This window comes from Aquarana catesbeiana, linkage group LG03, assembly GCF_042186555.1.
Source record: "Aquarana catesbeiana isolate 2022-GZ linkage group LG03, ASM4218655v1, whole genome shotgun sequence".
NCBI lineage: Eukaryota > Metazoa > Chordata > Amphibia > Anura > Ranidae > Aquarana > Aquarana catesbeiana.
The window spans coordinates 654,687,854-654,832,032 of record NC_133326.1 but is presented as its reverse complement, the minus strand read 5'-3'; the positions used below and the strand labels follow the sequence as shown (position 1 = coordinate 654,832,032).

The 144,179-nt window shown below is 42.9% G+C and overlaps 2 protein-coding genes and 2 non-coding genes across 5 annotated transcripts in view; all 4 read right to left on the bottom strand.

Moving 5' to 3' along the window:
• FBXW9 (F-box and WD repeat domain containing 9) overlaps positions 1-51,569 on the bottom strand; it is a gene marked incomplete in the record, with an annotated part of 85,705 nt that extends 34,136 nt beyond the window's left edge. Inside the window, 6 exon segments of the mRNA XM_073622723.1 lie at positions 4,412-4,503; positions 28,988-29,100; positions 29,245-29,373; positions 42,651-42,790; positions 43,470-43,942; positions 51,315-51,569. Of these exon segments, the coding sequence (XP_073478824.1) occupies positions 4,412-4,503; positions 28,988-29,100; positions 29,245-29,373; positions 42,651-42,790; positions 43,470-43,881 (886 nt within the window).
• A 21,950-nt stretch (positions 51,570-73,519) lies between these two features.
• Positions 73,520-133,117, bottom strand: TNPO2 (transportin 2). Of its 2 annotated transcripts, XM_073622721.1 has the most exons (26): positions 132,970-133,117; positions 122,441-122,554; positions 115,460-115,535; positions 111,037-111,186; positions 106,496-106,602; positions 105,528-105,661; positions 105,355-105,436; positions 103,671-103,793; positions 103,468-103,586; positions 100,845-100,905; positions 98,818-98,986; positions 98,483-98,635; positions 96,615-96,840; positions 93,977-94,148; positions 91,525-91,611; positions 91,222-91,329; positions 90,976-91,134; positions 89,202-89,289; positions 85,708-85,806; positions 85,059-85,112; positions 82,602-82,697; positions 82,427-82,502; positions 82,211-82,310; positions 81,968-82,042; positions 78,949-79,095; positions 73,520-78,008 (listed from the first exon to the last, which is right to left on the bottom strand). In XM_073622721.1, exons 2-25 carry the CDS (start codon positions 122,537-122,539, stop codon positions 78,988-78,990), a joined length of 2,721 nt encoding a protein of 906 aa, XP_073478822.1. In that variant the 5' UTR covers positions 122,540-122,554; positions 132,970-133,117; the 3' UTR covers positions 73,520-78,008; positions 78,949-78,987. The 2 variants fall into 2 exon arrangements, with proteins under 2 accessions (XP_073478822.1, XP_073478823.1); XM_073622722.1 differs by lacking the exon at positions 85,059-85,112.
• Positions 110,594-110,663, bottom strand: LOC141135776 (small nucleolar RNA SNORD41). The gene has a single exon (XR_012243630.1). It is a non-coding gene; the product is annotated as a small nucleolar RNA SNORD41 (small nucleolar RNA).
• LOC141135775 (small nucleolar RNA SNORD41) lies at positions 117,423-117,493 on the bottom strand. Its single transcript, XR_012243629.1, has one exon. It is a non-coding gene; the product is annotated as a small nucleolar RNA SNORD41 (small nucleolar RNA).
• Positions 133,118-144,179: the final 11,062 nt, after the last annotated feature.

The following is a 144,179-nucleotide window of genomic DNA, read 5'->3' as shown; positions in this document are numbered from 1 at the left end:
ATTTACCAATACTCAGCGCTGTTTTTAATCTCCATAAATGTGAGTTTTTTACCTTTATTAAACATGCTTTAAAACTTTTTATGCAGTATCACGCTATGTACTCTCACGTTTTTTCCACATATGCTTTGGATATCTGATTGGATTTGCCCTTCCTTGTCATATACATTATCTACAAGTATCCTGGTCACCTTTATAACATCTTCAGGGATCTTCACCTTTACAAGCCTGATTGACACAGTGGGTGTACACCCATCTGTGTCCAATCGTTCCGGTAATCCCCCCCCCCTTTAAAAACGGTGGTGGATCTTCTATCAGCACTACATTGCCTTTTCACACTTTTTGGTGTTAGATATATATACACCTCAGAGGATTTTTTCACGGACTCATTTTTCAACAGTGTGTCACTTAGGAATATCTGAGAACTATGATCACAATGTATACTTATCAATCATGCCAATGCACATTTTTTGGATATATGTACTTACATTGTATGCTATGAATCAATGTTATTTTTCACTCATTTTTTAGCGCTGCACTTCTCTTTAAGAAAAAAAAATATATCTTGTTTTCTGCCACCCTGGGGGACCCCAATACAGTAGGAAGGGAGCTCACTGCAGAACATGTGAAAGGGCCGTTGTGGGGTCGTAGTAAAGGGCCCCAGTATATAGATATATATATATATATATATATATATATATATATATATATATGCGCATTTTATAGTTGCCCCCCTACTTTTGTCCCTGTCCCCCCATCTGCCCCCCCTAAATATGAAAGCTGGAGACGCCACTGGTTATAAAGTACGCAAATCTTGGCTGGCTATGAAAAAACACATGCAGTATAAAAGGATAGTAAGATATACTCTTAAGAGGAAACCCCAACATAGTGGAACTGCAGTACTTTATCCATAGCACAGCACCTTTTGAGATATTTAGGAAGTAATACAATGGATATAAAAAGTCTACATACCCGTCTTAAAATGTCAGGTTTCTGTGATGTAAAAAAGTTTTCCAAGGATAAATCATTTCGGAACTTTTTGTACCTTTAATGTGACCTATAAACTGTACAACTCAGTTGAAAATCAAACTATAATCTTATGGGGGGGGGTTGGGGTAGTAAAAATTAAAAACTAAAATAATGTGGTTGCATATGTGTACACACCCTCTTGTTCAGAATTAGGCAATCACATTCAAACTGATGTTAAATAGGAGTTAGTACGCACCTGCCATCATTTAAAGTGCCTCTGATTAACCCCAAATAAAGTTCAGCCCTTGTAGTAGGTCTTAACTGACATTTTCTTAGTCGCATCCTACAGCAAAAGCCAGCAAGAGCTTCCAAAGCATCAGAGGGATCTCACTGTTAAAAAGGTATCAGTCAGGAGAAGGGTACAAAAGAATTTCCAAGGCATTATATATACCATGGAACACAGTGAAAACAGTCATCAAGTGGAGAAAATATGGCACAACAGTGACATTACCAAGAACTGGACATCCCTCCAAAATTGATGAAAGGACAAGAAAACTGGTCAGGGAGGCTGCCAAGAGGCCTACAGCAACATTAAAGGAGCTGCAGGAAGCTGGTAAGTACTGGCTGTGTGGTACATGTGACAACAATCTCCCGCATTCTTCATATGTCTGGGCTATGGGGTAAAGTGGCAAGCCTTTTCTTACGAAGAAAAACTTCCAAGCTCGACTAAATTTTGCAAAAACACATCTGAAGTCTCCCAAACACATGTGGGAAAATGTGTTATGGTCTGATGAAACCAAGGTTGAACTTTTTGGCCATAAATTCCAAAAGATATGTTTGGCGCAAAAATAACACTGCACATCACCAAAAGAACACCAGAGCACCATACCCACTGTGAAGCATGGTGGTGGCAGCATCATGGCTGAGTTGTACGGAAGCATGGTGGTGGCAGCATCATGCTTTGGAGCCGTTTTTCTTCAGCTGGAACAGGGGACTTAGTCAAGGTAGAGGGAATTATGAACAGTTCCAAATACCAGTCAATATTGGCAAAAAACCTTCAGGTTTCTGCTAGAAAGCTGAACATGAAGAGGAACTTCATCTTTCAGCATGAAAACGACCCAAAGAATATACATCCAAATCAACAAAAGAATGGCTTCACCAGAAGTAGATTAAAGCTTTGGAATGGCCCAACCAGAGCCCAGACCAGAATCCGATTGAAAATCTGTGGGGTTGTCTGAAGAGGGCTGTGCACAGGAGATGCCCTCGCAATCTGACGGATTTGGAGTGTTTTTGCGAAGAAGAGTGGGCAAATATTGCCAAGTCAAGATGTGCCATGCTGATAGACTCATACCCAAAAAGACTGAGTGCTGTAATAAAATGAAATGGGGCTTCAACAAAATATTAGTTTAAGGGTGTGCACACTTATGTGGTAATGTAAACAAAAACTCACCCAAGCTCTACCGTATGATTGTAGAATGATAAGCTAAATAATGGTGCTCAGGCTTGTTGTGTCCCATAAATATTAAAATAGCAAGAAATGCCGGCAACTCGATTGCTTCTTCTTAAATCTTTATTGAGCACTAATAGCAGTACGACATCTAAAGCGCTAACATGTTTCGGCCAAAGCCTTCCTCAGAGCATGCAACCAAATTAGTTTTTTATTTTTACTTCCCTCCACCTAAAAGATTTCAGTTCTGAAATTAACGTATTTATCGATGTAAAACACGCACTTTTTTCCCCTTAAAATCAGGCGAAAATCGTGGGTGTGTGTTATACACCGAACCGATGCCTTGGAGGGGAAGGAGGGAATGGGCGCCGCCGAAATAGACAGAGCCGAGTGTACTGTGTACTCGGCTAGGCTCGGCTCGCAGTCACACCTCCTAGCATTTATGTCCCGCCATTGGACCGGTGTTGTGTCCATCATAGGAGCCGGGCCAAGGGGCGGGACTGCGAGAGGAGCCGAGTACACAGGACAACCGGCTGTCTGTCTATCTCGGCGGCAGCAACATTTAAAAACGATCATGCTGCAATTTTGGGCAAGGCTGCAGATGGACACTGTTGGGCAAGGTTGCAGATGGACACTGATCATTCTGCAATCATGGGCAAGGCTGCAGATGGATACTGATCATTCTGCAATGATGGGCAAGGCTGCAGATGGACACTGATAAGGCTGCATTGATGGGCATTTAAAATGTAAGTTTTTTTCCTTAAACTTACCTCCTAAACTTGGAGTGTGTGTTGTGATGGACCCCCGTAAATGCTTCCTCTGTCCGGTACCACACAATCCAAGACCCCTTAGCTTTCCCATTCACTAGTCGTAGCTCAGTGTAGGGTAAAACATCAGACCACACCAGTCTTGTAGTACATCAGGAAAAGCCTTTTATTTGAGATCTCACACAAATATATACAGATTGTTGACAATACAAATTGTAACCAGAAACCTAGTTAACATGAGCAAATTATCGAATCCTTTAGACAGCCTAGGTGACTAAGAGACATAACCTTTAGGACAGACTTGCCGTCTTTTAGCTCAGAAGACACAATCAACATTATCATAAATCAACACAGAACTCCTCTATACAATAGCAAGGTTAATTAGCACAAATAACAATGGGTGAAATACTCCTGTTGTCTACTTCTAAGAGACCCAGGGCTTTCCAGATCTCATTAATCAGCATTCCTTTCACATACATCTGCTATATGAGTCCCAAGCATGCAGAGACCATCATGGCCTCCTTAATAATGTCCTTTTGCATTACATAACAGAGTATCTTCCTAAATGCTTGTAGCTTCCTCAAATGTCAGGGCCCATAGTCGGTAGGCAAGAGGCTTGCATTCAGTCCTCTCCAAAAGACTTTGTCCCGGCTAGGTCTGTCACACGTGTTATATGCCGATAAATATGGTATTTATCTTTGTCTCTTTTTTTTATATCACAGAAACCTGACTTTTTAAACGGGTGTGTAGACTTTTTATATCAACTGCATGTTTACAACTATGTACAAACACCCTTACAACGTTATTGTAGCTCCAAACTGAATACACTTTTTCTAAGGATTGCTTTGTTATTTATTTTTTTTATTCAAGTAAAAAGATTTGTTTATACACCTATAGCCGATACATGCCATAATGGCACAGTTCAAACTTACCGCAAGATCACATCAGTGGTACAGGTCTAGGTTAAGAAAGGTCTGATCTTCAGAATGTATTTATTTTTCCTGTTCGCCCAAGGAACTAGCTGCAATCCCCCTAGAAGGCCCTCAATAGAAACATGACCATGGCAATATCTCTAATGATGTTGGAAATGCTTAATGACATTTTTTTAAAAACTTGAATTTGACCCAATCTTGAATCTGTCTACTGAATTTATTTGAACAGTTTAAAGAAGGTAACTTAAAGTGGTTGTAAAGGTTCAAGGTTTTTTTACCTTCATGCATTCATTCATTACCTCTTGGATCATACATGCTCACTCTCTTGTCGTAGGATCCTGCCACCAAGATGTCCGGTAGATAAGCCAGGCACAGGATTGCTGCCCGACCACTAAAAATAAATAAATAAAAAAAAGTGTGGGTTTTCTGGTTAAAATATAGCACAAAAGTCGCCATTATTGTGGCTACGCGATAGCTATTCCAAAAATATCAACTTCCTTTTATTTCTTCATAGTCAATACATAAAATGTCAGCTGAATTTTCCATGTTTAACCACTTAAGGACTGCCCATCACATATATACTGCGGCAGGGCAGCCCTATTGCACGAGACACTGCGGGAGCACGGCGGGGGAGACCATGCGCGGATCCGGCAGCCACGATGTCCGCCAGATACCCGCGATCGCTCCACAGAGAGGCAAAACGGGGATCTGCCTTTGTAAACAAAGCAGATCCCCGTTCTGACAGGGGGGTACAGAGAGATAGTCTGTTCCTAGTAATCAGGAACAGTGATCTCCCTGACAGTCCACTCCCCCCCACAGTTAGAAAACACCTCTCTAGGATACACTTAACCCTTTGACCTAGTGCTAACCCCTTCCCTGCCAGTGTCATTTATACAGTGATCAGTGCATATTTTTAGCTCTGATCACTGTAATAATGTCACTGGTCCCAAAAAAGTGTCCGATCTGTCCGCCGCAATGTCGCAGTCCCGCTAAAAATTGCTGATCACCGACATTACTAGTAAAAAAATAATAAGAATGGCAGAAATCTATCCCCTATTTTGTAGGCGCTATAACTTTTGCGTAAACCAATCAATATACACTTATTGAGATTTTTTTTACCAAAAATATATACAGTATCTCGCAAAAGTAAGTACACCCCTCACATTTTTGTAAATATTTTATTATATCTTTTCATGTGACAACACTGAAGAAATGACACTTTGCTACAATGTAAAGTAGTGAGTGTACAGCTTGTATAACAGTGTAAATTTGCTGTCCCCTCAAAATAACTCAACACATAGCCATTAATGTCTAAACCGCTGGCAACAAAAGTGAGTACACCCCTAAGTGAAAATGTCCAAATTGGGCCCAAAGTGTCAATATTTTGTGTGGCCGCCATTATTTTCCAGCACTGCCTTAACCCTCTTGGACATGGAGTTCACCAGAGCTTTACAGGTTTCCACTGGAGTCCTCTTCCACTCCTCCATGACGACATCTCGGAGCTGGTGGATTTTAGAGACCTTGCGCTTTTCCACCTTCCGTTTGAGGATGCCCCACAGATGCTCAATAGGGTTTAGGTCTGGAGACATGCTTGGCCAGTCCATCACCTTTACCCTCAGCTTCTTTAGCAAGGCAGTGGTCATCTTGGAGGTGTGTTTGGGGTCATTATGTTGGAATACCGCCCTGCAGTCCAGTCTCCGAAGGGAGGGGATTATGCTCTGCTTCAGTATGTCACAGTACATGATGGCATTCATTGTTCCCTCAATGAACTGTAGCTCCCCAGTGTCGGCAGCACTCATGCAGCCCCAGACCATGACACTCGCACCACCATGCTTGACTGTAGGGAAGACATACTTGTCTTTGTACTCCTCACCTGGCTGCCGCCACACGCGCTTGACACCATCTGAACCAAATAAGTTTGTCTTGGTCTCATCAGACCACAGGACATGGTTCCAGTAATCCATGTCCTTAGTCTGCTTGTCTTCAGCAAACTGTTTGCGGGCTTTCTTGTGAACCATGTTTAGAAGAGGCTTCATTCAGGGACAACAGCCATGCAGACCAATTTGATTCAGTGTGCGGCGTATGGTCTGAACACCAACAGGCTGACCTCCCAACCTCTGCAGCAATGCTGGCAGCACGTCTATTCTCAAAGACAACCTCTGGATATGACGCTGAGCACGTACACTCAACTTCTTTGGTCGACCATGGCAAGGCTTGTTCTGAGTGGAACCTGTCCTGTTAAACCGCTGTATGATCTTGGCCACCTTGCTGTAGCTCAGTCTCAGGGTCTTGGCAATCTTCTTATAGCCTAGGTTATCTTTACGTAGAGCAACAGTTCTTTTCTTCAGATCCTAATAATAAAAATGTTTACAAAAATGGGAGGGGTGTACTTACTTTTGTGAGATACTGTAGAAGAGTACATATCGGCCTAAACGGATGAATAAATTAGTTTTTTTACTGGATATGTATTATAGCAAAAAGTTAAAGTGGTGTTCCACCCAAAAAATAAAAAATACATGAAAATTCCTAAAAAAATAATAAAAAAAAACATTTGGAAATTTTTTTTTTTTAACTCACCTCTAAATGCCTGTTGCTAGGGGGTCCCTCGTAGTCTGCCTCTTTCAGTGCCTGGGCTGGTGACATCACTTCCCCCTCGGCACAGGAAGGACTCGGCTCTGCTCCCTCCCTCTTGTCAATCACCTGGGACCCATTACAGGTCCCAGGTGACTGAGCGGCCAATCACGGTGCGCGGCGCCCCTCGCACATGCGCAGTGGGTGCCCGGCTGTGAAGCCACAGCCCGGCGCCCACAGTTGCAATGCCGGCGCCGTCGAACAGAGGGGGAGGCGAGCGGGGCTTTGATCCCCCGCATCGCTGGACCCAGGGACAGGTAAGTGTCCAATTAAAAGTCAGCAGCTGCAGTATTTGTAGCTGCTGACTTTTAATTTTTTTTTTTTTTTTAATGGGCCCTTCTCTTCTAATTCTGTTGAAATGCTCCGTTTTTGTAACGCACACATTTCTGTATTCGAGGATGTAAGCTTCCTCCCATTGTTATCTAGAGCCTGAGAATATTTGCATTTTCCTGTTATTTCTGCTTAATTCTAGGTTCTCTTTCTGAGTTAGTTTTTCTTCTTATGTATACATCTGTTTCCTTTTACGTACATACACCCTCTATCATTTTAGATTGTCATTACTTCCACACTACTATTTCCTATGATGTATATATGTATTGATCATTGCGCGTAAATATTCTATGTATATTTTAGTTGGTCTTGGGGACTAATGTCACATCCCCTTTTTTAACTGTATATAAGCTGTCCTGACTGGTCTCACTTTGAATACAGACTGAAAGACCACACGTCTTGATGTCTTATTTCCGAGTGCTCGTACATTCTTCACAGGTTGAATGGATGCTGGCCAGAAGTGTACCTACCAAGGGGTATTACCAACAGAACTGGTGATCAGAAGTTGGGATGTGACTTCGCCATCAGGTAAGACAACTTATCTTATGACATCCTGATTGGGGGCACATTTTAAAGAACCATGGTGCTGTGGGAGCACAGGAGATAGGTCTGTTTGAGCTGAGGTAGCTCACAGACAGAATATTAGCCTAGGCAAATTTAAATAGTGGTAGCAATACTCCCTCCAGCCTATTAAGAGTGATATGCATGTTTTGCTTATTTTGTTTGTTGCTTTGCCTATTGTGCTTTTGTTAGATTGCTTAATGTGCTATTAGAATGAAATGTTAGAATTTTTGTGCTCTTGATCTTTGCAAGATGCCCCAACCCTCCAAAGGGAAACTCCCAGACCTGCCTAAGCCTCCTAGAAAGGTTCTTAGAGAAATAAAATTGTTGCGTGAACTTGGTAAAATTTCAGAATCAGCTCCAAAACCAAATCCTGAAAATGTAACATGTAAAGAGTATGTTGCACGGACATCTCCATGGGATTATTATTATGTAAATCCTTGGGTAGATAATCTGTCAGGGTATACTGAGTTAATGCATAGTTCCAGCCCCTTTCCCAGAGATGGAGCAAATGATGAGTTTCATATGAGTATGGTGAAGGGTCTGTGCCTAGGCGACAGGGAAGCTTTCCCATGGTTTGACCTTGATCCAAAATGGGATAAAAAGTATGATGGCGGGAGGATTAAACTGATTAAAATATGCACCGGGATATGTATCTTCAGGACCATCCCAGGCAGATTAAAAAAAAAAAAATCAAATAATCATTTCCTTTTTGATACAACGGAGCCTGCTGCTCCACTCCCGGGCCCCCTAATTATACACAGATATACCCGCAATTACCTCTAACATCACAGGTAATAGAAGAGGATGAGGATGCAGCAGTTTTTAGACTGCGTGCAAATTGTCCTCAGCCCCAACATCCCAGGACCCCGCCCGTACACCAGGTTGTCAGGGATGGGGTTTCCCAGCAATCAGTTCAGGCAGGTAGTTCTGCAGGAGCCACTGCCCCTAGGGTAAGGGATGAACAAAGTGAGGGTGCCCAAGGATGTATAGTAACATCCTCTACTGAGGGGGGAGGAGCGGTACCTAGCACAATAGGGAGATTTGTTAGTCAGGTTCCCTTAACCCCCCTTAGTACTTTGAGAAATGGTGGTACTCTAATTAGGCACAGTGCTTCCACTCCCATTGCTGGGCCCAATGCCTCTTCCTCCATTGCATGCCACTTCCCATCTGCAGATTTAACAGCGCCTTATATCATAGTTGGAAATGATGTTATGGTTAAACCAAATGGACATGCAATACTGCATGGACATTATCAAGAATTCCCCAGATCCTAGGAAAAATCCTTCAGCCACCATAAACTATTTAAAAGAGAGCTACAAAAGGGTGGGCAGTGTTCTATAGAAGACTAGAGATTAATTATAGATGGCATATTGGGATATGACATGAAATCAGGATGGAGGTGGGATAATGTAGATAAATTAGAGCTAGTAGCACCAGGCAGTAGAGCAGCAGATGTATCCTTTGTTAACAGATACCGATGTGGAAGCAAGTTGAGGTAGAAATTAAGAGACTATGGCAGAATAATAAATCAACCTCTACAGCCACAGCCTGTAAGCAAGGTCCCAAAAAGTCAGTAACTGACTTTATTAAAAGGTTTAAAAAGGTGTGTAAGTAAGAAGCGGGAATGACCATGGAAGGCGATATGGGCATGATATATACACACAGACTATTATGCTGGTATTTAAACCTAGAAGTTTCCCTTTTGATTAAGCAGCTAGATGCTAAATGGCCTGAGCTGGATACAAATGGATTTGAGAAGGAAGTTATGTTAAAGGATTCAGCAGGTTGTTTTGATATTCCCAAAACCTCATCAAAGGCACAATTCAAGGGACTTCAGCATAGCCCAGGGAAATTTGATAATTCCCAATATGGAAATAGAGGGGGATACAGAGGAAATAGAAGGAGGAGGTTCAGGAGAGAGAAATGAGAGATGCTTCATTTGTGGGGAATTAGGACACTGGAGGAACCAATGCCCACAGTCCAAGGGTGGTACTTCAGGATATAAATCTTGGAAACTACCCCCAATAAAGACAGTAACTCCAGGGTAATGAGCAGCACACCATTAAATACCCGTTACAATGGCAGGGAAAACAACAATAGGGTTGCCCGGCAGGTAGTCCACTCATGCTCCCTCAGATATCCTCAATATTCTGATCAGCCAACAATACCTTTAATGGTAGATGGCGTAATTCTCCATTTTATAATAGACACAGGAGCTACCCGGTCCACCATACGATCAGAATTATATGAGGGGTACCTGTTAAAGTGTGAACCTTCTGTGGGAATAAATGGAGTATTGACCCGTACCTGGGAAACCCCACCTCTAGAGTAGGGATGAGCTTCGAGTTCGAGTCGAACTCATGTTCGACTCGAACATTGGCTGTTCGCAAGTTCGCCGAACAGCGAACAATTTGGGGTGTTCGCGGCAAATTCGAATGCCGCAGAACACCCTTTAAAAGTCTATGGGAGAAATCAAAAGTGCTCATTTTAAAGGCTTATATGCAAGTTATTGTCATAAAAAGTGTTTGGGGACCCGGGTCCTGCCCCAGGGGACATGTATCAATGCAAAAAAAAAGTTTTAAAAACGGCCGTTTTTTCAGGAGCAGTGATTTTAATAATGCTTAAAGTCAAACAATAAAAGTGTAATATCCCTTTAAATTTCGTACCTGGGGGGTGTCTATAGTATGCCTGTAAAGGGGCGCATGTTTCCTGTGTTTAGAACAGTCTGACAGCAAAATGACATTTGGAAGGAAAAAACCCGTTTAAAACTACCCGCGGCTATTGCATTGCCGACAATACACATAGAAGTTCATTGATAAAAACGGCATGGGAATTCCCCACAGGGAAACCCCGAACCAAAATTAAAAAAAAAAAAAATATGACATGGGGTTCCCCCTAAATTCCATACCAGACCCTTCAGGTCTGGTATGGATTTTAAGGGGAACCCCGCACCAAAAAAAAAAAAAACGGCGTGGGGTCCCCCCAAAAATCCATACCAGACCCTTATCCGAGCACGCAACCTGGCAGGCCGCAGGAAAAGAGGGGGGGACGAGAGTGCGCCCCCCCCTCCTGAACCGTACCAGGCCACATGCCCTCAACATTGGGAGGGTGCTTTGGGGTAGCCTCCCAAAACACCTTGTCCCCATGTTGATGAGGACAAGGGCCTCATCCCCACAACCCTGGCCGGTGGTTGTGGGGGTCTGCGGGCGGGGGGCTTATCGGAATCTGGAAGCCCCCTTTAACAAGGGGACCCCCAGATCCCGCCCCCCCCCTGTGTGAAATGGTAAGGGGGTACTTACCCCTACCATTTCACTAAAAAACTGTCAAAAATGTTAAAAATGACAAGAGACAGTTTTTGACAATTCCTTTATTTAAATGCTTCTTCTTTCTTCTATCTTCCTTCATCTTCTTCTGGTTCTTCTGGCTCTTCCTCCGGCGTTCTCGTCCAGCATCTCCTCTGCAGCGTCTTCTATCTTCTTCTCCTCGGGCCGCTCCGCACCCATGGCATGGGGGGAGGCTCCCGCTCTTCTCTTCATCTTCTTCTTCCTTCTTCTCTTCTTCATTTTCTTCTCCGGGCCGCTCCGCATCCATGCTGGCATGGAGGGAGGCTCCCGCTGTGTGACGGCGTCTCCTCGTCTGACGGTTCTTAAATAACGGGGGGCGGGCCCACCCGGTGACCCCGCCCCCTCTGACGCACGGGACATGATGGGACTTCCCTGTGGCATTCCCCGTGACGTCACAGGGAAGTCCCGTCAAGTCACCGTGCGGCAGAGGGGGCAGGGTCACCGGGTGGCCCGCCCCCCGTTATTTAAGAACCGTCAGACGAGGAGACTCCGTCACACAGCGGGAGCCTCCCTCCATGCCAGCATGGTTGCGGAGCGGCCCGGAGAAGAAAATGAAGAAGAGAAGAAGAGAAGAAGGAAGAAGAGAACAGGATGAAGAAGATGAAGAGAAGAGCGGGAGCCTCCCCCCATGCCATGGGTGCGGAGCAGCCCGAGGAGAAGAAGATAGAAGACGCCGCGGAGGAGATGCTGGACGAGAACGCCGGAGGAAGAACCAGAAGAGCCAGGAGAACCAGAAGAAGAAGATGATGAAGGAAGATAGAAGAAAGAAGAAGCATTTAAATAAAGGAATTGTCAAAAACTGTCTCTTGTCATTTTTAACATTTTTGACAGTTTTTTAGTGAAATGGGTAAGTACCCCCTTACCATTTCACACAGGGGGGGGCCGGGATCTGGGGGTCCCCTTGTTAAAGGGGGCTTCCAGATTCCGATAAGCCCCCCGCCCGCAGACCCCCACAACCACCGGCCAGGGTTGTGGGGATGAGGCCCTTGTCCTCATCAACATGGGGACAAGGTGTTTTGGGGGGCTACCCCAAAGCACCTCCCAACGTTGAGGGCATGTGGCCTGGTACGGTTCAGGAGGGGGGGCCGCACTCTCGTCCCCCCCTCTTTTCCTGCGGCCTGCCAGGTTGTGTGCTCGGATAAGGGTCTAGTATGGATTTTTGGGGGGACCCCACGCAGGTTTTTTTTTTTTTTTTTTTGGCGCGGGGTTCCCCTTAAATTCCATACCAGACCTGAAGGGTCTGGTATGGAATTTAGGGGGAACCCCACGTCATTTTTTTTTTTTTTATTTTGGTTCGGGGTTTCCCTGTGTTGAATTCCCATGCCGTTTTTATCAATGAACTTCTATGTGTATTGTCGGCAATGCAATAGCCGCGGGTAGTTTTAAATGGGTTTTTTCCTTCCAAATGTCATTTTGTTGTCAGACTGTTCTAAACACGGGAAACATGCGCCCCTTTACAGGCATACTATAGACACCCCCCAGGTACGAAATTTAAAGGGATATTACACTTTTATTGTTTGACTTTAAGCATTATTAAAATCACTGCTCCTGAAAAAACGGCCGTTTTTAAAACTTTTTTTTGCATTGATACATGTCCCCTGGGGCAGGACCCGGGTCCCCAAACACTTTTTATGACAATAACTTGCATATAAGCCTTTAAAATTAGCACTTTTGATTATTCATGTTCGTGTCCCATAGACTTTAACAGTGTTCGCGTGTTCAAGCAAACTTTTTTCATTTTTGCATGTTCTGGTGCGAACTGAACAGGGGGGTGTTCGGCTCATCCCTACTCTTGAGGTAACCAGCCTTTATGGTACAGGTAACATTTTATAACATTCATTCAGAATCATCCCAGACTGCCCTGTAAAATTTACTTGGAAGGGACCTATTAGGCAAATTAAAAGGGCAGAATTGAGGTAGACCCTAATGGTGGCATACACATGGAATGACCATATTGCTTCCTAGCAGCTGGTGAACTTGATGATATAAATCCACAGGTATGGGCAAAGGACAAGTTAGACATAGGGTTCATTTCATGCACACCTTATAAAGCTACACTGAAGCCCTTCACTAATCCTGTGTACCAAAAACAGTACCCTTTGTCACAAGAGAAAATAGAGGGAATTAGGCCAATAATGGAGTGCTTCTTAGAACAAGGTATATTAAGCCCTGTGATATCTCCCTACAATACACCAATAAATCCAGTGAAGAAGCCTGATGGCCCTTATAGATTTACTCAAGATCTTAGGACTATTAATAATTTGATAGTCCCAGTTGCTGAGTTTCACATTTGATGGCCGCCAGCTTACCTGGCGGAGAATGCCTCAAGGTTACATAGACTCACCTGCGGTGCACTCTATGGCCCTCCGTGCATCCCTACAGGGTTGGTCCCCACCCCATGGTTCTGTGTTGCTCCAGTATGTTGATGATATTCTTTTGTGCAGCCCAAGCAGAGAGGCGTGCAGGAAGGATAGTAGATCTGTTAGAATATCTGTGTAATGAAGGACACAAGGTGGCAAAACAAAAAAATGCAATATTGCCAGGAATCTGTTCAGTATCTGGGTTTCACCTTAACAAAAAGGCACACGCAAAGCGAGTCAGTCAGTCTAGGATCCAAGCCATTCTGGGTCTGCCCCGCCCAGCTACTAAGAAAGACATGCTATCCTTTCTTGGTATGATCAACTACTGCAGGCAACGGATACCTTACTGTTCTTACTATGATCACATACTCATAGCAGCAACTAAGGTCGCGACACCCGACCAAATTGAGTGGACCCAGGAGCTGACAGACGCCTTTAAAACCTTGAAGTCCTCTTTAGTTCCGTCTACTGCGCTAGGCTTACCTTGTTATACATCACGTTTTCATGTGTTTGCTCAAGACAATTGTACAACCATGGCAGTGGCGGTCGCCCAGGTACATGGGGGGGGGGGCTATGAGACCTGTAGCCTATTTTTCCAGAGTAGTTCCTCTACCAGTACAAGGCATGCCGGCGTGTCTACGCGCACTTGCTGTTTGCGCAATGGGGGTTAAAACATCTTTGTCAGTAACACTGGGACATGAAAACATTTTACACACTAAACATGTACTACATGCATTGAAAAATTTGACCACCCAACACATGACGGCCCAACGAGCATCTGGTTATGAAGTTATTTTGAATTCGACCAGTCTATTAAATATGCTTCCCCAACTTTAGACCCCTTAGCCATTCTTAATGGAATGCTAGGTGTTAAGGGTAAAGAAGATTCCCCACCAGAAGAACATGACTGTGTACAGGTTATTCACAAGGACACCACACCCAGAGCAGACACGATGCAAGATCCCCAACCAAGTAGTATAGACATTTTTGTAGATGGCTCCTGTACTAGACCAAAATGACAACACATATTTAACTGGGTATGCTGTAGTACAACTCCCAGACATTGTGTGGAAAGCCACAGCCATTCCCCATTGTTCAGCACAAGTAGCAGAGTTGATTGCTTTAACCCGTGCATGTCAGTTATTTGAGGGACAAGATGTAAACATTTACACAGATTCTAAATATGCTTTTGGTGTGGTACACGATTTTGGCAAAATATGGCAAATAAGAGGGTTTGTAGCAGCTGATGGTAAGGTAATTTCACACGCTTTATTGGTGAATGATTTGTTAGAGGCCATACACAAACCCCGTACTGTTGCAGTGATAAAATCTAAGGCAGAGGCATGGCGCTCAGTGGGAATGGACGCTGAGCAGAGGAGCTCTTCACACCTGCGGCCCTTAACACCCTTCCAGCCCGCTAGATCTGGATATGGGCAAGCGAGACAAAAACGCACCACAGGTCCCAACCAGCACCGCTCTCTCTGCCCTGGGAAACTGCAGCACACAGGAGTTATTCAACCTTCAAACTCCACAGACGAGGGGCCCCACTGGATAAAAGATGGCGTCGATGCAACATGAGGGCAGACCCCAGCGAGGACTCCTTGTCAGCCTCAGAGGACCTGGTAAGATTATAGTTGGTGTTATTGCAGTGTGAAAAGTTCACACTGCAATAACACCAACTATAAATTACTTTTATTTATTCATACTGAAGACAAGTTACCTTCAATATACAACATTGACTCTCTGGTCAACCGAATACAATTATTTATGGTTTCTTTTCTGTACTTCAGGATACCATACCAGCAATCACATTTTGATCGATTGATCGATTGTGATCTGCGTATGTATGTGCATGTGAGAATGAGGCATGAAAGGTGATAATTGCAAATGGTAGCCATCGCTGTCCCCTTTAGACATTAGGTCTTTTTAATATGTATTGGAATTAGAGGTATACTTTTTTGTACTTTTGCATCACTGTACTGATGTATTCCGTGAACCAATCAATTTGGCTGGTTAAATTTGTTACCAGGATAATCAATAAAATGGTTAATAGCTTTACAACCGGTCTGTCCTCTTTGAAGAATTGCTGTGTGTATTTCACAAATTTGTTTCTGTTAGTTTATAGTCAATTTAGAGGACACCAAAATTTGGGGGTCCTCAATAACTATTCAATGTTTTGGAAACACCCCAAATAGACGGTGGAACTGGGTGAATCTCGGCAGGGCAAGATCGAATCACGGTCAAATAGTGCCCATCAGAGAACACCAGGTGCTATTAAGGAAGAGTCGCTAACCCTCTTTACTTTCCTTTTTCTATAACAAGGACATTTCCAGACTTGGTTCACTTCAGAGCCTTTTTCCTATTTAGGAACCAGTAAAAGGGGGGGATTTATGCTGGGAAACACTCTTAAGGGTCAGAGACCCGAATTGAGAAGGTCACAAACCCCCCACTCCATGTTATTACTGTTCTTAATGCTGTTATTTTCCCTTATACAGGATGGTAAAGTTACCGTTGTGATAGTAGAATCATTGAATATAAGCCGATAACTGAGAGTCTACGATAGAAGCTGTGTTGATCTGTTTATATGTTAATGTTGCCAATTATACAGAAGGAGATTATTTACCATATCATGTCACCTTATAAACTGGGGTTACATAGTTACATAGTTACATAGTAGGTGAGGTTGAAAAAAGACACAAGTCCATCAAGTCCAACCTATGTGTGTGATTATGTGTCAGTATTACATTACATATCCCTGTATATTGCGGTCATTCAGGTGATTATCTAATAGTTTCTTGAAGCTATCAATGCTCCCCGCTGAGACCACCGCCTGTGGAAGGGAATTCCACATCCTTACCGCTCTTACAGTAAAGAACCCTCTACGTAGTTTAAGGTTAAACCTCTTTTCTTCTAATTGTAATGAGTGGCCACGAGTCTTATTAAACTCTCTTCTGCGAAAAAGTTTTATCCCTATTGTGGGGTCACCAGTACAGTATTTGTAAATTGAAATCATATCCCCTCTCAAGCGTCTCTTCTCCAGAGAGAATAAGTTCAGTGCTTGCAACCTTTCCTCATAACTAAGATCCTCCAGACCCTTTATTAGCTTTGTTGCCCTTCTTTGTACTCGCTCCATTTCCAGTACGTCCCCTCCTGAGGACTGGTGCCCAGAACTGGACAGCATACTCCAGGTGCGGCCGGACCAGAGTCTTGTAGAGCGGGAGAATTATCGTTTTATCTCTGGAGTTGATCCCCCTTTTAATGCATGCCAATATTCTGTTTGCTTTATTAGCAGCAGCTTGGCATTGCATGCCATTGCTGAGCCTATCATCCACTAGGACCCCCAGGTCCTTTTCCATCCTAGATTCCCCCAGAGGTTCTCCCCCCAGTGTATAGATTGCATTCATATTTTTACCACCCAAATGCATTATTTTACATTTTTCTACATTGAACCTCATTTGCCATGTAGTCGCCCACCCCATTAATTTGTTCAGGTCTTTTTGCAAGATTTCCACATCCTGCAGAGAAGTTATTGCCCTGCTTAGCTTAGTATCGTCTGCAAATACAGAGATTGAACTCTTTATCCCATCCTCCAGGTCGTTTATGAACAAATTAAATAGGATTGGTCCCAGCACAGAACCCTGGGGAACCCCACTACCCACCCCTGACCATTCTGAGTACTCCCCATTTATCACCACCCTCTGAACACGCCCTTGTAGCCAGTTTTCAATCCATGTACTCACCCTATGGTCCATGCCAACGCACCTTATTTTGTACAGTAAACGTTTATGGGGAACTGTGTCAAATGCTTTTGCAAAATCCAGATACACCACGTCTACGGGCCTTCCTTTATCTAGATGGCAACTCACCTCCTCATAGAAGGTTAATAGATTGGTTTGGCAAGAACGATTCTTCATTAATCCATGCTGATTACTGCTAATGAAATCATTCTTATTACTAAAATCTTGTATATAGTCCCTTATCATCCCCTCCAAGAGTTTACATACTATTGATGTTAGGCTAACTGGTCTGTAATTCCCAGGGATGTTTTTTGGGCCCTTTTTAAATATTGGTGCTACATTGGCTTTTCTCCAATCAGCTGGTACCATTCCAGTCAATAGACTGTCTGTAAATATTAGGAACAACGGTCTGGCAATCACCTGACTGAGTTCCCTAAGTACCCTCGGATGCAAGCCATCTGGTCCCGGTGATTTATTAATGTTAAGTTTCTCAAGTCTAATTTTAACTCCGTCCTCTGTTAACCATGTAGGTGCTTTCTGTGATGTGTCATGAGGATAAACACTGCAGTTTTGGTTACTGAAGCCCCCCGATTCACTTGTGAAGACTGAGGAGAAGAATAAATTCAATACCTTTGCCATCTCCCCATCCTTTGTAACCAGATGTCCTTCCTCATTCTTTATGGGGCCAATATGGTCTGTCCTCCCTTTTTTACTGTTTACACACTTAAAGAATTTCTTGGGATTTCTTTTGCTCTCCTCCGCTATGTGTCTTTCATGTTCTATCTTAGCCATCCTAATTGCACCCTTACATTTCTTATTGCATTCTTTATAAATTCTGAATGCTGAGGATGATCCCTCAACCTTGTATTTTTTGAAGGCCTTCTCCTTTGCTTTTATATGCATTTTTACATTGGAGTTAAGCCATCCAGGATGTTTGTTCGCTCTTTTAAATTTATTACCCAATGGGATACATTGGCTAATGCCTTTATTTAATATGCTCTTAAAGCAAACCCATCTCTCCTCCGTATTCTTTGTTCCTAATATTTTATCACAATTTATGCCTTTTAGCAAGGTTTGTAGTTTAGGGAAGTTGGCTCTTTTGAAATTCAGTGTCTTTGTGTTCCCTTCATGTTTCCTATTTGTGTGATTTATACTGAAACTAATTGACCTGTGATCGCTGTTACCTAAATTGCCCCGTATTACCACATCTGTTATCAGGTCTGTATTGTTGGTAATCAGTAGATCTAGTAATGTTTTATTTCTAGTTGGTGCGTCTACCATCTGACCCATAAAATTGTCCTGCAAGACACTAAGGAACTGGCAAGCCTTAAATGAATGCGCGGTTCCCTCCGCCCAGTCTATGTCTGGATAATTAAAATCCCCCATTATGATAACACTTCCCATCCTTGCTGCTAATCCAATTTGTGATAGGAGATCCGTCTCCACTTCCTCCCTCAGGTTTGGGGGCCTATAGCATACTCCCAGTATTATTTTCCCCTTAGCTTCATCCCTTTGGAGCTCTACCCATAAAGATTCCACCTCCTCCCTAGCCCCCTCAGTGATGTCATCTCTCACACTCACTTGTACATTATTCTTGATATATAGGCATACCCCTCCCCCTTTTTTACCTTCTCTATCCTTGCGGTATAGGGTATACCCTTGAATGTTTGCCAGCCAATCATGAGAGCTGTTGAACCAGGTCTCTGAAATTCCCACAAAATCCAAATCCTCCTTGTACAACAGTATCTCTAGTTCACCCATCTTGTCCGCCATGCTCCTGGCATTGGTGAACATGCCACATAGTTTAGACTGGTCGCATATTGTCCTCGTATTGGGTGTTTCAAGATTGCAACTAGGACTTGCTACTATACTCACCTTGTGTTTTTGTGCTTTGGTTAACCTACCACTAATGCCCCCAATACTACCCTCTGGAATATCTTCCGCGCTGGCTATCACTGTCTCTGGACCCTCCCCCCCATCGCCTAGTTTAAAAACCCCTCTAACTTTTTGGCCATCTTCATTCCCAGCAGATCTGCACCCTCCTCATTTAGGTGCAGTCCGTCCCTTCTATAGTACCGGTTACCGACTGAGAAGTCGGCCCAGTCCTCCAGGAACCCAAACCCCTCCTTACTACACCAGCTCTTCAGCCACTTGTTTACTTCCCTAATCTCCCTCTGCCTTTCTGGTGTGGCTCGATGTACCGGTAGTATTCCTGAGAACACTACCTTGGAGGTCCTTTTCCTCAATTTAGCTCCTAAGTCCCTAAAATCGTTCTTTAGGACACTCCATCTGCCTCTGACTTTGTCATTGGTGCCAACGTGCACCATGACAGCCGGGTCTTCCCCAGCCCCTCCCAGTAATCTGTCCACAAGATCCGTGACCAAGTTAATCTAGATACTCTGATCATAGTTCGATTGGGCTATCCAAGCCATTAGTCACCACTATTCTTATGGTCATTGTCCTTCATTTGTTTTATGATAAAAACGTTCTGAACACTTGTTTATGAAAAATGTAAGTTTAGATTATTTAGGGCTGGAAGGGCCACATATGCTCCTTATGAGTGCTTTAATATAGAGGCCGCGGGAAGTATCATGGAGAAGCTCCTGATATAAATACGGTTGACACAACAATATTTGGATATATACACCTCCTTATATTTCTGCTGTGTCGCCTCCAACTGCTTCTATAAGTGGATTACGGCCTGCTATACAGCTGAGGAAGTAATCACTCTTTTCTCTCTCAAGGTTGTTGTCTGGAGACATATACTCCAACTTTCTTCTTCTGTTCTATTGTCTCTCATCAAGGGCTTAGGTACTTCGGAATAGCACATGCTCACTCTAATTGAAAGCCACTTACTAGGCCACATAAATACAAGCTTCCCATAACTGTATTCTCTTTCCTTTTTTTCTCTATACCTTTATCCTTCACCTGAGGCTGCTGAGATCTAATCCATCTCCATATATTTCCCCGATCAGAAACAGAGGGAGTAGTCCTAGAAAAGTAAATAAAATTCTGAAATGGCCTATTCTACGCTTGATAAAAGACCTTTCCTGGTCTTGCATAATGTGAGAGGACTAAACACACACAAGAAAAACTTACCTCTCTACTTAAGGAAATAAAGAAAATTAAACCAAATGTAATATTTTTACAAGAAACCCATTCAAAAACTTGAAGATAAACATTATACCCAGAACTTTCATTCCACAAATCCCCACTCCAAATCTAAAGAGGTATCTATTATGCTCCATAAAAATGCAGGATTGGTCATTTCACAGAAATACGCCAATTCAAATGGGAGATTCCTGTTTCTTAAAGGTCAGTGGGCAGGGACACTTATCACCTTGGCCGGGGTCAGCTAATTGCGAGCTCCTATCTCTCCACAGTTACTCAGCTGTTGATGATCCTGCTCGTCAGTCCTGCCTACTTAAGCCGTCCAGTCCAGAAGTTCTCTGCCTTCACCTTGGTCAACATGCAACAAGGATCTCCTGCGATCCTGTTCAAGACTTGCTTTGCTGACATCCCTTCTGGGCTCCAGATCCTGCTTGCTGTTCCACTACATTGATCCCTGACTTCTGGCTTGGCTGACTATCCGTTCTGGTTACTGAACTTTGGCTATGTTTTGACTAAGTTTGTTCTTTTTACTTTTATTATTAACTGCTTGCCGACCAGTATGAACAGCAATCTGTCATCTCCCCTAGTCAGTCCCCTCCCCCCTTCAGTTAGAACACACATTAGGGAACACAATTAACCCCTTGATCACCCATATAGTGTTAACCCCTTCACTGCCAGTGACATTTTTACAGTAATCAATGCATTTTTATAGCACTGATCGCTGTATTAATGCCAATGGATCCAAAAATGTGTCAAAAATTGTCCGATGTGTCCGCCATAATGTCGCAGTCATGGCAAAGTCGCAGATCGCCGCCATTACTAGTAAAAAACTAAATAATAATAAAAATGCTATAAATCTATACCCTATTTTGTACACACTATAACTTTTACGCAAACTAATCAATATAAGCTTATTGAGATTTTTTTTTTACTAAAAATATGTAGAAGAATACCTATCGGCCTAAACTAAGAAAAAATTAGCTTTAAAAAAAAAAAAAAAAAATGGGGATATTATAGCAAAAAGTACAAAATATTGCGTTTTTTTTCAAAATTGTCACTCTTTTTGTGTTTATAGCACAAAAAATAACATCCACAGAGATGACCAAATACCACCAAAAGAAAGCTCTATTTCTGGGAAAAAAAGGACGTCAACTTTGTTTGGGTACAATGTCGCACGACCGCGCAATTGTCAGTTAAAGCGACGCAGTGCCAAATCGCAAAAAGTGCTCTGGTCAGGAAGGGGGTAAAATCTTCCGGGGCTGAAGCGGTTAAACAAGTGTGATTTAATTCAACTGTACTTCTGTCTCGGCCTGATTTCATGGTTTCTGACAATTTCCTAAACTCGGCTCAAGTATCATTCTGTCAACATGTGGTTGAGGAATTGAAGGGTTTTGCTCAGGGATGTATCATCTTAGGTGGGGTCTTTAATTTACAGCTGAACCCATCCCAGGACACATCAGATGGCACCTCTAGTTTGCCATACAAAAAAACCTAAGAAAAATGAACGCTATTGACTTCTCTCACACTACTGGATACTTGGCGCACAGTTCACCCTACGGGCAGAGACAGCATGTGGAGACTGAACCAAAAAAAATAGCATGTGGAGACTGAATCTATCCTTGCTCACTGATGCACGGCATCACACGCAAATATCGGAAGCAATAAAATCTTATTACATTTAAAATGCATCGGAAGAGCTCTCCCCACTGATCATATGGGCAGCTCATAAATGTGTGATCAGAGGGGAATTTGTTAGAATGGGAGCCAGGAAAAAAAACGGGAAGCTGAGAGGGAATTGCATGAGCTGGTAGCTAAAATTTGCAATCTAGAAGCTCAACATAAACAATCTTTGACTGCTGAAGTAGCCAACTAATTATTAGCGCTACGCAAAAGGCTGCAGTCAGTGCTAAACCTGAAAGCGCAGAGAATACTCTTCCTAAAAAGGGGCTTTTTTTATGAACATAGTGATAAAACTGGAAAATTCCTTGCGAGAGCACTGAAAGAGGTATAACATCTAATAATATATCGGCTATAAAAAATAAAAACAAAACAATCAATTAATTCATGACAATGAAAAAATATTATACTGAACAGTACAATTTACCATAACCACACAAACCAGCCAAATTATTAGGAACACGTTCTCAACTGCTTAAACAATTCCTTATGAATAGCGGGTTACCTGTACTGGAAGAACATGATGCACAGCAGTTAGAAATACCAATAACAGAAGAGGATTTATTACAAATCATTACATCACTCAAGCCAGGAAAAAGCCCAGGCCCAGATGGTTTCACTGCACATTATTACAAAGCCTTCCCATCACTCTTGATACCTCCTGAAATCCCTGAACTACCTAAAAGATCCTAGAGAAATACCAGAAGATTTCCTGAGAGCACATGTCACAGTATTACCTAAGCCAAAAGAATGACCCATTGGAATGCTCCAATTATAGACCAATCTCACTTCTTAATATAGGATTTAAAACTATTCACAAAAATTCTGGCAAACCGCTTGCGGCCGCTACTACACCTATTGATCGGGCCAGAATAGGTAGGCTTTATGCCGGGTAGAGAAGCTAGGGACAATGTGACAAAAGCCCTAACCCTAATACACAAAGCACACTCAGGCCTCTTTGAAGGCACGCTTCTCTCCACTAATGCAGAGAAAGCCTTTGATTGCGTGTCGTGGGACTATCTGCATGTGACGTGTAACCATACTGGATTGCTGCCCCATACGTTGTCATGGATTTCAACAATATATCACAATCCTACAGCGAGAATTAAGGTCAATGGTACATTATCAGACACGGTGACAATTAGTAACGGAACATGGCAAGGGTGTACTCTATCACCACTACTCTTCATCCTTACCCTTGAACCATTAATTCGTACAGTGAATAATTCCCCATCAATACAGGGATTTCAGGGAGGAACCAAAACATAAATCCACAGCATATGCCAATGACCTCTTGTTTTTCATCACCCAACCACATATCTCATTGCCCAATTTATGTAAAATCTTCACACACACACACACACACACACACACACACTAACTATTTCTCTAACTTCAAAATAAACTATACAAAATCCGAAGCGTTGAATTTAACACTAACAGATAACATCCTATCTACCACTAAACATAAATGCGCATTTAAATGTGACAAGGCCATCAAATATTTAGGGATCTGGCTCACTCCAAAAATAGAATCAATCTATAAGAAAAATTTTATACCATTGCTTCAAAATATTAACAAAGATTTGGAGAAATGGTCCCTAAAAATACTTTTCTTGGTTTGGTAGGGCAGCCATAATAAAAATGACAATCCTGCCTAGAATTCTGTACTTCTTCCAGACTCTACTGGTCCTGCTGCCATTGAGCTTCTTCCAAGCACTGAACTTCATGACTAGGAGATTCCTCTGGGCATCCAAAAACCCGCGTATCAATCTTGCGCTACTTACTAAAGCTAAACACAATGGAGGCATGGGCTTCCCAAATTTCAGAAATTATTATTATGCCTCACATCTTAATCGCATAGTTGATTGGAATGGTAATGCAGACAATAAGGACCGGGTAAGCCTGGAGGATAGTATAGGGCCTAGTCCAATAGTATACACACCATGAATCTCCTGGAAAGCATGCCATACACAACTAAAAAAAACATCCAATAATAGGAGCCATGCTCAAAATTACACAGAAAATTATTAAAGATACTGGATTGACCTCATCTCCGGGCCTCCAGAATTCCCACCAGGCCTAAAAATACGACTAGAAAAGAAAGAGGACTAGGCGAAATTCTTACTAGCGATGCACTGTTTTGCGAATGGCAGGGTGAAATCGCTATTAGAATAGAGAAAGAGAACAGAATGCACTGTCACACTGGGAATACTAACAAATATATAGTTTATCTCCAACACCAATAGATGTAAACACTTCATTAGGCTCTTGTCACCACTTGAAGAGGTATGGCTAAAAGCTGGAAAAAAAAAACAAAAAAAAAAAACAAAAAAACAAACTAACTAACTATCTCTTTGGCATATACCTGGTTACAATCTCCAGGCTACACTGAACTAAATAAACACAAAAGGTTTTGGGAAGAGGCTTTAATTACTGCGTTCAATGAGGATCAATGGTTGGATGCATGAGTGTTTGTGCACAAATGTTCAATTAGCACACGTATCCACAAAACCTCCTATAAACTTTTAAGAAATTGGTACAATACACCTTTCAAACTCCATAAATGGTTTCCAATGGCTTCGGATTTATGCTGGAGATGCATTGGGGCAAAAGGTACTGCGCAACATATATGGTGGGAGTGCGACTTGATACGCCCATTCTGGCAAAAGGTTTGTGACATTATCAAACACATTATAGATATCTCAATCCCATTAACGGCAGCTTGCTGCTTCTTACATATATCTAATGGCCCAATGACATATAGATACAAGCGATCACTAACTCGATTTTTACTTTCAGCCGTGAACGCCTTAATCCCCAGACATTGGAAAACCACAAAAAGGCCCACAATCAAAGAATGGCTCCTTAATGTTCGCGATATATATGGCATGGAGGAAATTAGGGCCATAGCACATTAAAATACAGAGAAATATAACAAACTGTGGAGCGTATGGGTTATATTCAAATACTCCAAAGAATATAAAGCTTTGGTGGCTACAAGAAGGCTGACCGATACTTAGCAGCATCATAGCCTAACTGAATCTTTTTTCTATCTTTCCTTTTCCCTCCTATACACTACTTCTCTATCTATTTTTTTCGTAACCGTGTCAGGTTACATAAACCATAACTCTAATATAATAATAGCAGTTTTCAAGTTATGCAACATTTTTCTTGGCATGAAACCTATACAGTAGTGGTCCTCGGACATGTAACCCCGTTAAATGAAAGAAATGCACTCAAACATCAATAGTTTTAAGATATAATGCATATCTGTAAATCTTTATTTCTAATGTTATGTTATATACAAAAAAAAAAAAAGAATGGTTTGTATAACTATGAAACTCTAAATTTTGCTTCAATAAAAATGTTATTGTGAATAAAAAATAAAATCTAAAAAAGCACACACAAATTCTAATGACCCTGTTGCCCTAGGTAATGCTTTGGCTGATAAAAATCGCCAAAGAAGTTGCTTTTGTTGCCTTTGTAGGTTCCCTTGCCCCAAGAAATCCTACCTTTGTCCTTTTAGAGCCACCCACAGTTCCAGAACACCAGTTGTTGAAAGAACTACAGTACCCAGCTACTGAGGAAGATGTAGAATACTGGAAAAAGAAAGGTTTGTCCTTAGACCAAAAATGGTCTCATGACAAAAGAGGGGATCATAGGCATACCTCAACATAGTGCACCTATCATTATAGCGCAGTTTCATGGTATAGGACACAGAGGACAACAGTTAACACAAGAATTGAAGAAAATACATAACATGTATTAGGAACAATACACAGGGTGCTCAACATGGGAAACATCATCATTTGCCACCACCCCAAGGTCCATTTCAAGAATTGCAGATTGATTTCACACACACATGCCTAGGTAGCAGGAACAGAACAAAATATCTGCTAGTTATAGTAGATAAATTTAGTAAGTGGCCAGAAGCTTTTGAACCCCATAATGAGGACGCACGCACAGTAGCCAAAATGTTGTGTAAAGAAATAATCCCAAGGTGGGGTTGGCCATTAACTATTGAGTCGGACAAAGGTCCTGCATTCACTTTTAAGATTTTGCAACATATTGCTAAATTAATGGTGATTAATTGGAAGTTTCATATTCCATACTATCCTCAGAGTTCAGGGGTAGTGGAAAGAATGAACCAACCGTACAGCTAAAGAAAAATTGCGAAACGCAACAGGAGGCACTTATGTTAGGTGGGAGGCATAATTGCCAGGAGTACCGGCGGAAATAAGGATGACTCCTGACAAAACTACTGAAAATGTCTCCTTTTGATGGGAAGACCCTTTCCCACACCTTGGACAAAAGGTCCAATGGTATTAATGCCAAGTGATTTGGAGCTGATTCAGGAAGAATATGTTGTGAATCTTATGCGGCTTTTGAATGGCATCTACGGTGATGTGTCTCTTTTTCCTATTCCTTCACAGGAACCGACACATCCCTTTAAACCAGGAGACCGAGTAGTGGTTAAAGCACTCTACAAGCACAAGGTTACGGATCCACTGTATGGGTAGCCAACCGTGGTGACTGCTGTAACAAGAACCGCAATCCTAATGGCTGATTCTAAAGCCTGGATCCATGCTTCGAGGGTAAAAAAGGTCCCAGAAGATCCTAGGATACAAGGCACAGATAAAAGAGGGAGAAGTAGGTGGAGAAATCCCTGAAGTAGATGAATCAGAAGACACAGGGCAAGATGTCGATTCTCAGTCCCCAGACATCTTGGACATTCTTCCTATTGCTAGTCTTTCTCTCACTGACCGTTTTTTTGCCGGTATGGGTGATTAGAACCTGTTATCATCCACAAGACTTACCTTTCTGTCCAAGTACTGTGCAACACAATGGGACTCACTATTGACAAGCAAGTGATTTAACATCATTAGATACCACATCTCTTACTGATAAGATGTTGTGGTTACAAATCAAATATAGCTATGCACAAAAGTCAGGGTATGATAAATGTTGGGTTTGCAGTAAATTATATCTAAATACAATGAGGATTCCTTTACTGGCTATGCCGGTGAACATCACTTCTTTTTTGAATGACACCCTCGCAGCAAGTATGTAAGACATATCAGGAGTCCAGGGAAATTAATCAATATCCTTTCCTATAATCGCTCAAATTTACCCACCAAGCTGGTGTTTTAGACTAGCAAATGAGTCAAATAGGAGAGAGGAAATGTGTCATAAATCACAGCTTAACATATCTTTAAGCCCAAACCTATCTTCTATGTTTAACGTTTCTAGCAAAGAATGCCACACTTTGGTCCCTAATGAATGAAACACACCCACTACATCATTCAACTGGTAAGGTTTTCTCAATACTTACTCTATCCAGTTATTCGGACCAAGTACAAAAAGACGCTGGGGGCCTGCGTCCTTTCACATTAAGTAATAGTTTATCCCTTGTGGTAAGGTATGTTACCCATGGATCCCTATACAAGAGAAAGGATGGTGCTATCTTGCCTCTCTGGTTCCAGTTATGGAGATAATTGGGAGTGGGAATTACCATGTATTAAAAGCAAGTTAGCATCCAAAATATCCCCTTAAACATGTAAATAGGAGGAAACTCTTTAAGAAAGGAGACATGATATGGTGTCCATCATGGGAATTGAAGTAATGAAAAGATTAAACAAGTATTCAATTATAATGGATGAGGTATTAAATAAAACGTCAGGTGACATTGCTCTGCTTAATTGGGAACAAAGGGCCTTACGGAAATGGTTAAAGCTACATGAGCTAGCAATTGAATCAATGGGAGCTGCACTTGCTGGTCTCTGAAGTAACAGAAGATTACGAGTGTTGTACATGGATTTATAATAAGTATAGAAGTGCCTGATTATTATGAAGTAATTAATCAGCATCGTAGGGAGGTAGCAGGACTTCAGGCAGAAGCCAGGAAAATTGTTAATGATGGGTGGAATCCTTTTAAGGGTTTGGAAAGTTTTGGAGATTTTTTTTGGGTCTGTATTAAGATGGTTTAGAAAAGCCAGAATGTTAATCTTAATGTGTTTATTGCTTCTTCTCTTTATATATTTTCTTGTAAAGATAGGCAACACAAGATGATGCATATTGGAGACAAGATTTATAATTGTCACTTTTTGACAAAATGAGAGGGATTGTAAGAATTATGCTTTTTTTTAAATGTTATATAGTCATGCTTAATTGATTTTTTTGAGTTAGACTTTAACTTCTAATTCTGCTGAAATGCTCTGTTTTTGTAACGCAGATATTTCTGTGTTTGAGGATGTAAGCTTCCTCGCATTGTTATCTAGAGCCTGAGAATATTTGCATTTTCCTGTTATTTCTGCTTAATTCTGGGTTCTCTTTCCCGAGTTAGTTTTTCTTGTTATGTATACATCTGTTTCCCTTTACGTATATACACCCTGTTTATCACTTCAGATTGTCATTACTTGAGCTACTACTATTTCCTATGACGTATACATTTATTGATCATTGCTCGAAAATATTCTTTGTATATTTTAGTTAGTCTGGGGGACTAATGTCACATCCCCTTTTTGAAATGTATATAAGCTGTCCTGACTGGTCTCAATTTGAATACAGACTGAAAGACCACACATGTCTTGATGTCTTATTTCCGAGTGCTCGTACATTCTTTACAGGTTGAAAGGAGGCTGGCCAGCAGAAGTGTACCTACCAAGGGGTATTACCTTTCACATCATCGCACGCCCGTGCAATTGTCAGTTAAAGTAACGCAGTGCAGTATCGCAAAAAATGGCCTGGTCTTAAGGGGGTAAATCCTTCCGGGGCTGAAGTGGTTAAAGAAGAACACAATGCTTCCCGTGAATGGCTCGGCCTGAGCAAAAAGTTTTTTCTGGCAGCAGAAGGAGAGTTCCTCTACCACTGCTGGAACACAGCACTGTATAATGTATGTAGCTAACACTATCTGTCGTAATAAGCAACAAATAGTGACAGTATCGATTGGCCCAAGTTGATTGAGGCAAAAAAAATTAAAAAAAAAAAAAAAAAAAAAGGTACACATTGATCGTTTTGTTCACACCCTTATGAATCACTTGTGATTGAGCTACATATACTATATGATTAATTTGCTTCTATGTTTTTTAAAAAAAAAAAAAAAAAAAAAACCTTCATACCGGATCTCTCCAACCTGTTGTCCATCTGCTGCTATGTCCCATATCTTCATGGTGCTATCCCAGGAGCCCGAGCAGACACGATTGTCACAGGCGGCAAGGGACCAGGCCCACCCCTAGAACATTCAAAAGGCAGAAAGCTTACTTTCCTGTGCTCAATTTAGCACAATGTTAAAAAACAGTTTAAGAGCTGTGACAAAATCTATTAGGCTTTTGGTGCTCCCTATAGTGTATAAAAGTGGTAGGACAGGCAGCTTTACCTTGTGTGTTCCTGTTTTTGTGGTTCCCAGCATCTTGCCTTTTACTTTTTCCTGTTTTTTCCCCAGTTGTTTCAGGTCCCAAAGGATTACATTTCTGTCCCGGGATCCAGACATACACAGTGACCCTCTCTGCAGAAATGATAGCATATAATGTTAGAATGTGATGACATTGCACAATCTAGGTGATTAAACAACTGAAAAATCAAAGAAGCCAAGTGGAAAATTGTCGGCTGAACGGTGACAATCTTAACCACTTGCTGCTCGCCATATAGCAATATGACGTTGGTAAAGTAGTTGCGATATCCTCACCGAACGTCATATGACGTCGCTGGGATATCAAACCACAGCATGCCCCCCGGGGGCATGCATCACAGCGATCGTTGTTGCGGTGTGTCAGTCTGACACACCGCAACTCTGATCTAGGTAAAGAGTCTCTGACGGAGACTCTTTACCACGTGATCAGCCGTGTCTAATCACAGCTGATCAGTGTAAACAGGAAGAGCCGTTGATTGGCTTTTCCTCACTCGCGTCTGTAAAACACAAGTAGAGGAGAGCCGATTGGCTGCTCCTCTGACAGGGGGGGGGGGGGGGGTCTGTGCTGATTATCAGCGCAGTGCCCCCCCCCCCCCCCGAGGATGCCCACACTGGACCACCAGGGACACCACCATGACCACCAGGGATGCCCACCACTAGTCACCACCATGTATGCCAGCCATGGCCACCGGGGATGCCAATCAGTGCTCACAATGGATGCCAATCAGTGCCAAACAATAATGCCTGCCAATCAGTGATGCCCATCAGTACCATCCATTAGTGTACATCAGTGCCACCTATCAGTGCCCATCCATGGCGCCTATCAGTGCCCATTAGTGCCGCATAGTAATGCCCATCCTCAGTGCCGCCTTATCAGTGCAGCCCCATCAGTGAAGGCGAAAAAAAAAAAAAAAAAAAAAAAAAAACTTACTTATACACAAAGTTTTGTAACAAGAAAAAATTTTTTTTTTTCAAAATGTACGGTCTTTTTTTTAATTTGTTTAGCAGAAAATCCCAGAGGTGATCAAATACCACCAAAAGAAAGCTCTATTTGTGGGAACAAAATGATAAAAAAAAATTTTGTTTGGGTACAGTGTAGCATGACAGCGTAATTGTCATTCAAAGTGCAAAAGCGCTGAAAGCTGAAAATTGGTCTGGGTAGGAAGGTGTACAAGTGCCTGGTATGGAAGTGGTGCTGACTAGCCTGTGTAAGAAAGATGTATATACGTGCCCCGGAAGCCATCAGGTGTGACGAAACGCGTAGGTCAGAGCCTGCTGTTGACACCATCGCGGGACTGTCCTCTGGAAACCATTATCTTATTGGCCGAAGAGTATTTTTAAGCGCAATTGCAACATATTAAAAGTGAATGTAATACTATTTTATAATAAAAGATTTATTCTACGGTTTTACACTATGTGGGGCTTTCTGCTTTTATTCCCTGTATAAGTTATGTGGATGGATGGTTAAATAAGGATATTCTAGTCAAGCATTGCTGAAGGGAACCAGAGTGGAATCCAATCTTCTGTGGAGCATATAAAAAGGGGACTCCTGTGAAACAACTGTGTTGATGCTTATTTTGACCTTTTAGTTAGAAAGTCATTACCATCTGGTAAGCTTGCATTTTGTCCTCTGGTGGAGGCTCCTTTAGCCATCTTCGGATACCTTAATTTCCAGTATTTTTCCTTGGTGGACGTGGTCACATTTTCTTCACTTGCACAACTATATTTTTGTTTTGGACTTTACATTTTCTGTGCATATTATTTGAATTACACACTATATTGTCAAAAGTATTGTGACGCCTGCCTTTACACGCACATGAACTTTAATGGCATCCCAGTCTTAGTCTGTAGGGTTCAATATGGAGTTGACCATTCTTCCAGAAGCACATTTGTGAGATCAGGCACTGATGTGGACAAGAAGGCCTGGCTCGCGGTCTCCACTCGAATTCATCCCAAAGGTGTTCTATAGGGTTGAGGTCAGCACTCTGTGCAGGCCAGTCAAGTTCCTCCACCCAAAACACGTTCACCCACATTGTATTGCCAAAAGTATTGGGCCACCCCTCCGAATCATTTGGTGTAGGGGGGTTTATGGTGTGGGGTTGTTTTTCAGGGGTTGGGCAGGCCCCTTAGTTCCAGTGAGAAGAACTCTTAACATCAGCATACCAAGACATTTTGGACAATTTCATGCTCCCAACTTTATGGGAACAATTTGGCAATGGCCCCTTCCTGTTCCAACATGAATATGGACCTTGATTTGAGTCCTGACCTCAATCCGATAGAAAACCTTTGGGATTAATTTGAGCGGAGACTGTGAGCCAGGCCTTCTCATCCAACATCAGTGCCTGACCTCACAAATGCGCTTCTGGAAGAATGGTAAAACATTCCCATAGACACACTAAGATGCAATTAAAGTTCACGAGCGTGTAAAGGCAGGTGTCCCAATACTTTTGGTAATATAGTGTATGTGTATTTATATATGGTGACCACTGTTTGAATTTATATTTCAATTAGTCACATGCTCACTGGTTTAATCTGGGGTCACTGGAATTACCACAGCATTTATTTCAGGCCGCGCCGGTCCAGTCACGTGATCTCCCCTGTGTCAGCCAGTGGTAACTACAGGGGAGAGGAGAGAGAGCACCTCAATAATGATTAGAATGACTGGAAGCGCGGACATCACGCATAGGCTCCTATGGCCCATCTATTGTCGGTGCTCCCTCCTCTCCCCTGCAGTCGCCGCTGACTGACACAGGGGTGCCAGACCACGTGACTGGACTGGAGTGGTCTGAAAATAGATATACATCTTTTTTGCACAGGTTAGTCAGCAAAGGTGTTAGGAAGGAGCATTTTTAAGATTAGTTAGGTTTAGCCTGGAATTCTATGTTAACAAAACAAGCCCACAATCAAAATAATTAGACTCCCCCACATTGAATATGCTTCTGCCTACAATCTCTTTATTCATTAATTTATTCACCCCCTTTTGCTTGTGAGAGGGGAGCCCTGAAATCAAAAACAGAACTAGTGAACTTTGTGACTGCTGTGATTGGCCATCGCACGTGTTACAAGGCACAAAGCCACTGTGATTGGCTCTCTGCATGTAGCCTATGATTTGTGCTGGTCAGCCTGATCACAGCTATTCGACAGGTGCACTTGCTACCTTTTTTCTGTAGCGCTGTTTAGAAACGGTACACAAGAAAATAGGCATCCACAGCTATACTGTTCTTTTAATATATGGCGGTATTAAAGTGGTTAAAGTAAAACTTATTTTATTTTTTCTTAAATACAAGTGAACAAGCTTTTACCACAATAGGTCTCTTCTCTTATAAAAGATTCTGTTTTTATTTAGAATTTTCTTCTAATCGTACACCAAGCATGCTTTAGATGCCAGGATGAATTAACTCCATGCACATGAGTGGAAGTTAGGTCATCGCGGGCCAGCCAATCAAGGTGGCTGAAGATGCTGAACATGGAAGAAGACTGGGTAATGGTGCTGGCAGTGATGATGGAGCAACGAAGAAGATCGCTGTGACGGAACATCTGGCACCCAGCTTGGGTTCCTCCATCAAGATACAGCTTCCTTCAGTCTGGACCCAAGAACCAGGTATAGCGGACTATTGCACCCAAGATCTACACTACACTAGAAACTGGAACTCTATATTGTAAATTCACACAGAATATATACCGTATATACTCGAGTATAAGCCGACCCGAATATAAGCCGAGGCACCTACTTTTAACACAAAAAACTGGGAAAACTTATTGACTCGATTATAAGCCTAGGGTGAGAATGCAGCAGCTACTGTTAGTGGAAAAGAGGGTCAACAATGCCCATTTGCAGCCTCACTGTGCCCATTTGCATGCCTCACTGTGCCCATTTGCATGCCTCAGCCTCCCTCACTGTGTCCATCTGCATGCCTCAGCCTCCCTCACTGTGTCCATTTGCATGCCTCAGCCTCACCCTCAAGTACCTGATCGGCGTCTGCCGTTGTGCCGGCGTTATGATCTCCCGGCGCTGTCCCCATCTGCAGCCTTCTCTCCGGGCACTGTGATATATTCAGTCTACTCGGCGGCCGTGCAGTGTACCAAAGCCCCGCCTTCTTCTCGTCCTCCGTGACGGAACATTGACTCGGTTTCCCAGCAGTGAGTCAGTGTTCAGCCTAACACGGACGAGGAGGAGGCGGGGCTTTGGTACACTGCACGGCCCTCGAGTAGACTGAATATATCACAGCGCCGGGAGATAATAAGACTGCAGTTGGGGACAGCGCCGGGAGATAATAAGGCTGCAGTTGGGGACAGCGCCGGGAGATAATAAGGCTGCAGTTGGGGACAGCGCCGGGAGATAATAAGGCTGCAGTTGGGGACAGCGCCGGGAGATAATAAGGCTGCAGTTGGGGACAGCGCCGGGAGATAATAAGGCTGCAGTTGGGGACAGCGCCGGGAGATAATAAGGCTGCAGTTGGGGACAGCGCCGGGAGATGATAAGGCTGCAGATGGGGACAGCGCCGGGAGATAAGGCTGCAGATGGGGACAGCGCCGGGAGATAAGGCTGCAGATGGGGACAGCGCCGGGAGATAATAAGGCTGCAGATGGGGACAGTCCCGGGAGATAATAAGGCTGCAGATGGGGACAGTCCCGGGAGATAATAAGGCTGCAGATGGGGACAGTCCCGGGAGATAATAAGGCTGCAGATGGGGACAGTCCCGGGAGATAATAAGGCTGCAGTTGGGGACAGTGCCGGGAGATAATAAGGCTGCAGTTGGGGACAGCGCCGGGGATAATAAGGGCTGCAGATGGGGACAGTCCCGGGAGATAATAAGGCTGCAGTTGGGGACAGCCCCAGGGATAATAAGGGCTGCAGTTGGGGACAGCCCCAGGGATAATAAGGGCTGCAGTTGGGGACAGCCCCAGGAGATAATAAGGCTGCAGATGGGGACAGCGCCGGGAGAAAAAAAAAAAAAAAAAAGTGCTGAAAAACTCGGCTTATACTCGCGTATATACAGTAGCACACAAGATCAGATGAGCCTGATCACATTATCTCTTTCAATGCAAACTGTAAACCGGAATAAACGTAAATTATAGCTAAGGAACAGCCAACATAAACATTAAGCAAATTAAACAACTAGTCACTTAAACAAGCCTAGGTGCCCAGACCGTTCGGCACCAAGCCCACAAACCTAGATACACAAAGTACATTACACATTATCAGAAGTATGAACACATAGCATCCCACAATGGTTTGATAACAAGGTAAAGTGGACACAAACTTAATAACATCTCTAAGAGATGAGCAGACAGACAGAAACAATACATGACTCAATTAACAATGAGAATTCACACCTGGGAGGTACACAATGGGGCAAAGACACACAACACCTTAACCACTTGAGCCCCGGACCATTATGCTGCCTAAGGACCAGAGGACTTTTTCCAATTTGGCACTGCGTCGCTTTAACTGCTAATTTCGCGGTCATGCAATGCTGTACCCAAACGAAATTTGTGTCCTTTTCTTCCCACAAATAGAGCTTTCTTTTGATGATATTTGATCACCTCTGCGGTTTTTATTTTTTGCGCTATAAACGGAAAGCGTATATTTATTGGTTTGCGCAAAAGTTATAGCGTCTACAAACTAGGGTACATTTTCTGTAATTTACACAGCTTTTAGTTTATGACTGCCTATGTCATTTCTTGAGGTGCTAAAATGGCAGGGCAGTACAAAACCCCCCCAAATGACCCCATTTTGGAAAGTAGACACCCCAAGGAAATTACTGAGAGGCATGTTGAACCCATTGAATATTTCTTTTTTTTGTCCCAAGTGATTGAATAATGACAAAAAAAAAAAAAATTTACAAAAAGTTGTCACTAAATGATATATTGCTCACACAGGCCATGGGCCTATGTGGAATTGCACCCCAAAATACAAGAGTGGGTGATGTGTGACATAAGCTTTTAAATGTTGTGCATAAAATGCCAGGACAGTTAAAAACCCCCCCAAATGACCCCATTATGGAAAGTAGACACCCCAAGCTATTTGCTGAGAGGCATGTCGAGTCCATGGAATATTTTATATTGCGACACAAGTTGCGGGAAAGAGACACATTTTTTTTTTTTTTGCACAAAATTGTCACTAAATGATATATTGCTCAAACATGCCATGGGAATATGTGAAATTACACCCCAAAATACATTCTGCTGCTTCTCCTGAGTATGGGGATACCACATGTGTGGGACTTTTTGGGAGCCTAGCCGCGTACGGGACCCCGAAAACCAATCACCGCCTTCAGGATTTCTAAGGGTGTAAATTTATGATTTCACTCTTCACTGCCTATCACAGTTTCGGAGTCCATGGAATGCCCAGGTGGCACAAAACCCCCCCAAATGACCCCATTTTGGAAAGTAGACACCCCAAGCTATTTGCTGAGAGGCATATTGAGTCCATGGAATATTTTATATTTTGACACAAGTTGCGGGAAAGTGACACATTTTTTTTTTTTTTTTTTTTGCACAAAGTTGTCACTAAATGATATATTGCTCACACAGGCCATGGGCATATGTGGAATTGCACCCCAAAATACATTTAGCTGCTTCTCCTGAGTATGGGGATACCACATGTGTGGGACTTTTTGGGAGCCTAGCCGTGCACGGGACCCCGAAAACCAATCACCGCCTTCAGGATTTCTAAGGGTGAAAATTTTTTATTTCACTCTTCACTGCCTATCACAGTTTCGGAGGCCATGGAATGCCCAGGTGGCACAAAACCCCCCCAAATGACCCCATTTTGGAAAGTAGACACCCCAAGCTATTTGCTGAGAGGCATGGTGAGTATTTTGCAGCTCTCATTTGTTTTTGAAAATGAAGAAAGACAAGAAAAAACTTTTTTTTTTTTTCTTTTTTCAATTTTCAAAACTTTGTGACAAAAAGTGAGGTCTGCAAAATACTCACTATACCTCTCAGCAAATAGCTTGGGGTGTCTACTTTCCAAAATGGGGTCATTTGGGGGGGTTTTGTGCCACCTGGGCATTCCATGGCCTCCGAAACTGTGATAGGCAGTGAAGAGTGAAATCAAAAATTCACGCCCTTAGAAAGCCTGAAGGCGGTGCTTGTTTTCAGGGTCCCGTACGCGGCTAGGCACCCAAAAAGTCTCACACATGTGGTATCCCCGTACTCAGGAGAAGCAGCAGAATGTATTTTGGGGTGTAATTTCACATATTCCCATGGCATGTTTGAGCAATATATCATTTAGTGACAATTTTGTGCAAAAAAAAAAAAAAAAAAAAAAAAGTGTCTCTTTCCCGCAACTTGTGTCGCAATATAAAATATTCCATGGACTCGACATGCCTCTCAGCAAATAGCTTGGGGTGTCTACTTTCCATAATGGGGTCATTTGGGGGGGTTTTGAACTGTCCTGGCATTTTATGCACAACATTTAGAAGCTTATGTCACACATCACCCACTCTTCTAACCACTTGAAGACAAAGCCCTTTCTGACACTTATTGTTTACATGAAGAAGTTATTTTTTTTTTGCAAGAAAATTACTTTGAACCCCCAAACATTATATATTTTTTTTAAAGCAAATGCCCTACAGATTAAAATGATGGGTGTTTCATTTTTTTTTTTTTTCACACAGTATTTGCGCAGCGATTTTTCAAATGCATTTTTTGGGGAAAAAAAACACACTTTTTTAAATTTTAATTCACTAAAACACACTATATTGCCCAAATGTTTGAAGAAATAAAAAAGATGATCTTAGGCCGAGTACATGGATACCAAACATGACATGCTTTACAATTGCGCACAAACGTGCAGTGGCAACAAAATAAATACATTTTTAAAAGCCTTTAAAAGCCTTTACAGGTTACCACTTTAGATTTACAGAGGAGGTCTACTGCAAAAATTACTGCCCTCGATCTAACCTTCGCGGTGATACCTCACATGCATGGTGCAATTGCTGTTTCCGTTTGACGACAGACCGCCGCTTGCGTTCGCCTTAGCGCGAGAGCAGGGGGCGACAGGGGTGTTTTTTTTTTTTTCTTTATTATTTTTTTGCTTTTTTATCTTATTTTTAAACTGTTCCTTTCATTTTTTTTTTTTTTAATCATTTTTATTGTTATCTCGGAGAATGTAAATATCCCCTATGATAGCAATAGGTAGTGACAGGTACTCTTTTTTGAAAAAATTGGGGTCTATTAGACCCTAGATCTCTCCTCTGCCCTCAAAGCATCTGACCACACCAAGATCGGTGTGATAAAATGCTTCCCCAATTTCCCAATGGCGTTATTTACATCCGGCGAATTCTATGTCATAAAATGCTCGTAGCTTCCGGTTTCTTAGGCCATAGAGATGTTTGGAGCCACTCTGGTCTCTGATCAGCTCTATGGTCAGCTGGCTGAATCACCGGCTGCATTTTCAGGTTCCCTGTTGAGACAGGAGAGCCAAAGAAAAACACGGAAGACGGGGGGGGGGCATTCCCTCCCACGGCTTGTAAAAGCAGTCTAGAGGCTAATTAGCCGCTAGGATTGCTTTTACATGAAAGCCGACCGCTGGCTGAAAAGAATGATACCAAGATGATACCTAAACCTGCAGGCATCATTCTGGTATAACCACTCAAAGTTGTGAATGGCGTACCTGAAGACAAAAAAATGGTTAACAATAAAGCACAGTAAACGGTAAAGTATAAAAAATTGCATACCTGAAAAGCAAACATGATAAAACATAATAACAATAAAACATTGCAGAATAGAATACAGTAAAAAAGAGCAGAACAATAGAGAGAATAGAGAGAGAGAGAGAACAATAAAACGACAACTATTTTTTTTTATATATTTTTTTTTTTTTTACACTTTTTTTGTAACTAACTTTTATAACTGTAACCGGTTCCAGGTTCGGGTCTCTCAAAATGCGATGGCATCTTGGGAGACCCTGTAAAAGTGTGTCCTAGTCTGTGGAATGCTGTACCCTACACTAATACTCAACTAGTGCATAGTAGCGTTCAAAACATTCACCAATGCAAAGACCAGGATTGTCAGGACAGGAGGGACAATAATAGTGGGTGTCACGTCTATATCCGCGCTTGCGGCAGACACAACATCTTTTTTGGGGGTGTTCGCTGGGTAGGGGTACTCGGGAGGACATAAAGAAAATGCCTCTCATGCAGCCGACTGCATTTGGTTGGGGATGTGAATGGGGGAAGTACGGGTGCTGCAGAAGCGGTGGGTTCCCAATTAGGATTGGCGAATGCAGCAGGAAGGGCACTATGGGCACGACGGGCCTGTGTTTGTCTTTTTGGTGGCAGCGGGACACTATTTGTGCTTGCCACCTCACCAGCTTGAACTGCACTTATGGGACTCGCCACGTCACCAAGTGTTACTGCAGTGCTGGTTTGACTACGACCGGGGTGTACTAGGCCGCTGGTGCTTGCCAGTTCACCAAAACGCTACCAAAAAAACTGTTAGCGATCGCAGGGATCAGGCCTGACTCTGCGAACGCTGCAGTTATGTGTTTAGTCTTTGTAAGTGACAGTGATCGATCGATACTGCACTTGGGTGGGCTGGGCTGGGCCGGGCGGAGGGGCAAAACGCAGGTGCTAGCAGGTATCTGTGCTGATCCCGCTAACACTGCGTTTTTGGGAACCCTAAACTGCTGGGGACGCTAGTATAGATCTGATCGGATCAGATATTATACCACTAAGGGAGGTGTATGCTGCGTGCGTGGGTGTTAGTGCTACTGGCGCTAACCTGACGCTGCTTGGGGCTGGTGCTTGCCAGTTCACCAAAATACTACCAAAAAAAACTGTTAGCGATCGCAGGGATCAGGCCTGACTCTGCGAACGCTGCAGTTATGCATTTAGTGTTTTGTAAGTGTCAGTGATCGATCGATACTGCACTTGGGTGGGCTGGGCTGGGTCGGGCAGAGGAGCAAAACGCAGGTGCTAGCAGGTATCTGGGCTGATCCCGCTAACACTGCGTTTTTGGGAACCCTAAACTGCTGGGGACGCTAGTATAGATCTGATCGGATCAGATATTGATCCTTACAGATACTATACCACTAAGGGAGGTGTATGCTGCGTGCGTGGGTGTTAGCGGTACTGGCGCTAATCTGACGCTGCCTGGGGCGACGCATATCACCGCCGGGCGATCAGGGGGCTAAACCTTTATTCGGTAATAAACGGCGGGTGCCCTGACACTATAAAAAATAAACGAACTAACCAGCGTCACTCGTAACACTTATACGGTGATCAGTGGTGAAAGGGTTAACTAGGGGGCCATCAAGGGGTTAAAACATTTATTCGGTAGTATATGGGGGTCCCTGACGCTATAAAACGCTGACGGCAAACCTCAATATTTACGTCCCTAACTAGCGTCACCAGCGACACTAATACAGCGATCAGAAAAATGATCGCTTAGCGACACTGGTGACAGGGGGTGATCAAGGGGTTAAAACTTTATTGGGGGGGTACCCTAGACCTAAAGGGGGGTAACAGTAACTGTCCCAACACTGTAACTGTCACAAACTGACACCAATGCAGTAATCAGAAAAAACAAAAACAAAAAAAAACAAACTGCTTGGTGTCAGTTTGTGACAGGGGGGGGGGGGGGGGGGGTGATTGGGGGGTGATCGGGGGGTGATGGGGGGGGGGGGAAATCGGGGTGTTTTGTGTGCCTGGCATGTTCTACTGTGTGTGGGTAGTGTTGTGCACTCACATAGATGTCTTCTCTCCTCGGGCCGGAAGGGAAATTACCGAGCCGAGGAGGGATGACATCATTTCCTTTGCTGCTGTTTAGCATGCAGCAGCAAAGGAATGATTCGATTGGCCAGCGGCGATCGGGAGGGGGACAAAACACGACCGCCTCGGGCACCGGGGGGGGGGGGGTCCGATCATACCCCCCACCCGCGGAAGGCAAATCACGTACATGTACGTGATTTTGCCTGTCCGTGCCACCTTGCCGACGTACATCGGCGTGAGGCGGTCGGCAAGTGGTTAAACAGATTATAGCAGGAGATCCCTGTATCGGGTTGGTTGAGCTGATTATATTAACATCTGCTCTGAGCCTCACAGTCTAAAAGTAGTTATTGCTGGTTTTGGCGCAAAAGACCCAAAATCTGTATCCCGGCCCTAGATTCCCAGAGTCTGTGTGTTCCGGAGACAATCCCGAATCAAGAACACTCCAGGGGTCCCCCAGGCACACACTTCTCCCAAGAATAGAGCCCCCTCAAAAAATTGGCACCTTTAGTAAGAAAGAAAAATGCAGTCTGCCGTCTTTAACCATCTCTTGTATCATGTCTGCAATCTCTTACTTAAACACACTGCTAATAGTATTGGCAAAATTTCCATTCGGTGCACCTCTAGTAGACATGATATAGGAGATAGTCAGGGACTGCAGACATGATACAAAAGATCAATGCAGCCTACATGTGTCCATCAAATGCAGCCTCACCAGTGCCCGCCAGGTGCAGCCTCACCAGTGCCCGTCACGTGCAGCCTCACCAGTGCCCGTCACGTGCAGCCTCACCAGTGCCCATCAGATCAACGACCTCCCACTGTGTCACAGAGCTGGATTTGAACTTCCCAGCTGCAGTAACAACGTCCCACTTCCTGTGGTCACATCACACTGGTCCCGACATTGGATCAGTGCGCCGTCTAACACAGGAGGCGGGGCAGTATAACTGCTGCCGCCCGGACAATTCAGCTCCATGACACACGGAGATCGCGGCTCTGTGAGGAGAGGAGGAGGGAGGACAGATGACACCCCCGCAATGGCCGGCTCCTGTGGCGGGCCCCGCCCCTTTTTCAGCGCTCCATTATCAGCATTTTTCTTCTTTCGGCAGCATGCCAAGAACAGAGTTTTCGGAAGATAATTTTCGGCAGCTGAAATTTCGGTGTACAACTAGTATTTTATGTGATAGACCAACACAAAGTGGCACATAATTGTGAAGTGGAAGGAAAATGATAATTGTGTTCAACATTTTTTACAAATAAATATCTGAAAAGTGTGGCGTGCATTTGTATTCAGCCCCCTTTACTCTGATACCCCTAAGATCTAGTGGAAACAATTGCCTTCTGAAGTCACCTAATTAGTAAATAGAGTCCACCTGTATGTAATTTAACTATAAATACAGCTGACGGGCCGTACAAGGAGAACGTTAATCAGAGAAGCAGCCAAGAGGCCCATGGTAACTCTGGAGGAGCTGCAGAAATCCGAAGCTCAGGTGGGAGAATCTGTCCACAGGACAACTATTAGTCGTGCTCTCCACAAATATGGCCTTTATGGAAGAGTGGCAAGAAGAAAGTCATTGTTGAAAGAAAGCCATAAGAAGTCCCATTTGCAGTTTGCGAGTAGCCATGTGGGGACACAGCAAACATGTGGAAGAAGGTGCTCTGGTCAGATGAGACCAAAACTGAACTTTTTGGCCTAAAAGCAAAACGCTACGTGTGGCGGAAAACTAACACTGCAAATCACCCTGAACACACCATCCCCACCATGAAACATGGTGGCAGTATAATGGTATGAAGATGCTTTTCTTGAGCAGGGACAGGGAAGCTGGTCAGAGTTGATGGGAAGATGGATGGAGTCAAATACAGGACAATCTTAGAAGAAATCCTGTTAGAGTCTGCAAAAGACTTGAGACTGGGGCGGGGGGAGGGGGGGGGTTCACCTTCCAGCAGGACAACGACCCTAAACATACAGCCAGAGCTACAATGGAGTGGTTTAGAATTTAGATCAAAGCATATTCATGTGTTAGAATGGCCCAGTCAAAGTCCAGACCTAAATCCAATTGAGAATCTGTGGCAAGATTTGAAAACTGCTGTTCACAGACGCTCGCCATCCAATCTGACAAAGCTTGAGCTATTTTGCAAAGAAAAATGGGCAAAAATGTCCCTCTCTAGATGTGCACAGCTGGTAGAGACAATACAAATGCACGCCACACTTTTCACATATTTACTTGTAAAAAATTTTGAAAACCATTTATCATTTTCCTTCCACTTCACAATTAAGTGCCACTTTATGTTGGTCTATCACATAAAATACATTTACGTTTTTAGTAGTAACATGACAAAATGTGGAAAATGTCAAGGGGTATGAATACTATTTCAAGGCACTGTAGTGGGTGCTGCAGCGATCTCCAGCTGGACACTGGATATATCACACATAAATGCACACGTTTGCCAGCACACCATGGATCTTGAATTTCAGTTCAAAACTTTTATTGCAGAAAGATCACATCACAACAGGATAAGTGCAACGTTTCGGAATCATGCAGGACCCCTTTGTTAGACATGCGACGTTAGGCTGAACTTTCTACTTTAACGTTACTTTCTAAACATTTTACTTGACTGCTTTGTTTTGAAGTAATGGGGCCAGCCAAGCAAACCCACCTCCAAGAGCAACACAGCATCCACGGGGGCAAAATGGCCCTCAGACAATGAGAAATGATCTGCCTTCTTTCCTTCATCCGACCAATTAGACATCTGCTCTTCTAATTCAATGCAAGCAGCTGGCCAATCAAAATTTTCTTCTGTGGAAAGATTACATAAATAATTATAAGTACAGAACTGCAGGATTGGGTGTCCCCAAGTCTATATACTATGGTGGGGGAGTCTGTGTACCAGGTCAATGTGTTCTAATGTCTGTGTATTAGGGTGAGGGGGAGAGGTCATTCTGTCCTATATTAGAAAAGGAGAAGTCAGTGCGTCCTGATGTCTGTGTATTAGGAGGAGTGAAGAGGTCAGTGGGTCCTGATGTCTGTGTATTAGGAGGGGAGAGCTCATTTTGTCCTCATGTCTGCCTATTAGAAGGAGGGGAGAGCTCATTGTGTCCTGATGTCTGCCTATTAGAAGGAGGGGAGAGCTCATTGTGTCCTGATGTCTGTGTATTAGAAGTAGGAGAGAGGTCATTGTGTCCTGATGTCTGTGTATTAGAAGGAGGGGAGAGGTCATTGTGTCCTGATGTCTGTGTATTAGAAGGAGGGGAGATGTCATTATGTCCTGATGTCTGTATTAGGAGGGGAGAGGTCATCGTGTCCTGATGTCTGTGTATTAGAAGGAGTGGTGGGGTCATTGTGTCCTGATGTCTGTATTAGGAGGGGATAGGTCATTCTGTCCTGATTGCTGTGTATTAGAAGGAGGGGAGAGGTTGGGGTGTACTGATACGGTGCATAAGGAGAACAAGAATCATTGCTCTATAGCATTACTCACGTTCTACTACTGGATAATTAGCACCTATCCTTTTCTGTACCCGTAACCTCCATGTCATCTCATCCACCACAAAATCCTGGAAAGTGCGGCACACAAGAGGCAAAACACCAAGGATGAACCGGGGATCGAGATAGGACAATATGTGCAGGATCAGCTCCAAGGGAAGACGTAAGAGCATTGATGACATCTCCCCATGGTCTCCAGTCACTGGAGATCTCTTCAGATCCAGACCTTCATGCTTTATGCCTTCATGAGCCCCCACAGGCAGTGTGTGTGGAGGTTGCTGGACATTGTCCTGCAGGGTGAAAGCGCCAAGTACCCTGGATACATAATCTAGTGCCTGCCTTTCCGGATCTTCAGAAACTTCACCATCAGAGTCATTATCGGAGTCCGCCCCCTGAGCAGTAGCCATGTTAAGTATTGGAGGACATAGAAGGTCCTGTTAGGGTTAATCGCTGCTTCCACGACTAGACCTTCATTAAGAGAAAAGTACAGAGAATATTTGGTTATCACTTTATGTCAGCATTATAGGTTATAAAGGGCACCTCTGCTCAACTCTGATACGTGCATGTATTTGCTGAAAAGCTGAATAAAATGCTGGCTTTGCTTGTTATTCCTGAATGCCAATGGCAAAATATCACCAGAATTCCCTGTCTTGGCCATTGCAAAGCCAATAACTGGTGTGATGCTACCTGATGGACTCTCCAGAGTATAAGCAGAAGCTTGGGAATCTAGCAAGCACCTGTAGGGAAGTGTAGAGGTGGTATCAGTGGTTGGGGGTTGTGCTTTAAATAAAACCAGTCATTTTGCTCTGAGTGGCCAAAGTGACAGATTCTATCTAATGCTCATTTAAAGCCAAAGCTTTTTTTTTTTCTTCCTTCTTCTTTCTTTCACTTGCGTCCCCGAGCCTTTATCAGTCCCAGAGCATTTTTTCCTATCGGGGATGTTGGTTATGCACATTATACCTTTTAGTGTTTGTAGCCTGCCTTAACATATTGTATACAGTTTTTTTTTCAAAACAAATATGGCTTTATTTGATAGAAGCTTTTGTTTTTAAATTTTGTAGTGTTTTTTAGAAATAAATGGTGAAAATTTTGAAAAAAAAAAAGAAAATTCTGAAATATTTTCCAAGGCAACATTTATATAATTCGCCAGATTTTTTTCCCCCAGATAACCAGCAAAGTCTGCCAAATAAAATATGACATAACATGGTTGATAAGGAAAAAGAAATATGCAATTTCTCTATTAAAAGTAGAACTATAGGCAAAACGTTTTCATTTTGGATTGAGTAACTGAGGGCTATAACCCCTGTCAGATTTATTTTTTCACCATCTGTGTCAGATTCCTAAGATTTCCCCCCTTACTTTCTGTCCCATAACCAAACAGGAAATCCCTGAAAATTTAAATAAATCTTTGGGGACCCCCAGGGTCACCAGAACTAGTAAGGAAGATTTCCCCTCTATTACTTTTCTGGGGACAACCCAAAATTAGGGATTTTCTTTTACTTTCAATGGTAATGGTAAACAGGACTAAGAGAGGGGGGATCTCTCTAATGGGGGCACAGACAGCAATGAAAACTGACAGGTGTTCTAATCCCTCTCCACCCTATCCAAAACTTAAAAAAAAAAAAAGTTTTGCCTTTAGTTATACTTTAAGGTTGACATCACAAATATCTAATAAAGCCTCTAATATCCTGGTTAAGGAGGCCATATAAAGACATAAGCATAGCTTTACCTTATACCAATGGAATGTCTTTGTTAACTAACCAGCAAAAAGGAGGGTTTCATCATGTCAGATCAGTGTGTAGTTGCCACATCCCTAATATTCTATCAAGAAAAAGGAATCGCCCTTCATTGGGACTTTGTAGGCAACAAGCACACATATAATTTCAGAAAATATAACTTATTGAATGTACATAAAATAGGGCTGCGGAAATTAACGATTAATTCCTCGATCCATTTTTTTGATCGATCAAAACTTTTTGATCGGTAGGCTGCCTGCCCTGGGGCCGCTTTGGGCCAAGCTGTGGCTGCAGCGCAGCGCTCCCTCCTCCACAGTCTACGGGCATCTCCCGCTGTGTGTCTCCGAGCTGAGTGTGAAAACTTTGGCAGCGCTGTGAGAAAAAGTGAAAAGTCCTGCCCTCCTCCTAGATCAGCTCGTGTGACAGACGCAGTGTTCGGTCTATCACACGAGCTGATCTAGGAGGAGGGCAGGACTTTTTTCACAGCGCGGCCAAAGTTTTCACACTCAGCTCAGAGACACACAGCGAGAGATACACGGAGACTGTGTAATCCAGGCACAGGCACTGACTACAGTGAGGCTGCGATTATGGGCACGGTGAGACTGCATTATGGGCACGGTGAGGATGCCATTATAGGCATGGCGAGGATGCCATTATAGGTTCGGTGAGGCTGAGATTCTGGGCACAGTGAGGCTGAGATTATGGGCACAGTGAGGCTGAGATTCTGGGCACAGTGAGGCTGAGATTATGGGCACAGTGAGGCTGAGATTCTGGGCACAGTGAGGCTGAGATTATGGGCACAGTGAGGCTGAGATTATGGGCACAGTGAGGCTGAGATTATGGGCACAGTGAGGCTGAGATTATGGGCACAGTGAGGCTGAGATTATGGGCACAGTGAGGCTGAGATTATGGGCACAGTGAGGCTGAGATTATGACGTGTGACGTCCTAGCCGTGCCCCGCTATGTCCGGTTTCAGCCGTTGGCATAACAACAGTGCTAAATCAGCTAAAAGTAGTTGGATCTGTATGTGCGTGATAATTAATCAAAATTAGTTGATCGATTTAAAAAGAATCGATTAATCGAACATGAAAATTTTAATCAGTAACAGCCCTAACATAAAATCATTTAGTCATGTGTTAACCGGTGTTAAAAGGACATAGAAAAATATGACGCAAGTATGCAAAACAGCACAGACAACACAAAAGATGTCTATGCCGTTTTGCATACTTGTGTCGTATTTTTCTATGTCCTTTTAACACCGGTCATCACAAGATCGAATGATTTTATGTACATTCAATAAACTATATTTTCTGAAATTATACGTGTGTTTGTTGCCTACAAAGTCCCAATGAAGGGGGATTGCTTTTTCTTGATTGTTAACTAACCAAGTCCTTGAGCGGTCATATTGCAAAGGGAGTTGGCTTGGGAGTTGTCTACCACAACCCAATAACCACAACCAAAACTGAAATAAGTTAAGCTGGCCACACACCTATAGATTATCTGCAGATTTTCTATGGTTAGATGGAAAAAGTGGGAGATTCTTCCATCCACACAGTTTAGCGAACATGGAGAAATCTGTTGCACTTTTTCCAACTAACCATAGAAAATCTGCAGATAATCTATAGGTGTAAGGCCAGCTTAAGTCTCACACTAGAGCTTTCAACCATTGCAAGTGTCTGATCTGATCATCAAGCCATGTTGCATGTGCAAGGGGACTCCATGGCGAAACAGCATCTTTAGTTAAGTATTCTTGTCATATTTTCTTTATCTGTCATTACTGTAAATAAATGTTACATTTATAATTATTTGTGTGATCTCTCTTTGCGCATATCAAACACGACCCCAAAGACCTGATCCAGACTCCCCATGAAGCTATGCAGCAAAAGGTCACTTCTAAAAGTGATCTATTGCTGGCTGCGATCACTGTAGCAATGTTCAATTGCTGCAGGGAGCCATTGCAGCTTTGTCAAGTCTCCCTAGTAAGAGGAGGTGCCGTACAGTCACATTACTTCCAATATAAACACAGTAAGGAAGTGCTGTGTATCAGTTTCCAAGCCGAGGAGCTTACTATATCAGCTTCTGAGCTTAGTGCTATATACCGGCTGTCACTGACAGTTCAGTCCTTCAGCCCAGGTTCACACTGACAGCGGGAATAAAATCGTGCGAGTTCAAAATCATACCCGCATGTCAGTCCCCGACTTCGGGGGCGATTTCAGGGACATCTGTGCGGGTTGCTGCACAGATGTCTATGGAAATCACACCCTGAAGTCGCCAAAAGTAGTACAGAAACTACTTTTGGGAATCGGTGCGGCGTCACACCAATTCGAACAGTGCCATTGCCGGCAATTGCCACCGATTTGACATGTCAAATCACATGCCAAATCGCTCCAATGTGAACCTAGGCTCAGTCTGGGTGTGATTTTAACTTGGTGCTGGCATGAATAGCCCCTGTCCCATATTCAAATAGCATCTGGGACTTAAAGGATAAGTTCACCTTTCTAAACAAAATAACAAATGCACTTTTTTTTTGCAGGTAAAAAAAAAAAAGTGCATTTATTATTACTATTTTTATTTATTTATTTTTTTTAGGAGCCTGTAAATCGTTGCACCTGCAGTTTCAGGATCCTGCAGGCTTTCACTATATCTGTCTGCTAGTATAGGCTGGCAGTTACACAGTGACAGAAAGACTCAACGAACTACAAAGAGCGCTCAACAGCACCCTGGTAGCTCATTGATAATTACAAGGCGACAGCTGCAAAGGCTGTTGGTACTTAACCACTTAAGGACCAGCCTCGTTTTGGAATTTAGGTGTTTACATGTTTAATACAGTTTTTTTGCTAGAAAATTACTTAGAACCCCCAAACATTATATATTGTTTTTTTTTTCTAACACCCTAGAGAATAAAATGGCATCATTGCAATACTTTTTTTCACACCGTATTTGCGCAACGGTCTTACAAGCGCGCTTTTTTTGGAAAAAATGCACTGTTTTGAATTAAAAAATAAGACAACAGTAAAGTAAGCCCAATTTTTTTTTTATATTGTGAAAGATAATGTTACGCCGAGTAAATTGATACCCAACATGTCACGCTTCAAAATTGCACCCGCTCATGGAATGGCGTCAAACTTTCACCCTCAAAAATCTCCATAGGCGACGTTTAAAAAAATTCTACAGGTTGCAGGTTTTGCGTTACAGAGGAGGTCTAGGGCCAGAATTATTGCTCTCGCTCTAACGATCGCGGCGATACCTCACATGTGTGGTTTGACCACCATTTTCATATGCGGGCGCTACTCACGTATGCGTTCGCATCTGCGTGCGAGCTCGTCGGGACGGGGCATTTAAAATTTTTTTTTTTTTTTTTTTTTTTTTTTTTTATCTTTCTTACTTATTTTATACGATTTTATTTATTTTTACACTGTTTAAAAAAAAATTGTGTCACTTTTATTCCTATTACAAGGAATGTAAACATCCCTTGTAATAGAAAAAAGCATGACAGGTCCTCTTTAATATGAGATCTGGGGTCAAAAAGACCTCAGATCTCATATTTACACTAAAATGCAATAAAATGAAAAAAAAAAAAAAAAAAAAAAAGTCATTTAAAAAAATGACATTGAAAAAAATATGCCTTTAAGATGTATGGGCGGAAGTGACGTTTTGACATCGCTTCCGCCCTGCAGTGTCATGGAGACAAGTGGGCGCCATCTTCCCCTCACTCATCTCCATGCACAGCTAGAGGACAGACGCGATCGCCTCCGCCGCTGCCGATGGCTCCGGTAAGCGGCGGAGGGCACCGAATTCACCGCAGAGACCACTTTTATCTTGTAGCCGACCGCCGCACGAAAACGGGGATACCGGGGTTATGGCAGCTAACTACTGCCATAACAACGATATCCGCCACCAAACTTAGGACGTATATGTACATGCGGCGGTCGGCAAGTGGTTAAAGCTCATTGGTTCACAGATCCCTGTGAATAAATGATGCGGCCATGTGCACGGAGCTCCGCACGGCCGGACTCTTTTCAAATTGTGACAGCGGGTGCAGGGAGAAGATCCTCAGCCAGCTGTCACAACGGGGGGGGGGGGGGGGGGGGGGGGGGGCGGGTTGGTGATAGGCTGCAGGAGTGGGAACAAGTTACATGTTCCACCTAAAAAACGGTTGTAACATGTTCCTTTTTGTACAAGGCAGGAGGGGTCAGAACCTCTGTCAGGCTTTATTGTGATCTGTATCTCCTTTGCATACATTTGTCCTCAACTGCCTAGTCGGGGGGGGGGGGGGCTGTGCATAGTAACCAATCAGCTTCTCAGCTTCTAACTTCAGCTTGTACCGTTAAAGGGGTTGTAAACCCTCAGGGTTTTTCACCTTACTGCATTCTATGTATTAAGGTGAAAAACCTCCTTTGATGCAGCACCCCTCCAGAGCCTCCCTTTTACTTACCTGAACCCGGTCTTTCCAGCAACGGGGACAAGCACATCAGCTCCAGCCAGTGTCTCGGTCCTGATTGGATACACTGATAGCAGCGCAGCCATTGGCTGGCTCCCGCTGCTGTCAATCAAATCCAATGACGCGGGGGGTGGGGCCGAGTCCTGCTATCTGTGTCACGGCAGCAGTACACAGGAGTGCGCCCGCACGAGTGCCCAGAAGGAGAGCGGCTCTCCAAAGGGGCACTCGAGAAGGAGGAGGAGGAGCGCCACCGAGGGACCTCAGAAGAGGAGAATTGGGGCCACTATGTGCAAAACCAACAGGAGGTAAATATGACTTTTTTTTTTTTTTTTTTTTTAAACAAACCTTTAGATATCCTTTTAAGGGGTTGTAAAGGTTCATGAATTTTAGGATGCATTAAGGTGAAAAAACACCTGGCAGTCACCGCCCCATTTACTTACCTAAGCCCCTTCATCTTCTCCAGCGTCCCTCTCTCCACAGAGTCCTGGCTTTGATTGGACAGATTGATAGCAGCGCAGCCATTGGCTCCCGCTGCTGTCATTCAAATCCAATGACCCGGCCTGAGTGGTACATTCGGCTTTTATGGACGCCGCATGAATGACTCGGTAGCGCGCCCGCAAGGTAACCCCCTCGGGAGAGCGCTTCTCCTAGGGGTGATCTAATGTGGGGAGGAGCTGCGAGAACCACCGGGGGACCCCAGAAGAGGATGTTCCGGGCCACTCTGTGCAAAACGAGCTGCACAGTAGAGGTATGTATGATGGGTTTTTTTTTTTTTTTTTTTTTATTAACAAACGAAGCTTTAGTATCACTTTAAGCTTTCACAATAAAACCTGGAAGCTGATCGGTTACTATGCAGAGCTGCACCAGATTCTATCCCCCCCAGAGTGTCACAAGCACAAGAAGTGAGGGCAGAGATGGCAAGAAAAGCATTTAGTACAGTGGGAAGGGTTATAAGCATGTCAGGCTTCCAGCGCTTTCTGCATATTCCTGTCTTGGTGAAAGCCACGCCCTTGTTCCTTATCCTGAACTAATTATATATATATATATATATATATATATATATATATATATATATCCACTTGACAGCGGTTGGAAATATAGAGGAAGAGGCCATGAAATGGGTGAGCCCAGGCATGTTCAGATCCTAATTTGAACCAACCTGAGCAAGGGGTCACCTGTACTGGGCCAATCGTCTGAGGCCGGGGCATTCCCCACCCACTGCAGCATGTATATGCCCCCATGGGTGGCGGCAGAGCGGGGGAATGCCCCCCGGATGCGGGTGATTGGGCCCGCACAGGTGGCAGCTTCCTAGCACGATCCAGAATTCAAGTGGCTTCCTTTTCTACATCTTCCAACTGCTGTAAAATGTCAGTTTGTATATTAGTACTGCTAGATAACTATGTAGACCTAAAAGAAGTTTCTGCAATGACACCCCCCCAAGAAATGCTCTAGCTGATATCGGTTGTACATTTCCCAGCCTGGCTCAGGATGAAACACACATGGAAATACTGATTCTTCCCCAATTCATAGACAGCTAAATCGATGCATTGAAATATAATCTGCTCCTCACTCTATATAATACAAGCAGTCCTTCTTTCCTCCTGCGCTCTATGTATTTAACACGATAAGACAATAAACACCTTACAACCCAATGTATACACACCTGTCTCCTAGGACACCGCCCATATTTCTGGCGGCGGATGATGATGACGTCAGCCGCGGCCAAGTCTTCAGAAGAGCTTACCGACAGCCGCAGGGAGCCGGTGGGCGTGGCGCTCGGTCACGTGCGCTTTCTTCCAGCTGCTATGGAACGCCTGGTTATCAATGAGGCGGGCCAGGTGCATGCTGGGAGATTTAGTTGCACATCACCCGGGTAGCCTTATAAAGCGTGGTTGCTAGGTGATGTCAGTAAAAATAGACAGGTGCTCTGTCAGATAGCCACTACCCGGCCTACTGCACATGCACAGCCGAAGTGACGTTGCCTCGCGGCCATCTTGGAACACCCGCACTCGTCCGCAGTAAGCTAGGAGTTAGAAGTCAGCAAGCGGACATCTTTATACACCCACCGGAGTTTTGCTTGTCACAGTCATTTTTAACAGTAAACTCAGCCTATACAAGTGAAATGCAGTATTTAGAAGTCCGTAACACTGTTCGGATGTTGAATTGTAAAAGCAGCGACAAAGCCTGCTCATCTCACAGGTTTGCTGATGTGACCGAACACCGCTGCTTTTAAAATTAAATGTCAAAAAGGGGTTTTGTTTTTTTTATTGCATTTTAGTGTAAATATGAGATCTGAGGTCTTTTTGATCTCATATTTAAGAGGTCATGTCATGCTTTTTTTTTTTTTTCTATTACAAGGGATGTTTACATTCCTTGTAAAAGGAATAAAAGTGACACATTTTTTTTTTTAAAGAACAGTGTAAACATAAAAAATAAAGGGAAAATAAATAAGAAAATAAATAAAAATATTTTTTAAACACGCCCCGTCCCGCCGAGCTTGCGTGCAGAAGTGAACGCATACAAGAATAGCACCCCCATATGAAAACGGTGTTCAAACCACGCAGCATGTGAGGTATTGCCGCGATTGGAAATGCAAGAGCAATAATTCTAGCCCTAGACCTTCTCTGTAACTCAAAACATGCAACCTGTAGATTTTTCTAAACGTCACCTATGGAGATTTTTAAGGGTAAAAGTTTGTCACCATTCCACGAGCAGGCACAATTTTGAAGTGTGACTTGTTGGGTATCAATTTACTCGGCGTAACATTATCTTTCACAATATAAAAAAAATGGGCTACCTTTACTGTAGTCTTATTTTTTTAAATTAAAAAAAAATTTCCAAAAAAAAGTGCGCTTGTAAAACTGCTGCGCAAATATAGTGTGAAAGAAAGTATTGCAATGACCGCCATTTTATTCTCTAGGGTGTTAGAAAAAAATATATAATGTTTGGTTCTAAGTAATTTTCTAGCAACAAAAAAAATGTTTTTAACTAGTAAACAACAAATCTCAGAAAGAGGCTCGATCCTTAAGTGGTTAATGACTGTGTGTCGAGGGGACAGCACAATTACACTGTTATCCCTTTCATGACTAAGCCTATTTTTGAAATTTGGTGTTTACAAGTTAAAATCCGTATTTTTTTGCTAGAAAATTACTTAGAGTTCCCAAACATTCTATATATTTTTTTAGCAGAGAATAAAATGGCGATTGTTGCAATATTTTTTATCACACGGTATTTGTGCAGCGGTGTTTTAAACGCAAATTTTTGGAAAAGGGACACTTTCATGAATTTTAAAAAATCCAAACAGTAAAGTTACCCCAATTTTTTTGTATAATGTGAAAGATGATGTTACGCCGAGTAAATAGATACCAAACGTGTCACCCTTTATAATTGCACGCACTCGTGGAATGGCGACAAACTACGGTACCTATGAATTTCCATAGGTGACGCTTTAAAATTTTTTTTACAGTTACCAGGTTTGAGCTACAGAGGAGGTCTAGGGCTAGAATTATTGCTCTCGCTCTGACGATTGCGGCGATACCTCACATGTGTGGTTTGAACACCGTTTACATATGCGGGCGCGACTTCCGTATGCGTTTTCTTCGCTGCGCGAGCTCGCGGGGACAGGGGCACTTAAAAAAATTTTTTTTTTATTTATTTATTTTATTAATTTTTTTACTTTATAAATTGTGTTTAAAAAAAATTTTTTTTTTTTTTACTTTTATTGCTGTCACAAGGAATGTAAACATCCCTTGTGACAGTAATAGGTGGTGACAGGTACTCTTTATGGAGGGATTGGGGGGGGTCTAAAAGACCCCCCCATCCCTCCTTTACACTTCAAAGTATTCAGATCGCCGAAAACGGCGATTCTGAATACGGTGTACTTTTTTAAATTCGGCGCCATTGGCAGCCGAGTAAACGGGAAGTGACGTCATGACGTCGCATCCGCGTTTACAACAAGAAGGCTGGAACGAAGCCGCTCACAGCTTCGTTCCAGCCCGCCCCCAGCCGCCGAAGATTCCCGATTGGACACCAGGCTACCCGATCGCACGGGAGGCCCGGTAACAGCGGCGGGAGGCGGCGGGAGGGGGGGGGGATGTCCCTCCCGCTCCTCCGGTATAACAACCGAGCGGCTTTTAGCCGCATCGGTTGTTATACACGGGTAGCCGATCGCCCGCTGTAAACAACGGTACCGGGATGATGCCTGCAGCTGCGGGCATCATCCCGGTATAACCCCGGAAAGCCGAGTACGCATATCTGCGTACGGTCGGCGGGAAGGGGTTATACAAGCCGTACACTCACTACTTGAGTGCCTTGGCAAAGTGAGCAAAGTGTAATTTCTTCAGTGTTGTCAAATGAAAAGATATAATAAAATATTTCCAAAAATGTGAGGGGTGTACTCACTTTCGTGTGATGCTGTACATGTTATATTACAAAAAAAAAAAAAAAAGGAAGCCCAACACCCTAATGTAACTATGAACTTTGCCCAGGTTTGTGCTTACCTCTCTGTGAAGGAGGGGGGCCTGAAATCTCCCCCAGTACTGGCAACACTGCACCACGAGCCCCAATGACATACAATTGTGGTCTGCTCTGAGCATTACACATCCTATAGTCCATCTCGGGAGCGAGCAGGAGAGGCTGATTACATTCTTACTGATCTACTGGGATTTTCACACACAACCATCTCTCGGGTTTACAGAGAATGTCCCGAAAAAGAGAAAATATCCATCGAGCAGCAGTTGTGGGGAGGAAAATGCCTTGTTGACGTCAGAGGAGAATGGGCAGACTGGTTCAAGACGATAGAAAGGCAACAGTAACTCAAATAATCGCTTGTTACAACCGAGGTATGCAGAATACCATCTCTGAATGCATCAAACCTTGAAGAATATGGGCTACAGAAGCAGACCACACCGGGTGCCACTCCTGTCAGCTAAGAACAGGAAACTGAGGATACAATTTGCACAGGGTCACCAAAATTGGACAATAGAAGATTGGGAAAACGTTGCCTGGTCTGACGAGTCTTGATTTCAGCTGTGACATTCAGATGGTCGGGTCAGAATTTGGCATAAACATGAAAGCATGGATCCATCCTGCCTTGTATCAATTTCAGGCTGGTGGTGGTGTAATGGTGTTGGGGATATTTTCTTGCACACATTGGGCCCCTTAGTACCAATTAAGCATCATTTCAATGCCATGGCCTACCTGTCTTTTTGCTGGCCATGTCCATCCCTTTATGACTACAGTGTACACATCTTCTGATGGCTCCTTGCAGCAGGATAATGCACCATGTCACAAAGCTCAAATCATCTCACCACTGGTTTCTTGGACATGACAATGAGGTCACTGTACTCCAATGGCCTCCACAGTCACCAGAACTCATCCAATAGAACACCTTTGGGATGTGGGGGAATGAAAGATTCACATCATGGATGTGCAGTCGACAAATCTGCAGCAACTGCGTGATGCAATCATGTCACTATGGACCAAAATCTCTGAGGAATGTTTCCAGCACCTTGGTGAATCTATGCCATGAGGAATGAAGGCAGTTGTGAAGGCAAAAGGGGGTCCAACCCGGTACTAGCAAGGTGTACGTAATAAAGTGGCCAGTGAGTGTGTGTGTCTGTACACACACACACACACACACACACACACACACACGTTATATATATTCACACACTCTCTTATAAATAAGGCTACTTTCACACTGGGGCGGTGGGTGCGTCGGCGGTAAAGCGTCATTATACCGTCAACTTTGCGGCGCTATTTGGCCGCTAGCAGGGTGCTTTTAACCCCCGCTAGCGGCCGAGAAAGGGTTAAAACAACCGCAAAGCACTGCTGCAGCAGCGCTATGCTGGCGGTATAGCCGCACTGCCCCATTGATTTAAATGGACAGGAGCGGTTTATACACCGCTTCAAAGATGCTGCGAGCAGGACTTTTTTTTAGCGTCCTGCCAGCGCACCGCTCCACTGTGAAAGCCCTCGGAGGTTTCACATTGGAGAGACAGCAGCGGCTCTTTCAGGGCGCTTTGCAGGCACTATTTTTAGCTCTGTAGCACCTGCAAAGTGCCCCAGTGTGAAAGGGGTCTAAAGGTAAACAAACATTTTAATATGTATTAAAACAGACAGTGTCAGTAGAGCAGGGGATGTATCAGTAGGACTGTGGATGGTGTCAGTCAGTAGGTCAGAGACAATTGTGGCAGTAGTTTTTTATTATTTTATTTTTTACAAAATTAATTTTTTACTTTCACTATTGAGGCAGAAAGGGACTGAGGACAGAGAATCCTCAGCTGCACTGGACAGTGAATGAATGGGAAGTGCTCTGTGACTTCCTGTTCATTCACGAACACCGTATACTATGCTTCAGTTATGAATGAACACAGTGAGTGGCCGGTACCAATCACTCACTATGTTCATTCAGAAAAGGAAGGGGCCGGCGAATGACATATTTCTCCATCCTGAAACATCCCGGTGTGCCCACAACAGCAGTAGCCAGCAGGAGAGGACAGGAGGGAAGCCAGCAGTGCCACAAGGAACGTGGGGTTGGGGGGGGGGGGGCAGCAATGGCAGGAGCAATCTGCAGGGTACAGGGTACATGAGCACGCCTATGTACAGGACCATGGGGGATGAATATAGCCACCCTCTAACAGGAAGTCATATCACAGCAGCAAGAATAATAAAATAAAATAATTTGGAGATTAGGAGGAGGCAGATAGAAGGGACTTTTCTGAGTTAAAGTGGAACTTTAGTCAGAAAATTAAGTCCTGATGGATCACCTCTGGCTGGCCCTGTTTGCAGGTATAGGTATGTAAAACATTACAAATAAGCCCTATACTGTTTAAAATCCAGTAATGCATGGACTCAGCCTGCTCTGCACATGCTCAGTCGCTCTCTGTTCTTGGCACTGTGCCTAAAATCAAGGCACTAGAGGCCAGTCAACCGACAGCTTTAAACCCAAAAACAAAAATGTCATATATTGCAGCTTACCAATCATTATATGTGGTGGCTGCATTAGTTTTCTTTTTTTTAGGCTTTTTTCCTTGTTTTCACCAAGTGATCTGGCTGATAACACACCTCCTGTTTTAGTGTGCCCCCACTCTGGATGAAGGAGCACAGATGCAGCTTTGATCAGCAGCAGGGATGAGCCGAACACCCCCCGGTACAGTTTGCAGCAGAACATGCGAACAGGCAAAAAATTTGTTAAAACGCGCGAACTCTGTTAAAGTCTATGGGACACAGACGTGAAAAATCAAGTGTGCTAATTTTAAGGGTTAATATGCAAGTTATTTTCATAAAAAGTGTTGGGAAACCTGGGTCCTGGCCCAGGGCCCATGTATCAATGCAAAAAAAGTTTTAAAAACGGCTATTTTTTCGGGAGAAGTGATTTTAATAATGCTTAAAGTGAAATAAAAGTGAAATATTCCTTTAAATTTCGTACCTGGGGGTGTCTATAGTATGCCTGTAAAGTGGCGTATTTTTCCCGTGTTTAGAACAGTCCCTGCATAAAATGACATTTTTAAAGGAAAAAAAGTCATTCAAAACTATTCGCAGCTATAATGAATTGTCGGGGCTCAGCAATACAGCTAAAAGTCACTGAAAAAAACAGCATGGGGGTCCCCCCAAAAATCCATACCAGGCCCTTTGGGTCTGGTATGAATATTAAGGGAAACCCCGAACCAAAATTTAAAAAAAAATTGCATGGAGTCCCCCAAAATTCCATACCAGGCCCTTCAGGTCCAGTATGGATATTAAGGGGAACCCCGCACCAATTTTCTAAAAAAAATGGTGTAGGTGTCCCCTTCAAAATCTATACCAGACCTGATTTTAGCCCGGGTTCACACCTATGCGAATTAGATGCGGCTTACACCGCATCTAATTCGCAGGACATTTTAAAATACATTCATATGAATGCATCTGGTTCACATATGTGCGTTGCATTCGCACTGCGCATTGCACAAAAAACGTGTGCGTTTTTTGGGCATTGCGGTGCGAACTACAAGCCTATTATCTCCTATGGGAACGCATCTGATTCGCAGATGCATTGCGTTCTGAACAAGGATTTTCTCTTTCTCCTCACTACACCTCCCCCTCTCCCCCCCTCCCTCCCCCTCTCCCTGCTCTCTAATCCTGAGCAAAAATGCAATGAATTCGTTGAACAGGAGATTGTTATCTCCCCAGTGAAACCTGAGCTTCAATTCGCACCGCACAAGTGTGAAACCAGGCTTAAAGGGAACCCAACACCAAGATTTAAAAAAAAAAAAATGGCGTGGGGGTCCCCCCAAAAATCCATACCAGACTCTTATCCGAGCACGCAACCTGGCAGGCCGCAGGAAAAGAGGGGAGGGATGAGAGAGCGCCCCCCCCCTCCTGAACAATACTAGGCCACATGCCCTCAACATGGGGAGGGTGCTTTGAGGTAGTCCCCAAAGCACCTTATCCCCATGTTGATGGGAACAAGGGCCTCATCCCCACAACCCTTTCCCAGGGGTTGTGGGGGTCTATGGGCAGGGGGCTTATCGGAATCTGGAAGCCCTCTTTAACAAGGGGGCCCCCCCGTTTGAAATGGTAACGGGTACATTGTATCCCTACCATTTCACAAAAAAAGTCAGACCCTTTCTGGTATGGATTTTGAGGGGGGCCCCTACGCCAGTTAAAAAAAAAAAAAAAATTGGCGCAGGGTTCCCCTTAATATCCATACCAGACTTGAAGGGCCTGGTATGGAATTTGGGGGGACCCCCACGCAATTTTTTTTTTTTTTTTTTTAATTTTGGTTCGGTGTTCCCCTTAATATACATACCAGACCCAAAAGGGCCTGGTATGGATTTTTGGGGGGACCCCATGCCATTTTTTTCAATGACTTATCTGTATTGCCGAGACCCGACAATTCATTATAGCCGCGAATAGTTTTAAAAGACTTTTTTTCCTTTAGAAATGTTATTTTGTGCAGGGACTGTTCTAAACACAGGAAAAATGTGCAACTTTACAGGCATACTAATAGACACCCCCCAGGTACGAAATTTAAAGGAATATTTCACTTTTATTGTTTCACTTTAAGCATTATTAAAATCACTGCTCCCGAAAAACACAGTTTTTAAAACTTTTTTTTTGCATTGATACAAGGCCCCTGGGGCAGGACCCAAGTCCCCAAACACTTTTTATGACAATATCATGCATATAAGCCTTTAAAATTAGCACTTTTGATTTCTCCCATAGACTTTTAAAGGGTGTTCCGCGGCTTTCGAATTTGCCGCAAACACCCCAAATGGTTCGCTATTCGGCGAACACCCGATGTTCGACTCGAACATCAGGCTCATCCCTAATCAGCAGCAATGCCAACACTGGGGGAGGGAAGTGTTAGATCTACTAGTAGATTTGAATGCACTAACAAATTGAAGCCAAATTCCAGCTCACACTTTATAAGTAGTTACAGCATCGTTTTTTTTTTCCATTTGAGATAAAGGTTTTCCAAAAAAAAAATAAATAAAAGTTGATCATTGATAAGCACCCCTTTCAGTTGTAAATGGTTTGTCTCATCCCTCTAATTGCTACATTTGCAGGAGAGCTTTTTCTTACAAAAATCAACAGACTCACTGCCCAGATAACCAGATGAAAATAGAAGAAAGACTAAAAAAAGAAAACTAGTACAGTCATCTGCAATATAATGTTTGCTTTTGGGTTTAATACCAGTGTAAGATTTACTGTTGCTGAGGGGGGAAGAAAGCAACGGGAATGACACAGATTGTGTGGAGGGAACACAGATTAGGCCCCATTCACACCTGAGCATAGCGTTTTCAGGCAGAAAGTCGTGCGATTTTGACGCATTTTTGTACAAGTCAGAAGGTCACCAATGTAAAAAGTAGAAAAACACACAAATCTGCCTAAAAAAAAAGTTCCAGAACTTGAATTGATTTTTTTTTTCCCTCCAGCGTTTTGTAGCTTCAGGCTTTAAGCTACAAAACGCTCAGGTGTGAATGGGGTCTAGGGAGGGAGGAAAGAAAAGCAGGAGAGGTGACAGGACAAACGCTACTGTCAAGGAGACACATAAGACTGGGTTCACATTTATGCATTGACAGAAGGGTGTGACCGGATCTCAATGGAGCCAGTTCACACACACCTCCGGGGCGGCCGGGAAGCGCACTGGAAAAGAATCTTGTGCATCTTTGGCTCCATTTCAGGTACGAATTCAGGCAAAAATTCAGACCTGATTCGCACCTGAAAAGGAGAGCAGGGATGCACCAGACCCCTGCTGTGAGCCGCAGCTAGTGTGAACCCAGCCTAAGCGTTAAACATACAAGGGTAGTGTTTTTTTTTTCTTCCCAATATTCTCTTTCTCCCTCATTGGCAGATCTGTGAAATTTAGCACTGTAAGCTTCTGTCCATGGGGGCCATGATTTGTAATAGTGGCCTCTGCTGCTTGTTTACATACTGGCTGTACCTGTGCATTAGAGCCCTATACACTTCTATGGGGCCTGTGTCCTGCCATCTCTGGCTTTAGCACACAGCCCCATGGCGCTGCGATGTACAGGTGCAGTCGGGACAGCGAGACTTATCGAGCACCAGAGTCCATGACATTGAGGTAAGTATGTATCTGTGGACGAGAGAGTGGGTTCAAGTAGGCCAGGTCATGACATAAGAGCAAAAAGAATAAGTATGTGTTGTTTTAAAATGCACTTTTCTTTGGTGAAGGCGCATGATTCCATACCAAGCCTATGGAGAGTTGCTGCACAAGCATGCTGCGATAAGTGACGAAAAAGATTTGAGGCCTCAGGTAAACACAAGAGGAGGCTGCCACCTTTATTGAGAAGGAAAGGTTTGTACTAGCCTTCTTTTAAAGTGCTCCAGGCATAGTTGCTAGTCGACACTTCTTGGTGTGTCAGGTAGAGTTTGCCCTGCTGGGCATTGTGATTTCTCCCACTGGCCACAGATGTCAATACAGGAAACAGTGGTTCTCCTACTGCGTGCTAGATCACTACTAATACACTACTAGAATGTGTTAGATAACGGCTGTCAGGGAAATTGTAAGCTTCTCCCTATAAGCATATCATTTCTTTGCGCTTAAAAGCACAAAAACAGCTCTCTCATATAATGCCGGGAAAACGCACTTTGTATTTCCCCAAGTAACACAGACATATGCTGGTATCACCTTGAGCTTAGCAGAATCCTGCCTTGAATGTTTTTACTCCTTTTATTTATACTGTCAACATGAATAAACAAAGGAAGTTGATGGATTCAGAAACAGCCAATCAGACACTTGTATTCTTTCAAAAGAACCAATCACACACACGTATATATTCAAATAGAAATACAGTTGTGACGTGTGCAGACGCTCATGTTCAGGGACATGCGGCAAATCCTTTGTGAGACACAAAGGACTCACAATTTGAACATTACTTACATGGCTCTGAACACGATCGTGTGCACATTCCCACTGCTACCAATGAGGTGAGCCATACTCTATCACGGCTCAGTGGGCCATGATTTTGTATGGTTATGCTATGGTTCCCATGTACGCAGATTTGCTTACTTAGGAGTTTAGATGCAGTCGCCATCCTTAAAAGAGCAAACAGATCTGCCGTGTCCACGGGAAGGTTTCCGCAGTCAATGGTCTTCCACCAACATCTGTATGTGCGAGTCCCCTGACATGAGCGTATTACAGCAAAACTGACACTGGGGGACATCTGACAACATACATTAATATAAAATTCCACAACACAGCAGTGCCCTGAAATTTTCAAGGGATCAAAGATTTAACATTCCACCCTGCAGCGAGATAAGCTTCTGTTTCAAGCTGTTTTTTTTTTCCTTTTTTTACATAGTGTCGGTCATAAGTATCTGAACCGGTCATCACATACAGTGGATATACAAAGTCTCCACACCCCTAACAAAATGTCAGGTTTCTGTGATGTAAAAAAAAAATGAGACAGAGATAAATCATTTCAGAGCTTTTCCCACCTTTAATGTGACCTATAAAGTTTTCAACTCAATTGAAAACAAACTGAAATCTTTTGGGGGGGGGGAGATATAGAGATAATGTGGTTACATAAGTGTGCACACCCTCTTATAACTGGGGATGTAGCTGTGTTCAGAATTAAGCAATCACATTAAATAGGGGTCAGTACACACCAGCTATCATTTAAAGTGCCTCTGTCCTAGGTCTTTCATGACGTTTTCTTAGTCACATCCTACAGCAAAAGCCACGGCCCGCAGAGAGCTTCCAAAGCATCAGGGCCAGCGTCAGCATTAGGTTGGACAGGCAGCCACCTAGGGTGCCAGGATGGGAGGGGCAGTAAAATCCTTGCTAAAGAAGTGACCCCCTGCACCGCTCGCTGCTATCACACACCCTGCCATTGCGGGATGCAGGGTGACAAGCCAGAGGATGGGCCGGGCCAGGGATGAGGATAAACAAGAGCCGGCGGAGCAGGGGGCGGAGTCTGTGTGGGCCACTGCCGAAGGAGCGTCTTCTCCCCCAGACACAATGACCGACTTGTACAGTGTGGCGATCAAGAGCAGCTATACCTCTCTAACTCCTTTTCTTACCAAGAAAAACATCCAAGCACGGCTAAATTTTGCAAAAACACACCGGAAGTCTCCCAAAGGGATGTGGGAAAATGTGTTATGGTCTGATGAAACCAAGGTTGAACTTTTTGGCCATAATTCCAAAAGATATGTTTGGCGCAAAAGAAAATGCACATCACCAAAAGAATACCATACCCACCGTAAAGCGTGGTGGCAGCAGCATGCTTTGGGGCTGTTTTTCTTCAGCTGGAACAGGGGCCTTAATCAAGGTAGAGGGAATTATGAACAGTTCCAAATACCAGTCAATATTGGCACAAAACCTTCAAACTTCTGCTAGAAAGCCGAACATGAAAAGGAACTTCATCTTTTAGGATGACGACCCAAATCATACATCCATATCAACAAATAAAACATTACACACCGAATCGCAATCTGCGATCATCTAGCCAAAACCTCCTCCTCGTTCCCAAATACCGCTACAAAGCAAGGGGAGAACGAAGATTCGCAGTCCAGGGACCTCGGCTATGGAACTCTTCCGACTCACATCCGCATGGAAGAAAACCATCTGGCCTTCAGGAAAAAACTCAAGACTTACCTCTTCTAATGAAGCTGACAAACGCATCAGCGCCTTGAGGCGATTCAGTTCGCATTTGCAGCGCTTTACAAATCATTCATTCATTCACAAAGGAATGGTTTCACCAGAAGATTAGAGTTTTGGAATCGCCCAGACCTGAACCCGATTGAAAATTTGTAGGCTGATCCGAAGAAGGCTGTGCACAGGAGATACCCTCACAATCTGACAGATTTGGAGTGTTTTTGCAAATAAGAGTGGGCAAACCCAAAAAGACTGAATGCTGTAATAAAATAAAAAGGTGCTTCAAAAAAGTATTAGTTTAAGGGTGTGCACACTTATGCAACCATATTATTTTAGGCTGGTTTCACACTATTGCGAATTGGATGTGGATTTTCCACATCCAATTCGCAATAAGAAATTTTGACCGGCTCTCTATGAAACCAGTTCACATATCTCCGCTGCGGCTCTGGTGTGAATTTGCAGAGGGGTCCATGCGTCTTTTGGGCCATTTCAGCCAAAAATTCAGACTGAAATCAGACCTGAAACAGTGAACCAGAGACACACTGGACCCCTGCTGTGAGTCGCATGCAAAGACAGTGCGCACCCAGCCTAAGTTTGCCATTTTTACTTCACTCCACCTAAATGATTTCAGTTTCTTGTTCAATTAAGTTGTACAATTTATAGGTAACATTATAGGCAGAAAAAGTTCTGAAATGATTTGGCATTGTCTAATTTTTTTACATCGCAGAGACCTGACATTTTAAACATGGGAGTGTAGACTTTTTATATCCACTGTATCTGGCAGAGAAAGCGGCAGAACTCAGAGCCAAATCAGGGTAGTGTAGTCAGACCCTTAGGTACTTGTTGCACAACACTTTGACCACCAAAAAAAGTAGTGGGGCAATTGATTTGTAAAGGGGTAAGAACAGTGATCTCTTCTTGCCTCATGTAACAAGTCCCCAGTCTCCATGGTCTTTTGCAGCACATCTCCAGTCTCCAACAAAGCCTGTAGCATGACCACAGTCTCTGACCATCATTTTCCTCTAGTACAGCCATTCTTAACCAGGGTTTCTCCAGAGGTTGTTCAGAGCTCCTTGAACTATGGTTAATTGACCTCCCATCTGATGATGCCCGCATATTTCCAGTTCCACCCCTATTTGGCAAAGCAAATAGCATATCACCAATGATCTTCTAAGCTGACTGTCAGGCTGGGTTCACACCTCTGACGGATGCGGCTCACAGCAGGGGGCCGATGCTTCCCTGTTCTCCGTTACAGGGACAAATCAGGGCTGAATTTTTGCCTGAATTCGGCCCTGAAACTGAGCCAAAGACGCACAGGACTCCTGCATTGTGCAAGCCACTTCCGCACCCAATTCGCATAGGTGTGAACCCAGCATAAGTGTTGCATTTTAACTACCCCTGTAAAGGTGGCATTTTTCTTACCGACTACAAACATAAGGGGAATTTTCCTAATGAACCCCAGATGGGCTAATCTGCACAAGGGTTCCCCAAGACCTGAAAATTATTTCAAGAGCTTCGCCAGAGGTAAAACGTTTAAGAAAGCCTATTCCAGTATGTCTAAGGCCTGGTTCACACCTATGCAGGTTGCATATTCCAGGTGCATTTTTCAATACACATTTTTGATCCATTGAAATCTATAAAACCAGAAAAAAGTCCCTGGCTCTTTCTATAAAATGCACAGATATGAACTTGGCCCAGAGGAAATCATGTTAAATGGACTGCAGTGTGTTTCTACTAATAGAGCTTTCTTTTGGTGGTATTTGATCACCCCTGCAGTTTTTATTTCTTGCACTATAAACAAAACAAGAGGGACAAGTTTGGAAATAAAAACACAATATTTTTTACTTTTTGCTATAATAAATATCCAAATTTTTTTTTTTTAAACGAACTTTTTCCTCAGTTTAGGCCGATACATATTCTTCTACATATTTTTGGTAAACAATATCGCAATAAGCGTATATTTATTGTTTTGCGCAAAAGTTATAACATCTACAAAATAAGGGGATAGATTTATAACATTTTTATTATTATTTTTTTTACTAGTAATGTCGGCGATCTGCGATTTATCATGACTGCGATATTGCGGCGGACACATCGGACAATTTTGACACATTTTTGGGACCATTCACATTTATACAGCGATCCGTGCTATAAAACTGCATTGATTACTGTATAAATGTGACTGGCAACGAATGGGTTAACCAGGAGGGGGCGCTGTAGGGTTAAATGTGTTCCTAAGGAGTGATTCTAACTGTGGGGGGAGGGGATTCACAAGGGGAGGAGACCGATCGGTGTTCCTCTGTACAAGGAACACACCATCGGTCTCCTCCCATCTGACAGGACGTGGATCTGTGTGTTTACATACACAGATCCACAGTCCTGCTCGGTTACCGGGCAATCGCGGGTGCCCCCTAGGGATCCTGGAAGGCAGCGCCGTCATATGACGGCGGCCCAGGATAACAGCTGCACCGTCCCGCGGTCATATGACGGTGGGCAGGCAGCAAGTGGTTCAATAAAACTTCTCTCTTAAAATTAAGGTGCATGTTATACACCGATAAATACAATACATCTTCAAATTATAGGTTTAATAGTGCCCAATTTTCACTATTTGTTCATTCTGCCCAGTTCTTACGCTGATCATGTGAAGGACCTCGCCACTTCATTCTCTCTTGTATCATCATACCTAGAAATTTGGGATCTTCCTTAAATCCAGACATCAAGAACTGGGCCCAAGAGCTTTGTCTGCTCATGAGAAAGGATCATCTAAGAGTTCTTTCAGAGGGGCAGCCAGGGGGTAGTGAAAACAAGGCAGCTGAGTCCTAGTTTGGCCACCTATTAGAATTGTAACAATACATGCAAACAGGGCTGTACAAATGCTGTGCCCACAAATGCTTCACAGCATTTTTAACTTGAGGTGCAGAGTTTGACAAATGGCAGTGCCTGTCAAACTTACCTATCGAGTTCAATGAGGCTGGAACCAGGAGCCGAACACTTTACTCACAGCTGTGTCATGGTCTTGCAATGTAAAAATCACAATTTGGCTATTTAAGACTAAAAATAAACAAAAACCAAGCATTTACAAAGGGAGGTAAGCAGTACTGCGAGTCTGAAAGAAGCCCTATCGCTTATCTCCACAGGATCAATGCTACAATTTTGGGACCCTTGGATTCTCTTGTTGGGTACATCAGCAAACAAAAACCCCCTCTTCTGTTCAGAGCCCACATCTTAAAAAAAAGAGAAGGAAAAAAAAGTGGGGGGGGGGGGGGGGGGGGGGTGATAAAAATTATGTCCAAGACTTTGAACCAAAAACCACAATAATGAACATCTCATCTGGGCTGGTTGTATGCTGTTACTTTTACTTTCAATTCCTTGAACAAAACAGGAAGTGAAGGAAAATCTTAGAAGAAGTGAAAATATTTGTATTTTTTTTTTTTTTTAAGTACAGTTGAGAAATCCTCTTAGATTTTATTGTTCATTTCCTTCTCTTTCATAGATTTGGTAAAAAAAAAAAAAAAGTGGTGTCCTCAGAGAGTGAGGTTTAGTTTACACTCGCGGTTGCGCTGCTACGACAACTATAGGTGCATATACACATGCAGTGGTCACGATGCTTTGAAAAAAATATTCCTGCTGTGCAATGCACATTGATATGGTGTGATGCAGGCTTTTAGGGGTTAAAATATAACAAACATTATTATGCTTCCTTGGCACCTCTCACACTCCCTAAAAATAATTTGACTGCAGATCTCCCTTCAGAGCACCGACGCAAGTGTAGAAATAGGATTTTTCATCACATTTACCTGTAAAATCCTTTTGAGGCAAAGAACCACTTCATTTGGTGTATCACTAGGTAAAGTATAACATGGTAACGCCTACAGTTCCGACTCTCTGCGAGTAGAGGTGATAGCAACCAAAAAAAAGCCACCTTCTGGGACAGAGCAAGCAGAAGAAGCTCCCGAATATTTTCAAAGGGAGGCTCCTGTAGAACCAAACGCACCAAGAGTAGATCCCACGGTGGTAGAAGCGACCACACCGGTGGAGGCAGATGTCAAATTCCTTAAGAGTACGCACCAGGGAGTGCAAGACCAGGAGACGCTGAAGAAAACCGCCAAGGCCTACACCTGGCCCTTGATGGCACTCAAGGCCAAGTTCTACTCAACCACCATACACCCCCCCCCGGTGCCCCGGTGAGGGAAGGTCGAAATCAGGGTCATTAAGAACAAGGGTAAATGGCAAGCGCCTCACACCAGGATATGTATGCTATCCATGTCCGGTGGTAAATCTTCCCAGAGGAAGGCTTCCTAGCCTTCAGCAGTGTCGTAACTTCAGCACCTGGCTCATAACAGCCAGGCCTTCAAAAACCAGCGCTCGAAGCAGGATGGGAGATCTGCCCTTGGGACAGTAGAACCTCCCTGAGAGGCAGTCGCCAAGGGATGTCAGTGACCAAGCGCACCAGGTTGGTGTACCAAGAACAACAAGACCATCCAGGCCCATTAGAATGACCGGAATCCCTTCGGCCTTGATCCTGCGCAAAAGCCGCAGCAGAATCTTGAGGAGGAGAGGTGTAGATCCGACTATACCGGCCCCACCAGAGCGTCTGCAGCATCCAGAGGAGCCCAGAAACCTCAGTACCGTCCCGTTAAGCCAGGACGCCAACAGGTCTACCTCGGGAGTGCCCCATCGGAGACACATCAGATGAAATATGTTCTGGAGAAGGGACCAACACTAGCAGACTGAGGCAACCACTTGCCATTTTTCCCACTCCTAGAATGCATACGGTGGTGGGGGCTGGAACAAGGCGTTCTGCCCACCGGAGGATGCTGGCTGTCAGGTCTGCCAACAAACTCGATTCCGCCCTGGCGATTGACACAGACCACCACCGTGGCATCGTCCGACTGGATCTGTACCCTGAGCCCCTGAAGTCGACCTCCACGATCCATACATAAGTCTGATCACTCGAAGTCCCAGTATATCGATCAGCAGTCCAGATTCCTCCAGCGTCCAACAACCGTGAGCAGAACCCAGTCCCAGGCCACCTCCCCACCCGGACAGACTGGCATTGGTGGTGATCACTGTCCAATACAAGGGGAGAAAGGATGTGCCCTGCCAAAATCAGAGAGAGAAGCCACCAGACCAGGGACCCCTGGCTTTGTGACTAAGCCAAATCTGATAGCCCAGAGACCTCGGGCACTTTACGCCAGGATCTCACTTGAAAGGAGCTTGTATGGAACCACGTAAATGGAACCGCCTCGAAGGAAGATACCATCAGGCCCAACACCCACATGCAGGACCAAAGGGAGGCCCATCTGCGAGACAATAGTAGTTGAAACGCAGCATGCAACGTCTGGAGTTTGTCCAGAGGAAGAAACACTCTGGCCAGAGATGAAACCAGAGTAAGGCCCAGATAATCCAATTTTCTGAAAGGAGCTGGAGCAGACTTCAGGTAGTATAGAAGCCAACTGAAAACCGAGGTCTCTATAGCGAGCCGTGTCGCCCCTCAGGGTAGCTGAGAACACTGCTCGCAGAAGATCGTCCAAGCAGTCCAGGACCGCAATCCCCCACTGACGTAACCACGCCAGAACTGGGGCCAACACCTTTGTGAGTACGCAAGGGGTGGAGGGGAGACCAAAAGTCAACACTGCAAGCTGAAAATGCTCTTTTCCCACAGTAAAATAGAGGAAGTGTTGGTGTCGGGCACATATTTGAGTGCGTAAATAAGCATCCATGATGTCAACAGAAGCCCGAAAGTCCCCATGATGAAGGGACGCCACCACCATGCGGATGGACTCCATTCCGACCTTCTGGAACTGGGACAAGCACACCCTGAAGCAGCAGGGCTTGCACAGCCCCAAGGAGAACTACCAATAGTCCGGTGACAGACGCCAATTGGAAGGAAAAAACCCTTTTCGTGGTTCAAGGCCAGAACACTAGGACATAGGTGAAGGTGTGCCTTCATGCTGAAGGATCCTTGTTAGTGGGTCCAGGGAGCCCCGCCTTCGGCTCACCAGAACAGGTCCATTACGTGCCGAGAAGGACCGCATCCGCTTCAAGGCCCTTTTCACCCCCATTTTAGACTGTGGAAGACATTTACACTTGCCTCCTGTGAGACTCGTAACAATGTCATCCACGGTAGCCCCAAACAGACAATTGCCTTGAAATGATAACCCAGTCAGAGCTTTTTTAGTAGCTCAGTCCGCAGACCAACACTTAAGCCCCAATACATGTCTAAGCACCACTGCAGAAACAGAGCTTAGCAACCAAGGGAACTGCGTCCAAGAGGCATCGCATACAAACTGCAGCCCCCAGACCAACTGGTCCGCCAACTCAGCCAAAGCAGAGGGAATCTGCTCCCCCTCCAGGTATGTCAGCCAGATCCTTAAAAGCTGGAGACTCCTCTACCAGAATCATGGTTGCCTTGCACAACCTAGTGACAGGGGGATCCACTACTGGTGGAACAGTCTACTGTTTTAAGTGGTTGTAAATCCTTTTCAACCATTTTATACTATAGGCAAGCCTATAATTAGGCTTACCTGTAGTTACACTGGATATCTCCTAAACCGTCACGGTTTAGGAGATATCCCCTGTATTTGCATGTGCCGACGTGATCGGAACATGCACCCTTAAGCAAACTGAAGCAATGGCACGTACAGTTGAGACGGAAAGTATTCAGACCCGCTTAAATTTTTCACTCTGTTACATTGCAGCCATTTGCTGAAATCATTTAAGTTCATTTTTTTTCCCTTCAATGTACACACGCACCCCATATTGACAGAAAAATACAGAATTGTTGACATTTTTGCAGATTTATTAAAAAAGAAAACCGTTACCGTGGAAATGACCCATCTGTCCTGAATTTCCTTTTTCCAGACTTCTGAAAATTGCAGAAGTCCTCCCCCCACATTGGTGAGGGGGTTGCCTCTTCAAGATGAGGCTTTAGGATTCTGTTTTGCAGATTTCCTACCCCAGGGCCTCTTTTGAGCCTGGGTCTGACCCCGAGTCCTTCCTCTATAGTCTGACAGCGAAGGCCGTTGCCACTGCCTAGAGGCAGAAGCCCCTGGGGCAGGGGAAAGAGTCAGTTTAAATGCAGGGCGTTTTTTTTTTGACTGGTAAAAGGGTACTTTTCCTAGCAGAAATTGTCTTGATATATTTATCCAAGTCTTCTCCAAATAGTCACTCCCCATGAAAGGGGAACCCAGTTGACCAATTTTTCAACCAAAGGAGTCTGCGCATATGTACAAGCATAAGCGTGAGGCAGGATGCCTGGTGAATAGAGTCTTTGATGGCATCTATGGCAAAACATAATGCCTTAGGTATTTCAGCCAAATCTTGAGCTAGTTGTGTAGGAAGCTCTCTAAGGGCCTGTTTGAATTGGTCCTTTAGGGATTGGCAGATGCCTATCATGGCGACTGCGGGCTGGGTGACGGCACCTGCTATGGAAAAAAAAAAAAAAAAAATCAGACTTTAGCAGGGCTTCCAACTTCTTACCTGTTGGATCTTTAAGCATCTGTGCATTGTCTACAGCACAAGTTATTATTCACATTGGAAAACGCAGCGTCAATTGCTGGTACTTTCCATTTTTTGGAGAATTTCTCCTCCAGGGGATTGAGAATTGAGAAGCCCTATAATACACAAGCTTAATGTATTCTAGTAAAGTTAGTCTGTAAACTAAGGTCTGTTTTGTTAGTTTATAGTAGTAGTTTGTTATTTTATAAATTTACAGCAGGCCGTGGCCATCTTAAGCGTGGGCATCTGAAGGCAGACTGTATTTCTTCCTGGATCTCATCCTTGCAGATCTCCCACATGCTCAGTGCAGCACAAGCAGTGTAATAGGTTTCAGGTCAGGTTTCCATAGCAATGGCAGTTTCAGAGGAAGTTGCCGCCCCTTCCCAGAAGGCATTGCAAACAGGAAATGATGCAATGGGCCGCAGCCAGGGAGGAGGAAGTGAAAAATGAATACAGCAGATATACAGTAGGTGCTGAGAAAAAAAAAATAAAAAAATCCAATTTGTTTACAGTGCACAGTTTAGTGAGGGATGCTGAAGAGTTGTAAAAGTGGGTGGAACTCCACTTTAAGGCTCTGTGTCTCATGATGTACGATAAAGAAAAGGGAGACAACCAGCACCTTCTTGTGTGCCACTGCAGTTATGAAGGAACAGTCTCACTAACTGACAGGACAGGGAGCGTGGCCACCAAACCCGCAAGGTGGGCCACATCCACGATGGCAGAGGCAGACATAGGATCAGTCAAGATCGACGAGGCAGGGGAGGGCGCCATTTACTAGCCTATATGCCTAAGCGCCACCTGTGAAAATGCAAAGAACACAGGGGGGCTGCCGACAGACCTCCACCGCCTTAGGGGTGTCACTGAGGTCCCACACGGGGGACGTCGACCAAGGCCCCACACAGGGGGTGCTGACTAGGGCTGAAACAACTAATCGATTATGAAATGAATCGATTACTATTTTCATAATCGATTAATCGGCCAGTAACATAATGGGGTTAAAAAATAAAATTAGCCTTTATAGTACAAAAAGAGCAAATAATCACTACTGTAAATATTACTTTCACAGTTCTACAGTAAAAAATTAACCCCTTACAGTAGCGATCATTTTCTTTTTTGTACTATAAAGGGCTCATTTTAGTTTTCTTTTTAACCCCATTATGTTACTACACGTCTTAGACCTGGTTCCCATCTTTGTGTTTTTTTGGTGCTTTTTGCAGAAACACACTACAGTTCATTTAACATGGTTTTCTATGGGACACGTTCACATCTATGCTTTTTTTCAGCCGCTGCGTATTTGGAAAGGGTCAAGGACTTTTTTTTTTTTAAACGCAAAACGGTGCTTTTTGGTTCAATATACTTCAATGGAGAAGCTGCAGAAAAGCATGTAATGCGTTTTTGCAGCAATTTGTATTTTTTAATCTGCCCAACAACAATTTGGCCAAAAAACTGTATTTCTCTTCTAATAGTGTATACAGTATATCTCCTCTAATAGTGTATATACAGTATATCTCTTCTGTTATTTTCAGAGTGGATTCAATATTTTGCTCCCTAACCATATAGTTGGTTGTTTATATTTACCACTGCATAGAGATATTCAAGAATAAATTGCTTTTTTTTAAAAAAACTTTACATATTAACTAAATTATACACCACACTTTTTTTTTTAAGGTTATTAACCGATTAATCGAAACAATAATCAACCAACTAATCGATTATGAAAATATTCGTTAGTTGCAGCCCTAGTGCTGACCAAGGATCCTCACAAGGGGCACCTGCCGAGACCCCTAACAAGGGCACTGGCTAAAACCCCACACAGGGGGCACCAATGGAGCCCTTCCAGGGGGCACCAGCTGAGACCCCGCACAAGGGGCGCCTACGGAAACCCCGCACAAATTGTGACAAAGTTACTTAAATAAAACCCACCATGCCTCTTACTAAATACCTTGGACTGTTTACTTTCCAAAAAGTAGTAATTTGGGCGTTATTTATACTGTCCTTGCATTTTGAGGTCTAAAGAAATTAGTACATCAGGAATGATCAATTTTTGACACACACAAAGTTCGTAGACGCTACAACTTCACACAAACCAAAACATTCACTTATCTGGATTTTTTTTTAGCATAGACCTGTAGCAGAACACATTTTGGCCTAAATGTATAAGGGCATTTTATTTTATTGGATATGTTTTTATAACACAGTAGAAACTTTTTTTCAAACTTGTCTTCTTTGTTTTAAAAAAAAAACCCAATGGTGATCAAATACCATCAAAAGAAAGCTCAATATGTGTCAACAAAATGATATATCTTCTATTTGCGTAGTGTATTGCACAACTGGGCAACTGCTAGTTAAAGTAGTGCATTGCTGAATAGCAAAAAATGCCCTGGTCATGAAGGGGGTAAAACCTTCCAGGGCTCAAGTGGTTAAACTGTCAGTGCTGAACAAGCCTTGTGAAATTGCTAGTTCAACTACAATGCTGGTCCCAAGGCTTCACTGGTTTCAGAGCAACTGATCTGGAGTGAGTAGGGCAAAGGTGGAATGCTTACTGCAAGTTTGCTCAGGAATTAACTCAAAGTAGTGAGGCAAAAGACAGCCAGGGAACAAGCCTTTTGAGCAGACGAGCAATGTCAGCCTCTGTCTTGCAACCTAATTGAGTGAAACTGAACTCGAGAAGATCTTGAATTGCTAATTGTTCATAAGGGGTACTCTGAAAAAGTGAACCTTTTGTCTTTTTTTTTTTTAAAAATAGCAAACATGTTATGTTATATATTGCACAGAGCAGCCCCGATCCTCCTATTTCCAGGTCCCCCACTGGTGCTCCTGGCCCCACCCTCCTGCCCTCAGAGCAAGCAGCCTGCTATTGGGGCACCCAAGCAGGCTCGCTCCCGAACGGCTGCCCTGTGTCCATTCAAATACAGAGCGGAGGCTCGGCCCCATTCCCTCTTTCTCCTCACTGGCTGTGATTGACAGCCAATGAGGAGGGAGAGTCCCCAAGGCTTTCGTGCTCATCGCTGCCTCGTGATGGGGCTCAGGTAAGTATTGCTGCTGCAGAGGTTTTTTTTTACCTTCATGCATAGAATATATGAAGATAAAAAAAACCTTGAGCCTCTGCAACCACTTTAGGTGAATAGATTACTGAAAGGAAGGTCACATGCACCCAACTTCAGGCTCAGATTAAGTTGTGTATGGGTGTAATGTGACATTTTACCTCACTACAGACTAATTAATTCTATTCCCAAATAAAAAACATGACACAGAACACAGAGTCACAAAAAAACTGCATTTTAGTTAACAAAAAAAAAAAAAAATTGAAAAAAAAATATACATAAAATGAGAATATAATTCTCATCTGAGCAAAGGTGCAAGCAGACGGCTTTACACTAAATACACTGCAGTTTTACCATAGGAAACATTACATCACAAATACCAATATACAGTCCCAGAATTCAACTGGAGCCTAGTGGTGTGCCCTACTGTACAAAACAGGAAGTGAGGATGGTAATGAGTGGGCGCTAGCATCATCTTGGCCCAGGAGCTCACACTACACTGTCTGTAAACCATCTCATTTGCAAACCGTCATTATTTCCCCCTTAAAACCAGTCCACATAAGCTCAAGGCCATGCCGTCCTAAACACATACTAAACCTAGAGCTGTTCCATGCTGCTGCCTCCTTCTGCTGAGTTCTCATACTATCCTAAGTCATCCAACATCATGCCTTCATCGTTACCTGTGCCCTGGAATTCTTACCAGTCCTAAAATATTTAGATCGCTGCTAGGGGAACGAAAAGTGGAATGTTTTAGCATAGGCCTCAACATGGCAAAGTAAAACATGCCAAGTTCAGCAACTCATACCAAGTCCAATGGCGATTGTTAACAAATCAGAACTACATTTTATTGTATTTTTTTTCTTTGCAGACCTCATGAGTGGTTTAATGGTTGCTGTATTTATCAAAACTGACTCTGAGCAGGACCAAACATTTCTAAAGTGACAGTGCTTAAGTGCAGCGCTTTAATGCCTGCATGTACCTGGGTTAGCCCCTAATTAAATACCCGAGAGGTATAGTGTAAAAATTGTCAAGAATTTTTTTTCAAAATAAACCATTTTCTTTATTACAACTGTTCCCTAGTGTAGCTCCTTGCAGTTATGTTTAGTATGCCTGCGACCCTGTAACCCCTTTGAATGATAGGCTCACACTGTACATGACAGCTTGGTTATTTGCCCCAGGGAAGATTAATCTCCACCCTTGTCATTTAACTGTTAAATGTCAGTCTACTGCCCAATGGAATTTAAAAGTAGAGTTAGAGTTGAAGTTAAGCACTGGAGGGAGGATGACTTAATTTCAACTTGGACTGAGGTTAAGGACCCATAAATCACAGAGAATGCAGGTTGCTCCATGAGGATCAATTTGGAGGCTAAACAGTAGTACGCAAAAGTTACACAACTTCAGTACTGTCACCTTAGAAAGATTTTAGGGTATATCTGATTCACTTCCAAGCAACTGTGCAGGACCTAGATGTAAAAACATACCCTATTTGGCTAAAAAGAAACTACAGGCATTTTTTAAATTAGCTAAACACACTACAGATGCATTCAAATCTAAAGTATTAGTTTGTTTTCTTTTAAAATCAGCCACAGCTTGAGTAGAAAAGCCAGTCCCTTGTAAGCAAGCTGCAAAGTGCAACCCTGATCTTTGCAGAGGTTTGACACGCCTTCTGCTGAGTCAGTGCCAAATCTTTGCGATCATTGGGAAACCTAAGCTTTGGCAATTGCAGAGTTAAAAGGCCTGACTCAGTGGAGGGAATGTTGTTCTTCTCCAAGTGAGACTACCAAGTAAGGAAGAGAAACATTTTACAGCTGCTGGCAGGGGATGGGCTTTTCTACTAAGGCTGTGGCAGCTTTAGAAAGAAACTGTAAGACGCTGAACATCTATTTGGATGCACCACGAATGTATCTAGCCGATTTAAACACAAAGTTCAATGTGGCTTTAATCTCGGATTGGAAACACTAGTCTGAAGAGCATCACACATTAGCATTACCCCACTTTTATTGAGGAAAAAAGAAAACAATCCTCTTCAAGTTCCTCACTACTCATCATTACTTTGCAAAAATTCTAGTATACCAGCATTGCAGTTGTACCTGCTGCTGTTCTGCTGAAAGGGGACAATGATTCCAGACACTTCTTGACTGCACAGGCTGCCCGCTGTAATCGCAGGATCAGTCCCAGCATGGTAATAGGAAAAACAGATGGGAGGAGCAGGGGGGCCAATTACATACCATTTCAGAAAACTAGCTGCATATAATCAGTGGCACACAATGCAATTTGCATTGCCACCATCACAGAAAATCCACATTTGAATTTGACAATTCTAGAACAATCAGAGGACTGCAGTTTAAAAACGATAGGATTTTTTTTATTTTAATAATTTTTTAGCAATAAGCAGAAAAATGACTTGTAGTGCGGTTATATATTTATTTTTAACCATGGTTAAGTTTTCCCTTTAAAGCAGATATTTAGTAATTATCTGCAAAATTCAGCCCAGAGCTTTTTAAAGGTTTGTTAAAAACTACAGCCAGCTTTCCAATTAAGATCTGTAATCAGATCAACAAGGAAGGGAGCTGCAAGAGAGCTACCCATGTTCAGCAGGCATTTAATAAACATCTACAGACCAACTATTGCCCCCTGCTAAATGCCTGTTAAAATCTACAGCCAGTAGTTAAAAAAAAAATATATATATATAATAATATTTACTACCCACAGAACTGAATTAAAGGCTGCACAGAGAAGTGCAAGATACTGTCTAAATGCTTTACAACTGCATGCTGAATGTGATGCTTCTCCAACAGCTGTCTGCACACCAAGGTTAGGGTTCTGGGGTGCACCTAGCCCTAGGGAGCCTTGAGGATCAGGATTGAACACAGCTGACCTATACCAACTACCAACTTTAAAGCAGCCATCTCTCCTGCTTTAAAGAATGGTGAAATCTGATGGGGGTACTGTTTGTATTTCTTTATAAGTTTTTTCTAGAGATAAAAAAAAAAGTAAAAAAAAAAAAAGAAGGATATTCTGGTAGGTGTGCCAATCCTCTGGACTTTTAGGCCCGGTTCACACCTATGCAAATTGGATGCGGGCTTACACCGCATCCAATTCGCATGACATTTTAAGATACGTTCATTTGAATGAGGCTGGTTCACACACGTGCGTTGCATTCGTACTCCGCATTGCCCAAAATACGTGTGAGTTTTCTGGGCATTGCGGTGCAAATTGCAAGGACATTATCTTCTATGGCAACGCATCTGATTCGCAGATGCATTCTGTTGTGAACAGGATAAAATCCTGATGGAAACCTGACCTGATACTGATGCAATCCTGACCAAAAACTGACGTGAGACGCTGAACAACTAATTTTTCTCTTTGCAGGGAAACGGGAGCTTCAATTTGCACCGCACATGTGTGAAATGGGCCTTATACTTTTAGAGAGTTACTGGCCAGGAACAAACCAGTAACTACAAACTGCAGATGTGCACACTCAATGTCATAACATATTAAAGCGGTCACCGTGACCTTCAGAAACCCAGCCCTTTCAGAAGAAGGGATCAGCATTTACAGCCCGTGTATATCAGCAAAGGTTTTTGTTTAATGTACTTTAAGGACCATAAAACTGCACAGTTACTTCCCAGTGCAACATAGACCTGCTCTGTCTACACAGCAACCATTGCTCCCTCAAGAGGTGAACCAAAGTATTACTGACCTACAGCCATAAAAGCAAAATTGATGTGCTGTGGTGTCCAGCTCCATAGCTTTAAAGCCTTTGTACATGGAGCATTAACCATGCAGAAATATTACCTACCACAAATTCTTTATTGATTTTCTCAAAATCGTCTAGTGCAATATGATTGCAATTTTCTAATGTGACCTCTACAGGATCCTTCACTAGCTTTGCTTTTCAGACCCCACTTACCTGGCGGCTGTTAGTAAAAGTGCAAGCAATAGCAATGGCTAAGCACAGCAGCAGCACAATTAAATTCTCACATTATTTTTTAAAATTACTGACCCAATCTACTTGCATACTGAAAACAAGGATGAAATGTAGTCAGCTAATTAACATTTGTGCAAACTGGCAAAGGAACGAGACACTTCCTCTTTCACCCAAGCAGATCCGCCAAGTGTCTAGCACGTAGCTTCACATTTCTTCCCTTCTCTCTGACTCTGGGCCTATAAAAGATGGCCGACCTTCTGTTCTGTGGCTGCAACCCTATTCTTCTTTGAATTTTTGTTTTTTTATTTTTAATGTTTGATTCTAACCTGCGCTGAATTGCAGGGGAACAATCAAATGTCTCTACCTGTAGATGCCCCTCCTCCCTCCCACTCTATTAGTCTAACCCTCCAACCCTCCTCTCCCTCTTACCCGCCCAATAACAGATCCTGACGTGGGACCAGCTCCGCCCCCCAGTACATCCCCTACCCCCACCCTACAAGGGTAACATTGTAAATCCTAAGACTCAACTCCCCTCCCATCATGCTCCACATATAAACTAAAAATATCCCTGGGGGGGGGGGGGGGGGGGAGGGAGGATGTTGATGATGTTCACGTCCTCCTGTGCTCCACTGAGGTTCCTTGGGAGTCAGGTGGATGGAGTCTGGAGTGGAAGGATGTTATTGGCCCTGGATACTGATCCCTGAAACCCTGCTAAAGACTGATGTGTGGGGCGTAGGACACCATTCTCCCCAATCACCTCATGGACCAAACAGGAACCTGGAAAAAAAAAAAAATATACAAACCGTTACAAGGAGATCTGCAGTAGTTTTGAAGTGTGGCAGACAAACATTCAAATATATACATATTCGAACAAGCCGTAATTCTTTACAACACACTGACCTTTGTGCTAGCTGCAGCCGTTGAGGAGTAGCACATCCTCCGTTTACAGCCGCATGTACTTTGTTTCATTTTAGCAGTTAAAGTATAGCTGCTAAACACCCCATGTTCCCTCTCCTAGCAGTGACTTGGCATCTCAGCGCCCCTTCCTAAGTGACTGTGCAAATTAGCACCCCCCCGTTCTGCTGTTAATATGCATCTCAGCTTTCCTTCCCTGAAAACAGAGCATATGCACAAAAGAGGGAAAAGGCAGCATGAGAAGACCCAGCTTAAGCCGGGTAATACACCATTCGTCTTCTTTTTGGGTTAGTTCAGTGATCTTTCCAGCTAACCTTTTTTGTTCTGACAGGGGGACAGACCCCTGCCAGAACACTCTGAACAACGCTCTGTCATTGGCTGAGAGCACTGATCAGGAGTCGGTCGGCTTCTGTTCATTCAGACCAACACACGCGGGCCAAATGTCGGCCATTTGGTTTTTTAACCAGCCGTTGGCTTCCGACATTCTGTCCCGATGTACGGGCCTTTACTCTAATATGAAGTTTTTCTTTCAGCTGAAGACGAGGCCACACATTCACATGCAGCCTGCACCTAGGATCAAAGAGACTCCACAGAAGCTCAGAGAAGAATATGAACACAAATGCAGCTTAGGAACATTTTAGGCCAGGTCAAGTTTACCAATCTGACTTCTACTATACACAAAAACCACCCTTACTGGCAGAACAAAGAACAGCCTCTCATACCATCCTTCAAGGAACTGTTTTAGTATAATGGGTGCCATTTAACCCCCTCCCACCCCATGCCTAAACATTAAACATCTCACCTCCCACGCTGGGTGTGTGTAGATCTGCCCCAGTTCACATTACACGCCATAGAATGCTGCTAGACGTTCCTTCAGCAGAGGTGGAAACTGCTCAGAAAACTGGTTCCAATTTTCCTCTCCCACCTGCTCCTTAAAACCGTGCAAAATCTAAAGAGAAAAAAAAAAAAAAAACAACAAGATTAAGGTGCAGGTTTGCATCACATAAAAGCGGTATTAAAAATAAATAGTTTTAGCTGGACACGTTCATAGTGTCACGATGCATATTATAGTTTTAAAAACTGGATTCTAAAAGCTAGCTGTGCTGCTGCTGGGCAGGATTGGATGGATCACAATTAGAATTCAATCCTGCCCAGTTAAATATGCCTTTCAGTGTGAACAGGGACAATCCCACTCCTCAGATCCAGCCCTGCTCTCTCTGAAGTGATTTACAAATGAAGGAAACACATTCCTAATAGCCTCCCATAGCCCTTCCTTTGTAGTCATGCACTAAGCCATTATTCTTTGGCATGCTGCAAGACTGGAATGACACAAGACCAGAATGACACATTTACACCTTTCACATGAAGGTCCAGAAACACACACAGTAACCCTAGGACCTACCCACACCCAGAACTGGTACAAGTGACTCCCATAGCCCACCCTTAGGCTACAGAGACTCAAAGAATCATGGCACATCTAGTATTGAGGACTGGAAAAAGAAGGAAACAGGAAGTCATTGAACTTTGAAATTCAGCCAGGAGTGGTGACAGAAGACAAAGAAACCTGCTGTATACAGCTACAGGCATACCTCCCAACTATTTGAGATGGGAATTAGTGACACCTTTTAGCAAAAGTATGTAGGCAAAGAACACACCCCCTGCCGCGCCCCCCTTAAAGTAGAATTATACACACAAAAAAAGGATATAGCTTTTTTTTTACCACTACTGTTCCTTTATATTGGCTTTGCAAATTTACAAATGCAGCAACTTAGAAATTGGATGAAAGGTTTAGCACTCTGAACCTCTGAACTTTTTGAAAGATAAAAAGTGCATTTTATATACAATGTAGATCAGACCAACATGGGGGACAAATGAGGAGGATAGAGAGACTTTGTTCCAAATCAGGGACAGTTGGGAGCTATGGCTAAAAGGTGGTTACACACAAACTTGTGATTCACTCACATGCACAATGCATCTTCTTTGGGGAGGAAAAGCTGGAGTAGTTCTTTAAGTATTAGAAAAAAAATAAACATATATAAAATGTATGTATTGTTTTATTAATAGCATTCCCCCAAAAGGCCAAGTGCACTTAGTCCTGTTTTGTTCTGAGACTGCTGAGCATGTGGTCAGATAGCTGGCTGGCCGCCCCTCCCTTCATAGCTTTTCGATCATTTATTAAACGGTGTTGCACTAGGGGCTCGTGCACTCTCTCATTCTTCGTAGCTTTTCGATCACACTGGAGCAAGGATGTGAATAGGAAACAGACAGCACTCCTCTCCAGCAGCAGGCGCATGCTGGGGACCAGCAGAGGAAGGGGCCAGCACGGATCAAAACAGCTATGCAGATGAAAGAATGCCTTCCCTCACCTCTCCCAGTCATCTCTACACGGACTCTTTGTGTCTACATACCCGAAGCCCAGAAAAAAAAAGTAAACACTGCCTGGCAGGTAGAGCCGCCCATGCTAGTGAGGGGAAAGAGCAGATGGTGGGGTGGATACCGTGGAGTAACTGAAACTTGGGCTGCCTGCTTCTGTTAAGCAGGGATTGATGTGCTTGTACAAAGATTCTCCAGGAAGTGAGCAGCTGTGGAGAAGAGCAATAGCTCTATGTGGATGTTCCCTGGAGGGGGGAGCTGAAGGGGTAGAGTAACCCTGCAAATGTTAGCAGCTCAGCACATCTTGGAGCTGGCAGAAGCTGATGTGAAAAGGCTTTGCGTCTTGGGGGAGTGGATTTCCCAGCGGAAAGGGGAGCAAGGAAAAAAAACAAAAAGCTGGGCAGCTAGAAAAACATTAGATTGCCAGGACAAGCCTTCTGAAACTTCTGCCACAGTCAAAGATTTACAAAACACCTGGCTCTTCACAAAGCGCTGTCTCTAAATTCTCCAAGCTTCCCCAAGGAGGAAGTTATACAAACGGTTAGTGCTGTGTAAGGGGAAAGCAGACTGGAACACTGCACATTGCTTTGAACAGACTGGGCTTCAGCCTGGGGATGAGCTACAGCTAGCAATAAAGTGTAATTTTAATGCACCCTAGGACCAGAAAAGTTTTGGAATTACAGAAGACTTCCCATCAATTTCTCCACAACAAAGAGGGGCAAAGTATCCACAGAAAGCAGCTCTCCTCACTTTCTACTCATTGACATCAGCAGCAACCATAGGCTCCCACTGTTGTCAGTCAAACGCCTCCTGTAAGGAGGGAGCAGAGCCGTGGCTTAACAATGCTGTGTGCGTCTATGGAGGCACAACGCAGACAGCCCACACTTCAAAACGAGATACTTATTTATTAGTTCAATCTCCCAAAAGTGGAACTTCCGCTTTAAGCATTCCTAGTTCCCTTACAATGTAAATTTTTTTTTTTTTTTTGGGGGGGGGGGGGGGGGGTGACTTGTTGTGTGGCACTTCCTGTCCCACTTCCGACTACGGGCCGCCTAGGCGACTCCTCCTCTCTCCCTAGGTGGCCCCTCCCTTTCGGCAATCTGAGACACGTCACAGGTCCCAGAAGATGGCCTGTTCACGCGGAGAGCGCAGCGCGACTCGCATATGCATAGTGCGCGCCCGGCAAAGAAGCCACAAGCTGTCATGGCCAGGTACCCACAGTTTGAATGGGGGCGCCGCACAGAGGAGGGGGAGAGGTGCGAGACTCCATGTGGCCGCATCGCTAGACTGTGGGATAGGTGAGTGTGTTTATTAAAAGTCAGGAACTACACTTTTTGTAGCTGCTGACTTTTAATAAACGAAAAAAGCCTGGAACTCAGCTTTAAGGACCCACAGGACTTCACTGTTGAAGAAGCAAAAGCAATATACCCTCACCTCTCCAAACTCACCTTATAGAACATGTCTCTCAGATCATCTTTTGGACTGACCCAGGAGGCTACTGCATCACAGAAAAAGATGAAGTCCTGCCAAAAAGAGTAGTAAAGAAAATTAATACTCCTAAATAATAAACATGTTAAAAAAAATCTATTTTTTTTTTTAAATCTAATCTTACATACAATATATTATATATGCATAAACATATACACAATATCTCTTAGCAGCAAACACAAGTCTACATTTAGAAAACTTGCCTGTACAACCCCACCCGGATTCACACCAATCATTATACAGATCCCTCTGAAAGCAGAGTCTTTTTCTTCATTGTCACGGATGTTCCGAAGTGAGGTACACCTGAAAAATAAAGATAGTTTGATGCAAAAACGATTACAAACACTTATAAAAAAAAAAAAAAAAAAAAATTAATTGCAATTATAGTGCATTACAACAAATGTATTTCACCGACTCACCAAGGCCTGATAAACTGCTGCAACATGGGAGCTACTTCTTGGGGACACACACAGCCAAGACGTCCAATGGTAATTGCTACAATAGTTACAGGATTACCCAGAAGGGAAAAAAAAAAGTGAAAGGAGGCACCAATAAATAGCCAATACGAGAAAATGCAATACTAAATTGACTAACCTGTGTTTTCAAGAAGCGTTTTGGGGGTGTTGGGCCGGTTAATAATTTCTACAAGATTATTCAAAACCATAGGGACATACGGTTGCATCTCTGCTCCTGTTTAAATGAAAACCAAGACAGCCGCCATTGTTAGAATGAACAGATTACTGACACACTAGAAATAAGATACCCTGTATTTAAATATCAATAGCTTAAAAATATATATATATCCCCCATCAGGTGCTTAGAGGTGTGACCACATGTTAACACATAAAATTCAGAATGAAACTTTTGCACACCGCCATACACCCTTTCTAGCAAATGTTAGACAAAAATCACAATACATGTTTAAGTTGGCCCACTGGATCAAAGTAATCCTCTCTGGCCAGTCCCTACTGTGCTTTGCAAAATCCAAATACTCCAGTGGATATAGTGCTGATATGGGGCGAATAAGACAAAATGAAGGAGAGCTACAGGCTCAGGTCTGGTCACTGACCTGCACTGCAATAAAATTAAGATATATCCCAATAGCTTATACATATACAGTATATAACTCAGGTGCCAGCGCTCCCTGCTTTGTGACAGCAGCAGGGGTATCTTCTCCCCGCTGTCACAATTTAGAGCCAGTTCACACACCAAATGCAGTCCAGTGTGTTTTTTTTCTGCATCAAAAATGCATGCAAAGTAGGTTATATGGTTTTCAATGGCATAGTTCACACCAATGCTTGCAGTTCCAGTAAATAAAGTAGAACATGCTGCATTTTTCCTGCACTGGACTGCTGTAAAACGCATCAAAAATGCGCTGGAACACACGTCCTTATTTAAGGTTAGGAAAGGGGGGGGGGGGGTGTAAAAGTGCACTGGAACGCTTTAAAAACGCGAATAAAAGGAAAAGAATCTGGAACGCATCCGGACTGTGTTTCTACGGTGTGAACTGGCCCTAAAAAATAGCATGGCCAGTTGGGGTTACACACACACAACCGCATCATTCTTATTCAGTTTCCAGTCAATGAACTAGAAATAAATGCACATTTTAGCTACAAAAAGGATGTGCATTTATTTTTATTATACAAAAGGTGAATTTATCCTTTAACCACTTGCCGACCGCCGCATGAACATCTACATTGACAGAATGGCACGGACAGGCAAATGGGCGTACAGGTACGTCCCTTTAAAATTTGCCGCCATTTGGTCGCGTGCACGCCAACGGGCGCGACCCTGCCGCGAGCTCCGTGAGTGTGCTCGCGGCTCCCGTTGACGTCTCACCGAGAGGAAGAACTGGGAAATGCTGATGTAAACAAGCATTCCCCGTTCTGCCTAGTGACACTAATCACAGCTCCCTGTAATAGAGAGCGGTGATCAGTGTCGTTTCACACATTGTCGCGCTTTTTTTTCTTATAGCGCAAAAAATAAAAACCGCAGAGGTGACCAAATACCACCAACAGAAAGCTCAATTTGTGGGGAAAAAAGGACGTCAACTTTGTTTGGGAGCAACATCGCACGACCGCGCAATTGTCAGTTAAAGTGACACAGTGCTGAATCGCAAGAAGTGCTCTGGTCTTTGGCCAGCCAAATGGTCCGGGGCTGAAGTGGTTAAAAAGACCAGGACCATCTGGGTCTTGTTGAAGTAGGAAATAACCAGCATGAGCTGGGGGGGGGACGAGCAAAAGTGGGCAGGAGCCTGACACTGGATGAATATTTAAAACATTGGGGTGCATCTCCTGTAACGTCCTATTGCTGTTACAGTTCAGATTAAATTGGTGTCACCAACCTGCTAAACAGAAAGGAAAAAAACACTAATGCCATCTTTTTTTTTTTTCTCTCCACCATGCTCCTAGTCAGCACATTTGCTGATGGCACACCAGAATGGCTTTGAACGCTGCCTTCCTTCTCTCAGTCTGAGCTCGGATTTACAGGGGATTGCAAGAGGCTTAAATGTACTTGCACTAATTACGTTAAAAAAAAAAATACATAAAAAGATACATTTAATGCTTTAATAGATACGAATCTGCATTAATGTGTGTCTGACCTGCCTGGAAATGAAGCAGATTTGCAAATTTGAAAGAGCCTAGCCATTTATAAAAGAATATAGCATGTGTGCATGAAGCTAAAGCAGATTACATCTATTGGAATGTGCAAAAGGCAAATATCCTGGCTGAGCGCAGCTAAAGAGCTTGAAATATCTGCTTTTTGTAGCTGCTCTCTATGGTTTTGTTAGTGAACAGATCCATTGTTAAAGCTGCACTCCAAGCAAGCAGCTAAATACACAGAGGAAGCACATAAAAGGGAACGGTTTACCTTGCCTAAGGTTTTGCATCTCTGTCCATCCAGGTCAGTGATTTACACTGCTTAGCCCTGAGGGGAGGAAACAAGATTTTTCTCTGCCGCAGTTTAATAACACGTAAAGATCTTGTCCCTCCCCCAGGTTGGACAGCGAAAGCAGTACAATGATCACTGATGAATTAATCGGTATTTTACCTATCAGCTGATTGGCTCCTTGAGTTCTTTCTGCTTCTCCCAGTCTGAACTCTGCTGTAAAAAGCAAGTAAGAGGCTGATACCAATTCAAATTCAGGGACCTGCCGTGCTTGTACTTAAAAATTACTTTTAAGGGTGTATTTATGAACACAGAACATTATCAATTTGTGTATTTTACATCTGACCAGAGTTTGGCTTTAAACTTAACTGAAGGCAAAGATATAGAAATAAATACTCATTTTACAGCTGCTGGCATTGAAGTAACCAGGTGTGGAAAAGGCAACATTTAGCCCCCGTTCTCACTGAATGCAACATGGAAATCGTGCTTGAAGTAACACGATTTCAGGTGCGACATGCCCGACATCTTCATGCACAGATGTCTATGCAAGTTGAACCTGAAATTACAAAAAAATAGCGCAGGAACCTTTTTTTCCCCCAAATCAGTGCGGCACCGCTAAGCCGGAGTCGCGCCGATGTAAATAGTTACATTGCTGAAAATAGGGTGCAATTTGTTAAGCGATTTGGAACTGCCAAACCGCATGACAAGTCACACCTGTGTATACGTAGGTTTACTTTCAAAACAAAGGCTCGCTAGTACTTTAAAATACAGTATATGGTAAAAATACTAAGAAAAACAAATTGATTCTTACCCATCTGCATGCAGATCTCACCAATGGCCCAGGTGGCGTTGTTACAGACGGAGATAAACTCTGGGTTCAGGTTGGTACCGAGTATAGGCATGAACTCCGCTGTTAAACAAGATAAGCAAGAACGCATTAGTTATACAAAAAGGTATCTAGTGTGCTAACCAGCCATTGTTTCACTTTTAAATAAAAAAAAAAAAAAAAAATAATGATAAATTAGAGTTCTCTCTCAACATATTTGCCAAAACACTGAATGTAATTCACAATGTAACCCTTTATTTCATCAGTCATATTTTAGAACATCCTTTTTCAACCAGGGTGCCTTGGTAAAATGCCCACAAACTGTATACAAACCAGTGGATGGCATTGAGTCTGCCTTTTTGTTATATAAAGCCACAGATTATTATTGTGCACCATTACAACCCTAGGCACTGTGCAGCAAAGCCGCCTCTCCATCAGCATTTGGGTCACTTTAGCCGAGTGAGGGTCGAGAAATTGTGTAATTTTAGTCAGCACAAGTGTGCAATAGGTGTATTTGCTTTGTAAGAATAAATTACCTCTAGTGTTAGATGTTGCTGCATTATGTAAAACTATTCGTTTCATGTTTTACAATTTAGAATGGGGTGCCTCAAGATTGTGCAGAATTTTAAAAAGGAAGAAAGAAAGAAAAAGAAAGAAAGAAAAAGAAAGAAAAAGAAAGAAAGAAAAAGAAAGAAAAAGAAAGAAAAAGAAAGAAAGAAAAAGAAAGAAAAAGAAAGAAAAAGAAAGAAAGAAAAAGAAAGAAAGAAAAAGAAAGAAAGAAAGAAAGAAAGAAATAGAAAGAAAGAAAGAAAGAAAGAAAGAAAGAAAGAAATAGAAAGAAGAAGAAAGGAGGAGGTTGGGAAACACCGTTTTAGAATGCCATTTAAAGTGCTTGTAAACTCTTACATATACCCAGTGAAGTGACTGGCCTCAGGTGATACAAACAAATAATCCTACATAAGCTGTATCCATTTATCTGCAGCCCTCTCTTCTCTATAGCTATTCAAAGTACAGAATGTATACAGCTTGTCTGTGCTTTCAGGAAGTAGGGGCCGGGGAGCTAAAGTTACACTCTGCAGAGGGAAATGACAAAAACGCCCTTCATGCAGCACCCAGGAACAAAGCTGAGGCTGTCAATAACAAGCTGTGTCCTGGAGCTTCCTCACTTATTTTTTCACCTCTTAGTTTCAGGATAACTTGTCAGAAGCGACTCAGGCAGATAGAGGTACAAAGCAGCAGACAGAACAGACAGAAATTATACCTGGTGCTCTGGATTGAGACAAGTATACACTATAGACTGATACGTTTTGTTCATATTTCATGTCAGAGTTTTACAACCACTAAGGCACACAGGAGATGCCAAACGTCTGTGTACATGAGGCCTTATGCACAGGCTCTTTGAATTCAAACATTTTATTGAGTGATAGGCATGCCATCTGGAATTAAACAGCACATAAAAGTGAATCAAAGACAACCTCCATACAGGGTGGGTCGTACAATAGCAAAAAACATGCAGAATGGGATAGAAGTCAGGACCCTCTGAGATTAGGAAAAAACAACCAGAGGCTTATAAAACAATGGCATTAACACAATCTAGGGTCTTATACAAAGGTCCAAAAGTAAACAAATATCGGTAACTGTCCAGCCTCATAGCTTGGGGGTTAGTCAATCCAGCACTGAGAATATACACAGTAAGATGAAGGAAGGAAGGAAGGAAGGAAGGAAGGAAGGAAGGAAGGAAGGAAGGAAGGAAGGAAGGAAGGAAGGAAGGAAGGAAGGAAGGAAGGAAGGAAGGAAGGAAGGAAGGAAGGAAGGAAGGAAAAAAGTTCCAAGGGTCGTGCTGAAAGCGATCCAGCAAAACCGGACAAACAGTGAGGTAACAAATATAGTCAAGGCTCCAAAAGGGAGTTGACAAAATCAAGAGACAAGAATGTTGCCAAATTTTGTTATATCGCCACACTTTATCTTGCAATGTTGCCCGGATCTTAGCATGCATCATAGACCAACTAACTCCGATGGCAAGCGTACAAAGTGCCGATGTCTTCCCGGACCTGACAATCACCTGTTTGGCAGCAGTTATGATATGAAGGAGGCATCTAAATTGATTCCTGGTCAGTAAGGATGACCTCAGGCGTGTTCGCGCCCGTCAGAAAGCTGGCACTCCGCAGCGCTGATCAGAGGTAGTGAAATTTCCTGATCTGTGCAGCCGCAGATTGGGAAATGTCTCACTGCCTGAGATTAGCACTGCGGAGCGTCAGCTTCCTGGCGGGTGCAGGCACATGGCCTTGCGAACATGCATGAGCTCATCCTTACTGGTCAACTCTGGATGTTCAATATTTAGCAAGGCATTCTGTGCATGGGGCTGCATGACCATATCAAAAATAGTTGGGAGAGGATTGAGAAGATGAGCAGTCAAAAGTATTTCACCAGGGAACAGGTCTAGCAGACGTGGATATGAACCTTAATCATCACAACCTCGAAAATAGGTGTGCACAGGCTTTTTGACTTCACTGCTAGTCTATCTAAATGTCAGAGTTCAGTTACAAACCATTGCCTTTACCAGCTAAAAAACAAAAAGCAGATGTTCATCTCCACCTAGATATTACAATTGTCTGGCTTTATTAGCTCCAGAGTTGTTGACCTTTAAACAAGTATGCAGCAATCTTAATAAATTTGTGCCAGTTCATTTAGCGCAAAGAAATAAAACCGTAGGATCAATAGCCAGATAACTAGCATATTTAAAGTCAATGTTCAAAATAATTCATATGTTCGGACTTCGAATGACATAGCTGACGTGTAAAATAAAAATCTTGCTGAATATGGCAGGTTTGGTTTTAGTTCTGGTTTAAAACAGTTCAGTAGCACCGATACAGGGCTGTTTCCCCTGCCTATTGCTGTATACCTTGTTGCTAGAAGCTTTGGTATATATAAATATATATGTTTTATATATTGGTTATATGTGGTGGCTATTGACATGTACGTTAACATGTTACAATGACTCTTCTTGCTAGTAAAATATTAAAAGTCTGCAAATAATTCAATACATGATGTGAGATCAATAGCAACATTTTTTGTAACGTGCACCCTACCATTGTACAGTGCCAATTGTTTTGGTTGCTTTTATGTATGTATGTTTTAAGAAAAAAAAAATTTCAATAAAAAATAATTAAAAAAAAAAAGTAAATGGCAGCCCAATATTTCTCTCAATGTTTTTGTTTAACAAGCCAGCAACAAACCTATGGCCTAATTTAAAGGAAGGTTACAATTGATTTAGGTCAATTTTACACACACAGGTTAGCCGATCAATGGAGTTTGTATAAGGGCTTCTTTAAAGACAAGCTAAAGAAATGGAATATGTAAACATCAACTACATCTGCTGGTCGAATAAAATAATGCACAAGGCAGCATTTTTACGTTTTTAGTCCTGACCATTGAAAAAAAAAAAAAAAAAAAAAAAGGAATTTACTTTTGATACTTACATATGCAAGGTTTTACATGGAGGAAACACGCCTTAGTCAGATCACCCAGGAGAGCAAAGGAACTCTGTCGAACTTCTGGCATTATGTCCTGAGAAGGGAAGAGAAAGCAAGCTCTGAACTCGGTGTAAAGTGAAATCTGTGGAGGTTTGAGGGGCCATCTCCATGGATATGACTTATTAGATGACAACGTGCCACAGAAAAAAAAAATAAGGATTCCTGAACTCCATGTAGTAGAATCCTTTTATGTGTTTCTTGGAGTCTACTGAAGAACACCGAAAGCCAAACCTTAGGGTTATACTGCCACATACAAAATGACCAAACCTGTAGGCCAGCCGAGGGTAAAACTCCTACTATCAGCACACCTCAGTTTAGTAACTCAGCAGCCTGTGGCAATTACTACAGTCTGCAGATATGGCCCGCTCACTGAGATAGATGGAACCTGAGAGAGATCCAAGACTGTAGCCTGCCAAGCACTTCGCCCATCCAGTGGGGTCCAGTTACAGAAAGAACATAAGTTTACCCTAAGGACAACTGTGCAGGAGAGCACCAAGAATACGAGGAGACTGGAATCAGTTCTCAGAGTAAAAAACTTAGAGAAACCCACCTCCCAATTGTACGGTTACTTGCTTGTGGCCCCTAGTCCTGAACTGTCGTCCCTTCGCCAGAAATGGTTGGGAGATATTCCGGAACTGGATGACGACTGGACGGAGATCTGGAATTTTCCATTCTCTTCCCTTATCTCAGCCAGTGATAAGAAGATCCAGTACAAGATTTTGCAGAGCATATTACACACCGCACAGGCTCCACAAGATGTCTACTGCGCATTCACTATCGTGTTGGTGATGCCCGAATCAACCTGGTGAATTCTTTCACATCTTTTGGACCTGTCCGGCAATAAAATAATATTGGCAGGAGGTCCTAAACATAATTAGTCATGTGACACGGATACCTGTACCAAGTGACCCAAGCTATTGTCTGTTGGGGCTGGTAGAGCAGCTGTCAACGACTGTGGCCAAGTGAAAACTCATTAACCTCTTGTTGTTCTATGCTCAAAAAGCTATTACAATGAACTGGAATAAAGCACTACCCCCGACCATCCAATTTTGGAAGGGTCAGATTAATGCCAGCCTACCTCTCTACAAAGCCACATATGTCAGCAGGGGTTGCCCTTGCAAATTTAAAAAGATCTGGTCATGCTGGCTTGATGACACTTTTACAACAAACAGTGAGCCGAATTACACAAATTGATGTATAGATCTCAACCAAAAACTGTCACAGAACCGATAATTCACCTTGTATTCTAGTCACCTATTGTTTGAGCCTAGATACTACTGAGCAGACCCCACTCTCCTTAATGGAGAAGTAGATTAGTAGCATTGTTTTTTGTTACACGTTTTATTTGTTTTGTGAGTGGCAACCACTTGGTCTTGCCCCTGCGTGGGCTACAGTTGTTCGTATATAGAATTGAGATAATAATAAAAAAAAAATTATACGAAGAGACTTTCTGTAGCTATAGGGCAATGAATCTTAGAGAGGAAAAGTTGCTAGGAAAAAAAAAAAAGTTGTTCCATCTTCCTAGGTCACCAGCAACAAACTAAAGCTTTGTGGTAAGTAGCAAGGGTTTGTTTGCCAGTGCCCAATCCTCCTGTAGGTGGTGGAATATACCATAGGTTGACGATCTCCCATGTCCATCAAAAGAGAAGGAAAAGGGTGTTTGTTTTTGTTTTTTAAATAGCGCCCCCGCCTTTGAAAGCCAAAAGGAGACCATTCTTACCTGCATGCACTGGAACAGAAGAGTCATGATGTTGCTTCTTGCCACCAGCTGCTCAACGTTGCCACCAAGCCCCTCTGCCAGCCCACTCAGGAGGTCCAAGGCTACTATCATAAAATCCTTATCGGGAGCTTCATACTGATCCGGGTGCTGACTGTACATCTGTCAAACACACAGCAGACAACATCCATAAGATAAGTGGGCACAGGGTGGATAATTATAAAGAAAATCAGCTTGTAGAATACTCACCATGGCTTGGGCCAGTGTCTTCTGCACCAGAGTCACACACCTCTGATACACAGGCTCACAGTATGGTAGGAACCCACTTTGCAGTGCCGTAGCAATGGAGGACAAGCACTAAAAACAATAAAATAAAGTTACAAAATGACAACCACATGTTTCTGAGCAGAATTAAGTGCATAACTCTGAGGTCAGACAGTATGAATATAAACTACCAACATGAGGAATTCAGACTTCTGGTTTCACATCAAACCCCAGTAAAAGTATGAGTTAGTAATCACCCCTTGCCATCAAAATAAATTGAAATGTTACCTCTAAAAGTGGGAAGAGGTCCTTATCTTCATCTTTCAACTCATTCCATTTCTGGATTAGAGGGGGCATCAACTTTTGGATGTACTCCTGTAATAGAAGACAAATCATTGTTGTAAACATGAATTATTGGTCTTGGTTCAGAATAGAAAAAAAAATATATAGGACAAAGGAATGTGAACAAGTGGGTCCCGTGTGTAACTGCTACGCACACAAAGCAGACATCTGGAAGAGAGTACAGCCTACAGAGATGGACCCAGTTTTTTTTGTGTCCAAATATATAAAATGGCTTATACTACATCAAAGACACAGAAGACTTTGTTAAAAAAATTATAAACAATAAAATGTTTTTTTAAAGAAGTACTGATTAAAAAGGGTTTAATCGTTGATAAATGCTGCATTGTCAATATTTGGCACCTTAAATTCTAAGAATATTTTCCTTCTCTTTATATACTACCTATGGGTGTGGCGTTTCTGGCTCCCTCTCTTGCCCATAACAGTTTACAATCCAATCACGTGGCTTGGCTGAACACAATTCTTGCTCATTATTATTAACATGACCTATGGAGCACTGCCATTTGGTCACCAGGAATGTAGATTAAAAAAAAAAAAAAAAAAAACCCTGGTAAATTTGTGTATGGGATGTGACTTTCTCCAATACAGCATTGTTATTCATGTTACGGATCAAACCACTATACCAACCCCCTGAAGAAGCCTAAGCACTTAAGTTGAAATGCGTTGGTGTTTCTGTAAACTTAAATATTATATATACTACAAAGATCAGCCATAACCCCGGTATCTTTTACAGTCAGCGGCTGGCTTTAAAAGCGCTCAGCGTGGCTCATGAGCTGCTGGAGCACTTGGAGAAGCGGCTGGCAGGGACCACCCCTCTCGATGGTGTATCTTGGGGTTACGGTTTCCGCCGGTTTGCCCAAGAAACAATCCAGAAATGCAGCAGGCTGCCTCCACAGGCAATCACTTTGATCGCCTCTATGGCCTTGGAGGACTGGAGTGACGTCATGTCATTTCCGGTAAAGGCCGGAAATTTTTTTTCTTTTAAGCAAAAGATCACTTTATCGTTTGCATTTAAAAAGGTAAAGAAGATTTGGGGTCTTTTTTGACCCCAGATCTCTCCATAAAGAAGACCCATATACCTTATTTATATTACAAGGGAAGTTTGCATTCCTAGCGATAGGTATATATATTTAAAAAAAAAGGGTAAAAATCCCCCATCCCTCTGTGCTCACGTGCAGAAGTGAATGTATACTTAAGTTTCGCACGCATATGTAAACCGTACTCGTGCCATACATGCAAGTTATCGCTGCGGACGCAAGAGTATTAATACTAGCAATAGACATCGTATTTTGTCACCATTCCTGAGCGTGTGCAGTGGCACGTTAGGCATCTAGTTACTCGGCGTAACAGCTTTCACAAACAAATGGTGTTATATTACGTTTTTTAGCCATTTTTTCCCAAAAATAGCGTTTGCAAAAAGGTTGCGCAAATACCGTGTGACATAAAAAAAAAATGCAACACTCGCCAATTTATTCTTAAGTATCTACAAAGAAAAGGACTTTTTTTTTTTACAAAAAATAACCGCTTGGGGGGTGGGGGTATGTATGTATATGAGATATATAGATAGAGATATATATATATATATATATTATTTTTTTTTTAATATATTTTATGTGTAAAGACACACACAATATATATATATATATATATATATATATATATATATATATATATATATATATATATATATATATATATATATTTTGAATCTATGTACATTTTCTTTTGTGGTCTTTTAATGTTGCAGACTATTGTATCGCTTAAGAAAATTGTATGAATATTGTGAATTTTATTCAGTTGTTTGTAATCTTGGTGCCAAATAAAAATCTAAGGCCATCAATTTGCCTTTTTGATATTGGTACTTTGCTATTGGCTTTTAAAAAAAAAGAAAAAAAAAAAAAAAAAAAAAAGGTATCAACAGAGGTATGGCCATTAATAAGGTGAACCCGTTTTGCCCTGGAGATAGATTTGTATTGTGGTCACAACCATTATGCATTACTGAAAGCATGAGGAAGGAACAGCATGTTATGAGCAAATATAGCTCCACTCATGGACATACAAAATAAAACTATGCATAAGAAATCTTGCTTTTAAATATTTAAGTCCAGCCCCAAACTTTTTTTAGGTAGAGGTGACATTGGCCTTTAGCAAACTGAAAACATTTACATGAAGCTGATATATGGAAAGGTTAAATATACTCTTTAAAACGCAAGTGCTCCAATCTCTGGATCAGACAGTATGAATACGGAAACATCATCAGACAACTTCATTCGCATTATCTGCATCACCTCCAGAGACACATTCTGCTAAGGTATGGTTCCAAAGGTCGTTTACCAGCACATCCCTGCAACTGCCCCTCTTACAAGAATAAAACACTCACCGGCTGATTTAAATGGTGTCCAACAGAATCTGCTAGTGTCCCAATGGCATCATATAAGATTAGGAGGTTCTTATGTTGATACTTTCCAAAAGCGAAAACCAGTGTGTCCAAGATAAAGCTTAAATATGGTACAAGCTCTGTACACGCCTCTTCCTCCAGAGTGGCAAATGCGCTGTGGAGAGAAGAAAGGAGCAGTGACTTATAGAGTCATCCCCTGTGGCCAGGATATTGACAAATATGTACACTTTTAACAAGCAGTAAATGTGCTTAAAGTGGGAGTAAACTCCTAGGGTTGACATTCACCTATAGGAAAGTCTATAATAAAAGCTTACCTAAAGTAAATATAGGTATAGTAAATATCTCCTAAACGTTCACCGGCCATTCCATCAGAGTGCAGCGCCCCAAATAGCGGCTCCCGCGCACATGCGCGGGAGTGACGTCATCGCAGTGCAACCAGACGGCTGGAGGACATAAACCCCGAAGAAAGACCGAGTGAAGATGGAAGCCCCGTCAGAGATGACAGTGCGTCGCTGGAGGGCTTCATTTTAAGGCACGTTTCACATAATGTGCTTGTATGCGATGCATACGAGCACATTATAACCTTACCTTGCAGGTTTAAAAAAAAAAAAAAAAAAAGACAAACATGCCAGTTTACTATGGCTTTAACAAAAACAAGCCCTCATAGACCACTGAAGAAACTGCAAGCACTGTGGAGTAATTCTCAGTTTACAGTATAAAGCCGAGCTCTCCACTCCCAGCGTCTTCACAGACAATATAATGCACACATGTGAAGGCTCTGGGGCCCTGTGGCAAGTCAATATATATATATATTAGTTCAAGACTTAGACCCCATACACACTATCCAACTTTTGTTGTCAGATTTCTTTCAGATTTACCAAAACCATGTAGTGCAAGGGCCTGCCTGATTGCATATGAATTGAAACTCCTAAGGTTTGACCTCATATTATATGGTTTTAATAAATCTGAAGGAAAAAAAAAAATCTACAGAAAATTGGATAGTGTGTATCCAGCTTTAGTCTTAGTTTCTTAAAAATTGGAGACAAATGAAAACAAATAACTCGTCTCAATGAAACATGTGCAATCTTAAAGATGATTAAATCCTTAATGGAGGTGGCTGCATTAGCTTTCTTTTTTAGGCTTAGTTTCCATTTTCACCTGGTGATCCTACCAGTAACAAACTTCCTATGTTAGGGTGTCTCCACTCTGGATGGAGGAGCAATCAAGACACCCTTGAACAGCATCACTGTCAGTCAGGGGAGAGGGTAGTGATTAGGGCTGCAACTAACAATTATTTTCATAATCGATTCGTTGGCCGATTATTGTTTTGAATAATCGATTAATCGGTTAATAACCTTAAAAAAAGTGTGGTGTATAATTTAGTTAATATGTAAAGTTTAAAAAAGGCAATTTATTTCCAAATATCTTTATACGCAGGGGTAAATATAAATAACCAACTATATGGTTAGGGAGTAAAATCTTTAATCCTCTGAGAACAGACAGAAGAGATATACTCTATATACTATTAGAGGTTGAATCTGGACTCTAATTTTTTTATTTAAAGAAAAAAAAAAAATTTCTAGACTGTTTTGCAGATTTTCAAACAGAACTGTAATATTACATGCTTTTCTGCAGCTTCTCCATTGAAGTATATTGAACCAAAAAAGCACCGTTTTGCATTGAAAAAGGTCCTTGACCCTTTCCAAATACACAGCAGCTGAAAAAAGCATAGATGTGAACGTTAAATGAACCGTACTGCATTTTTGCAAAAAGCACCAAAAAACACATGGGTGGGAACCAGGCCTAAAACATTTAGTAACATAATGGTGTTAAAAAAAAAAAAAAATTGTTTTTTTACTGTGCAACAGTGAAAGCAATATTTACAGTAGAGATTTGCTCTTTTTGTACTATATAGGGCTAATTTTAGCTTTAACCCCATTATGTTACTGGCCGATTAATCGATTATGAAAACAGTAATCGATTCATTTCATAATCCATTAATCGATTAGTTGTTTCAGCCCTAGTAGTGATATACTAGCAGATTTAGAGTTAAAAAAATAAAAAGGGACCGTAAAAGGAAGATTTGAGTAAAAAAAAAAAAAAATGTAAACATGTTATACTTACCTGCTCTGTGCAATGGTTTTGTGCAAAGCAGCCCCTGCTGGCGCTCCAGGCTCCTCCCCACCGCCAAAAGCCACCATATGCAAGCCGCTTTGGTATGGGGGCACGCGTGCATGCTCATTTCAGAACAAACTCTTTGTTGATAGACAAAGAGCATGCCTCGGCCTTGCAGCTTCACAGCCGCTTCCCTACTGCCCATGCGCAAAGTGCACTGCACTTTGTGAATGGCCTGCCGACTGGGGAAGAAGGGGGGGGGTCACGCTCCCGGCTGAGATCGCTGCGGTCAATACCAGGTACCCACTCCTCTCGAAAGGCGTCAAATGTGGCAACGATTGGGGGGTGGGGGAGGTGTGGGTAGACAAGTGGAGCTTCCCTTTTTGGATGGAGCTCCGCTTTAATACAACTTTAACTTCTTTTCTCACAATTCAATTAATTCAATAAAACAAGGCGGAGAGATATGGTATACTGATCTAAAGTCAGTTCCCACTGATAGCAATACCTGCATGCGGCTTCCTGCACCCGTTTGTTGCTGTCCAGGATGCGTTTAAGCAGCTCAGTCATGAGGGGTTTCAGGTATTGGTCGGGAGGCTGGCTGACTACCCAGTGGGCATAGCGACTCAGAGTCCAGCAAGCTATTGAGCGTACCAAAGCTTTCTTATCAGAGAGGCACTGGATGAGGTGAGGGATGAGCTCTGGTAGGTAGGGAACCATTCCCTGCATACAACCTGTACAGGACAAAAAAAAAAAAAAAAATATAGAATGTTAAGTTAACATTCCAAAGACACAGAACATCAACAAAAGCGAGAATATACATACACACATTATATATATGCGCGTATGCCGCCGGTAACGCCATAGTCTAACTGAAGTAACAGCACGTACGTGCCATTGCTTCAGTGCGCATGTGCCGATGAAGTCGGCACATACAGGGGACAGCTCCTAAACCATGCAGGTTTAGGAGATATTTAGAGTAGCTACAGGTAAGCCTTATTATAGGCTTACCTGTAGCAAAGAGTGGTTGTAAAGGGTTTACAACCACTTTAAAGGAATGTGTATTTGTGATAATGCAAAATAGATGCATTTAGCAGAAGGTTAATACGGATAGGTAGGCACAAACCTATGAAAAACACTGTAAACAACGTTGGCATTGCAAGATGTGTGAACAGGGACAAATCTAAACAGATGCAACTCCTTCTACAGATGATATGAGAGACAAACCTGAAAAGAGAAATCAGATTACACTGACCACAAAAAAATGGAGACAAGCCCTATTCCCCTGAACAGACAGGACTTCGCTATACATAGGCTCTTAATGAGAATATGAATTACTGGGTTTTCACACTAGAAACCCCAGTGTGCCTTGCAAACCGTGTTATAGTGCCTGTGAGCTGAGCAAAATCTTGGGACCGCAAGCTCTCTCATCAGAGACAGCTGAAGGTGGTTACAATTTCTTAGTTGCAGGAGACGGACATACATGCTTATAGAAACTGGTGTGGGTGAGCAGTTCAAAGAAAGTGAGTGCATCAGCATCCTCTTGATTTGAAATGTTTTAAGTCTATTATACATTTTGGATAATTTGAGGAAATAGTGGAATGGACAAGCACATAACACGTTGATGGATAGATCATAAGTGCATGTTGACCTGAATAATCTAAGAGCTTTCAACTCTGGTGAGCTTGTCTATTGAGCACAAGTGTGGAGCACAGCATGGCTTGAAGTGATTTCCTCCTATGAAGGTTTTGAAAGATACTAAGAATATTTGCCATATTTATGTACAGGCAATACACCGCAGTTTAGCATCTGACAGTCACAGACCAAATGGTGGAGTTAAAAGCCAACATTTCACATGTGGACATAAAAAGAACCAGGCAGACAGCCAATAACCCATTAGCATACTTTTGGGATACAAGGTGTCCTGTGACAGCATATAAAGTCAGCCCAGTGCTAACCACAAAGCTGTTCTGAACACACACATTATATAAAAGCATGAAAAGAAAGAAATAAATGGCTGCACATCCAGAACTTGCAATTGCCTTTTATTTTGCCTCACAAAGAGAACACCAGAGACACAAAACTGTGGTCACGTAGATGAGTTTCAGACATACATCTTGTGCTTAATCATTTGATTAAGCACAGGATGTATGTCTGAAATGCATCTACGTGACCACAGTTTTGTGTCTCTGGTGTTATCTTTGTGAGGCAAAATGAAAGGCAATTGGAAGTTCTGGATGTGCAGCCATTTCTTTCTTCTTTCCAAGTTTCCCAGGGAGGTGGGCCGGGGCTAGCACTCTGCAAGATATTCCAATCAGTTTTATATTTATACACTTGGAGCAGCGGTTCTTTTTCTTGTATTATATAAAAACAGACCTTCAGCAATGGCGCCGAGAACAAGTATGCCTGACTCCTTTATGACCCATTCTGGATGGAAGAGGAGGTTCTTGAGAAGGGGTAGAAGGTGAGGAAGCAATTCATCTCGAAATACATTAGCCAGGACATCCAGAGCTGCAGCGGAACATTTCCCTAAAGAAAAGCAGTAAGCTGTGATTACTTTGTAAGGCAAACCAACATGCATTTACAATTTAGCACACAAGATTGTCTGATCAGCCAGTATGAATACAAAGGACCCTCAGTATTAACTCAGGACAAGCATTCTCCATCATTTCAGGAAGACATTTGTTTGGCATTGTAACAACGGTACATACTCAGATTCCAGTCAGATAATGTATCATCGTCGTCATCTTCATCGTCTGCATCTTCCTCTCCTTCAGCCCTCTCTTCCTCGTGCTGCAGGGTCACAGTGCGTGACTTGTGGAAGCGAGGCTTGATGTCCTGCTCACTGTCTGGAACGGTTTCATCTTCCTCAACATCTCCCTGATCAAAGCAAGGAAATGAACTATTCTAAGTGGCTTTGTTGTGCCTCAGTTATGGTATAGCATATTGCATATTGAGATGGACGTTAAATTACAAAATTGCTGGTAAAAGCACAGGAAAATCTATTTTAAAAGCTTACTTGAAGGGCTTTTCTTTTCCATAAACACATTTTATCCAATAGTAATATACTTTAGAACTTTACAAAAATTTGACCACACCATGACAATTTCCTAAAACAGCCCCCTCCTCTCCTAGCACATTTCTCTTCTTAGTATCTGTGTTGGCCCCACCTTTTTTCCTCCCTTTAGCAAACCCCCTTTTATGCAACAGTTGGAGGAGGAGCAAAAGGGATTACTACAAAGCAGTGGTGGTCAACTGGAAAATTAGAGAGGGCCCCAAACGCTTCCAGAGGGCTTCACAATAGCAGCACAATTTTGCACCTCAGCAGCCAAAAATGGTCAGTCCTGCTGAATTTTTTGCTGTGTATCGCAGTGCACACTGATGAAGTTGGAGTACAATAAGTCCTAGCATTAGTGTCAGTGGCCGCAACAACCACCCCCAGCATCGCTGTCAGTGGCCGCAACAACCACCCCCAACATTGTGGTCAGTGGCCACAATAACACCACTCCCCCATGTTGGTAGTCAAAGCAGTAAAATTGACAACTCCACATCCCCCCCCCCCCCCAGCATTGGTGGTCATGGCAGTGAAAGTTAACCCTCCCCCCCATACTGTTCATGGTAGTGAAAATGTTGATACCCACCCCCCATTCACCAGTGTTAGTCTCGTCCCTTTTGTGATCACTTACCCAATGCTCTCTCCCCCCAGGCTGGGGCTTTGCTTTTACTGCAGGCAGAGACAACTCAACCCACAATACATTCTCTCTTATGGTGGGACACAGTGTTCTACCAGCTGCAGCTCTGCAATGTGACTGGTGCCCAAAAGCCGATGGGCTGCATGCGGGCACACAAATTGGGCACCAGGACTACAGAGGAACAGGTGTGTCTGCTAAAATCATATCCAAGATAGTGGCACCCAGCAGCAGCCTCATGCATTTTGGATGTCTACACAAGGGTTTATATGCAAACACCTTGTATAAAAATGTATGGGGTAAAGGCACAAATAATGTTAAGGGAAGATTTTTGTTGAAGTGGTCTGGTGACCAGCTCTTTTAAAATACAATTCAGACATCTTATCCCTTTCTCTCTATTCAATTCAATGCTTTTTAAAATAGTTTTTCTTGTGCTATTCCCTATCCCCCTGAAACCAGAAATGGTTCCTCTGCCAGTTCAAATCTCCAATTTCATGGTCCATGAAATCCTCCAAATGTCTTCAGGAAATTAATATATCTAAGAAATCATGTGCATTCAGGTGCTTAGGTAAAAACTGCCAAAAGTGTCAGTTTACCCTACTGAGACCATCAATGGTTCTTCTGCCAGATCAACTCTCCTGTCTCGAGGTCAGCGAAACCCTATGAATGTCTTCAGGCAATGAATAGATCTAAAAAATCATGTGTTGAAATGCATATGCTCAAAGCTCTACCAACCTCCAGCAAAGGATGAGCAAAGAGAAAGAAAGTCTAGAGAACTATAAGGCATGAAGTATGCCATCTTTCAAACAATAGGAGTCTGCCTCTTCTAGTCATCTTCATCTACCTTTGACAGCTGTCAATCTCTATTTCCAGGGTAGAAATGATTTTGGGACTGCACACTGAGAATAAATGAATCAACAGGTACAGCAAGTGGCTTCATTATTTTCATTATTGGCCCCAGATACCTACAAAAACCATGTTCCACCCAGAAAGCAGAGTTTGAGGCTTTTGCGTTACCACGAAAGGAAAGTTACACAAATCATCCTCACCTTCAGAAGGATAATATCAATCTCATTGTATTTCATTCCATTGACCAGGATAGGAATCAGCCTACAAGATAAGAAAAAAAATAATTTTACTTTACATAGCACTGGACTACAACAGCCAGCCAAATAAACTGACATTTTTATCCTGCTGGTTATTTTTAAATTCTGCAACTGAAGTGCCTTTGCCACAAAGCAGAACAAGAGACTCCTTCTCATGGAAGATGCGAGTCACAAGATTTGCAGAATTACTTTTAAAAGCCACCTTATACAACAAAGTAAATGCAACATCGATCTTATAATTAATGTGTATTTACTTTTTTTTTGCATTGTAGATTGCAGAGCATTGCACCCACCATCAGCGCAACACGGGTGCAATGCACAGGAAAGTTTTAACCCCCCCCCCACATGTCCTAAGCCTGCACAGACCTTTTATTATGGTGCTGAACGAAGTGTGGCTGGGCTACAATCGCAGTGATGTCACAAGCCTGCTTTACATGCGTTTCTGCTGAGTCCCCCTGCAGCATTGGCAGATAGACCATTTATTGCTTTTTGGCACTGTTACACTTTAAAATGAGAATGTTACACTTTAAAATGAGAATCTGGGTTTTTCCCATAATCATACTTACCTAGGTGGATGCTGCATCTGTCCCCCAGCATCTCTGCACTGAGAACCGAGCCATCGAACATCATTGATGGCTCGGTTCTCTCAGCTCCCCAAGAGGAGAACTGCTGACTGTCAATCAGCATCTCTCCTGCTCTGCTCCTCCAAGCTGACTGAAGCGCTGAGCTGTGGGAGAGGAGGGGGGGCAGTCGTCTCAGCCTCACTGAGAGGCTGAGACTGCCATCAGTCCAGGCACCTGGCGGATCCAGACTTCCGAAGTCGGGATGACTGCAGAAAACGGGTTACAGGAGTGCAAAATGAATTACACTCCTGTGACCCTTATTGCCGGTTCACACTTGCGTCGCTCCTATTAGAACTGTTCCGTAGTACAGAACGGGACGCGACTTGTCAGGCGGCTAGGTCGCCTGACAAGTCGCGTCCCGTTCTGTACTACGGAACAGTTCTAATAGGAGCGACGCAAGTCGCTCCGACTTAGAAAAAGGTTCCTCTAGTATTTTTGGGGCGACTTGCATTGACTTCTATACAGAAGTTGTTTTGCAAGTCGCCACTGAAGTCGTGTGCAGGTCGCCTCGGTGAGTTGACCTGCAAGTTGTGTCGCCCCTGTGTGAATCGGCACTTAGGAGAAGCCCAGCCAAACGAGCCCAGACTGGACTTCTACTTTAACTGACATTTGTGAGGTCATGCCACGCTGGACCCAAATTAAAGATCTTTTTTTTTCACACAAATAGAGTTTTCTTTTGGTGGCATTTGATCTCCCCTACGGTTTTTATTTTTTGCGCTATAAACCAAAAATGACTGATCATTTTGAAATAAAAAACAATTTTTACTTTTTGCTATTAAACATTTCCAATAAATAAAATTCTTCATAAATTTAGGCCAATAGGTATTCTGCTACATATTTTTGATATAAAAAAAAAAAAAATATGCGTATATTGATTGGTTTGCAAAAAAGTTAAAGCATTTGTTAACCTAAAAAATAAATAAAGATCTTTTTTTTTTTTAAAAGCATGTTATACTGGTGTAATTTGGCCCCTTCTATCACCTGAAATACCTGGCTGATCTGCCCTCCCCTTTGTAAACTGACCACAGTAGATCACGGCTGCTGAGCCCTGACACGTGGTCAGTTTACGTGCCTCCATCATCCTCTGTGTCTACTGTCTCTCCTCTGTCCTCTTCCCCCCTTCATTCCCTGCCTGTCAGCTCCGTGATTCTGTCTGCCCCCTCCCCTCCTGCTGCTTAAATTAGGGTTAAATTTACATTATCCTCTTGGTTGATTCTTATGTCCTCCTGTGACTGTGCTTTATGAAAAAATGCAGCTATATACCTGTTTACAGAGTGCAGACCGGCGCTCACCTGACCCGCCTGCTCTCCCCTCTCTCGCATGACAGCTGCAGCGGGTGGGCCGCCTCTCTCCTCCTCCCCTCCTGATTGACGTGAGTGGGGGATCCTCGGCCCTGTCCGCAACAGCTGTCAGGCTGAGAGGAGAGAGGTCGCTGGTCACGTGAGCGCCGATCTGCGCTCTGTAAAAAGGTATATAGCTGCATTTTTTTTTATTATAAAGCACAGTCACAGGGGGACATTACATGAATCAACAGAGTATAATGTAAATTTAACCCTGTGGGTTAACCACTTTAGTGTCTACAAACTGTCCGTCGCCCGCTAATCGGCATGTGCTGCAACTAGTCACAGCACAGCCGGCATGCCACCTACCTGGAAGTGCTGGATCATGTACTAGATACAAGATTTGGCACAGGAGAGTTGCTCTGCCACTATACTCCAACATAAAGTGGTCGGCAAGCAAATTAAGGTAAAGTGGAGTGGGGGGAAGGTTGGGGATAGTGTGTGTGACTATGTTTTATGAAACATGGCCCAAAGGAAGGAATTTGCTTTTAAGCTCTAGTTAAGTGCACAATTTAAAATAAATGTAAGCACAGCTTTGGTTTATGCAAAGTTACAGAACAACAGTTTCAGTATTTCTGGGCATAACAAAACTAAAGAACTCACTGCAAGAGGTGATTGGACAGGGCATCCTTACAGATGGGCTGGTCAGCCAGTGTCAGCCAGAATTCACAGGCTTCTAGGGATACATTCTCATCACTGTCCTGCGTCCTTTGCAGCATATACTGGAGAAAGAAAAAAAAGAAAATCACTGTTCACTGCTGCTCCTCCCACACAAAGTGAAGCGATATAAAGATTCTCTTTCATACCTGGATGATGCTGTGCATGTGAGGAAGCAGGCGGTCTATCCGCACCTCCAACAACATAACAAGTGCCCGACACACATTCTTCCGAACCTCAGGGTCCTCGTCCACGGCTAGTGCAAAAAGATGCTGCAACAAAGGAGGAATAGGACATAGAATATCTTTTACTGAATATATGCAGCCACGAAAACCTCCAACCATTATATTGTTGTACCATGTCTTATAAAGGATATGAGGGGGAAAAAAATTAATAAAAAAAAAAAAAAAAAAAGTAGTAGTAGTGGGAAACTTCATTAATCTTTGTATTACACATAGACTGGCTGCAGAAAGACACGTCTCTTCATAAAGGGTTTGTAAACACTCTTTTTAAATAAACGTAACATACTTACCTCCACTGTGCAGTTCGTTTTTCACAGTGTGGCCCTTGAACCTAGTCTCCTCCTCGCATCGGTAAACACCGGGCAGAGAGGTACTGCGCATCTCCACCGAGGGAACGAACGGGCTCAGGTGAGTAAAATGGGGGGGCTAGGGTGCCGGTCAGTGTCAGAAGTTTTTTCACCTTAATGCATATGCATTAAGGTGAAAAAAACAAGAGGGTTTACAACCCCTTTAATAAACGACTGTCATGAAGAGTTCTACCTACAATGATTCTTGTTCAGCACCAGCAATATTCCAATACGTCACGAAGAGCTGAACTGATACGAAGATGGAAATACACAGTGTCTTGCTAAAGACATCCCTTTGTCTCAACCTGAATCCCCCACCCCCTTCTGAAGTATTGGGAGTCTTCTCTTCCTTTGGGATCCACACTAAAGCTGAGTGCACACTAGTTTTTTTTAACGAAAAAAAAAAACCTGACAGCTCTGGTCGGAGACACTGTACTAACCATGCAAGTTTAGTCATGCGATCCCCCCCACTGGAGCTGGTGGCCCCCCTCCGCCAGAACACTCAGATCAGTGCTCTCTGCCATTGGCTGAAAGCGCTAATCCAGAGTCAGTCAGGGCTGCTGGTTTTCCAGCATGCACGTCACACACAGGCGGAACGTCAGCCGTTTTTTTTTCTTTTTTGAACCGACAAACGTCTCCTGACATTCTGCCCAAGTGAACGGGGCTTAACAGTATCTTCCTTAAGATGTAAACAAATATCGTTCATGAAAAGTGTTGAGGAAAAACCAAGAGTTTAAGGATTGTGTAATCTACTGCATAATACCATTGAATAATATGTATTGTAGGTTGTAAATAAATACGGGATCTTTTAAACACACACATACATATATATATATTTTGTATAGGCTGTCCATCTACACCAATAGTCTGTACCAGTTAAAGCAGGGGCCGGAAACTGGTCAATTGCAGGCAGATCGCATTCCTTCCTTGCCAACCCCCGGAACCTGGACAGGATGGGCAGCGGGGGCTGCATTTGCTGTAACTGATCCCCTGAATTTTCCTCCTGCAGCAGTTGAAAGGCAACTTCTCCTCGGGTGCTGCAGGAGAATTCATGGGATCAGCCCCAGTAGATGTCACCCCTCCTGTCCAGGGAGCCAATGGCACCTGCTGCCTCAGCAAAGCCTGTCAGAGCAGGGGAGAGCCACTACAGCTGGGCACAGAACTAAATCAAGAGAGGATGAAAGGGAATCTAATTAGACAGTATGCTTTCAATAATTCCCAAGAATGGAGATGTCATATCTCACCTCAATGAAAGTGTCAATGTTGTCCATGAGGGCTTGCGCTCGGTCGGTGATAAACTGGTTGACACAGGCAATTGCATGAGACCTAGGACAAAAAAAAGTATACAATACATTACACATGGGGGAGGGCTTAGGAAAAGTTTTTCACTGTCACTTGAAGTAGTCAAGAAAATAACCTGATTTTGGGGCTGCAGTGCTTAAAGAACTGAAGGAACTTGGGGATCATTATGTTGAGCGGCCGGTTTAGAGCATCGCTGTCCAGAAGCTCAGAGGAATCCTCACAGATCTTTTGCAGAGCGCCAAATGCACCCTTGAAATGCAACAAAACAAGACTTACAAAACAAGCACTTTAAAAGGAGATCTGTCATTAAATACAAGGAAAATAAAAACAAAAATATTTTTTTACTTTCGGCTATAAAACGCATAAAAAAAAAAAAAAAAAAAAAGAAAAAAACAAAAACACTAAATTTCTTCATCAATTTTAGGTCAATATGTATTCTGCTGTATGTTTTTGGAGAAAAAAAAATACCAATAAGCATATATTGATTGGTTTGCGCAAAAGTTATAACATCTTCAAACTATGGGATTTTTTTTTTTATTTTTACTAGTAAATGGCGGCCATCAGCGACTTAATAGCAGGACTGCGATATTGCTGCAGAAAAAAAAAAAAAAAAAAATCAGACACCTGACACTTTTTGGGGACCAGTGCTAAAAAATTTGTACGGTCCCTGTACTAATGACACTGGCAGGGAAGGGGTTAACATCAAGGTCAAATGGTTAAATGTGTTCCTTGGGAGTGCTTGTACTGTGGGAAGGCATACATCCATGTTCCGTTCAGTAAACGTACATAGGACGGTCAGCATCTGGTTAATTAGGTGCAAAACCCGCACAAGTTTCTATTTCACTTTGAAATAGAAACTGGTGAGGGTGGTGCAGAGAGACCGGTTTCCGGTCTATCTACTCTATTCTTTCACTAGCTTAGTTCATTCCACTTACACTCAAGTGTACACAAAAATCATAGCATACATTCCCAGATATACACAATGAACCATATTATGACTCATAAATAATCCTCAAAATTGCCAACAAATGATGGAACTGCTCAGGCTTGGCAGGGCAGAATGGAGAGGCCTTAGCGCCATACCTCACATGTGTTGTAATCTTCTGAATTCAGAAGGTTGCAGAGCTGAGGTAGAAGTTCTGGCCACATCTGCAGCTCCCCTTTGGATGCAATAGTGGTAATGAGAATACCTGGAGAGAAACAGGAGCACAATTTCAATCAGAATTCAACTGTTTTTTTATAAATAACCAGACAATGTATAGTGGGAGGCATAAGAGGAACAAACAGGGCCCTGATTCAGCACTATTCCAATCAAGCTGCCCAGCATAGCTATATTACTGAAATGCTATCTTGACCAAGCTAAAAATGTACCAACCTCTTAATTACACAGCACCACCTAGTGCTTAGAAGAAAATCATTTACAGCAAGGGAAAATAGTATTTGATCCCCTGCCGATTTTGAACATTTGCCTACTGACAAAGAAACACTCAGTCTATAATTTTATTGGTAGATTTTAAACAAACAGAACAAAAAAAAAAAAAAAAAAACCCAGAAAAATGCATTTCAAAAAAAGTTATAAAATTTGCATTTTAACCACTTCAGCCCCGGAAGGATTTACCCACTTCATGACTAGGCCATTTTTTGCGATACGGCACTGCGTTACTTTAACTGACAATTGTATGGTTGTGCGACACTGTACCAAAACAAGATTTTTTACTTTCTGCTATAAAACACATCCAATAAAAAAAAAAAAATCAAAATTTCTTCATCAATTTAGGCCAATATGTATTCTGCTACATTTTTATTTTTTTTTTTAAACCAAAAATAACACCGCACAACAAAACCCCAATATGCATATATTTACAGTTATTGTCTACAAACTATGGGATTTTTTTTTTTTTTACTTACTAGCAATGGCGGCAATTAGCGATTTTTAGCAGGACTGACATTGCAGCAAACAAAATCGGAAATCTGACACTTTTGGGGACCAGTGACATTATTACAGTGACATCTCTATCTTCTCCCCTGTCAGAACAGCGATCTGTCTCGTGTACAGCCGAACCCACTGATGGGCTCCCCCCGCTGATAGGCTCCCCACTGTCAAATCAGCACCTGATCGCGCCTTCAGCGGCGTGCACGCCTCCCAGGGGCTATTACACGAAATCCCGTATAGGCACGCAATTTCGGGCAATAGAGCTGACTTGCCACAGTACAAGTACATTAGGCGGTTGGCAAGTGGCTAATGAGTGAAATAAGTATTTGACCCCTATGCAAAACATGACTTAGTACTTGGAGTACTTAGTACAAAACCCTTGTTGACAATCGCAGAAGTCAGACGTTTCTTGTAGTTGGCCACCAGGTTTGCACACATCTCAGGAGGGATTTTGTCCCACTCCTCTTTGCAGAGCCTCTCCAAATCATTAAAGTTTTGAGGCTTACGTTTGGCAACTTGAACCTTCAACTCCCTCCACATATTTTCTATGATATTAAGGTCTGGAGACGGGCTAGGCCACTCCAGGACCTTAATATGCTTTTTCTTGAGCCACTCCTTTGTTGTTGCCTTGGCTGTGTGTTTTGGGTCATTGTCATGCTGGAATACCCATCCACGACCCATTTTCAATGCCCTGGCTGAGGGAAGGAGGGTCTCTACCAAGACTTGACGGTACTTGGCCCCATCGATCGTCCCTTTAATGCAGTGAAGAAGTTGTCCTGTCCCCTTAGCAGAAAAACACCCCCAAAGCATAAGGTTTCCACCTCCATGTTTTAAGGTGGGGATGGTGTTCTTATGGTCATAGGCAGCATTCCTCCTCACACAGTGAATTGAGGCCAAAGAGCTCGATTTTGGTCTCATCTGACCACAACACTTTCACCCAGTTCTCCTCTGAATCATTCAGATGTTCATTAGCAAGCTGCAGACGGGCCTGTAAATGTGCTTTCTTGAGCAGGGGATCTTGCGGGCGCTGCAGGATTTTAGTCCTTCACAGTGTAGTGTGTTACTAATTGTTTTCTTAGCGACTTTGGTCCCAGCTGCCTTGAGATCATTGACAAGATTCTCCTGTGTAGTTCTGGGCTGACTGCTCACTGTTCTCATGATCATTGAAACTCCACAAATTGAGATCTTGCATGGAGCCCCAGACTGAGGGAGATTGAGTTATTTTGCGTTTCTACTATTTGCAAATAATCGCACCAACTGTGGTCACCCTCTCACCAAGCTGCTTGGCAATGGTCTTGTAGCACATTCCACCCTTGTGTAGGACTACAATCTTGTCCCCGACATCCTTGGACAGATCTTTGGTCTTGGCCATGGTGGAGAGATTGGAATCTGATTGATTGCTTCTGTGGACAGGTGTCTTTTATACAGGTAACAAGCTGAGATTAGGAGCACTCCCTTTAAGAGGCCTCTAATCTCAACTCGTTACCTGTATAGAAGACACCTGGGAGCCAGAAATCTTCCTGATTGATAGGGGATCAAATACTTATTTCATTCATTAAGATGCAAATCAATTTATAACTTTAACCTGTTTTTCTGGATTTTTTTGTTATTCTGTCTCTCACTGTTAAATAAACCTACCAGTAAAATGATAGACTGATCATTTCTTTGTCAGCGGTCAAACGTACAAAATCAGCAGGGGATCAAATACGTTTTTCCCCTTGCTGTATGTACAGATTCTACAAATGAATGTATCCAAATGAACATATGTGAGGTAAAATTATGAAAGCCAATACTGCTGATCTAATTTTTTAAGTAAATCTACAGGGAAAACTTTTTTTTTCTCTTAATTTTAGAGTTATGGGGAGGGTTATATCCCCTGTAAGTAGAGCTGCACGATTAATTGTTAAAGAATCAAAATCACTGTTCTACCCCCCCCCCCCCCAATCTTAAAACAGCATTTCCCCGACAAAACAAAAAATCTGACAAAAAATAATAAAAATAAATAAAATCCAGGCAGCCTGGCAAGTTTATCTCAACATCGGAGATAACTATAAACAAAGTAACATTTCGTTCTTAGATCAAAGGAATTAACTTGTGTGTGCAAATGAGCTCAGTTTAACCACTTAAAGACTAAACCTTTTTCTGACACTTGTTCCTTAGTTAAAAGTTAATATCAGTATTTTTTGCTAGAACCCTCAAATATATATTTTTTAGCAGAGACCCTAGAGAACAAAATGGCAGTTGTTGCAATATTTAATGTCACACTGTATTTGCGCATCGGTCTTTCAAACGCGTTTTCTTTTTTGAAAAAATACACTCAATTTTTTAAAAAAAAGTTAGCCCAAATTTTTAGTATAATGTGAAATATTTTAGGCAGTGAGAATGGAGATCTTTATTCTAAGCAAAAAAGAAAACAAATATTGTGATTCTCATTTTAGCCAGAATCGTGCAGCTCTACCTGTAAGGTTTATTTTTTACATCTGTGTCCCCCTTCACTTCCTGTCCTATACCCAAAATAGGAAAGTCCCTCTAAAGTGAGGAGATCCCTGGCTGGAATGAAAACTGGTGTCCTTATTGGAAGGTACCACCTCTATTTCTGTTCTGGGGACAACCCAAAATTTGGAATTTTCTTTTACTGTCAATTATGGTGGTAATAGTAAACAGGACTAAGAGGATGAATCTCCCCAATGGTGGCACAGAAAGCAAAAAAAAAAAAAAAACACACAAGTGTTTTAATCCCTTTCCTCAACTTTTGCCTTTATTTATACTTTTAAAAATGCAAGCTCATTGGCAGTTATGCCAATTCTGTTATAACTACGTAAAGAGTAGAAAAGAAGGCAAAAAAGCAGGTTCATGTTACTGTCCCCTCCCCAGCAACATTTACACCCCTTATCACCACTTATTAGCTGCTGAGATTGAAAGGAAAGTCCTGTGTAAGCTGCAAGTATCTGAAAATATAGAAAACGTATGGTTATGTACCCTCCCATATGACAGCACTGACTTGCCCAGTGCTGTCACAGAGTGAGTCACCTGTACTCATAGGTCCCAGGTATTTCCTTCAGAAGCTGGGAAGAGCCAGCATGCATACTTACAAATCTATATTACTGACGAGGCAAAATTTAATTGTGCCCTAATATGCCCTTATCAGAAGCACCAGACAGTTAGGCCTGGTTCCCTTCATGCACCTCAATACTAATTTTCATTCTGATTGTTAACTCTGTAGATGCCCTTAAGTAGCCATTAATGTCCTGGATCAGACAGTATGAATACGAAAACCATCACTTCATATCAGGTTCTGAACATCTGCATCACTTCCAGAACACTTTAAACTCTTTCAAGCACTGTATGTCAAGGAGGTGGATTGTGGAGTGGAGGAGGGGAAACTGGAATTGTATGACACTTTAGGAAGAGGATTTTTATGCGTGGAGCTATATTGATTAAAATACTTGATTACATATTTGGTGGACTTCTTAAATATCTATGGGTATGCACATTAAAGTGATACTAAAGCTAAAGTTTTTTTTACCTTCATGCATTCCTTGCATTAAGATAAAAAACGCCTCTATCTCTCTGCCTCAGGGTTTGTAGCACGGGCACAAAGATTAGTACAAAATACAGACACCATTACTGCACATCGGGTTATGAACATCTGAACTGCTTCCAGAACACAAAAAACTCTCAAGTTATTTACCGATCGTGGCTCTGATGAGCGACGAACCATCTCCGATGCTGTTCAAACATTCCTGCTTTATGAACTCTGAGACCGGCTGAGGGAAGTTCTGGTAATGGGCTTTCACGTTGTTTTTTAGGATCAAACCACTCAAAGATCTTGTGGGCTCATCTACAAAAGGACGACAGAACATTTTATCCAATAAAACTAAAAGATGAAGCAAGACAGAAAATTTATCATCAACAATTGGAAGGACTACCAAATTACAGAAGATTAGGGTAGGGGGATCGTCTAAACATTAAAGTGGCCTTTATAGTCCCACAGCTATTATATTCAGCATTTGAACAAAAGTCACGGTCCATGCATCTGTAACAAGGTCAGGGGCCCCTGGTGAGTGAGAATGGGGGTTTACAGCATACAATGTACCCCTTTGGTATTTGGAGATCAGTATATTTATAACACACACGAGGTTCTCCTGACAAGTCCACTAATGTTAAGGGTCCCTTTTCTCCTTTTCCCCCTAGTAGTGGCAGGGGCAGTCCTTACTGCTACACCGAACATAGCCCACATAAATGGAATGCGAGCACAGTAGTGAGCTCAGAAGACACAGGTTCAGCAAAACATGGCATCACTTACCTGGAAAGATGGCAACATCTAGTGGCAGAAAAAATTACTGCAGATGGACAGTTCTGTCTATAAAAGTGAAGAACTTCAGGAAAAAATCTTGATGGGCTTTCCACATTTTTTTATATCTTTAGCCGCTGTCCTGGTTTTTTCATAGCCGTAACGACTGGGCTATGGAGACAGCTTCAGGGGAACAAAAACTGGACAACTGGAAAACTGGCAAGCATTTAACCCTGGAGACATGTCCACTTTCCAGCGAATGTGTGCCACCACTCTTGCGCATCGGGGACAGCGGAGGGGATGTTATCGGCCATCGCGCTATTCTGACTTGGGACATCACAAATGGTCCACAGTGCAAGGGATTACAAGCTGGAATTTCAAAGCTCTCTTCTGCACTTTATGCATTTAAAAGTTCCCTTGGAACTCCCGAAAAGAGAGAGAGTTCTTTCCAACACTGGAAGGGGAGAAGTTTTGGCTTCTGTTCCAAATCTTTTATGGTGCCAAAGCTAAGATGTCTGGCCTATTCTGGACCTCAAGGGTCACATCAAATTCCTGGCATAGAATTTTTCAAAACACCTATGTGCACATCCCAATCTTTCAGCCTCACAAGTGTTTGTAAGATTTGCTGTCAAGGATCACCACCACCAGCTTATGGCTTTGCCATTTGGCCTGTCCAATGCTACCAGAGTTTTTACTGAGGTTTTGACTCTGGGGTTGTTGTGGACATAGTATTGCTGTTATGGAGTATCTGGACAACCTGCTTCTTCAAGAGCAGTAAGAGCAGTTGGCTCAAACCTGGCCAAACAGGTTAGTTGGTGCAGGTCTTCGAGCGGTTCAGTTCGGTAATTAAACTCCAAAAAAAAAAAAAAAATAAATAATCAGCCATGGTCGACACGTCGTCTGGAATAGGTGGGTCTAATCCTGGATACAAATCGGTCCAAGGTTTCTTTCACAGGAAAGGTGCCTTTCCCTCCGATCTCAGATGGTGTCCCTGAGGTCTCTGGAAAATTCTTTAATTCACTTCTGCACAAGGGTGTTGGAAAGATGGCTTCCGCTTTCAATGCAGTTCTGTATGCCCTGTACCATTCAGGAAGCTGCAAATCAATATTCGGTCAGCCTGGGACAAGACCTCAGTCCCTGGATCTGCCTTTGCATCTGAATCTGTGTCAGGTCGGCTCTGGAGTGGTGGAATGCTTCCTGGATGCTGAATACGGGAAACTCCTTCCTTACAATAGCTTACAAAGTTCTAATGTCAAGATGGGGTGATACTCTGGAAAACTGGTCAGTTCAAGGAACATTGTCAGTTTAGGAGTGGACTTTGCTGAACAACATTTTAGACCTTCGGATGATTCATGTGTCACCAACTTTGGTATGGCTACCTTCGGTTACACCCAGTCCAAGTGACGTTGAACAATGCCAAAGCAATGGTGTACGTCAATCACCAGGAAAGCACACAAAGCCATGTTACTCAAGTGGGGGCAAACGTAATATTGTCCATGGCAGAGCTGCATGTTCCAGTATTATCCACCGTGCATTTACCAAGCATGGAAAGTTGGCAGGCAGACTTCCTTAGTTGTCAGCAGTTGAACCAGGGTGCTTCACCTGGGAGGTGTGCGAAGTTTTGTCAGGGATTAAACACTCCGTACATGGATCTTCAGGCATCCAGGTTCATCACCAAGCTGGACAGAAGGGGTACTCAGAAGTTTGTGGTAGATACTAAAGCGACTCCATGGGATCAGTTTTTCCCTGATCTGCATGTTCCTTCCACCTATGCTCCTGCCTCACCTTCAGAGCAGGATACAGACAGGTGTGTTGGTGTTTCTCAACACTCTGATTGACCATGAATGTGGTACACAGACAATATCACCCTGTTGGCAGACAAGCTGTGGGATTTCTGGATAAGCTGTTGCAGGAACCGATAATTCATCCTGCCCACAGTTGCTGGCTTTGAGTTTTGGATGTTTCCAAATGAATTATTCCTACACTGCTCAGTGTAAGAAGCTGACATCAAAAGAATGTGCAACTATCCGACAAGGATGGCTTATTTTGCCTGGTGTGAGGCTCGAAAGTTCCTTCAACAGTACATCATGGTGTGCATTTTGGCTTTAGGCAGTTTAGTCTGGAGTTCAATCTGACCATGCACACTTTCAAGAAGCAAATCTTTGCCTTGGCATTTCTATTCCACAGACCTTTTGTATATCATTCATTGATAAAGGATTTGGTGCAAGGGGGTCAAATGCATTGTTTTGCCTGTAATGTTGTCTCAGTTGGACCTACATTCGGTATAGTCTGTTTTACATGTTTTGTTTAACCCAGTCAGGATCATTGTTGTCGTTTTTCATACAAGGTTGTCTTTTTTTTGGTGACCTCTACCTTGGCTCAAAATCTCAGAGCTGGCTTTTCTTTACCAAGATAAAGTAGTGTTGAGATCTTGGTCCTCTTTTTTGCCTAAAAGTGTCATCTTCACAACAATGTGTGAAGGACATGGTGTTACCATAGGTGTGTCCCGATCTGAAACACTAAGGAGAAGGTGGTTTGCTCTTTGGATCTGGTCTACAACTTCATTTCTGCAGTCAGATTTCCTGTCTGTTCTGCCAGAGGGGCAACAGGCTGCTTTTCAATCCACTATTTCTTGGTGGATTTGGATTTTTTTTTTTTACCCTTCAGGTCGATGGCATAAAAGATAAAGTTCCTTCTTTTCCAGTTCTACCAGGAGTGTTGATGCCTCATTGGCAATTCAGCATAAAGCTTCAGCGGCTCCAGTTTGTGAGGCTGCTACCCATCTTCTGTTCATACATTTACCAAGTTTTACCAGGTAGATGTTTTTGCCTCTACGGATGCCAGTTTGAGTGGTCCTGCAAACAACTATCTGGTATGGTTAACCAATTTGGTTATTAGGTTTTAGGCTTGATGCCACTGTGCTGTTGTGCCTAACCCTTCGTATATTCAGTGCTTTGGGACATCCTAATCATAGTGGGAATGTAAAAACCCTGTGTCCTGAGATATAGGATTAAGAAATTAGGATTTTTGGTTTACCTGGACACATTGATCCCTTCCCTCTAGTATGGTTCCTCATGCAAAACTGAGGCTGTGCTGGGAGGAAAGACGTTACGCCTGAGCAGGAAGTCTGCTTTTTTTTTGGCCAGTGTCTATTAACCTGAAGGTGGCAGCATAAGCCAATCGTTACAGATATAAAGAAACTGTGTTGTGTCCTGTTATGTAATCCAAGGAAAAAAAAAAAAATAAAAAAAAAAAAAAAAAAAAAAAAAAAAAAGAGGGAGGGGGGGGGGTGGAATTTATGGTTTACCTGCCAAATGATTTTCTTGGAGTATGTCACAAGACAAAGGGATCCTACCCCCTTTGCTTTGTGATTCATGGTAGGCTACAAAAACAAAGCCTTGCTGGAAGGTTTTATGCGTAGAAGATATGTCCTTTTGCCAGTTTCCCTGAAGGTGGCAGCCTAACCCTATTGTAATAGATATGAAGATACCCAGTGTTCTTTAATGTACACTTAAAAAAAAAATCCTATTTTTTTTAATAAAGTGAACAAAAATCAGGCAAAAGTCAAAACGAATTATATTTGTATGTGCAACATTTGGGCATCTTGCCAGGTAATAAATATCACCCCAATAGCAGAATTCACAGCCTCCATCTGTTTCTTGTAGCAGCTAAAAAAAAAAAATCTTCCTATTCTTCCTGGAAAGGACTGGTTCCCCTCCCCCACTCCTCCTTATAGATGTTGGTTTTTTGAACTATCCAGATTATTAAAATTATGGGTACTGATAAAAGCATGCAAAAAAAAAAAATCTGAAATGCTCACCTTCAGATTTAAGCCGCGTCAGCACAAAGATCAAGTAATTGTTAAAATCCGGAAATTGGTTCAGCTGCTTCAGTTTCTGGGAACAAGTTCAGGACCATATTGCTTACTGTTACATAAACAGGAAAAAGATACAGATGGAAGAACACAGAGCTTTATTCAGTAACAGAGCAAAGATCAATGAAGCTAGTGGCACAGCGATGTTTTCTAGGCTTGAACTGTGCCAAGGGTACTGGAGAGATTATTAAGGGGGCACCAAGCCAGAAAGAATATTAATCTCAAAGTCTAAGTGTCCTTCAGCAAATCATTTAAGCCAGGACTATCCACTGTTTGGATTCGGCTTTTGTGGAGCTGCTTGAAGGCTGAGGTACTTACATGAAATTGGGACTACCAGCCTGGCTGGTAACCTAGCTATTTGCAAATATATAAAAGTTTCCAGAAGCAGAGTAGTTGACCTATAGAAAAACATTAAAGTGATAAAGACTTTTTTTTAAATTGAACAAATGTGTTATACTTACCTGCTCTGCTCAAGGAGTGGTGACAGCCTCCTCTTTCAGTCTTCCGCATTCCTGAACTGGGCTGTGTGTGTACATAGACAGCGTGGCTCAGCCACAACCCCTGTACACCCACCAATGGCTCCCACTGTTCTCAGAGTCTCCCGTGAGAGAAGGGAAGAGGAGGTGCAGCCAGACACAGCGCTGGATTGGGAGAGGGGTTTGGAATGTTTTTTACCCCAATGCCGAGAATGCATGAAGGTAAAAAAAACCTTTTGTGCTTAGAACCACTTTAAAGTCTAGCTCTAGTTCTTATCTTACTTTAAATACAAGTCCAAGTGTGCCCAAACAAACCACTTCAAATTACTAAGAATTGTGCCCACTGTCAACACTGTATAAACTATAAGGAGCATCATAAAACACAAAGTATAGAGGCACTGTGTTCCAGCAGCGGTAAGCGGACTTCCAGTCCCCGGAAAACAAAATCAGGTTGGGCCGATTGCTGCTCGGGCATTCGCAAGAAGCTTTGTATTTTATGAAGGCGTATGAGGTTTCCTCTAATTGGCTGGAGGTGGATAGGCGGGGGGGGGGGGGTCACAATCTCTACCTCAGCCAACCAGAGGAAGCCTTGTTTGATCATAAAAATACAAAGCCTCCTGTGATCTGCTGAGCAGCACTCATCGTGACTTGGTTTTGTTCCGGGAACAGGACGGAAAGCCCCTATACCACTGCCAAAGAACAGCATTGTATACAGTGCATAGCTGATGCTATATATAATGTTTATACAGTGCTGATGGCGGGGTCATTTCTTAAGATAGGCTTAAAGGCATATTATTCTTGCCCACAATGAATTAGGATTAACGCGAAGTTCCACCCAAAAGTGGAACTTCCGCTTTAAGTGCTCCTTACCCTTTGACATGCCACATTTGGCAGGTCATTTCGGGGGGGGGGGTACCTAGTTTTGACAGGTACCCAGCTCCCACTAAGGCCGCCTAGGCGGCTCGAGCATAAGTTCTCTTCCTCCTCCCACCCTGCAATTCACCCGACTGTGAAGCGATGCCAGCGCCACGAAGAGGCACGGGAGAGAAATGAGGCTTCGGGCGGCCTCATCGCTGGACCGTGGGACAGGTGAGTATCTGTTTATTAAAAGTCAGCAGCTACACTTTTTGTAGCTGCTGACTTTTAATAAACACGGGCCGGCTGGAACTCCACTTTAAGAGGGGCTGAAATGTTGTTCTTTGAAAAATTGCATCTCCAAACTTCTTCCAGCGCGGTTTGAGTAAATAAAAAAAGAGCTTGAATCAGTTGAATTCTTTTGAAGGGGAGAATTAGCCAGTCTGACCTCCGACCTCAGGTCTTGTCACTTAAAAAGTACTGAACAAAGCATGACACGTTTGCCTTTTATGCCATGCTGCAGACAGGTAAGTTTAGTGCATCTTTAAAGGGGAAAGTCACAGATTACCATCAATATCCTGGATCAGACAGTATGAATACAGAAACCATCACTGCAAAATCAGGTCCTGAACATCTGCATCACTTCCAGATTTACAATACAGTCCATGAACTTGTAGGTTGGCTGCTTCCATAGGGAATTCCTCACCAAGGGGTTTTCTTTATGAAGGCTTACCTTGATTACATTTATATACCAAAATAGCCAGTGATACAGTCAGGGTACATCCAAGATCTGCATGCCCCAAATCATAATTTTAATGCATATTGTCCAATTCTACGCTGTATAAACTTGAATGCTTATTGGATTGAAGCAGATCAGGTGATTTGTATTTGTGTAATGAGGGAGGGTGTGGCCTAAGGAGATCAACACCGTATATCAAGGTGTGCATAATTATTAGGCAGCTTCTTTTCCTCTGGCAAAATGGGCCAGAAAAGAGATTTAACTGACTCTGAAGTCAAACAATTTAAAAATCGTCCAGAGGGATGCAGCACTCTTAAAAGTGCTAAGATTTTGGAGCGTGATCACAGAACCAAACGTTTTGTTGCAAATAGTAAACAGGGTTGCAAGAAACATGTTGTGGAAAGAAATAAAAAAAAAAAAAAAAAAAAAAAAACACGCAAATTAACTGCCAAAGCTTAGAGAAAAATCAAACGTGAAGCTACCAGGAACCCATTACGCTCCAGTGTTGTCATATTCTAGAACTGCAACCTACCTGGAGTGCCCAGAAGTTACAAGGTGCTAAGTGCTCAGAGACACGGCCAAAGTGAGGAAGGCTGAAACACGACCACCACTGAACAAGACACATACGTTGAAATGTCAAGACTGGGCCAAGAAACATCTGAAGACAGATTTTTCAAAAGGTTTTATGGACTGATGAGATGAGTGACTCTTGACGGACCAGATGGATGGGGCCTGTGACTGGATCAATAATGGGCACAGAGCTCCACTTCAACTCACACGCCAGCAAGGTTAAGGAGGAGTAATGGTATGGGTTGGTATTATTAAAAATTAGCTAGTTGGACCTTTTTGGGTTGAAGATGGACTCAAAATCAACTCCCAAGCCTACTACCCAGTATATTAGAAAACACTTTGTTCAAGCACCGGTAAAATAAAAAAAAAGTCTGCAACTTTCAAGAAGACCATGATATTTGTGCAGGATAATGCACCATCAAAGTACTCCACTGCGTGGCTAGCCAGTAAGAACTTGTGGGGTCTTCCTAAATAGGATATTTACCGAAGGAAAACAGTACATCTCTCTGAACAGTGTATGGGAGGCTGTGGTTGCTGCTGCACAAAAAGTTGATGGTCAACAGATCAAGAAACTGACAGACTATGAATGGAAAGCTTATGATGGTTATTGAAAAGAAGGGTGGCTATATCGGTCACTGAGTTGTTTTTTGGAAATGTCAAATGTTTATTTGTAAATTTTGAGTTGTTTATAGTTCTCACTTTAAGACCCCTTTCACACTGGGGCGGTTTGCAGGCGTTATTGCGCTAAAAATAGCGCCTGCAAACCGACCTAAAACTGCCGCTGCTGTTTTACCAGTGTGAAAGCCAGAGGGCTTTCGCACTGGATCGGTGCGCTGGCAGGAGAGAAAAAAACCTCCTGTAAACAACATCTTTGGAGCGGTGTATTTACCGCTCCTAAACCACTCCTGCCCATTGAAATCAATGGGGCAGCGCGGCTATACCGCAGCTATACCACCGTTGTAGCGGGGCTATGCAAGTGGTTCTAACCCTTTTTCGGCCGCCAGCGGGGGTTAAAACCGCACCGCTAGCGGACGAATACCGCCGCAAAAACGACTGTAAAGTGTCGCTAAAAATAGTGCCGTTTTACCGCCGACGCCCCCACCGTCCCAGTGTGAAAGGGGCCTAACAGATGAAAAAATTTTATTTTTTTTATTTAGTTGCATAACCATTCTGCACACTATAGTTGCCCAATAATTGTGCACACAGATATTCTACTAAGAAAGCAAAACCTCACTTTTGATACGGCAAAGTACTAATGCGCTACCAACAGTATCAATACAAATAAAGTGCATACATATAAAGTGCTAAATGAAAAAAGCACCTAAACTTCTATAGTGTAACCAACACCTCAAAAATGTAGATCGTGAAGTAGCGCTAATATAGCACGTCAAAAAAAAAAAAAAAAAAGAAAAACCACCAAAGAATTTCTCAGATGCTCATGGCAAATATAAAAACTCATATAAAAGTGTTCAAAGTCCTAAAAGGTGCATCCCATTAAATAAATCTGAGCAATAATGCAATGAAATCCAGTAAAGTGTATCACATAAAACTAAACGTAAATTGTTTCCCAGGAGTAATCAGCATCCAAAGAAATCAGGTGACTCAGAGAGATGATCTTTTATCTGTCTTGCAGATTGGGAGAAACTTTTTTCTAGGAAAGGACCGTGGAGACCGGAGAAAAAGTTACAGCGATCCCTTGGACCTTGTGAGGAAAGCAACAACAGACTGGTCGTTTACTGTTGCCCCACCTATAAGATTGGGAGAAAACTTCCTTCTAGGAAAAGAAGACCCATAGGGGTCTATCTATAAATGTGAGAGGCTAGCACTACTGGGAGGAGGATTGCAGAAAGACATGTTTACCATCTTACATCTTTAATTTGGACTATTTCACCTGTCTTTATCCCCCTTGTCTCTTCAGTTATATACTCAGATTTATATTTTTCACTTTGGAACTGATCATCTCTCTGAGTCACCCCATTTCTTTGGATGCTGATTACTCCTGGGAAACAATTTACTTTTAGTTTAGCTTTATGCGATACACGTTACTGGATTTCATTGCATTATTGCTCATATTTATATTATGGAATGCACCTTTTAGGACTTTGAACACTTTTATATGAGTTTATATTTGCCATGAGCATCTGAGAAATTCCTTGGTGTTTTTTTTTTATTGACGTGCTATATTAGCGCTACTTCACTACACGATATACAAAACCTCACTTACTTTCTTAATTATTCAGGTTTGAGGTTTGTTAACATTTTGGATTGACAGAGCCCTGTAGTTGTTCAATAATGAAATGAATCCTCAAAAATACAACTTGCCTAATTGTGCAGTGTATGCTACCTGGGTATCCTCAGACTGAAGTGGAAGAGCTTACCAATTTTAATGCGTGGCACAGGAGGAGATATTAAACTCCATCCCTACCTATGGTCTTGCACAGTTGTACAGGCTCCTCTCCTGTACTAAAATTGATAAGCTCCGTGTGCATTGGACCCACAGTAAGCAACGTGTGCATTAGAAGTTGCAGCAAATCAGAAAGACCCACATCTTTTCCTGGGTGGAGGATCCCCAGTATCCTCTAGTCCTCTGCTTCCAAGTCCTTCTGTTCCCGGCATGCCCCTTTCTATCACTGGATTTCAGTTATTTCAATCATGGAGGCTCAGAATCACATGAGGCCATTACCATGGGCGGTCTGCATGCAAACATAATCCGCCTAGGAATGCCCACTCCAAGTTGACACCTGCTCAGAAGAGCATTATGATATTTGAATAACTCCTCCCTACTGCTTTTATGATACCCTGTTTCCCCGAAAATAAGACCTAGCGTGATTTTCGGTGATGGCTGCAATATAAGCCCTACCCCCCAAATAAGCCCTAGTTAAAGTCCTTGTAGGTCTTCTTTTCAGGGTAGGGCTTATTTTCGGGGAAACAGGGTAGGGCTTATTTGGGGGGGGGGGGGGGGGGGGGGGTAGAGCTTACATTGCAGCCATCACCGACAATCACGCTAGGTCTTATTTTCAGGGAAACAGGGTAGTAAAAGGGCACAAGAGAAGCATTGAAGCAGGGTGCTTTGTTGTTTTCAAGAAGCTATGTGCATAACCCAGCCAGCAGCCTCTCTTACCAGACATGATCTGCCTACATTGCCTAAATGTGGTGGTTGCATTAGTGTCCTTTATTAGGATTTTCTTTTCACCTTGTGAATACATTTTTTTTCCAACTCTCTTTACTGAGCAGGATGTGCAGCAAAAGCTAGGGACGAACCATTTAAAACTGACAGGGGTGCTTATGGTGGTCACTTTATTCATGTAAAACCCCCCCATCTCAAAAAGAAATAAAAAAACAAAAATACCTGTTGCTGTATCTGCATAAAAAGTGTTAGCTGGAATGGAGCTTTATTAGTCAAATCCATATAAATCTGCTAGTGCATCTAACACTACCCTTACCCCAGATTGAAAATGCTGCTGTCCAAGGGTGTCTCCAGTTCTTCATCTAGAATAGAGACACCCCAAGGCCCCTTTTACACAGACATAATGATCAGGCCCACCTGTCCGTTTTCCAGGCGGACCCAATCAGAACCTCCATTGCTCATGTGTTCACTGACACCCTATCTGGTCCGCTAAAAAACTAGGGATCCATTTCCCATCTGTCTAATCGTGGATCGGATGAGTCTGATGGAAATGGACAGGCGATCAGTTTTCATCCAACGGCCCCATAGAGAACAGCGAGCCATGTCTGTGTCCACTCTGCATAGCGGAGCGAACACGGACCGGTCATCCGCCTGCTCATTGGGGACCAGCAGACAGATCCGCTTGACAAAGTCCGCCCAGTGTGAAAGGGGCCCAAGGCAAAGAGGAAGATTTACTAAATCTGGTGCAGCTGTGCATGGTAACTAAAATTAAAAAAAGAGAACTAAAGCAACCACTACATTTAAGGATCAGTAAGTATTAAAAATTTGTTTATGGGCTTTATACACATTTCAGGAGGAAAAAAAAAAAAAACCAAAACACATAAGCACAAATTGAAATAAATACAACCTCAGTGGGTTGGCTACATATTTTTAAAAATAAAACCTTTAATCCATGATCCTTGAACTAACCTGATACCACACCTAAATTAAGCCCTTGTTCTGTATTCTTGCCATCTCTACACTGACAAAAGATGCCAGCACCAAGCCATCAGTGCTGAGATTGAATAGTCTGGTGTGACAGTGACTACCTGGCCCACAATAACACATGTATTCAACTGGGTCTTGTTGCAGAGTGGACACATGCAGAATGTGAAGGATACATCCTGGACGACTCTCTGGGTGGCTGTGTCTGGTGACTGAGAATCCTTCAGGAGCTGCAGAACCTGCTGTAATCCTTCTTCATCAGGGCGCCAGTCCATCGTTACAGCCACTAGCTAAAACAGAGCAAAATGAAGACATGTTAACACCAGTGCAAAACCAAGCCGATAACTTCTTCTGCCTATGCAGCACCGGAGCAGACCCTTAGTATAACATCCCCTGTAGGTAGCCACAAATTAAGAAAAATGCTCAAAATGTGCAGGTATATAAAAAAAAAAAAAAGGAGCATGTACCACACTCCATTCCCCCACAGGACAACGGGTTTGCCAACTGCCACATAGGAGGTAGCAAGACTTTCGCCAGGCCTGCATAAGCTTTAAAGTGTAAGCTAACCTTTTCACAAAAAATGAAAAAGTGAACACTACACCTTTCACCACTCCCAGGTGCACTCACCTTTGGGAATGATAAGCTATCAATGCCCATGCAGCAAATGGAGTAGATCCTAAAGCTGCGTTTTCCTTCCAGGATGAATCAGTAATTACGATTGGCCAAAACAGTCATAATCACTCTGGTCCACCTTGTCTTCTAAGGGGGGGGGGGGGGGGGGGGGCATGACTGTCAGATCCCTGGACCCTTGCACTGGCTGTGTGGGTAATGAAAGCCAATTATCCACCGAAGTAAGAGAAGTGCCAGCGGGAGTGTGAAAAAGTGAACTTACACCTTAAGACTTCTGTCAGCAGATGAATATGGAGGTGGGGAAGTGAAGGGAAAGTATAAGCTGCTGGTGGGGCTCCCATTAAAGTGAACCTATTGCTTTCTCTGAATGGGTAAAGCACCGGTACACTTTAAAGTGGTCTTTTCAGTGAAGACTTTTCTCAATCCCGAGAAGAGGAAGATGGGGCTGCTCTGTAACATGTTAATTTTATTAACAGAAAAATAAAAACGTTACTTTACAATCATTTTAAAGTGACACTAAACTCTGGTTAAAGTGTAACTAAACCCAGGACCCTGCATTCACTATATCTGGTCTCCCACAATACACAGAACATGGAAATGCAACTATTTTAGTAAATCTAAATTGCCAATTACCTTTTCTCATCAGCAGTATATAGCAGTTTTGTGACTTCTATCAGTGTTCAGTCAAGCACTGGTTAAAGCTTGCAAGAGGAGTTTTCTGACAGTCCTATGAGACTGCAGGACCCCTGTCCCTCTGTATGGACAGTGCCGAATTGGCCCTGTGCTGATCACACGCACTCTCCCAAGATAAAAAAAATCCTCTCTAGCAATACATACCAAACTGAGCATGTGCAGCCTGACTCAATAGACTGTTTTATCAGGACATTATGAGGGGACAGTGGAAGGAGGGGAGGATCAGAGAAGCCAGGATCAAACAGCCTTTATACACAATGCACAGGATTAACCCCTTAGGTTCCACAGCGAGTATAACAAGCATGTTTTACTGCATTTACAGACTGATTTTACTGTGGTGGGTTTAGTATCACTTTGAAAAAAAAAAAAATCTATTCAAGTATATACAAAAAAAAAAAAAAAAAAAAAAAAAAAAGGAAAGAAGGACCTTCTATTGTTCTTAACCTCCTCCATATTCCCTTTTTCCTATGTGGCTATGTTTTTTCCTCCATGGTCCCACTGTATGTAGGAACATACCCACCCTCTCTTGCTTGCTCCCAAAATGGACTATGGGCTATGACATAGATCCCCAATCCCCAGGCGAGGCTTGATCTGTATTTGCGGCAGCTCACATTGCCACCTGGTCTCTGCCTCTTGTCAGGTTGGCGGCCTGCTGTAAGCTGTACACGCCGGGGATTAGTGACATTATCATGGACTTCTGCTATGCAGTATGTGATCTTTTTTTTCTCCAAACATAGGCAGACAAGAGATGTCTGGCTAAATAGTGAATTATTACTTCCTTTCATTAGAGCGAGCATTCCCAAAAGAGAATGGAAGAAAATTTCCAACCCAGAAAAGTCCACATTTATATAAACTAGACTATAAAAGCCTTGATATGTGACAGCAGAGATGACATGTAAATACCCCCCCCCCCCCTTTTTTTTTTAATATGGCATACTAATGTACACAATTTTAGAGGGGGGAGGAGTTTATGTAACATTTAACCCAGCTTGCCATTAACTATAACTGCTTACAGGTGTTCTCGTTTTTCTTTTTTTCTCTTTTATCTTTGACTTTTAGGATTTCCTCATCCTTGAGGGCAGCAAGGCCTATGTCATTACATATTTGTCTGGGTATCCACTTGTGCACAGGAGCGTTTTTTCTCTGCTAACATTCTTGTTGGCGGCGGGGGCCCTGCTGTGGGCTGCACTGTGCAGGGGATCTGGGTTGCATGCACCTTGTGGGGGGTTTAGTGGCTCCACACTGGCTTGTGCCACCCCGGTCCCTGGAGCGGTTGTCTTCCAGGAGGCCGGTCACCGGTGCTGGGGAGGTTGGGGGCCACTGGACTATGGGAATGTGCATAGTGGTTAAACTTTGTGTGCTCCTGATGGGCACAGGTTCTCCAGATCAGACAGTATGAATACGAATACCCTCATCATACTCAGGGAATCCTTACTGCATCACCTCTGGAGCCCCCACGGTGACCATATTTGAGAAAAAAAAAAAAAAGACTGTAGATCTATACATAGAACAGCTTTCAGTGTTTTAATGTACCCGACTCAAAATGTGGGATTTTTTTCCCCCCCTACATGGGATGTCACGAGTGTATTTCGTAGGCTTTCAACTGCTAATAATATCAAGAAAGCACTTCAATGATGCCACGCTCCAAATGTTCACTCAAATTAACTTAATCCGAGCTTTACCTAATCCACAGACCCCTTAGCAGCTCAAACATCCTCACATATGCTCTTGTGAGGGTCCTACTCTTTAACCCTTTTTCTGCCTCCTATGACCGGATGTAAACCTCCTCTGCCATTTCTCCAACATGCATATGACACACTTACAATATTTTCACTATGGGCTTTCTATTCGATAACTTTGTGAATACTTAACATGCAAAAGTAAAACATACAGTACATTGTTTTAGAGAGGACAAACTAAGCTTTGGTAATATTGTTTTACAACTTTTTTTGTTCCATGTGTGACAAAAGAGTAAAAAGAAAAGTGCTTCCTCTTTTCAATAGTGTTTTTTTTTTTTTTAAGTATATGCAATGAAATACAACACATGGTAATCGCCGGCAATAGTGGAGGAGGGAGAAGAGCTGGATGATTTATTTATTTATTTTAAAGATGCATCTCTTCAAGCAGAACTAAACCCATTGATTTAAAGTGGAAGTCTTTTTTTTTTTTCTTTTTTTAAAGTCAGCAGCTATAAATACAGCAGCTGCTGACTTTTAAAATATCGACACTTACCTGTCGAGGGAGCCCGCGATGTCGGCACCCGAGGCTGAACCGTCCCTCGGATGCTGCCGCCATCTTCGTTAAGTGAATCAGGAAATGAAGCCTTGCGGCTTCACTTCCCGGTTCCCTACTGCGCATGCGCGAGTCGCGCCGCTGCGCAATCCAAACAGTCCCTGCTGTGTCTGGGACCCGTGTGTGTCCCAGCAGACAGCGCGGGGGGACGGGAAGAGGCGTAGACTCCCGTGGGAGTCTATGCCCGGAAGTGGGTGCAAATACCGGTCTTAGACAGGTATCTGCACCCCCCTCCCCCAAGAAAGGTGCCAAATGTGACACAAGCGGACCTTATATTTTTATGCATGGCCCACTCGAAAATATCTGGGGGCTCACAGAAGAGGTTGGGCAATGGGCTGTCTACACCAGCCTCTCTAACCCTGGGTGCCATCTGGGCTCATCAGGAGCGGAATAGCCATTGGCTTTCTTGCCTAACACCGCACTTTTTTTTGGCTGGGAGCCTGCTCGATCGTGAACCTACAGTACAGAAACGGAACTGTCACCAACAGTTCCCGATATTAAAGGAAGGATTCATTCAGACAGGAGCTGTGGTCTGCCTGAAATTGCATGCAGGCAAACTGTCTGCATTAGGCATGCATGGGTGGGTGCAGGAAACCAGTCAAATCAGGACATGCTGCTGTGTTTGCACACAGGCTGCCTGTACGCAGCTCCAGCTACGATGCCTGGGCCACAGTTCCATGTCAAGCCGGCCAAAGGTTGATCAAATCTCAGCCAAATCAGCAAGGACCAGCCGAGATTCAAACCATGCATGGGCAGGCTGGGTACAACCAACCTGTCAAATTTTTGCATGTGATCACTGGTGGCAGCCATAGTCACCGGCAGTGATGGCTCCCCACTGGCAGAACACAATAGCGCTGTGGACGATCAACACTGTCATACGTGGCATGCCTTGAATCTGTTTAACCAATGTGATTAGTTCCACTTTAAAGCAGAACTAAACCCATCGATTTAACGGTTTAAAACTGTTAAATTCCTAGCATACCAGGAATGCTAACTGTCAAATTGCTTGTGATCTCAACCAATCTGTCAAACCATCAAATGACTGGTGTCATAACTGATCACATATGCAGAACCATGACAACTGCATAGAAAAGAGTCTAAGATGACAGCTTCCATCGCTGTAGAATCAGATGATAGTAGGGTTTAGTTCTTCTTTAACCACTTACAGACCGCCCGTCGTCGTTTTACGTCGCTACTGTGAAGAGGAAGGAATATTATTATGGCAGCAGCTAGCTGCTAGGGCTGCAACTAACGATTATTTTCATAATCGATTAGTTGGCCGATTATTGTTTAGATTAATCGGTTAATAACCTTAAAAAAAAAAAAAAAAAGTGTGGTGTATAATTTAGTTAATATGTAAAGTTTTAAAAAAAGGAAATTTATTTTAAATATCTCTATGCAGTGGTAAATATAAATAGCCAACTATATGGTTAGGGAGCAAAATATCTAATCCACTCTGAGAATAACAGACAGAAGAGATATACTGTATATACTAAAAGAGGCGATATACTGTATATACTATTAGAGGAGAGATAAGAACGTTCGTTCGATTTTCTAATCCTTAGTGGGGTCAAATCGACGTTCATTTTCAACCACAGTGATGGGAAAATTTGGAAATAATAAACTTCTTGGAGAAAGGAATTATCAGATAGTGTATGTGGTTTTCGTTCAGAAATTACAATTATTTTTAAAAACAGAATGTTAAAAACAAGTGAAAATTTCAAGCATTCTTTCATTCATCGAATGTACAAAGATTTTTCGTCTTAATATTCTCATCTGAAAATTGATTGGTGTGGCCAGCATAAAGCTCGGTGCACACCTATGCAGTTTGCTTTTGATCTGTTTCTGCAGTGCTCTTTGCTGTGCGTTTTGATTTTTGCGCACGTGATTTTGCTGCGATTTGTGTTTTTGCATTTTTTTTGGCCAATTTGTTGTTGGGCAGATTAAAAAACACAAATTGCTGCAAAAACGCATTTCATGCTTTTCTGCAGCTTCTCCATTGAAGTATGTTGAACCAAAAAAGCACTGTTTTGCGTTAAAAAAAAGTCAGACGCTTTCCAAATACGCAGCAGCTGAAAAAGCATAGATGTGAACGTGTCCCATAGGAAACCATGTAAATGAACTGTAGTCCGTTTCTGCAAAAAGCACTAAAAAACACATAGATGTGAATCAGGTGTAAGACGTTTAGTAACATAATGGGGTTAAAAAACGAATATTAGCCCTTTATAGTACAAAAAAAGCAAATAATCACTACTGTAAGGGGTTCATTTTTTTTACTATAGAACTGTGAAAGAAATAGTTACAGTAGCGATTACTTGCTCTTTTTGTACTATAAAGGGCTCATTTCAGTTTTTTTTTTAACCACATTATGTTACTGGCCGATTAATCGATTAATTTCATAATCGATTAATCGATTAGTTGTTTCAGCCCTACTAGCTGCCATAACCCGGGTATCCTCTTCAGCAGGCGGTCGCTTTCAGATAAAAGTGGTCTCTGTGGAGGATTTGCAGCGAGATCACCTATCGGCCCCCTCCCGCCACGCTCCAATACCCTCCACCACATACTGGAGCCATTGGTAGCGACAGAGGCATCGGGTCCTGCGTCCTGTTAGGCATGGAGCTGAGTGAGGAGAAGATGGCCCCCACCGGTCTCCATATCAATGCAGGGCGGAAACCACTTCACAATGTCACTTCCGCCCATAGCTCCTAAAAGGGACATAAAAAAAAAAAAAAACACATTTTCTCAAATTACATTTTTTTATTTTTTGCATTTTAGTGTAAATATGAGATCAGAGGTCTTTTTCTCATATTTAAGAGGTCCTGTCATGCTTTTTTTCTATTACAAGGGATGTTTACATTCCTTGTAATAAGAATAAAACTGACAATTTTTTTTAAAAAAGAAGTGTAAAAATAAAAAAGGTAAAATAAGAAAAAAAAATTTTAAACGCGCCCCGTCCTGACGAGCTCACCTGCAGAAGTGAACGCACACGTGAGTAGCACCCGCATACGAAAACTGTGTTTAAACCACACATGTGAGGCATTGCTGCGATCGTTAGAGCGAGAGCAATAATTCCAGCCCTAGACCTCCTCTGTAACTCAAAACATGCAACCTGTAGAATTTTTTAAAACGTCGCCTATGGAGATTAAGGGTAAAAGTTTGTCGCCATTCCACGAGTGGGCGCAATTTAAGCGTGACATGTTTGGCATCAATTTACACGGCGTAACATTATCTTTCACAATATAAAAAAAAAAGTTGTGCTAACTATACTTTTGTCTTATTTTTTAATTCAAAAAAGGTGTTTTTTTTGTTTTTTTGTTTTTTTAAAGTGCGCTTGTAAGCCCGCTGCGCAAATACGGTGTGACAAAGTATTGCAACGACCGCCATTTTATTCTCTAGTGTGTTAAAAATAAAATAATATATATTCTCAGAAAGAGGCTCGGTCCTTAAGTGGTTAAAGCTGAATTCTGGAAATGTATTTCCTTTGTAAAAAAAAAAAAGCGAGGGCACCCAATGAGTAAAGTCCAAGGAGGTTCATGACATCTCCTGCGCTTATCTTTATTAAAACTGACAGTTTTATTGCACTTCTGGAAGATAGTCATCACACTATATTGCTGGCAGCCCAATGACTGATGCTTCAAGTGTCAGCATCTTCAACATTACAGTTGATGCAGCTGCTATGCCCACCTCCTTCTGCTCAATCACAGAAGCCTTTGTATTATGTGAATTAGCCAAGAACAAAAGGAAGGAAATACCCCTACAATATAACAAAAATGTACCTACAATATGGGACGAAAATTTGAGGACAGTACAAACAGGCCCCAAATGACCCCTTTTTGGAAAGTAAAAAGTCCAAGGTATTTAGTAAGAGGCATGGCAGTTTTTTTTGAGGTTGTACTTTGTCACAATTATTTGGAAAATAAAATGCAACTTTATTTTTTTTTACATACTGTCACCAATTCCTCTTAAATTTTGTTTCTTTGTTATTTTTTTTCTAACACACCGTGACCAGAGCAATACATTGTTATCATAGTAAGTGGGGAAAAGATCAGGATTATTTTTTTCTTTCTATCTTTTGCTGTTAAAAGGTAAAGAGGAGATTAGGGGGCTTTGTGACCCCAGATCTCTTCATAAAGAGGATCTGTTATCCTTATTTCTATTACAAGGGATGTTTACATTCCTTGTAATAGGACTATAACTGAAAAACAAAAACATTTTTTTTTTTTTTTTTCCTATTTAATAAAACACACATTTGAAAAGCAGCTGTACAAAAACCGTGTGACATAAAAAATTGCAACAACCACCATTTTATTTAGAGCAGCGATGGCATACTTTGGCATCCCAGATGTATTGGAACTACATTCTAAAGAATATATAAAGATGAAGGCAGCAGATATACATTTAAAACTTATGTAGGGAGATTTGTTTCATCCCTGTGTATCATCTGAGGCTGTTCACTTCACTGGGTATATGTGAGGGTTTACATCCACTTTAACCACTTTAATAATGGGACTTATACACCTTCCTGCCCAGACCAATTTTCAGCGATGTCACACTTTGAATGACAATTGCGCGGTCATGCTACGCTGTACCCAAACTAAATTTTTATCATTTTGTTCCCACAAATAGAGATTTCTTTTGGTGGTATTTGATCACCTCTGGGATTTTTATTTTCTGCTAAACAAATAAAAGAAAAAAATTTTGAAAAAAAAAAAAAGACTTTGTTTGTTACAAAACTTAGTAAATAAGTATGTTTTCTCCTTCACTGATGGGGCTGCACTGATGGGCACTAATGGATGGTACTTGATGGGCATCACTGATTGGCAGGCATTATTGTTTGCCACTGATTGGCATCCATTATGGGTACTGATTGGCATACCTGGTGCTGACTAGTGGTGGGCATCCCTGGTGGTCCTTGGCTATGATTAAGCGCCTTTAACGGTGTGAAACGCGTCAGCTATCATCTGGACCTGTGTTTCTGATTGATGTATGGATTAAGCTTTATTCAATAAAGGCAATATTTTGGAGCGCGGCCGTCCTTTTTCCATTTTCCACCTGGTGGTCAACTGTGGGCATCCTCAAGGGGGGGGGTCAATCAGCGCAGACCTCTACCCCCCCTCCCCCGTCACAAGAGCAGCCGATCCACTCTCCTCTACTCGTGTCTGAGACGCGAGTAAGGAAAAGATGATAAACGGCTTTTCTTGTTTACACTAAGTCGTGATTGGACACGGTTGATCATGTGGTAAAGAGTCTCTGTCAAAGACTCTCTACCTAGATCGGAGTTGTGGTGTGCCAGACTGACACACCGCAACAACAATCGCTGTGATGCGCTACCTGGGGGGGCGCGCAGCGGCTTGTTATCCTGAAAGACGTCCGGTCAGGATACATTTTTGCTATGTGGCTGGCGGCAAGTGGTTAAACACCCTCAAGTGGAACTACACCCTCCTATCCCTTTTAGCCAAGGAAGCTGCCATCTAGGCCTCAGTTTGATCTGCAGTTGCCACGGTGCTGCACATGTGAACGGTTGTGACGCCAGACATTTGATGGTTTGACGGTTGGGTTTAACACACAAGCAATATGACAGTTAGCAATCCCCAAGAACCCTTTTCACGCTGAGGTGCTTATGCGCTAAAAACAGTGCCGGAAAACTGCTTCCCATTCATTCCAATGGATGCTTTCGCACTGGGGTGGTGCACAGGCGAGGCGGTGCAAAAAGTCCTGCAAGCAGCATCTTTGGAGCGCTAAAAAAAAAAAAAATAAATAAAAAGCGCCTCAGAAACACCCCTCACCATTGAAAATAAATTTTAAAAAAGCGCCTGAGAAACACCCCATTGAAATGAATGGGCAGCGCGTCAAAATCACCGCAAAACGTCTTTTTTTGAGATATGTGGCCTTAAAGAGGTTGTATCGTCCGCTTGGTCATTTTTACCTACAGGTAAGCCTATTATAAGGCTTACCTGTAGGTAAAATGAATATCTCCCAAACGTGTACGGTTTAGGAGATTATTCACCTTGACGTCAGCGACGCATGCGCAGTGAAGGTCCGGCGTATCTTGCCGGAACAGAGGGTGCATGTGCGGGAGCGACATCTCCGCGGCTCCAGCCACTGACAGCGCCGGAAGCCACGAACCAGGAATAAACAGAGGGGACTGGTCATCTCCCTCAGTAGTGACCGGCTGGGCCCTGTGGGAGTTTTGTTCTAAGGTATTTCATAATTAAGTTAGTATGCGGTGCACATCAGCTCGTTATGACTTTGCCTTACAGTTTTTTTGGGGTTTGAGCATACAACCGCTTTAGGGAAAAAAAAAAAAAAAAAAAACGGGCAGGTTTGAGCACCTCGGTGTGAAAGGAGGTCTAACGGTTTTAGTTTAGGGGTTTAGTTTCAATGCCTGCTCACTGTGGATCATAGCGGAACTTTAGAGGCCTCAGCATTATGGTCAGCATCTGGGAGTTCCAGATAGGCTATAAAAAAAATAAAAACATAAAATAGACGCAATGCACACCCGTTTCTGGGCCTTACTAGGAGTACAACAAAAACACGTGTAGCGTCCCCATGCAAGTTAGAAATTTTATTTTTTTTGGTGGTGGGTCATAATTGGTATAAAAATATACAGATAAAAGTTTGAAAAATAATTAAAAAAAAAAAAGGCCTAAAATTTAAAAAAAATAAAAAAAACGCAGGCACTATCCATTAGCATGGCCCCCTATGAAGGTCCATGCTGTCCTGTACAGTGGGGGGTATAGGTGGAGAGATGGAGGGGGAGGGGACACTTCCTATGAATGTATATGGAGCCCTGCCTGGGTGAGAAGCCTCTGCTGTACACCGCCCGCTCCTCCTCCTGTACAGAAGAAGAAAGGCGCGGATGATGGGAGTAGTGGTGCCCATTAGGTACACAGGCCTCTTTGTAACCCACCATAGGGATCTCCGGCAGCACCGCCCGGCTCAGCGTGCGATAAGCCGGCAGGGCATTCGGCGGCACCAACGTACGCATACCACATTTACCAGGCCTGCCGGGCCCCGCATGCCGCCCCAGGGCCTCCACCCGCCCCCCGTTCCCCCTCCCCTCCGGTACCGGCAGGCCCCGGGCTCTCACCTCTCAGGACGGAGCAGACTCGCGGGCGGCGGAGATACAGAAAAAAAGAGCGAGCGCGGGCTGATGACGTCAAACTCACCCCTCCGACCAATAGGGTGACGAGCTGGGGGGCGTAGCCGAGCCCGTCCCGAGCTAGGGATTTTAAACTTGGCTACGCCCACTTCCTGCCGGGCCACGTGACGCGCCAGGGGGCTGGAGGACCGCGGCGCCATCTTGGTTGGGGCAGAACAAAAAAAAAAAAAAAAACCTTTATGAATAATTGATGTGTAAACAATGAGGGGGTGGAAGTCATAGCTGGGCAAGTTTAATTTGCTGGGAAGAAGTTCTTGTGAGAAGTTTCCTGTCAGAGCTTCTTCCGAATGGCAGAGTCCGGTTTTGGCAGTGGGATTTCAAATATATGACACACAATACAAAAAGATGGGGACCTTCACCCACAAGACTGCATTAGGGTTGCCACCTTATCCCTTTAAACCCGAACACATATTAATTACACAGGTTCTGAGGCTAATTTCATGCAGATAAGGCACCAAATGAGTTTAATTATCACCTTAACCACTTCCCGCCCGCCCTATAGCGGATTGACGTCCGGGAAGTGGTTGTGTTATCCTGACTGGACGTCATATGACGTCCAGCAGGATAACATGCCGCAGCGCGCCCCCGGGGGCGCGCATCGCGGCGATCGGTGGAGCGGTGTGTCAGTCTGACACACCGCTACACTGATCTTGGTAAAAAGCCTCCGGCGGAGGCTCTTTACCACGTGATCAGCCGTGTCCAATCACGGCTGATCACGCTGTCAATAGGAAGAGCCGTTGATCGGCTCTTCCTCACTCGCGTCTGACAGACGCAAGTAGAGGAGAGCCGATCGGCGGCTCTCCTGGCAGGGGGGGTCTGTGCTGATTGTTTATCAGCGCAGCCCCCCCTCAGATCACCCCACTGGACTACCAGGGATGCCACTAGGACCACCAGGGAAGGGGCAACGTGGATGGCCAGGTATGTACCCCATGGCCATCCACATGTGCCCAATCTGTGCCAATCAGTGCCCACAAATGGGCACTGATTGGCACTATTATATCCATGATCTGCCCAGCAATGCCCAGATCTGCCCAGCAATGCTTTTTTCAGTGCCACCTGTCATTGCCCATCTGTGCCAACTGTCATTGCCCATCGGTGCCACCTGTCAGTGCCCATCTGTGCCCATCTGTGCCCATCAGTGCCCATCAGTGCCACACATCAGTGCCACACATAAGTACCCATCAGTGCCACCCATATATACCAGTCAATGCCACCTACGAGTGCCCATCAGTGCCGCCTATGTGTGCCCATCGGTGCCACCTATGAGTGCCCATCAGTGCCGCATACCAGTGCCACCTATCAGTGCCCATCAGTGCCACCTATCAGTGCCCATCAGTGCCGCCTATCAGTGCCCATCATCAGTGCCCGTTAGTGCCACCTCATCAGTGCCACCTCATTGGTGCCACCTCATCGGTGCCCATCAGTGCCGCCGTATCAGTGCCCATCAGTGCAGCCATATCAGTGCCCATTATTGAAGGAGAAAGCGTACTTATTTACAAAAAAATTTAACAGAAACAAAGAAAAACTTGTTTTTTTTCGAAATTTTTGGTCTTTTTTTATTTGTTGCGCAAAAAATAAAAACCGCAGAGGTGATCAAATACCACCAAAAGAAAGCTCTATTTGTGGGAACAAAATGATAAAAAATTTGTTTGGGTACAGTGTAGCATGACCGCGCAATTGTCATTCAAATTGCAACAGCACTGAAAGGTGAAAATTGGGCTGGGCGGGAAGGTGTCTAAGTGCCTGGTATTGAAGTGGTTAATCAGCCACAGAAACTGTGTAATTAATATGTGTTCGGTTTTAAAGGGATGAGGTGGCACCTTTTCTTCAAGACAAACCCGAACACTTTAGCGGCCTGGAACACCTTTCGGTGCCCCAAGTAGAGTAATAATGTGGCGCGTATAGCGTGCCGTAGCGAACAGTGGGTGTGGCCAAACTGCTTTTGCTGACTTCATCACCCTGCCCCCCCCCCCAGTGATGTGGAACCTGTCCCCAAACAGCTGCTATTAGCAGTGCATACCTCCCAACTGTCCCTGATTTCGAGGGACTGTCCCTGATTTGGAGCAAAGTCCCTCTGTCCCTCATTTTGGTCTGATCTATATAAATGTATATAAAATGCACATTTTATCTTTCAAAAAATGTTTCCCAGTGCTAAACCTTTTATCCAATTTCTAAATTGCTGCATTTGTACATTTTAAAAGCCAATATAAAGGAATAGTAGTGGTAAAAAAAAGTCCTTGTGGATTTAATTAACCTTTTTTTTTTGGTTAATTCTCCTTTAAGGGGGTGTGGCAGGGGGAGTGTCCTACGCCTACATCTCAAAATGTTGAGAGTTATGGCAGTGAGGCTATTTTGGTTACTTGGGGAGCCACAGCCCGGTCTGAATAATGTGTAAAGGTTTCAGTCTGCCTGAAACCCGGGCACATGTTTCAAAACCTGGACTGTCTGGGTGAATCCCGAACAGGTGGCAACCCTAGGCTACATTTGCACCTCAACGTAGCGTTTTTGAGCGGTTTTCCAACATTTTATCACATGATTTTGGCCTGTTTTCATGCACGTTTTTATACAGCATTTTTGGCGTTTTTTTCTTAGCCGATAGGGAAAACTATCATCTGTTGCATCATTTGTCGCTAGGTTTTTCAGCTTTTTTAGCTTTTCCATCAGCTTTTATTTATTTTCTAATTATTATTATTGAATAAATATAAAATGTAGCGCTAAAAACTGAACACATATACATAGGTTTGTAATGTATCCAAAATAATGTGGTCATACAATGATAATAAAATTGTGGAAAAGTTCAGTTCCTATAATGGTCCTGAAAGGAACCAATACAAAGTCCACCACCAAATGGTGGCTGGTAAAAGATGTAATACACTGGAGCACTCCAACAATGAGGGCATCAAAGGTGGTAAATCTTCAATCTGGAAACAGGTAAAGTAAATCTACTCTTACCAGAACAGGTGGACTCGAATGTCAGCGACAACGAGTCATAAAGGCAGGATGCCGAACATCGGCAAGTCAACGAGACTCCAGGGGACCAAGGACCTCCAAATACGACTCCATGGTGCCTTGAAACACCAGCAGGGGCCTTGTTGGTGATACCTTGTTTTATTCACACCTGTTTTTGATGTTGCATATCTTGCCTTATGTCGTACCAATATTTTGTTATGCCTATCTTTTGATCTGCTTTGAAAATATATAAATCTATTGAAAGCAAATACGACTCCAAGGAATGTTGTAACCAGCCGCCGTACCGGACTTCTGATGTTGAAAACACGAGGACTGGAACTTGGGTACAGGAGGAAAAACTGGACCACACAGGAACTTTCGTCCAAAAGAATAGGCAAAGAAAAAATGCTTCCATATGGTGTAGGTCAAAAAAGTTTTTTTTTTTATTTCTAAAAACCAGAATACATATATAAATGTAAAAACGCGTTTCGTCCCAAAGGACTTCAACTGGGGCATCAGTTGAAGTCCTATGGGACAAAACGTGTCGGGCTTGGCTTTCTGCTTCTCACATTGCCCCCCATTTTTTACTCTGTGATCACAGTTTTTACTTTTATCTATGTATGCTGGTTTTTAGAGATAAAAAAAAAACTTTTTTGTCCTACACCATATGGAGACATTTTTTCTTTGCATATACTTTTGGATGAGAGTTCCTGTGTGGTCCAGTTTTTCCTCCTGTACCCAAGTTCCAGTCCTGGTGTTTTCAACATCTCAAGTCCGGTAGGGCGGCTGTTTACAACAATCCTTGGAGTCGTATTTGGAGGTCCTTGGTCCCCTGGAGTCTCGTTGACTTGCCAATGTTCGGCATCCTGCCTTTATGACTCGTTGCCGCTGACATTCGAGTCCACCTGTTCTGGTAAGAGTAGATTTACTTTACTGGTTTCCAGATTGAAGATTTACCACCTTTGATGCCCTCATTGTTGGAGCGTTCCAGTGTATTACATCTTTTACCAGCCACCATTTGGTGGTGGACTTTGTATTGGTTCCTTTCAGGACCATTATAGGCACTGCCACAATTTTATTATCATTGTATGACTACATTATTTTGGATACATTACAAAAATATGTATATGTGTTATTTTTTAGCGCTACATTTTATATTTACTCACTTTATAGCATTTTCGTCACATGTTTGTGTAGAAGCTTTTTTATTTACGTTTGAGTTACATAGTTACATAGTAGGTGAGGTTGAAAAAAGACACAAGTCCATCAAGTCCAACCTATGTGTGTGATTATATGTCAGTATTACATTGTATATCCCTGTATGTTGCGGTCGTTCAGGTGCTTATCTAATAGTTTCTTGAAATTATCAATCAAGGTTAAACCTGTTTTCTTCTAATGAGTGGCCACGAGTCTTGTTAAACTCCCTTCTGCGAAAAAGTTTTATCCCTATTGTGGGGTCACCAGTACGGTATTTGTGTATTGAAATCATATCCCCTCTCAAGCGTCTCTTCTCCAGAGAGAATAAGTTCAGTGTTCGCAACCTTTCCTCATAACTAATATCCTCCAGACCCTTTATTAGCTTTGTTGCCCTTCTTTTACTTGCTCCATTTCCAGTACATCCTTCCTGAGGACTGGTGCCTAGAACTGGACAGCATACTCCAGGTGAGGCCAGACCAGAGTCTTGTAGAGCAGGAGAATTATCATTTTATCTCTGAAATTAATCCCCTTTTTAATGCATGCCAATATTCTGTTTGCTTTGTTAGCAGCAGCTTGGCATTTAATGCCATTGCTGAGCCTATCATCTACTAGGACCCCCAGGTCCTTTTCCATCCTAGATTCCCCCAGAGGTCCCACCCCCCCCCCCCCAGTGTATAGATTGCATTCATATGTTTGCCACCCAAATGTATTATTTTACATTTTTTCTACATTGAACCTCATTTGCCATGTAATTGCCCACCCCATTAATTTGTTCAGATCTTTTTGCAAGGTTGCCACATCCTGCGGAGAAGTTATTGCCCTGCTTAGCTTAGTATTGTCCGCAGATACAGGGTTTGAACTGTTTATCCCATCCTCCAGGTCATTTATAAACAAATTAAACAGGATTGGTCCCAGCACAGAACGCTGAGGGAGCCCACTACTTACCCCTGACCATTCCGAGTACTCCCCATTTATCACCACCATCTGAACCCACCCTTGTAGCCAGTTTTCAATCCATGTACTCACCCTATGGTCCATGCCAACAGACCTTACTTTGTACAGTAAACGTTTATGGGGAACTGTGTCAAATGCTTTTGCAAAATCCAGATACACCACGTCTACAGGCCTTCCTTTATCTAGATGGCAACTCACCTCCTCATAGAAGATTAATAGATTGGTTTGGCAAGAACAATTCTTCATGAATCCATGCTGATTACTGCTAAAGATACCGTTCTCATTACTAAAATCTTGTATATAGTCCCTTATCATCCCCTCCAAAAGTTTACATACTATTGATGTTAGGCTAACTAGTCTGTAATTCCCAGGGATATATTTTGGGCCCTTTTTAAATATTGGTGCTACATTGGCTTTTCTCCAATCAGCTGGTATCATTCCATTCAGTAGACTGTCAGTAAAAATTTGGAACGATGGTCTGGCAATGACTGAGTTCCCTAAGTACCCTTGGGTGCAAGCCATCTGGTCCCGGTGATTTATTAATGTTAAGTTTCGCAAGTATAATTTTAATTCTGTCCTCTGTTAACCATGGAGGTGCTTTCTGTGATGTGTCATGAGGATAAACACTGCAGTTTTGGTTACTGAAACCCCTCGATTCCCTCGTGAAGACTGAGGAGAAGAATTAATACAATACCTTCGCCATCTCCCCATCCTTTGTAACCAGATGTCCTTCCTCATTCTTTATGGGACCAATGTGGTCTGTCCTCCCTTTTTTACTGTTTACATACTTAAAGAATTTCTTGGTATTTTTTTGCTCTCCTCCGCTATGTCTTTCATGTTCTGTCTTAGCCGTCCTTATTTCACCCTTACATTTCTTGTTGCGTTCTTTATAAAGTCTGAATGCTGATGATGATTCCTCAACCGTGTATTTTTTGAAGACCTTCTCCTTTGCTTTTATATGCATTTTTACATTGGAGTTAAGCCATCCAGGACTTCTGTTCAGTCTTTTAAATGTATTACCCAATGGGATGCATTGGTTAATGCCCTTAATTAATATGCTTTTAAAGCAAACCCATCTCTCCTCCGTGTTCTTTGTTCCTAAGATTTTATCCCAATTTATGCCTTCTAGCAAGGTTTGTAGTTTAGGGAAATTGTCTCTTTTGAAATTCAGTGTCTTTGTATTCCCCTTATGTTTCCTATTTGTGTGATTTATACTGAAGCCAATTGACCTGTGATCGCTGTTACCTAAATTGCCCCTTATTTCCACATCCGTGATCAGGTCTTTATTGTTGGTAATCAGTAGATCCAGTAACGATTTATTTCTAGTTGGTGCGTCTACCATCTGACCCATAAAATTGTCCTGCAAGACATTTAGGAACTGGCGGGCCTTAGATGAATACGCAGTTCCCTCTGCCCAGTCTATATCTGGATAGTTAAAATCCCCCATTATGATAACACGTTCCATCCTTGCTGTCTCCCCCTCCTCCCTCAGGTTAGGGGGCCTATAGCATACTCCCAGTATTATTTTCCCCTTAGCTTCATCCCTTTGGAACTCTACCCATAAGGATTCCACCTCCTCCCTAGCTCCCTTAGTAATGTCATCTCTCACATTCACTTGTACATTATTCTTGATATATAGGCATACCCCTCCCCCTTTTTTACTCTCTCTATCCTTGCGATAAAGGGTATACCCTTGAATGGTTACCAGCCAATCAGGAGAGCTGTCGAACCAGGTCTATGAAATTCCCACAAAATCCAAATCCTCCTCGTACAACAGTATCTCTAGTTCACCCATCTTGTCCGCCAGGCTCCTGGCATTGATGAACATGCCATGGAGTTTAGGCTGGTCGCATATTATCCTCTTATTGGGTGTTCCGAGATTGCAACTAGGACTTGCTACTATACTTACCTTGGGTTTATGTGCTTTGGTCAACCTACCACTAATGCCCCCAATACTACCCTCTGGAATATGTTCCGCGCTGACTATCTCTACCTCTGGACCCTCCCCCCATCGCCTAGTTTAAAAACCCCTCTAACTTTAGTAAGTGCAGTAATATCCACATTCACACTATTTACTATTTTTATTCACTTATTATTATTTTTTTGTTAGGGTAAGGGGTTAGAGTTAGACCCCTTTTCACACTGGGGCCACCCGTGAGTTAGCGGTAAAGCACTGCTCATTTTAGCAGCACTTTAACGCTGTTTAAGTGACACTTTTCGGCCGCTAGCGGGGGCTTTTAACCCCCGCTAGTGGGCAAAGAATAGGGGTTAAAAACCCCCGTGTTGCGGCGCTTCCAAAGTGATTTTCATTGCAGTATACATCGCTCCCAAACCCCCCCCCAAAGATGCTGCTTGCAGGACTTTTTCTAACCGACATCGCAGGCTCCCTGGACAGGTAAGAGTCCTTATATTAAAAGTCAGCAGCTACAGTATTTGTAGCTGCTGACTTTAAATTTTTTTTCACCCAGGCCGAAACTCCGCTTTAAGATTAGGATTTTGGGTTAGGATTAGGGGTTTGGTTTAGGGGTTAATATTTTATTTATTGTCCTATTAGTATTATTATTTTTTTGTTAGATCCCTTTCACACTGGGGCGTTTTTCAGGCGCTTTTGGGCTAAAAAAAGCACTTGAAAAACGCCTCCCTTGCAGCCCCATTGTGAGAGCCCGAGTACTTTCACACTGGGGCAGTGCGCTTGCAGGATGTTAGAAAAAGTCCTGCAAGCAGCATCTTTTGGGCAGTGCGGGAACGTTGTATACAGCGCTCTTCCACCGCCCCTGCCATTGAAATCAATGGGCGCCGAAGCGCTTGCAAAGTGGCGCTTTGCGAACGCTTTTAACCCTTTATTTGGCCGCTAGCGGGGGTTAAAAGCGTCCTGCTAGCGGCCATAAAGCGCCGCTATAACAGTGGTAAAGCGCTGCTAAAATTAGCGGCGCTTTACCACTAACCCCCCACCCCTGTGTGAAAATAGCCTTAGGGTTAGGGTGTTAATAATAATACTACTACTAATAATAATAATAAATGAATGTACTTGTTACAATGTAAAGTGTACTACTCTTGCTTCATATGGAATCCTAATAACCATAAGCAACTCCTTGTCACTGGTTGTATCTGTTGTGTATACTTGTTTTAGATTAATAAACAACATTTCTGATTTAAAAAATAAATACATAAATGTAAAATAGATACACAGATAAATAAAAATCATTAATAAATACAATAAATGAATACTAATAATAATAAATAAATAAATAATCCCTAACCTTTTTTTTTTTTAACAAAAACAGTGGTGCTTTATTGTTGTAAAAGATAAATTAGAGTTACAGAATACCATTTAACAGAGTAGAATACATTACATACGTAGATTACATATTTGAGGATAGGGAAATCCCTAACCTTAAAGCGGAGCTCCACCCAAAAAGGGAAGCTCCGCTTGTCTGCCTTCCCTCTCCTTTGCCACATTTGGCATTTTTCAGGTGGGAGGGGGTACCCCCTCCCACTTCTGGCTGAATTCTGCGCGGTGAAGTCATCCGGAAGTTCGCTGCCCCCTCCTCCTTCCCCCGTCACCGGGCCATTCACAAAGAGCAGTGCGCAGTAGGTAACGATTGAAACATGAGCTCAGGTGAAGACACTGCTGGATGCCTGGACAGGTAAGTGTCCTAATATTAAAAGTCAGCAGCTGCAGTATTTATAGCTGCTGACTTTTACATTTTTTCTGAAGGAGCCTGGAGCTCCACCTTAAGGCTGCTTTCACACTGAGGCGGTTTTCAGGACTTTCAGCTCTAGAAATAGCCTCTAACTAACGTCTGAAAACCGCCTCCCAATTCATTTCATTGTGATTTTTCATACTGGGGCGGTGTCCTTGCGGGACATTCTGAAAAGTCCTGCAAGCAGCATCTTTGGGGTGGTTTGATAGCGCCCTGCCCATTGAAATAAATGAGCAGCGCTGCTGAAGGGCCTGTAAAGAGCTTCAGCAGCGCCGCAACACAGGTGCTTTTAATCCTTTCTTCAGCTGCTAGCGAGGGTTAAAAGTGCCCCGCTAGCGGCTGAAAAGCGCCGCTAAAACAACGGTAAAACGCTGCTAAAACTAGTGGCGATTTACAGCTAACGTGGAGCGGCTACAGCGTGAAAGTAGCCTAACCCCTAACCGTTATAAAATAAAATAATAATAATAAATAAACACCCTAACACAAAATAAATACATTATTATTATTATTATTATTATTATTATTATTATTATTATTATTAATAATAATAATAATAATAATAATAATTACATATTAGTAATTTATTTTATTTATTATGCACAGTATTCATGACCATTTTTAATTACTTGTGTATTTCTTTTACATTTATTTATTCATATATAATTACTATATATTTTTTTTAATATATATATATATATATATATATATATATATATATATATATTTGCATTTGAGCAGAAAAACACGCAAAAGCGCACAACAACTTGAAAATCGAGCTCTTCCATTAATTTCGACGGGAATAAAAACGTGCCAAAAAACACACAAATCTGCCCAATTTGAGCTACAAAAAGAGCTCCAGAACTTTCTTGAGCTTCAGGCAACTTGTAGTGGAGATGTGAACCATCTCCATAGAGAATTATAGTTTTTTTTCTCCTCCAGCATTTTGGAGCACCAATCAACAAAAAGAAAAGGTGTAAATGGGGCCTAAGGCTCGGTTCACACCTGGCGTTTTTTGTAACACACACAGAAAATGTGCTACAAATGCGCATCGCTTGTGGTGCCATTAGTTGTTAATAGCACCCCAAGCACGGGTAGCAGACATGCGTTTTGCCACACAGAAAATGCGCCAAAACATGCAGAGAAAGAACACTTCACTCCAAAAAATGGATGCTTCTTTGGGGTGCTTGTTACACATAGGGCAGCCTATTCAAGTGAATGGGCTGCCCTATGCATGACAAGTGGAAACGCTCAAATAACATGCAAAAAAAAAAATGTGAGTGGTAACGTGAGTTCCCTCTACGCTTAAGTGCGAATCTAGCCCAAGGCTTGGTTCACAGGTGCAAACAAGCGCGAGTGTGTTTCTGCATGTTTTTCGCACGTTCCCGCAAATTACATGTATGGCAGCCCATTCATTTCAACAGGCTGCTCTATGCGCAAGAAATGCAGAAAAGAAGTCCCTAAATCTTTTCCAAAAATGCATCGCACCAAACTGCAGAGCGGGGATGCCAGTAACAATTAAAGTGGAGCTTCAGTCTCCACCTCGTTAAGCAGCTCAACCCCTCTCAGTGCTGTTATTATGGCGCGTGCGCAGATGTATCCATGGGCCTCTGCCCGTCCTTCAGGTCCATCTGCACACGCTCCATGGAAATGCCACACACGCAAAGATAGGAAAGGATTCCAGCCCGTCTAATAGCAGTCCTTGCACGTGCGCAGCAAAACCCACATATGTGCAGATCCCAGGCAGATGTTTTACAGGGATCTCTCGTGATGCGAACCCTGCAGCACAGCTGCGCATGCACTGCGGTTGGTGACAAGGCCCTGCCTAGGCGAGAAGTGCGGAAGGGCTGCTCTGTACAAATAAAGTGTTTAAAAAAAAATGTCCATTTTTAAGAGATGGAGGGGGGAGGAGACAGGGAGCACAACTTTAAAGTTAGGGTGAAGGTCCGCTTTAAAGTGATTGTAAGGGTTTGTTTTTTATTTTTTTTAAATAACAAACATATCATACTTACCGTATATACTGGAGTATAAGCCGAGTTTTTCAGCACATTTTTTTGTGCTGAAAGTGCCCCCCTCGGCTTATACTCATATAAGCCGAGGGGGGCATTATACTCATATACTCATTATACTTATAGTCAAGCACTTTTCTGGTGCAAAGAATGACATTTTCCGAACCGACTTTGGGGCCCGTATCTCGGGGCCACAGAACTAGCACTATAACATATCCAAAGCTAGTGTTTCTAGCACCAAATGGCCCCGAGATATGGGGCCCCAAAATCGGTTTGGAAAATGTTATTCTCTGCTGCAGAAAAGTGCTTGAAATTTTCCGAACCGACT

Bases quoted from the DNA above. Each gene is read 5' to 3' on its own strand.
- TNPO2 (XM_073622721.1), bottom strand. From the start codon at position 122,539: ATGGACTGGCGCCCTGATGAAGAAGGATTACAGCAGGTTCTGCAGCTC. The intron at 105,662-106,495 runs GTATGGCGCTAA...TTGCATTTCAAG, and splicing joins AAGATTACAACACATGTGAG to GGTGCATTTGGCGCTCTGCA. The intron at 96,841-98,482 runs GTCTGTTTTTAT...TGTCCTGTACAG, and splicing joins TCTCGGCGCCATTGCTGAAG to GTTGTATGCAGGGAATGGTT.